Raw genomic sequence first — 103,502 nt, forward strand, 5'->3', positions numbered from 1 at the left:
GAATTATTGTCTAAAGGCGAAGAAAGATGCCCAACGGATCTACTTTACCAAATTGACCATCCCAGCCTTGCCGTAATGGTCTATTTGATTCACCTTTTATTGTTTATTTTATTTTTTATTTTCACTTGCTAGATACGGGACAGACTTGACTGGGGAAAAGAAAGGGGAGAAAGAAAGAGGGAAAGAAAAACAGGGGGAAGAGGGACGGGGATAAAGGGCAAAAAACAAAAACCAACAAAATAAGCAGACAAAAAATACATCTATCAATCACCTGGATCACCTGTTGAGAAAGAAAAAAGAAAACAAGCAGAAGAAAACGAGAGCAATAGAATAAACAACATCACGATGATCTATGGGAATATAACAGTAAATACTAAATATTAAACATTATTGTGCAGCACGTAATATCGACAGCGCACAGTGTGCTTTGAGGTAGGAGCCAAAAAGGGTGTAGTTTGTGTGTGTGAGCACCCGTGTGTACACCTGTGAGCATGAGCGCGCTTGTATTTAAAAGGTTCCTTCATGTAATGACCTGCTAGAGGGTGTGGGGAGCCACAGCCCCGTCCTCCAGGGCATGAAGCAGTTATGGAGGAGATCAAAACTCCAGACATCCAGAGGCCCCCAGAACACAAGAGACCAAGGAAGACCAACAGAGGGGCAGCCGTGCCACTATCCCAGAAAGAGCTGAGGAGAGTCCCAGATAGGGGTCACTCAGCAGCTGCGGACCATAAGCCAGGGGGGGTTGCAGTGACGTGCCCGTGAGCTCCGCCGGCAGCCAGCTGTGCCAGAGTGACCGAGCCCCAGGCCGAGAGGCCGAGGGCACCCCACCCCCGAAGTGGCCCGAGCAAGCCCCAGGCTCCAGGCCCCGATAAGCAGCCACCGAGGAGTGAGCTGGTGTGTACCTGGACGCCCATCCCCGGACACAAAGAACCACCAATGCACCGATGTCTGAGGGCGTCTGCCACTGGCAGGGGGAGTGGTGGGGGGAGATATGCCTCCATACCTTGGAGGACCTGAGATGTCCTCAGAGAGGTGGCGTCTTATACCCAGCCTGACATATAGACACAGACATACAGGCACACACAGATACAAACATCCATTCCCACCCTCATGCTCTCATATGCAATTACTCAACACTCACCCAACATGGAGACAGACATACAGGGACACTGTACTCACAATCACACTCCCCAAGCGTACTCTAAGCCCCGGGTCTAGGTACCCTTGCTCCTGGAGGGGGAAACTGCACCCAGACCCAGGTGGTGTTACCCTTTTCCCTGGGGTGGGGAGAAGCAAACTACCCCGACTCCGCAGCAGCAGGGAGGCCCCACATTCCAGACCCCAGTCGGACGGCCAACTTCTCCTCCTAGCCCCCCCGCTCCAGCAGGCCGCAGAGAACGGGGGTGTGAGAAGACTCCAAACCTCCCTCCGCCTGCTCATATGTAGTGTTGATGCATGTGTGTTCTAAGGTGCGTTTAAAACCCAGGAGGGCATGGAGCTACCTGCTTTGACTTTTGTTTCATCTGTCCTTAGAACTGTGTACCAGAAGTCTGTGGGCTTCTTTTTGGATGTTTTGGAGAAATGCTGAGAAAGCTTCCTTATAAAAAAATTAACAGCTGCCCAAAAACATACAGTAGCGTCAGACTCTTGATAACTTTGCGATCAGCACATTATGTGTTAAATGTGCAACACAGTTCTTTCAGTTATGATGCTAACTTATGAAATTAAAGCGAAAACCTTCCACTCTAAAACAGCCTAAAACTTAAACCTAAAGGTCAAAGTATAATAAAATCAACAGGCCATGTCTTTCATCAAAGGCAGAGATGCAATCCCAAGCTCACCAACTGGATACTCTTCATTCCTCATGCAAGTCAAAGACAGATTTGATTTAAATGAAAAGTCATTTGTGATAAGAGTCTGTAAAAGGAAACAACTTTGCTTCATTGCGCTGAAAATCAGCTGCTCTGCTTAAAATACGACGTGTATTCTTTAGCATATATGACAAGCTTATGAATGTAAATACAGCATTTCGAGGAGATTCTAGTTTCCTTATTAATGAGTTTATTAAGAAAACCAAATATTTTAGGGGAAAACCAAGAAGAATGTGTTTTTTACAATGATCGCTGTAACTCATAAACCAGGTATATGCTCATAAAACATACAGCCTGCACCCTGGATGATTAAACTTCCACGAGCGTCACTTTGCATGAGCTGAAGAACTGATTCACCTTTCCATGACTTGGAAAGAATTTGCATATAGTTGGCTATCGTCCAGCGCACTGTGCTATAACATGCCTTGAAATGCTTGAGCAATAAACCAAGCAGAACAAGCACCGCAGTTTGACTTTTCAGGAGGGCTGACGCTATGTTGGACCAATCAGAGGGAGAACTGACAGAGCTATGTCGTGATTGGTGTTTAGGGTAGTTTAGTTAATGCAGTAGCGTTGATCCAACGTAGCACCAGCGTTTTAAAAATAGGGCTAATCCTATCTGCCATAACGTGTAATGATCTTTGTGAGTTCTGGGTTAGAAATGGGAATGGGTTAATAAAAGTCTTTAAACTCCACAGAAGAGTTCTCGAAGCATATTTAAAGGTAGAATAGGAAAAACACACATATATAGGTACAAAATAAATAGACACATGCTAGTAGGTGCTAAACATATACAATCATCAAAAGGCACAGGAGACAAAGTGAGCAAACCAGACAGACTCAGGTGCCAATGTGTAAAAATAAGTTTTAGTTCTAGTTTTAAAAGACTCCGTGTGGATAGTATTCCATTATCATAACATACCTGGCTGAGACTATCAGTTCTCCTCTGAGCAAAGTCCTACTTCCCTCACCAGAGGGTTTGTCAGAACCTCTTTATAGCCAAATAGCAGGCCTCACTTATCACCACCTATCGCCTCTGTGTGGTGACTGAAAAGTGAAATTACAGGCACAAGGGGCTTTTGCTCAGCGCCTGTGCTCACAGACCAGATAGTCTACGAAGTCGATGAAGATCATCAAAATCTTGGAGAGGAAGATTTGTTCCTTTGCTTTGATCAAGAGAAGGTGCCTCTACCATCTGATCAGGTAACCTTTCTGTGGTGTTTTTTTTTTGTGGTAATATCCAAGACCATCTGAACTGATTTCCTTGGGATCTTTAAAATTTACTTAGTATTTACTTACCATGGTCTTTTACTAAGAAAAATGGATTTTAGTGTTCAGGAATGTGCTGCTTTATATTCATTGTCTGCATCTGTAAAACTAAGCAGACTGTGAATCACATTCCCCAGATTGTTTCTTTTTACCTCTGAGGCAATGAACCACAAGAAACCTTTTTTTTATATTAATCGTTAAAACATTAGCAAATGGTTGTGTTTATATTTCATCATACATAAAGCCCTTAAGAAAGATTCAATGTATCCTTTATGAACCTGTATGTGTTTGTGTGTGTGTGCAGGTGTTAATAAGAAAAACAAAAAATGGACTGACTTCTACAGCAGACCAGGGGTCATTTGTCACACATATGCCAGTCATGCCACCAGAGACAAACAGCTAACATAAGCCAGGCTGTAGTCATGTGTTTGGGGGTCTCATAAGGTCCACCAATCCCCACGTCATCTCGCTCCACTCAAACATGCTAATGTACCTGTGCTCTGCTCTAATTGGTCCCAGTGATGCTCGCCCTGCTCCACCTGTGTTCATGGGAAGCCTCCAGTCAGTCCTGCAGTCAGGCCCCCGCCACTGCATGCGAGTGCGCAGAGCTAATATTATGCAAACAAACACTTTGTTGTTTGGCACTTCGTGCACCGACCCGCCACTGTGGAAGAAAGGGAGAAAGTAAGTAAAGGGAAATAGAGAAAGGAACAAGGGGTGTATGAGTAGGGGTGGTGGTGGTGCTAGAATTCATTAGTGTGATTACCTGAGGTGTGCTACTTTACAGGGGGTAATCTGCCTGCCTGCTTCATACCCTCCAAACTTCAGCCAGTCCGCTAATGAGCGCTTGGAAAAGTTAGTCAAGGTGGAGAGGTGCTTTGAGGGGCTGTGCACCTTAGACTAAGGTGTTATTATATATGCCGGAGCAGAAAACAAAGGATGGATGCCTATTTTGTAACAGAGGATAAATGAAGACTGGTAATGTTTTGATACACGTGGAAAAAATGGCGTAACAAACAGTGGGCCGACTGATGAGGTTGAAACCTCAGGACAAAAAACTGGCACGTTTAAAGGTCGAAATGTCTGACAAATTAGACATACAGTACACTTTGATGTGAAATATCACGAATATTTTCAACGTCATTTGAGGCAACATCCCACACTAATCAAAAGGACACCAGAGGGTTCAGGGAATCTCACTGAAGAGCCACTTCTCTCTGAGGTATTGTCGAGGACAGCGGCTTCGGTCCTGTGCTGTAAGAGTAGGTGGATTAGAGATGGGATCAACCCCTGTCTCATTCCCCCCCTTTTTCCTCTCTTTTTTTTCACGGCAGAAGCTTTGGCCATGGCTTTAGAGAGACAGCTGCCGTGAACAAAGCTCAGGACAGTCCACTGGGGACAGAGAAAGTGTGAGTGTCAAAGAACAATAAAAGTGCTGGAAGAGCTCGGCTACGGTGGAGCAGCCAAACGACGGGGAGGGAGAAAAACCACAAAAAAATACAGGATATACAGTATAGACACTACATATTAGATAGATGGATTCTGTAACTTTCCCCTTCCTCTCACCCTGTGGCTCTGCTTCATCACACAGCATCAAAACATAGCTTTATTCCCAGGAGTGGCTTGCCTTTTTATCTGCTCCCTAGCTTCCCACGGCGGGCCGCATCCACCCATAATCTGCTGCTGTTTCATGTCTGGAGCACAGAAGAGAAGGATAAGGGACTTGTTCAAGTGAAGATCAATGAGGCTGTACACACAGCACACGTGCATCAGGACACACTGAGAATGTTTTCCTTTTTCTTCTTTGTAAAGTGCCATATGATGCAACATTAAAAGAACATTATATATGGATACACTGACAAGACGAGTTTTAACAGAAATTACTATTAGGCTGAGATGTGGCGCGATTTGTGTCATACGTCCTGTAAACCCCATCTACCTTATTACTGAACCATCTCTCTGTGGATCAAACACGGAGGACTAACACAATGAACAACTGTAAACATGCTGCATTATACATTTGCTGAAAACACATTTGGCTGTATGTCACAAGCACCTTGTTATTTTAGACTGTGCCAAGCGCCTGTGCCGGCAAAAATCAAAGCAGTCTGATGTATTGGCAGCAATAGCTGGGGTGTGAAACTGTGTCAGCGAAGTAAAGGAAATCACCAGAGGCTATTTTCTGTTCGCTCCACAGCTGGCTGACGAGATCGGCAAGGACTAATTGTGTATCAGATGGAGGCAGAAGAAATTCTCAGTTTGCGCGTTACTTTTCTTTGTACTTAGGTCTACCCGCCTTCCCACCCAAGTGGCACAGACTCACCAGACAAAGGGAACTTAAAAGTACCAGAAAGACAGCCCTGGGACAAACAACACACATGCACAGAAATCCTCGATGAACCCCAAAGCCAACCTGTAACCCTAACCCTCTTCTATCCCTCCAGGAACGATCTCCTGTAGGAAATCAGTGGAAAGAAAATATACATGAAAGTTGGATTTAAAAAGAGCAGGGAGGGAAAGAGATAAAGATAGAGTGAAAATGACACCGCGATTGTGTTGGAATGAATAAAAGGGGAAGGGAGAGAAACTTTGCATTTGGAACTACTGATCAAAGTAATTCCCACAGGAAACCTCTCTTAATGAGAGCTGTACAAGAAAAGAAGGGTGGAAGACAAGGAGAGAGTGAAAGAGAAGAAGAGTATGGCACGCCATTCCTACACAGAGGAGGGAGAAAGAAAAGGGGAGATGAATCATACACAGCGCCTAGTGGAAGAAATGAGCGTGTGTGTGCGCATTGGATGGGGGTGGTGGTTATTTGAAGGGTGTTTTCAAGATCATTTTAACATCTTCACTGAGGGAGCGTCAGAGGCAAGGCCAGGTTAATTAAACCCAAGGGAGTACCAGCTGAGGGGCCCCGCATTTGAATATGTCACAGAAATAGTGCGAGCGCGTCAGCCGAGGCCGGATGGCGGGTTTCGGTGAGCAAATATGTTGACTGTGCATTACACGCTACGAGGAAGAGGGAGAAATAGAGACAGACAGCGGAGGGGTAGGGCGGGGCCATGCAGGAGGGGGTCTCTGTGATGTTTTGCTTTTCTTTACCCACGGTGCCACCGGATTTCTCTGAGTTATTAATGTTTGTCATTAGCTCCATTACGCTGGAGGACAGTGACAGGAAAAGAGAGTGAAGAAATTTATATGGGACAAATATTGACAATAGCCTGCCCATGGGTATTGGAGAAGAAGAAAAGATGCAAACTATGTTAATGAATGGTAATTAACCACTAGGGTTCGTCTCTCCTGGATCCCAGCTAAATTGGTCCCCGAGTTGCAGCTAGAGACAGTCCTGGCCTAATCCTTTATTATAAAAAGATAAAGGAAAACGACATCATTAGCATATATTTGAGAAGGAGGTGGGGGGTTGGTGGGGGGGGGGGGGGGGGGGGGGGATTAAAAAGTGGAATTATTTCTTTTTAATTCTTGAACGGAGGATCCTTCGTGCCACTGTTTATTACACATAATAAAAAGAAAGGAGGAAAGTGGTTATTCAAAAAAAAGGGAAAAGAAGAAGCAATTTCAAAGGAGGCGTGTGGGTCTCCTGAGTGGGATGCAAACTCAAGGACAGAGACCTGGATCGTGGTTTAATATTCAAAATGAATAATAAGAGAGGGAGGACAAGGGAAACAGATAAAAGGAAGTGGAGGTAGCTGTGTCAAGGATGGAACCACTCCTCTTGTGCACCACGGCTCTGTGTGTGTGCGTGTGTGTGCTCATCCTGACCCTTACTAATGATGTCAGCAGCAGGGGCCACTTGTTACAGACAGGAACCATGCCAACAGGCAGCTGTCAATCATAAGAGAGGTGCGAGAACCCCGCAGTCCAGCAGAGCATCCTCAGTCACCATCACACTCTGACTGACACTCCTTTGAACTGCCAGAACAAGCAAAGTACGAGAGCACAGCAAAGCAAACGACAGCGACCATCACAAAAAGGCAGTCTTTAGAAGTTAAAAGGGCTTTTATTTCGGAAATTAAGTAAATGTTTATTAAACAAAATGGTAAAAAAATCAAGCAATACTTAATATAATTACATAACAAAATAAAAGATTAGAAGCTTTAACAATCTCCTTCAGAAATAAATACTTGCAGTGCATTTCATAAACAGATGAGGCTTCAATCACTGAACTGGATCTGAGGGTAATGCACTCTGGAGCTCCTTGCAGTGAATATTCTGCTCTCTCTTGCTTTGGACTTTCCTAAAGTGTCGACTAGGCATGCGTAGGTCAAGTCCCTGCAACCTAAAAGTTCTTGAGGTGCCAAATAAATTAGACGGAAAGGGGTAAAAGAAAGTTTCAAAAAGTGTAATTTAAACATTAGAGTAAGCATTTGCCTTATCACCCCAGGTCTGCGTTGAGAGCGGAGGAGAGTGGCTGCACTGTAAATTAGCTTGGCACTAAAGGGCCCTGTCTGATAGACATAGTGCAGTGAGTGCTAACACAGATGTCGAGGGCTCATTTACAAAAGCTGGGGTGCTGCGTTGAGCCAGTGGCCCAGAGTGAGTCGACAGCGCTTTTCTCACAAATATTGGTTCTGCTGCCCCGGCCCAGCTTGGCTCAGCCCGGCTCCCACCGAGTAGGAGCTGGGGAGGGAGAGAAGAAGGGAGGGAGGAAAAGAAGAGGATGACAGTTTTCCCAGCCTCAGCCCAGGGAGTCAGGCTTTTTCGCTGACTGGTGTTGTGAGCGTGGCCAGCTCTTCTGTCAGCACTTTCCTCTCCTTCATCTTCACGCGCACAGCCTCCATTAGCTGGCCGGCAGAGGGGATCTGCAGGGGAGGGGAAGCACAGAAAAAAGGGTGTGGGGGTGGCGGTAGAAGGGGAAGAGAAAATGAGGAAAACACGCACAAAAGCACAAGTATTAAAAAATAAAATCTGATTTTTTTATATATCTATCCAGCTATATATATATATATATATATATATTTTTTTTTTTTTTTTACACCTGGCAGCCTGTTTGCTGTTTTATGAAATAAGAGAAGCCAAAACGGGGCCTCAGGATTTGTGAAATTTCTCAGGGAACAGCCACTTTGAGATAAAGTAAATCACAAAGCAGCCTACACAGCAGTAGCCCAACCCCACAGCTCACTTTTATTAAACTTCAATTTTTGACCAGTGAGAATGCACGATACCGGAGTATTAGGCAAAAGTTCATGTTTTTTTTTCAAGCCAGCTGTAAAAAACATTCACATGTTAACTTAAACAGGTCTGCTGTTTTTTCCCGTCCACACCAGCAGAGGTATGGTATCCCAACATTGATCCTGAACATTTTCCCCAATACATGACTGTCCACTGTGGACAGGAAAAACTCTCTGGAAATATAATATATTTTTTAACATAATACTACAATAAACAATAAACAAACAATAAAACCACATGTTAAAAATCTGTATATCTACACGTATGAGTGACAGAAAGTGCCTAATTGTGAGACGAACCGGTATTGGTTTAATTTTTGGAATGTCATTTTTCCTTGAACAGTCAGGGCAGATGGCCGCCCCTCCCTGAGCCTGGTTCTGCCGGAGGTTTCTTTCTGTTAAAAGAGTTTTTCCAACCCACTGTTGCCAATCGCTTGCTCAAAGGGGGTCTGATTGTATGATTGTTGAGGTTCTCTCTGTATTACAGTAGGATTGTTACCTAACAATATAAAGCCCCTGGAGGTGACTGTTGTTGTGATTTGGTGCTACATAAAAAAATGAACTGAATTAATGTTTCTTGTGAGTAGTGCTCTAAAAGAGTAATTTTATCCTGTAACTGTAAAAAAAAAAAACACCACCCACAATCTTGTTTTCATGAGTCTAAAGAGACAATACATTTTCCCAGAAGCTTTATCCATTTTTTCCTTATTTTGCCTCTAGGCATAATTAGCACCAATGGTAAAAATTTAAAGTATTGCTTTTTGTGTGCGTCACTGGATTGAATCTATACCAGGAAGAGGAAAGGATGAGAGCTGATGCTGATTAATTCATATATGTGAAAACAAAGAATTGGCAGGTTCCTCCTCAGAGTACTGGGTAATTTTGTTTTTCTTCCTCATCGACAGGAGGATTTGATTTGAATGTGCACCGGCTCACCCATACATATTCCCCTTAAGTTATGCAATGCTTTTTATAGGCACATTTTGTAAGCAAGGGAAGCATGATATTTCCCTGACCAATTTACGAAGTCCCATAGCATGAAGTGAGAAGGGGACAGGACAGATGTGATTATTTCATAAAAGAGAATGTGAAAACAAGAGCCCTCGAACTACACACAGAAGCAGAAAGAAGAAAAAGAAAAAACTGTAAAATATGATCTTGATTAAGCAAACAGTAACAGAGAAACCTCCAGGTTTGAAAAATGAAGTTGAGGTTGTTCTGAGCACCACTTGAGGCTGGTGCCAAAGTGCAGCTCCATTGATTCCCATGTTAAACCCTTATTTGTTTACTTTTTTCTCTTGGTTACAACTCTATGGATGGTATGTCAGCACTCAGACTCCTTATAATGTGTGTGAGTGCTGACATAGGTAGTTGTAGTTGCTAGCTGTTTGACAGGTCACATCTACTAACTCATTCAAAAACTGGGCTTCTTTACTGTCTTAAGAGCTAAAAAGTAAAGTGACTGGACTTCTTGAAGTTTGCAGAAGACCTTTCACCTGTTATCCATGAAGCTTTTCCAGTTCTAAAACCTAAAGGTGGAGAGCATTTAACTATTTAATCCGTAGTGGGGGTTGTCCCTTAGGAGGTGGTTGTTGACCCACTATTAATCATGAGTGTGAAGAAAGACATGGGTCATTACCACCAGAGGTTTTGGGTGAAACAACTTTGACACCGTTTTTTTTTTTTTTTTTTTTAAATTGAGGTCACCTGACACAGGAGAGTGGGGGTTAAGATACTTGGTTAGGGATGTCAAGACTGCATTGTAGGTGGCTGACAGCTGGTGTCGTAAGTCACCACCTCTGTTGAATGATGTTCATTACATCGATTACATCATTACATCACCGACATCGATGGCCTCTTTTGCTTTCAAACTCTGTCTTCTCTGTCCAAAATGTGAATACAGGCATCCTAACAGTGACCTTTATCCATTATGTGCAGATGTACAGCTGAGTTGTCCTGTCAACGTGGCTCTATGTTGTGCCATGCCACTGTGCTTGCAGTGTTGTGCTTTTTGGAGCATTTTAAAGTAATTATACAACAAATTTAATAGCAATATCTGTGCTTCAGTTTTGAGTTAAAGTGTAGTACTTTATTTGTATGTTACTTTGGTCTAATGTTCAGGTGTCTGTGTTGCAAGTATACAGTATAAGGATAAAATTTGCTAGCCAAGCCTGTCAGTATTAGCTGATAGCTCCCACCCACTGATCCATATGTGGTCACCAAGATGGTGACAGTTTGCAGATGATGCTGGGATCCAAAATGGTACAAAAACCTAGTTTAAAACTTTTAGTACTCAGTTTCAAATACAGCTGGAGAGTGCGCATTAGAAACTCAAATATACACAGACACGCAGTTCTCCTGCCCCTTGACACCTTCTCTTCTTCATTAAAGGTAAAAGAATCAGGGAACACAAGGCCGTATGTGCCAGGAAGTATGTGAGAAAGTGTGTGTGAGTGTGCACTTGTGCACGTGTGCACTGGGGAGTCAGTTCCAGCAGCACTGGATGCTTCAAACACACAGCATAACTCCTCAGAGAACCACTACACTGAAGTAACTGCTGAGACATCTCCCTCTGCCTCTGTCCTCCAGAGAGAGCTCACTCTCTCTGTTTCACACACACACACTCACATTTCTTAATAAGCTAATTGCACTTAGCGCCACTAACTATGCAAACAAACGCACTAAAATAGAGACACAGCCACAACACGGGGCTCTGTGGGATAGCAAAGTGGGAGACTGGATCATTAAAAGTCCCGATGTGGGAATATGAGTAAACAACACTAACAGGTAAACATGATCTAGATAAACCTAACATTAAGTGAGATTTAGGCCTAAAAAAGATGCTGCATGTATGCAACAAACTCAATTCAATTCAATTCAATTCAATTTTATTTATATAGCGCCAAATCACAACAAAAGTCGCCTCAAGGCATTTTAAAAACTTATTTTTGGCAGTCCTTTTCTCAGACAGGAACAAAAAGAAAAAACAAAGGACACCGTGAACCTTTCTGCCACTCATCACAGGTATCATCCCTTAAAACAAGGCATTACCCATTTGAACTCATGAGAAATTCAAGGAACAGATTAAGCCCTTTGAGTGTTGATGTAATGAAGTGTGTGTGTGTATTGTGCAAATTTGTCTCTTGGCTGATATTCAATTTCAATGAAAATGCCTTAATTTTGATTGTTTCTTACACTAGCAGATTCTGACACAAGAAAACACAAGTGCTCACAAATGGGACAAGCAGCACTATCATTCTCTTTCATCTGACTGCCACATTAGCTCGGGACTGATACCCTGCAGGATGGTTGGAGGTAAGCTGTGATGCAGCTGCTCTGGCTGGATCCCCTGGGCTGCTTAAGGCGGTGTTAAGAACTGGCACTAATGTTATGCTACAGTTGATTTAGCTGGGCCCCTGTCCCCTTTGGCAGAGCTAGCAAGCACCAGCAACACAACGGCTGTTTTGCAAGAGGCCCTGTCCCCTTTGGCAACACTAAAATAGCTACTGTAGCATTAAGCCATGCTAACTCGCATCCATTACTATTCAACAGGCCCTGCAGAGCCGACCTTTTGTCTATGTATGATTTCATGAACATGTTTCAGGAGTGAACTGACGTGCAAAGCCACTGACACTGACAAGTTTGTGTGGGTATACGTGTGTGAGTGTGTGTGGACAAGGACAGGGGCTGCAAGCAAAAGGTGTTTTTATGAGCCAATTAAATGACACTGCTATGCTATAGCCTGGGGCACACCTCAAGGCAACAAGCAGCTCAAAGTTTCCGCACTCCAGCGACGCTGGTCTGGTAGTGGCATTACACAAAAACTTTTTTTTAAAAATAAAAGATCAATCATTCCACCTCTTTTGTCTTCTCCCTCGGAATGGGTTAACACAATTATTTCCAAGGGCCCAATTTGGTTTCAGAGATTGTGTCAGATGGCTGGATATCTGAATGAATAGAAATGTGGAGGGAGGAGAGGCTTGCAGAGCCTAAAAGGAAATACAAGAGGACCTTAGCAAGGAGGATTCTTAGTTATTCACGAGCTATTGTCAATGTAACTGCAATAGTCATGTATATTTAATAATGTAGATGTTGCCACTGAACTCCAGTACTCTGCTATACAAACAACATTTAGGTCCTTGAAAAATCTTCAAGGAGTGTGCATATCGGCAGCTGTAAAAACCAAAACTTTCATACAGTTTGTACGTTTATACATAATAAAGCCAGTGTACACTACTGATATGAGCCGACTGTTAAATAAATAAATAAATAAATGAAGAAGTGAGTGCTATGATAGGCTTTCTTGGGGTATGTAGGGAAACCTGCTGGACATCTTTGTCTCTGGCTAGTGAGTCATCTCCAATCTAGGCCACTAGTCAAGGTAAGGGAGAAGTAGTTACAGTAGTTTTATAACAGAGGAGGGGTGGAAACAGCTCTTTGATCTCTGATCTTCTCACTTTTGTTTGAAAATCAAATTTATCAAACGGGGGAATAACAACAACAACAACATGATAAATAGATTAAAAAAAGCACAAAGGCACCGTACTTGCATTTGATTATCTCCAATAATGAATATGTCACATTTGCAAAGAGGGGCTCAGGTAAGAAAATCACTAAAGCACCGACGAGCCTATTCTCTTGCTCTCCTTCGTAATTACCTACCCCAGCAGCATAGCAGATCCCTCGCTTTTCTCCCCTTTAGGCCACTGGAGACTGATATGAAAGGGAATTGGACACTTGGGGCCACAAATACTGTAATTAAAAATCTCTCCTTTTCTTGATACGTTGTTTGCAAACATCATTTCAGAGCGCAACATGCATTTGTTAGGAATCTGACCTAAATACACCCTAGATTAAACATAGGAAAGCACCCGGTCTTTGTTTCAGGTTCATACTCATTAGGTGTGAAAATGAGGTGATTCAGGCATGATTGGGGTATAAATATAGAAAGGTGATATCCATACAAAACAGATGCAACCTTTGGGTGGAATTCAGGAACCCAGAATATGGCTATGTAACAGTTATGGCTCATCGGTCAAGGTAATGCACTGGGAAGGAGTTGCAGTCAGGAAAAGTGGCTGTGCTGGCAGCAAGCTGTCACAAAATAAAAAGCTGCTAAGACTTACCAGCTTCTAGTGTGGGTTCAGAGGGAAGGCAACGCATCTAGCCATCAGTTCAGTGTAGATAATTTTTCTATATTAACTTAAAAGTTCCTGATTACGCTTTTACTTATTTTCTTTCATACATACACCATTACCGATTGTGGACTCATTATTATTCAATAATGAGAAAGAATAATCGCTGTGAATCCTTATCTAAAGAGATTATTTCTACTATTGGCTTTGTGTGATGTCATCTTTAATATGGTCATCTCATGTACACAGCTCTGGTGTGTACCTGAGATTACCAGCGGCAGTCAAACAGAGCCGGCTTAAAGGAGAATTGTCCTAATAGGAGAAGAACTAAAATACCTTCGTTCAGACAGAGGATAAACTGTAAATAATGCAAGCTACAGGGGTACAGTTAGAAATGAGCAGAACAACTGCCCCGTTAGTCTACTGTGCCCATCAGCAGACTAAATCGCCCTTGGATACAATCAGTAACATTTAAAGCACCAAAAGGCTTCAAGAAATCTTTTTTCACCTTGCCCCTCAACTTTAACTAAAATTGAGTACTTAAGTGGGCTGGACCAGTGAAACTACATGACAAACATGCAAACTTACAGAAAACGTTCTGGCATTTCATTGCCCAGACTGTCCCACAATTATAAAATATAACATTTTTATTAATTCAAAGAAAAGTTCATTTTTTCCACGAACCCACTGTAAAAGTTATGAAAATGCATTTAAAAGTTCTACATCGATGTACTCTTTGTTGAGTCATCATGGGGCAAGATGGGAGTCTTTAACCAGGCAGGTTCTGGCCTTCTGTTCAACACCCCTGCTCTGTTATCTGGACAAAAGCAGTAGCCATCTGCAAATTAGACCTAGAGGACGCCCTCTTTACACTGGCTTCCAATTAAATTCAGGATCCGTTTTAAAACCCTTTTATTGGTTTTTAAATCTCTAAATAGTCTGGCACCTCTTTATTTGTCTGACTTGTTGAAGCCCCACGTCCCCACTCGTTCCCTTCGGTCAGCAGAGCAGTTGCTGCTTTCGGTCCCAAAGTCACGGCTGAAACTTAGAGGAGACCGAGCGTTCTCTGTTGCTGCGCCGATGCTTTGGAATAACCTTCCTCTTCATATTAGACAGGCTACATCAGTGCCAGTTTTTAAGTCTTTATTAAAAACCTATTTTTATTCCCTGGCTTTTAACTCTGTGGGTAACTGATATTTTTTTATTTTTTTTATTTTATTGCTATGTCTGGTTTTATTACTATGTGCATATTAGTATTGTACAGCACTTTGGTCTACCAGGTGTGTTTTTAAAGTGCTATATAAATAAATAAATGATGATGATGATGGAATCCCATGCCACAAAATTCCCGGCACGCAGTTTTGTGCTGATGTTAATGCCGGAAGAATTGTGGAACTGTGCAGTTACAGAATGAGATTGAGATGTTATTGAAAATGACCCATTCTTTCACAAATGTTTCGTGACTGTATGGCTACTTGCTCGGTAACACGTGAACTCAAACATTAAGAGATGTGGCCCAATACTTGTTGTTCATGTAGTGCAAATTCAACAGCTTTAATCACCCAACCCATTAATGGCTAAGGAACATCAGCAAGAAGCTGCATCTGCAGTTTCTTTTTATCTGAAACGCAGGCTGAATAGGCCAGAAAACTCACAGAGCGCTCTGATACTAACAACAATAATATTAGTCTCCTCCTGGGAACCCCTTCACTGTTTCAGTGACACATTTACAGTACAAAGTCTCAACTCAAGTCCCCTCCACACACATACAAACATACTTACAGGGACCAAAAAGAGTGTCTGATTTAATTAGCTCAGTCATTAATTGGAGCTTAATTAGAGCCACTTTCCTTCAGAGAGAAGTGTGGGACTCAGGGCTGTTCCTTGTCATTACAGAGGCATAATGAGCCACACAACACAACACACTGCTCCTCACTCTCACAGCACCACCAACAACAGAAAAGTTTCAGAGTGCATGGAAACAGAGCCATAGATATTTTTAAAACCAAGGGTTAATGATGTAACACCTCATAGAAATACCAATATAGTGTGAAGCCTTTATAAGAAGTGACATGAAAAAAGTGCTATTTAATGCTATTTACCACTGTAGAAATAGGCTACAGGAAACCCTCCCGAAAGTTTGATACAGGTTTGAAATTACAGGAATTATTTCAGCCTTAGAGACCATCCATAAACGCCTTTGATGTTTTATAACAAGTCCAGTCCTGATTGGTCTGGCTTGTCTCTACCACTGTCTTAATGTAATGTTCACCTGCTTGTTATAGCTCGGAGGCTGATAAGAAGTGATGCTTGTACGTCTCCCTTGGGTGTGATTGTGAGGTAAATATTAGCAGGCCCTCAGCGCCACCCCATACCAGTAAACCAAACCACTGTCCTCTCATAAAGAAATCAACAGAGTCAATGACTTTTTAAATGTTATTATGCTGTCATGAGGCTTCAGATAGGTGTGTGTGTATACAAAATGAGTCTGAAAAATGATCTGGAGGGAACGTGTGTGCTTGCGTGCATGTGCACACGCTTGCATGCACATGCTGCTCCTGTTCATTATTGGCCAGCAGCAGAAGGCAGTCATTTCCCTGTCTTCATAAAGACTTGGTCCATTAAATTCTACCTCCAGTCAATAATTAGGACTCCACAAATAAACCAAAGGCAATTAAATCAATGCTTCCCCGGGCCGGTACCTGGACCCCATGGCCCACATGGACACTCCATCTTCACCGCTGGCCTTATTCATGGTAGGTTGAGGTGGAGCCATATAGCACACCCCCTGGCCTGCTCATGATTATTAGACAGCATCGTCCCTTGATTCTGGCTATGGAGCGCCGCTTACGGTGGCTCTCTACTGAGAGGCGCAGGGTTTGATTTCATTAACTCACCAGTGGAGGTGAGAGACGAGAAAATGAACGCAATGTTTCATTTTGTTTTGAGTGGACATGTGGGGCAGGGGTGAGGGGGCTCCGGAAATCTATGGCACTTCTATGGCATGAAGGGAGCAGTAACCTCAACACATACACCATCACATATCATCAGGTCTGCAACACAGAGTTTGTTAGCGTACTGCCAACGCCTCTCTTTCTTGTTACGTTGACATGTGGCAGTGCATGACAGTGATTGTAAACAATGGCCCACACACAGACAAAGACGCACACATAGATACCTATCTTCGTATCCACACACACACACACACACACACACATACAAACAGACACACACACACACACAGAATGAGTGATGGGTTTGCCATTGACAGGGCCACTGAGATAATAAAGTGCTGTCCCACTGGCAGCTCCATTAAGCACTGACAGTGACAAGATGAGGCTGTCGTGAGTGTGGTGCACACACGAATATACACACACACACACACACACACATACACACACAGATGGACATATCCTCATCCTCTTCTGGTGACAGCCAGCCAGTTAAGGACATGGATCTCTCTCATCTTTCCTTTCACTGGGTCTATTTCTGTCTCTGTGTCTTTTTATTCGAGGAAGTGTGTATGAGTACTGCTCCGGGTAAGATCATATCGCTATTAGGGGAGTGTGTTATTAGTGTCACAGACAGGGTGACAGCCCAGGCCATTCCACTTCACAGATGTTCTGCTTGGTGAGCCTTTCATAAGCTATGACAGAGAGTCGAAAAACCAAGTGGGTACTTTACTGGAGTTCTTGAAGTGTATGCACTCACTAGAAAATGTTGGCTTCTCTGCAGCAGCCTTCACTTAGTGTAGGCCCAATATCACAGCGGTCTAAACACATAAATTAAGAGATCTGCTTATGAAAAAACACTGATCTTTTGACATGCAAGCTGTCCCACCAGGCGGCCCCAAAAATATAGAAATATGAAAGAGAAAGGCAAAGACAGAGCCTGGTGTCCACTTAATATGACAATATGCTTTTAAAAACCAGACAGCGAGAAGAAACTGCATGATCGAGCCGAGAAGAAAAAAAATAAATAAACAAACAGCAAAAAAAACAAACAAAAAAAAAACAGAACAAGATGGACTTGAAAGGGGATAGAAAAAGTCTGTTTCAGTGAAGGGGGATGACTGCGGTGGTCCCAGTGGTCCCCACAGGGACCTGGGGGCGAGTCTCAGCCTTGTCATACTCCGCTTTTCTCCTCCTCCACTCTGCACACCAACTCCAGCCCCCCCCCACCATCCCTGTTCTGCCCACGGAAAACGTCGATAGCAGGCTGCCGGTGCCGAGGTCTCTGGTGGACACTAGCTCATTCTCCCGGCATCGACAGGCCCGCCAAATCAATATTTAGTTCCCCACTAACAAGCTGCCTCGGGGTCTGAGCCAGAGAGAGAGAGAGAGCGAGAGAGAGAGAGAGAGAGAGAGAGAGAGAGAGTGAGTGAAGAATGCGGGACAGTGGAGGATGGCAGAGAGAGAGAACAGGGACTGAGAGCTGTCCAGCTAGAAGGGAAAAACATGGATTCAGTAGAGTGTTGTGTGTGTGTTAGTGTGGGAGGGGGAGAGGAAGGTGGAAAGGTCAGAAGAAGATCTGGGGAACAAGAGAACAGTGTCTGGTGTGTGTCGTGGTGCGGAGGCGACGCATGAGTGCCTGCGGCAGCCGCTGACAAGAACACAGACAAGACACACACACATACTCGACACTCTCAATCATACACATATCACAGCGAGCAGACGTTGACAGCACTCGAGCAAAGCTCCAGCAGAGCACTCACAGATGAGTGGCTGTGTGCACACAAAGACTCCAACACAGCCACAATCTAGTTGCTTTTCTTTGTTTATCTTTTGCATTATTGTCTTTTTTTTTTCAGAGGCTGAGCAGGATCGTTGGGGTGGGAACAAAATCCTCCACTTACTGTATTTGGTGGCCAATTTTTGTTTTTCAAGCATTGAAGACTGACAAGTAACAACGCCACATTTGGCTAAACCAAACTGTAACGTAGACACCAAAACATCCACTTAATCATAGATAAATAAATAAAATGCCTTAGTCAATAAATAAATAAATAAATAGATTTCTTCATTGTTCAAAAACATATACAGTGCCAGCCAAAGGTTTGGACACACCTGAGGGCCTGGATATCTCTAATTATCTGACATAGCTTTTATTAAAAACAAACAAAAATGAAGCAAAAACTATGATGCATAAATGCACTGAAATGACACTCTGTGATGTTTGGAAGAGAGGAATTTTTACAGCGAAATCATCCTGCTCACTCTTTGGGTGTCTTTAAACGAGCATTTGTTGTTTCCTTTTCCTCTCACTGCTGCTGCTGCTGATTTATCCCAAACAACTATATAGTAACAAAGTAAGCTAGGACCAGATATTACATATATTTGATAGAATTTCCTGCTTCAGTATGGCATCTCATCCGATCCATCCATGAAACTCATGAACATGGAGACACAGTCCATCCATCCAGCCATCCTATTCAGGGTGGCGGGGGGCTGGAACCGCCATAGGACGAGGGGCAGGGTACATCTGGACAGGCCACCAATTTATCACACTGCCAACGCACACACACACCCATTCACTCACATTCACACCTATGCGCAATTTTGAATCACCAGTTAACCTAACCCCACTGACAAAACAAGCTCTTGCAAATAATAACTAAATAATTACTACTAGTACTACCCTACCTCTTGCCCAGTGTCAGCTGGGATACAGCCCCTTAGTGATCATGAATTAGATAAGGGGTTAAGGAAATGGATTGATAGCTGGCTGGAAAACAAACTTGCTTTGGTTGGGAAAATACATAATTGGCTTACTGTTGAAATAAATCATGCACTTGTTTGTTATGTTAGACCATATTAGCAAGTACATTTCTGCAATGTCTTTTTAATTCCCTGTGCAACCAATACTGAAAATAGGCCTGCCTGGACTGCAGGTAATGACTTATTCGAACACAGTAGTAACTGTGCAGTATCCACGAATTACTTATATAAAGTAAAGAGATTAAAGTGTGACTGGTAATTAAAATCTTAGTGGGACTAAAGCAAGCGTTTGCGTTTTTGCACATTAAAACAAAAATATATTATTTTGTGACTATTGCACTGCCTGTGCAGGAACAACAAGATATGTGATCATTACTGCAAGTAGGTGAGACTGACCTTCTGCTGGAGAATGTGGTTTACATGGGCCAGCCACTGCTGATCTCTGGGATACTCTGAGCAATCTGCCGTCCCCTATAAACACAAAAGGAGATTCTCAGCAATGTTTTCTTTTAGAGATCAAAGGACAAGGAATCAAAAGTGTTGAGCGACACCCTTCATTAAATTGTAGGAATATTTACATTTTGTATAAAATCTCACGTCAGACATTATTGAGGTATAATGTTTCTACAAAGAAACACGTTTGTTGCCAAAGGACAGAAATGTAGCACCAGTTGCACCAGTTAGGACCTTTAAGAAGCATTGTGGAGACTATTGCAAGGTATCCCAGCATGCCTCTGCATACTACTCATGTGTAAAGACCTAAGAGAGTGGCAGTGCTAATGAACATGGTGAAAAGGAACTACATGGCCATGAGCATGTACTCCTGAGCTTCCTATGCTTCCTCTTCACTTTAAATCCAAAGTGGCACTGGACAAGATGTGACGAGACTTGTGCTGGCTCGCAGGGATACAAGAGGAAGAGCAGGAGGAGAAAAGTCTGAGTACGTGTGTGTGTGGGTTTGAAAACCTGCAGTTACACAATGGCTCTTACAGGTACAAAACGGTTTCATGTGAGTTGGAGTTATCTTAATTCTATGTGTCCACTTTTTACTTCTTCTTTCAATGTAATTACAGTATTAATTAAATAAAGCTTTCATAAATTCAGCTTTATGTACAGTGTACTGATAAAGCACATTACATTATACAAAGACTAAAGGGAATCTATGCAATTTCAATCGTTTTTCAGTTTTTCTACTTGATAAATGTGTCAAATTACAGAAGTTCTGCTAGCTGACTGCCCAGGCTTTTCTGTATTTATACTTTTTTAATCATGTATTTTTTTATTTATTACTTAACTACTTTGGTGTAGTATGAAGGGCTATGGGAGAGGTCTTTATCAACAGGAAAATCTAAAAAACTTGTAAAAATACAGTTAAGTCCAAAAATGTATGTCCTCCTTTATATTTTCCAAAGCCATCAAGGAGGCTGGATTGAAGTCTTTGCTGGGCCAATCAAGGCCACTGGGTCTTACATTTGACATCATTGCTAGACAATTAAATTACAAATATCCTCTAAATTTAGACAAATAAATACAAAAATCCTGAACCATGGAAGATAACAGAAAATCTATCTGTATATTAAAGGATGTTTTCACCGTTGTATTTGCTCGCCCTTTGTTTAATTATGTATTCACGATAATCAAGGCTTTCCTTTAACAAAGCAGCTTGCCTTGATTTTTTCTTACTGGAAGCACTGGAAGGATATATTTTAGTACTGGACATGTTTCATTTCACTGCACACTTTATCCCACTAACCTTGACATGATGGCAGGGAGCATTGACGTACCACAGGATGTATGACAACAGTCTGTATCTCTTCCTGTTGATCCCCAGCTGTTTGGTACCCTATATAAGGTCTCTGGTGATAGTGCTTGTTTTGCCTAATTAGTGAATGATGCTTGGGAAACAGAGACCTACATCGAAAGCAAGGTCATAACAAGTGTGTGTGTTTGTGTGTTTATATTACTGAGAAAAAAAAAAGCCTTCTGTGAGTGCTGTCTTAAAACATCTCACAACATAAGTGAACATTGTGTGTAAAACGCATGTATGCACTGTGTGAAAGTGTTTGCGTGTAAATGTGTGGGCGCTTGCTGGCCCTTGATAAATACATAACAAAGCACTGACCCTCCATCCAATATCAGGTGCAAAACAAACTGGCCTGGCAATTATAGCTTTATTACATCTGGATCATTAACTCCACAACAAGTTGCCAAGGGAGCGTGGAGCTGCTCGGGCCTTTCTGAGGCTCTGTTGCACACAGCGAACTGGATAGTGGACAGTAAGAGTGTTGAGGATGACAGCAGTGTGTAAATATGCGTGGAATAAGTGTGTTTCATTTAATTATGTGTAGCGAAGAAGCAAAGAAGTGAATATTGATATTAATTAATAAATGAAAAACAACATTGCTAAAGATGGGATGCTGTATAAACTGTATGATTTACACGTTACTCAAGCCCTACATATTATATAACAGAATCAGTACAATAACACCTAGACATTTTGCTGATATGCTGATTTTAAAATTGATGTTTAAAGCTCAAGGAATTCCTTGATACATAATGAGCTAAATGCTTTGTATGGGTGACAGGTTTATCACTGACTAGATTGGCATTTTCTCATTGAAAACATGCAAAGTCTTTGTTCAAGAGCAGTTATATGCACTCCAAAACTTGTAGATAATGTTTAGTAATAATGGGTTCTTTGCAGATGTGCAAGTCCCCCCATTCCATTTGCACTAATGTGCTCCCATACAATCAAAGGTGCTGGCTTTTGAGTGATAACAAGCCAGACGGTTTTTAGCTCAGATTTTGATTTTGAGAGTTTTTTTCAGCTCACCTCAGTCCATCTGAACTGAGCATTTCTCCATCTTCGTTATTTATGTGTCTTCTTTGCACAGCCGAGTTAAAACTCGCATTTGTGTATACAGCGACGAATGTGGCAGAAACTAGTGAACAAAGATTATTTCTCTAGAGAACAGAAAATGCGTAAGAGCAGGAAAAGATGATGGTCATTACAAGAAGGCCATCTATTCCCCAAATCCCCTGAAATTGTAAATAGAACCAGGAATAATTCACTTAAACAATTTGAAACACTTGAAATTCAAAAATGTATCGATTTCAAAACCAAGTACTAGTGCCCTCCAAAGCTGAAAACTTCTGGAAATATTGTTGACAAGAGACATCAAACTAAAAGAAAGTAACTGTTGGCAATGCAGCGTTCTCATTTAAAAGTAAAAAAAGAGAAGTAAAAGCAATCCCACAGAGCCTGAATGCTCATTCAGCTCACTGGTATCGCAAAACTAAATGAATAAATGAATACACTTGCTATGTGTTGGACTTGTTGAACACTGTTGGGACATCCTGATACAGTAACATCGTGTCAGTCCTCAAGCTCAATGAGACGCTGCTCAGAGTTTACTGAGTGAGGAGCATATTTCAGAAACAAATAACATGAAACATTTGCTTGTACAAAATGCTAAAGAAATAAATCATGAGTCAGTACTTTGTCCAATTTTCCAAGGCGTGGAAAAACAGAACGCAATGAAAATAAAAAATCCTGATCATTCTTGAACAATAGCTTGGAGGAACTTTTGCTCATTGCCTCGCTCATGTTTGCCCAAATGAACTTTCTACATGAGGTTCTGTTCAATAAAAGACAGAACTTTGACATGTTCAATCCAAAAATCATATTTATTCTTTTTGGCTATTCTTTGCTGGGATGACTTGTGTGCTGAGCGGCTGCTGTCTTCCTGCATGACCCACTTTCTCTTGAGATTTAGATGTCCTGACATTTTCCTTTAAAATTTGTTGATTTATTTCAAAACTCATCGCTCCATCAATGATGTTCTGCCATCCTGGCCCAGATGCAGTGAAGCAGGTCCAAACCACAATCGCCACATTTCAGAGATTACACTGGAATTCTGCATTTTCTTCTCTCTGAACATCATTCGCATTTAAATAACTTCTATTTTGGCCTCATTTTCTAGAAAACATTGGGAAACCAGCTTTCTGGCAGGCGAACAAAATATTTAGACTGAGAGCAGTTACCTTTTCCTTGAAGCCTTGTCATGCACATCATTACTGTTTAGCGTTCTCTTGGCGGTACACTCATGAACTCTTTTATGAACCAATGTTGAACTAATGAGGCATTTAGTTGCTTAGAAGTTACCCTGGGATCCTTTGTGACCTCCTAGACTGTTACAAGACTTCCTCTTGGAATGATTTGTTGGTCAACCACTCCTGGTGGTGTTGAATTCATTTGCACAAAGGCAGCCCGGTTATGGATTGCTTATATCCCTATTTAAAGATCATTTTGTAGCACAATAAACATAAACAACGACTCCCTGTTCTTTAAATAGAAACACCTGATTATCATTACAGCCTACAAATTCCTGAGATCTGTGTAATTTTTCCCTTGTACAAATATAATATTGGTTAACTTTTTCCTGAGTCTAATAGTTTCTTTTCATCTCTTTAATGGGGCTGTCTTTGTCTACTTTTATGAGTTAAAAGGGAATGAGACTGGATGGTTATTTGGGCCATATTTTAACAGAAAGAGTTCACAAACTTTTTTCCAGCAACTGTACCTGTTATCCCAAGTGAACAACAGACTACATTATACTGTAGTCTTTCTTTTGAATTTTAACAGTAAAAAAGTTTTAACCTTTCACATCCTTTAATAAACACAGACACAAGGGGTAAACAAACCAGTGTTAAGGCACCAAGTAGATTCTAATAAACCATCACTAATAAAATGCAGTGGAAGAAAACAGGTGGTGAAGAGAAAAAGAGTGATTTTACCAACAGAGGTTAAAGCTTTGGTGAAAGGGACTGTTTGTCAAGTGAGAAACTGTTCCCTTTCATCTCTTGGGTGGAGCTGTGCAGCAAAGGGCTAAAATTGGTTTCAAGTGTGAGTAAGTGTCTGCTGCGCCCTCTCTCATCTTGTGATAGATGGGAGGAAGTCCCCAGGGATGTGAGGCTGATTGTAACATAGGGCTGCTAATTGATGACATGGCTGGGTGTGATCTATGGTGGAGCGATGGCCCACCAAGTTGTAAAAGAGTCTGGAAGACTTCTGAAAACCGACAACACTCAATAACAAGGAATTTTCTGTTCAATGACTGCCTTTACCTGAAAGGAGGGGTAAAAAGTTGTACGCACTCAGCTTGTGCCATTATTAAATCTTATATCAAGTTGATATGTGCTGCAGGAGTTGACAGGTTTTTGATCTTGCCTGGATTGAACACTCACTTTAAACATGGAGTCTTCGCTTTGGCACCGTTACTTCCCAACTTATTAGTGACATGCCTCTGCGCATTTTTTTTAAAAAGTTGTCCAGAATTGCTTACTTGCTCTATCTACGCATCAATGAGAGGAGGTCAGACACAAGCAGACATTTCCAGGAAGGTTAAACACTGTTGGACAATGAAATGAAACGAGATGGCACCTACTTCTCTCCTCTTTCCTTCTTTTCAGACTGATGCCAATCTATAGTTTCTGTTCCCAGCGGACAGAGCAAAGTAGCTCTTTGACACTAATTTTGCTTTACTTGACAAAGAAGATACCCAAAGCCAAAGTCAATATTAATGCCATACTGTCCTTGCCAATCCATGGTGCACATGCACAGAAACAAAAAAAACTTTGAGGATGTTTCAAAATTTTACAGCATTAAAAAAATCTATCACAGGTATGCTGAATGCCCTGGGCTTAATCAATCCTAAACTTGATATAATTCTTTAACTTAGAATTTGTATATAATCGTGAACACAGTCTCCTGGGCTTACCTGATCAGTTTCCATTATGTCTGCGAGATCATTCTCTGACATATTGAGGATGGAGGCAGCAATGGACTTGGCTTTGATCATAGACTTGGCTGAGAGGCCGCCCTTTGCTGCCACAGAGTTGGCCTGCCTCAACCTCCTCCTCTTCATCAACTGCTGCTTGACCTCTTGAACGTCTAAAAGTATTTCACTGGCCAGGGCCTGAAGGGGGAGGAGAAAAAGGAATAAAAAAAGAAGAGGATGATGAAATGGATGTAGAAAAACAAGAGGGATAGCTCTGCCTGGCAGATGAATAAATGAAATTGATCAAGCATGCGCCAGAGAGGCCTAGTACATTATGGAGGAATATTGAGTTTGACACACTCAGATTCTCTTCGGTTTCGCCTCACGCTCCCCTGTAGGAATGTGGACCTGAGGGTTTGTTGCCCTGTCGATTGAAAGCTGAGGGAACAGAGCTTTGATATCAAACGCACCCCAAGTTTTGCTAAATTCTCCACAGGCAGAGAATCATGCATCAGAGAGAGAAAGACAGGGAGCTACTGAAAATACAGCCATTCATTTATTTATTTGCTTTCTGAATGTCTCACAGTACAACAGGGCAGCATAACACTGTTAATAATTAAGCTATGAAGGGCTGTTTCAAATGGTGCCCAAGTGAAAGGCAAGCGAGACGAGGAAGGCCTGCGATGGCACAGTTGTCGGGCACTAAATGAGAGTTTGCTCTAAATACAGAGAGACAATTAAATGTTAAAACTGCCACTGTACACGAGAAAGTCAATAAAGTAAACTCCCCTTTGCTTCATTTTGAGCTTATTGATCGAGGCAATAATCTTCTGTATCATTCCCTTGTAAGCCCGCTGAAAAGCTGACCTTGGAATAGATGGTCAGATGAGGGAAAGCTAGAGACAGGAGAACTTGCAGTACACAAAACAAAATAAAAAAGAAACACAAAGTACAACTTCCTCTTGGACGGCAGAAAACACAAGCAGGCAAACAAGAAGCGCGGGGCACGTACACCGACACAAACCTAAGTACAAACACAGAAAGCACTCAAGGGCTTTAAAGTAACACTGGTAATCACACATGAGCAGCGCTGAATTGCGCAAAAAATCTCCACTTCTCCGTCTTAATTTTACACAGGTGCACCAGGTGCAGTTTACAAAACCAGAAGTGGTCCCTGCTGGAGACTGCTGAGAGAGTAGTTAAAGGCTTGCAGTTGACATAGTGCTTCTGGTCTATTAGCAAAACACTGAACATTCAGAAATATAAAGGGAATGTCTTTAAGGAAGATCATAATGTAGTAAATTAATTCAAGTGAAAAAAATTAAGTTTAAATGTTTCGGGGAAAAGTTAAAAAGTGAAAGTGTGAGGTGTCAGTACAGATTCACCAGTTGCACTTCTAGAAAACAGTGTGACAAAGTCTTGATTAAACTTCAACATGCAGCATTAGTGAATTATTTTCACAAGCATCCATCCATTCATCCATCCATCCTCTTAATTGCTTATCCAATTTAGGGTCGCTTGGAGGCTGGAGCCTATCCCAGCTGTCACACGGAGAGAGGCGGAGTAGCTCTGTGATATACTGGATAGGCTGCCAGTATATCGCAGGTCTCAACACCGTGTTAACCCCTGTACCTCTGTGCCGTCACAATTGCTTCTACTTTCATATGGATATAAATATTCAAGATGATGAACAGAAGACATAAACACTAGTTATTAAGGAAGCCAGCTTCAGTTCATTTAGGTCATCTTAGCTCTATTCAGCCTTAGGGAATATGCAGCTCATTAACTAACAGTTGGACATCCTATTCTTATATTTACAGCCCAACAGACATTCACTCATTAGTCAAGGGTTAAATTCAATTGCCATAAATATTGTGTGTGGAATCATCCAGAAGGAGATTAAGGGGTGACTTTATCACTCATTTTGACTCTGGGAGAGATGGCTGGGACTGGCGAATGCAAGCGTTCACACATACAAGCTTTTGAAATACACAGATGGAAAAATGTGTGTGTGTTTATTAAGAGGTCTTAGCCTGGCGAGTACCACAAACAGTATGGCCAGAGGGCCAATTTAGACAGGACGAGGATCAGGGCATGGAGATGTGGATCAAATGAGCAGCTAAAAGATATCCTCTTTGATAATAAACTACCACTGAATTAGCATTTACACACATGAGCACACAATGGGCCCTTTATAAATAAAAAGAACAGAGCAAGAGGAGAAATGCTCTAATTTTGTTGGATCATCTACCCACTGATAATAGCAATGGCTGTTTAGCAGTTTATTACATACCCTATGAGCCTGAATGAGGCTGCAGAAGTCTGTTTCATAGAATATGAAAGTCATATGTGGCTCTCACATCTCTTTTTATGAATTGTTTTGATTTCCTGCATATCTGAGCCTGACAGCATTTTAAAGTAATTTAAAAAAAAAAAACACATCTATATTAAAAAAATAGGGGATGTAGGGATGACTGGCCAAAAATTGTACTTTTTGTACTCTGCAAGAGAAAAAACTCCTCTGTGTTTGTGTATTGTGGAGCAGTCACTACATGCAGGGCCACTGTTTAGCAGTTCAAGAGCAGTGCTAACAGCCTAGGGCGTGCACAGGGGCCAAAAGGGTTTGCTGGCACACAATAAAGAAATATACACACACACACTCAGGCACACGCAGACACACACAAATTGCACAGGTACAAAGAACAAAAAAAAAAACAAGCTCATAAAGGCACAAACAGACACATCTATACACACACACACTCTCACACACATGTGCAGCCCTCCGGTCCTGATCAATACATGACAAGAGTAAATCTCCTCCGGACGTCAGGCAGTCCAATCAAAGGGCTTGGTGTTCTTATAGGGGATCACAAGAGCCAGGGGGAGACAAACAATGATGTGAATCCTCAACAACACCACAATGGCCCCAACAGCTCGGGGTTATGGGAATGGAGGAGACGAGTAACACAAGCATGAACTGTATTTTTATGCACATCTATATGTGCAAGCTTTTGCATGTGATGCAACTTCTCTTTGCATGCAGGCAGGTCTTCTGCACTACACGAATGTGTATGTGTGTGTAGGCAGTAAATTTACACAAGAGGAAAGGATGAAGGCTTAGCTGCGTAAAAGAAATCACAGTTTGCAAAAATGGGAAGAAAAAGTTAAAAACTCTGTTTTTCTTACTAGTAAGGACAAAAACGATACAAAATTGCAACTGAACTGTGGCAATAATCTTGCACGAGATTTATGTGTGTGCAAAAATACTGCACCGCTATCAATCTCTGGCAAGCCCTTTCTCCCTTTGACAGACAGGCGTCAGCTGAACAGAACTGATGGGTAGTCTTTATCAGTCTCTGGCAGACACACACATAGACTGACACAAACACTGAAACACACCTCAAGGTGATGGATTAGGTCTAGACAAAGACAATGGTGCCTGTTCCCAGTGGGCATGCAGTATTCTTAGAGTGGTGGCCTGCACTGACGCAATGTTCCAGTTTTATTCATCCATCTTCTGACACTTATGGGGAGCTGGGTGTGGTGATGTCAGGCCAAGTAAAGTAGTGTTAACGGTCTTTCTGGTCTTGGAACTTTCCGAGGCCTTTCTGGGCCAAGTGGGGTCTCCAATTCCAGCAGGGTATTGTGGGTATTCTTCCAGCTGAAAATGCCCAGAATAGCTGAACAGAGAGGAGTCCAGTAGAAACCTCAACTATCTCGAGTGGCTTGTTTTATTTTCAACAAGTATGAGTTTTTTACCACGATGCTCTGCTAATCAGCTCACCAGTTTTAGTTAGTTCTTGGGTTGAATCCTTGACAGGTGTTTTTCTGAATACAAACAATAAGCATCTTTCCCCACAAGCAAAGCATTACACCAGGGGTAGTCCATGAAGATCCCAGACTCTGCCCTGAAATCTTTGAATCTGGGATCAATAAATATTACTATATAAATAAGTGCCGAAGGATTTTCTTCCTACACCATTAATCTATTGTTAATGTTAACATGTCATCCTCTTATCTGAATTTAATTTTATTTAATTTAATAAGGGTACAGTACTCTGTTTTTGGTAACCATTGTCCTTGATGTAAATATGTAAAAATTCGTATGTATCTGTTCTGTGTCTTGTGTACTGTTTGTTTGTATATGTGTCTTTCTTGCTGCTGTTACACCCAAATTTCCCCTTGTGGGACAATTAAAGGATTATTCTATTCTATTCTATTAACAGCTCAGTTGGCGTGTTGAAGGTTTCAAAATCCAACTAAATACATAGATTGTCAACAATTTAGCATCTGACCAAGACTTGTGTACTGATGCGATCTCCTCCTCTGTTCCTGTGTTAATACTGAATTGAATAATGGCCAGAAAACTGTTTCTCCAGAAAGCAGGTGACCATTGACCTTTTGAATAATAAATGTCATCAAGTCATGTTTTCATCCTTTCAAACATCTGTGTGAAACTTCATCCCGTTTACTGTAATAATTGCAGACATTTTTCCAGCTGCATACACCTTGACCTTGGACGTCCAACATGTAATCGGTTCATCCTCGATTCCAAGTGAAAGTGAAGAGATATATCGAGCTCACGAGAACCGGCGGGATGGACAGACACTGAGAAAACACAATGCCCCCAGCTATGGCCGTTGCCAGTGCAGAAGAAATAAAAGTGTGACTCAATCCACTCGCATACAGTGTTATTCACTGTACGCATGTACAAGGGCAAAAAACTGGAAGGCTTCAGATTTATCTTCATTCTTTTCTTATAATCAAGAGATTTTAATAACCAAATCTTTTCTTGTAATTATGATGCATTTGCTAGTCATATTTAAGCAAAAGGTCTCTATCATATTTTCGTCCTTGTGTGCATCCAGCACACTCATTTGTACGTTATTAACAGTTTATGTTGATATATTGTTCTCTGTTGTTTCTCAGAAGTGCTAATGACTGGCCTAGCATAAAACATTTGTTAGTCTGCAGGTGCTAGAGACTAGAAAAGTGTGTTAAATATCAAATAGGATCCCAGGGTAGACATGCGAAATAGTTATCTTGTGACATGAATAGCCAAGCTCAGTAAGTGGATGACCTGTCCTGTATAGAGATTCTGCCTAACTAATGCAGGGAAATTGTTCAGTCAGTCGTTTTGACATAGACATCGCCCCCTTGGTTCATGTTGTTGTCTAAGTCCTTATTTTTGAGAAACTGTAAGTACTGCCACACAGTTGAGACCCCTTTGCAGGTGCTGTGCATACAGGTGATGATCCTTGAATTGGAATTTATGGCCCAGCAGTAGTGCAATCACTGTCAGCTGGCAGCCTGGGGAAGGCCTGTCTGCCTGCAGAAACCATCTGTTTCCAGATGGAAGCTGTGTACAAAACATGTGGTACAACGGGTCTGCGGGCCACTCTTGTTTGTGCTGTCGCTGGTCCGCCAGCCAGCCACAAAGATATCAAAATCATAACATAGAAGAGCTGAAGTGAAGTCAGGTGTTAAAAACAATGAAAAGTGTCCACTGGAGCCACGTTCTGTGCTTTTCATGCTGTGTTTTTTCATCTTTAAAGTTTTTAAAACAGTTATTCTGTTCCCGTTGATGTCCGCCACCGCTCCCTGCTCTACTGGCAACAATGGTCAACCAATCAACATTCGGAACACACTCATGTCATCTGCTTCCAGTTTCAACAAAGAGCCGACACTGATGCAGTTCTTTTTAAAATGTACATGGATCAGTGTACCATATCCTCAAAATTAAACTTTTGAAAAATAAAAATGCAACACTAGTTTTCCAATTCAAGTTATAGAAAGAGAACTTGCAAACACACCAAAGCATAGGCTACTGATTTAAGATGAGAAAGATGTTTTGAGTATACAAACTCTGGACTTTTGGGTTTTAATCCCTTATTCTTTTACACAGTACCTTGATAAAAGAATGTAGCTGCTCCAGTTGGGAGTAGGCCTGGCCTAGCTGCCTCTGAACCCTTTCCAAGGCATGGGAGCTCTGCTGGGTCAACCCCTCCATTTGCTCAGTGGCTGCCTGTTCCAGTGCAGCCAAAGCCTGTTCACCAGCTCCCACACGAGCCTGTAGGGCATGCATGCGCTGTTCCTGTGAAGGAAAAGAGCATGCAGAAGTGGTCAGCTGAAAGCAAACAATCTTTTTTTGTTTTAGGGGAAAAAAAGCAGAAAGTCCACATTGGTCTATGAGACATTTGTGGAAATTGCTTTCAAGCCCCTGTGTGTAGGATTTTGACATTTATGACTTTGGTGTCTCCTTGTGACTTACTGATTTTCAAGTTGGTATTACCACAAATAAATATATAATAAGACTATCTAATATTACCAGAACTATAAATGCCATCTAGACAATAAACTCCAACTCTGTTTTTTTTTCACTTTTGAATTTTAATGTTTAATGTGATGTCGTTCACTGTCAGAAATCCAGTGATAATAGGCTATTAAAGTAAAAACATAAAATATTAACATTTTTTGATGTTATGTAAGAAAAAGGCTTAAACTTTATAGCTGGATATGATGTACCTGGATAGAAGTGGCATTTTCACAAATTCTAAAACTTTTCTTTTGACTAACAATTGCATAACTTAAAAACATGATCCAATATCATATTCTATACCCTGCCTTTGAAGAGAATTCATCTGTGATTGTTTATAGGGCTGCTTAGAAAAAAAAAGATTATCCGAACTGTACTGTAGTCCAACTTTGCAAATGTTACATAAAACACAATTTTTGTGAAAACTGAGTGCGTGTCAGTTTCCAACCTTTTTTTCCAAGTCCTCTTTCAGTTTTGCACAGGAGGCCTCGTACTGGCTTTTCTCTGTTGTTGCCACATTCAGCCTTCTCTTCAGGGATTCGATTAGGGCCTTTCTGTTGCTGGCCTCCTCTGATAAAGTCTTCACCTGTTTAAAAAAAAAAGAAGCTGAACAAGGACGTAATGCAACTGCATTTCTCTTTTAAAGGAGATAATCACATTATATTCACCTAAAGTTCCGTTCAAATCACCTTAGCAACCATGTTTTCTGCAACTACACTTAACGGCACTGAAATATTTTCCTGTTAGTCTTCCAGGAGACAAATCTTTGGACTATGGGATATGCTGAGTATGACAATGCCCATTTTTCCCCTGTCACTCTGCTGAAGAACCTCAAAATAATTAGATGCAATGATGAGCCGCGATGAGCACCTTCTTTTCTAGCTCCTCCACCTGTCCCCGGTAACTTTTCTCCATTTCCTGCAGGAACTTGAGTCGTGTCTTCAGGTCCTCCACCAGCTGCCTTTTCATGTTCACATCTCGCTCTGTGTGGCTCAGCCTAAAAACATACACATATGAAGGCAAATACCAACATATGGCATAACGCCTAAATGACTCTTCACAGATAGCTACACAGGCACAGCCTCTGCATCGCAGACAAACACAGACACACATACGCACGGAGACAGATACAAAGAACACACACGCAAAGCTGGCAGGCACAGTGTCCCCGTGCAGTACATCAGGCATGACAGCTCATTATGACAACTAAATACACTGGCATGCTGCTTGGGTAAGTGGAGAGGGGGGTGAAATAGGGATGCATATATAATTCTAACTGGCATATATTAGAACAAGTGCTCTGGCAGGGAATGCCGCACTAAGCGTGACAGGGGAGTCCTCTTTGACAAACGGCATTTTGAATCAGCAGCGACACTACTTGAAAGCCTAATCAAGCACTTAAATGTTTATTATTTTCAGCTCAGCGTTGCACCAATCATATAAAAACACATTTGCCGGGGGGAACTTGGCTTGGGAAAGACGTATTATGAAGGGAATACGCTCTAAGAAATGTTGTTTGTTCGTGTGCTGTGCTGTGCCGGCGATACTTCCCTAAAGAGAAGCAGCGTGTATGTACTGTAAGCAGTTAGCGTCTTAACTGTAACAAAACACACGCGACTTGTCACTTCCTATTTCAATAACCTGCAATACTGACATGATTAATATTCCCACATTCTGCAGCGACACCCCGGTTTAAATGGTCTCAGTACGTTAGCATGTTTTATTCTGTTTTCATAAGAGGCAAATAAAAGCTATTTTCATGGTTGTCTGCACCTTGGGGAATTGGAACAAATAGAATAAAGATCATAAGGATGCAGTTAATTAAATGGTTTTTGCTGTATTTTTCTATATCAAAGATGTAGTAGATCTCTTAGCTCCCACATGCATCATGGCTTGTGTGTTTTAAATAAACAGATGACGCAATGCAAGAGCAAATGCTTTTGTGTAAGTAAATGTCCCTGCCTCCCTAGGTGGATGAGTGCCTGAGGGCAGACTGGTTAAATAAATGTGAGCTTGTCCTATTGGAGTGACATTAAATTAAATGAGAGAGGAGTCTAGCCTGGGGACTTTGTTGGGGGGGGGGGCGAGTAGCGCTAGCTGGTTACCCCATGGATTTGGCCATTAATGAGAAAACCCATATTGAACCTTTCAGATGACTGTCTGGTGTTGACTTAAAGAGTGAGAGCAGCAATAAGAGCCCCACCAGCTCCCTCTGCCCCAATGCTAATGGCAATTAGATCGACAACATTTATTTTAGATGTTCTTCTTCTACACCCCAAAAAGAATAGAGGATAAAAAAGAATGAAGGATATATAGAGCTTCTGCTAGAGCGTGTGATCTCTATTTATGAGTGTTAGTGGAAAGAGAGAAAGAGAGCCTCAAACTATATCCCGATCACTCACACGTTTGTTCCCTTTGTTCTGTGCTTGTTGGCAATATTGTTCATCAAACATGCGTGTATTGTAATGATAACAGTCAGTGGTCTGAAGTACGTGTTCGTAAGAGTGAGCGCGAGCGCACATTTCTGTGTATGTTGTTAAGAATGAAGTGCGGGTGGACGTTTCATGTGGCTGATAGACAACAGGGCTAAAGATGAAAGAAGCAGCTTCATAAATAAGGCAGGGCCATAGTGCCGGATATTGACTGAGGACATGCCGGTGTACTTTGAAATTCATTTCTTTTTTTCTTTTTTTTACCCCCCCCTTCTCTTCTTTTAGGCGAAGCAGCCTTGCTCCCTGTGTGTGTGCTGAAATGTATATTTCAGAGACGTCTAGACATGTCTTTCATTCTGAGAAGGAGTCCCTCCATGGAGGCAAATGGAGTGGTAGGCTAGAAGATACGGCAAGTTATGTGTGCGTATGCGTGAGTGAGTGTGTGACAAGAGCTGGAGGAGGCTGTCGCAGAAACGCAGCTGAGGGATGCTCGCTCTGCCTGGCTGTGATCCTCGCTGCTTTGGTCACACACACAAACACATATCCGCTGTGATTGTACACATGCCCTGGATGCATTATTGAGAATGGCAGGCAGAGGACACGGCATACCAGACAAAGAGAACAAGAGGGAGGAAAGCCAAGTTGTTCTTTGTACATTTTTCTCAGTTCAAATATGGGATCCGTAATGCAGAGTGATGATATGTGCCTTGTAAGTTCAAACCATGACTGTTTCCCTAAGTGAATTGTTTATAGCCATATGCATTATGACTATGTAATGCATGCGGGGCGCTACAGTAGGTGAACCATGCAACTCACTGGGGCTTGTGGCCCACAGGCCAGAGTGATGCTGTGTGGGTTTTAGTGTCATGGGCCAAAATGGTCCCTCCTGCGGCACGCAAACAATCAATACGCTGCTTTGATCAGCATTCCACATCGGCTACCCACGTAAGCAACACCACACCACATGACACAAAAAACACTCACATGCACACGCACAAACAACACACACACACACGCTCAATATAACATGCATAATTTCACAAATGATTCACAGACACAGGAGCATGTACAGTATAAGGGAAGCGAGGCAGACAACAGAGCTGCCACATGGTGGAATCAAACACTACAGATGAGAGCTGCAGAGGATGTGCAAACATGCAGACAACGAGAGATTGAGAGACAGACAGACAGAGAGGTCTGCAGGTATATAAAAAAAAGAAAAGTAGGAAAAATACGAGCTGGACTGCAGACAACAGTAAGAAACACAAAAAGGAGGAAGTAGCACTAATGAAGACAAAAGGTGGGAAACTAACTTATCCTGCAGCTGGCAGAGTTTGTCCTCCTTCTCCTGGAGCTGGCCTCGCAGGGCTTTGTTAGCCGCCACCTGCCTCGTGACCTCCGCACTTGCACTCTGGGGGAAGGGCACACAGTGTGTGTGTGTGTTTGTTAATGTGTCTGAATGTGCATGTGACTGGGGGGTAGGGAAGGTTTTCACGACACAGCTGATGACAGGTCAAACACAGCATGCCTCCTCATTATAGTTACAGTGGGAGGGTGGAAGGTGCTAAAAGAGGTTAAGAGGAAAACTGTGTTATTTAAAGTGGATAAGGGGAGTAATTAGTAAAAATAACAATTTATAGACCTGGAGGGGTGAATTTATTTTAGTCAGGAATGTGAATAAAGAAAAAGACCAACAGACAAGTACAACAAGGAAAAAAAACCTGAATACTAACAATAAAAATAAATAAATTGACCTGCTAATGATCAAACATCCTGTAACCTAGAATATTAAACTGTAAATAATAACCTTTTGTGTTTTACTCTTTTCTTTATGAGTAACAAAGATGTAAGGCTCACGGTGACAGGTCGGCTTCTGATTATAAGCATGATGGATATCTGAACCTGCAAGTTCACTTTGGTTTAAAGGGCCCTTGTCTCTTGTGGGAACTGCTCCCAGTAGAAGCACTTGACAACGTACTCGCTCAGCGCACGCACCCCCACGGAGCATCCCTTGCCTCTCCCTTTCGCTGTCACCTGACATGACTTTCTCAGGCGTGTGTAACGACAGCGGCAATCTGCGTGGTGACACTGACGAGCAGGCTGCTGAGAGGGTGATAATACTGTGGTACCACTCACACCTCATTCCCTCTGATGTAGGGCATGTCTCTGCTGTTATTCCCCATTTCTCATCTTCCTGACAGGCACTCCGAAATAAGATCAAATGACAGGAAATGCTAATTCATGCTGAAATCAAACGTAATATCAAGTGATGTTAAGTGTAAACTGAAAGGCACCAGAATTTGTTTTTTTTTTTTTTCAGAATCAAGCACAACTTGAAAGTAAAACCTTGACAGAGTTTCTGTTGAGAGTTTTTAAACTCCTCGAGGAGGGCAAGTGCTTCAAACCAGTGAAATGTTAAAGTGACTCAGAAATAGTGATGTAAATATATGTGAAATTCAGTACTGTTAACATGGTAAGTAACAGAATGAAAGACAGAATCCAACTAAAAAGTGCAAAAGAATTAAGAAATTTTCATATTGCCTGATTTACCACAGCACAGCAGAAAGTGGAAGTAGTCTTTCTCTAGATATATTTTTTCAGTCCTTTACCACTGATATTCCCAAAGTTTTCCTTGTTATTCATGGTATTCTCGAGCACTCAAGCTTCTTAGTGCACAAAATTGGAAGAGAACAACATCTTTAATACCATCATCCTATTAGCAGATTTACCTCATAAGGCATGCACAATGAAAAAACACAACCGTGAGGGCAATTCATTAACTCTAGAACTGCTAACCTTAAGTTTGGCTTGAAGTTGTCTGACCTCAGCCTCCAGGGCTTGGAGGGCAGGGTTAGCCGGGGCAGGTATGGTTCTGCACTGGCAGGAGCACTCTACGTTCGCTGGTGCTGTTGGTGGTATTGTAGTTTGCGGGGGGAATTTGATCTGCTTCCACTGCTTCAACTCCATCTCCAAAACCTTTTTCTGCTGCTGCACACCAGCCAGGTCAGAGGTCAGCTTCTGCGGGTTTGACCGACAGACAGAATTGGTTAGCTAGGCTGGTGATGATGCCGCAACTGGAAGCAAAAGTTTGGTGCACTGCTATTAAAAAAAACAAAGAAACACAGATTTGTGTTATTGGATGGTGAGGGCGAAAAAGTAACAGGCGACTGATATACTGCTGCATGAGCTGATAAGCTTTATATTAAACCAAAAGCCATTTTTTCTCCCTTATAATGCAAACCTAATTTACTGCTGTAAGAAGGCAAAGTTCCTCTGACTACCATAGATCTTTATATTAAATCCACTCCTCACAAATATAATAAATGCAAAGACAGAATAAACACAATTTGTTTAAAATACTGTATGTGTTATCCACGGGTGAGCTGCAAGCTCTCCTTTAATATCTTGTCTGCGATAAAATGTCTTTTTTATGCTAATTAGGAGACAAATGATGCTGTTGCCCGGTCAATAGAGCCTAATTCTCACTGTAATTGGCATGCATAATATAGCCATCATGCAGCACACTTTGGAAAAGAGGTAGATCAAGTATTTAGTCAGTAGTTGAGTCTGGATTGATGGAGGATAACGCAACTAACTGAATGCATACAATTTACAGTGACTCTGTGATTCAGACTGCTATGTGAGATTAAACACTTTAAACCACATGCATGTGCCGGAGAAAAGCAAAAATCAGGTTGTTTCTTATAAGAAAGTATGGACCACAAACCTATTGCTGTGAGTTTGAATCAGTGCTGCCACAATTAGCTGATTTGGTATCATATCAAACATGAATGGTTAATGGCACAAACAGGAGACGTGATACATGAAGATATGCGCTGCACACATAGGGTAAATGTTGGAGCACACACCGAGGCGTGCGCACACACCCAAGTGAAACCACAGAATCCCATGGGTTTGCTCTCTGCTCCGCATACACGGAGGTTATTGATATCTGGTTGCTGGCTGACACCTTTTAATAGAATCCCTCCTGTTTTAGGTTTCCTTCTCTCTGTTGAAGATGCACATGCCACATCCACAGGGAGGGTGGGAGGAGAGCAGGAGGAGCACAAAATAAAAGCGGGGCTGTGGCCCCAGTGGCAATAGTGCAGGAATTAAGAGAGGCATTGATGAGGCTTCCAGTAAGACAAGCTTTGATTTCACAGGCCATTTTCAGCCCTGGTGAGAGATGACACTGAGGCAGGCGTGATATACTGGTAGCTCCATTAGGCCAGGAGAGAGGACACCGGTCTCTCTTTCCTGTGAGCAGTGGTCTCACTGATGCTGTTCCTTTAGTAGCTAAAAGGAATTTTTAAACATGAATAAACCACTGAAACACTAAGATTGTCTTACTGCATCAATTTCTTAATTACACAATCATTCTTCTGGCCAGACTTCTTGTGCAATAGGTTTTATACTATTGTTAATTATTAATTTAAATAAAGTTTGGAGCTTTGCTTTCTTAGGCCATTAAATTTGTAGAGATAATCCTGTGATAATCCCTGCCCCAAAAACATTAAAGGAGGGAAGGCAACTCCACACTTTGAGTGGGGATGTCACAGTGTGCCACAAAGTAAAGCATCTGTGGAATTGATGACAGACCAAGGAAGGCTTATCCAAGCAACAAAATGATTCTGTAGTTGGATGCTATGCATTACTCAAGGATTTCAATAAAAGTTAGACTTGCCTGTAGTAGGATGCACTGTGAGTTTTTAAGTTACGTTATGCCACTTTGAAGGGCGACTTTAAGGTTTTTACACACTGCATCAAATTTTTCTTGTAATCTAGCTGACTGCCTGTTTCTCTGGGCACATTGTTGCATTATAGCCAGATGCATTATCAGCAATTGAATGTTATGTTATTTTCACAGCGGGAAATCATACTGAAAACCTAAAAAAGAAAAGTTTTAACCAAACCACGTGTTCCAGTTAGGCTGAAGTATTATATACATTGCATGAATCTGAATAGTTGTTGAAAGGAAATACAAATACAGTTAAGAATACATTTACATCCCAGAGTTCACGCGCAACCAAACACACAGAAGTGGAGAGGGGAAGCAAGGATGGGAAAAAAATGAGAAGATATGACTTAATAATGGAAGGAGGGAAGGAAAGGAGCAACGAGAGAAGGACAGAATGGCGAAGGATCAGGAGACAGAGCAACACAAACAAGTTTCTGTGAAACTGCCATGCTACTTCTCACATGATGGCCCCTGTGGAGGCTGTCCTAAGCCAATTACAAGCAGAGAGTTTTAGTTAGAGAGTTGGCCAGGACCGGTTGGAACAAGCCCAAAGTCCATCACCTCTTGGCCTTTGCAGAGAGGGCAACAAGACCTAGCTTTGGCCAGTCAGTCGGCTCCAACTTTCTCAGGTGGAGTGGCATTAATACTGCAGGAGGAAAGAGGAAACAAACAGGAAGACAACAATTCCCTCTCTGTCCACTCATTCACACAACAGTGTGTGTACATGTGTGCCTTTACTGCTGTGCCTGAGTCTAAGGTCTCGTTGGACTTCAGCAATCAGATGCCTCGGTGGGTGCAGAAGGGCCACTTCCCAGGTAGCAACACTATGAGGGCTGCACTCTGGCCCGTGTGTGCAAGTGCAATGTACTCCATCGGTACTATTCCACAGTAAGTGAAAAGTAAATATACGGACATACAGACAAGAACACATACACCTAATCAAGAGTCCAGTGGGCCTTTGCTGGCTGCTGCTGTGTCTGAATTCACCAAAAGAAGTTTCTGCCTGCCAGATTAACGACTCTGTCTGTCAAGGTGTTGCTGTGTGTGTGTGTGTCTGTGTATGTACATAAGTTGATGTGTACAAGGAGCACCTGGCAGGAAAGATACTGTTTAGGGGCCAAAGCTCTTGGTGTTTTATTTACACTCTTTACCAAGTCTAAGAGTTTTTTACCTGGAGGCACGTACTAAATAACTAAAAGGTGTGTGGCACTGGATGTAGTCACCTTGAGTGTATGTGTGTGTGCGTCTGCGAACACGACTGCTCATATTTGGAGAAAAGTAACTGCTGGTGACAAAGATTGTTGTGGAGAACTGGCTCGCTGAAACATTCAGCAGGAGGAGACAATGGCAGAGTCAGAGAGAGAAAGAGCGTGTGAGATTCTCCTCCTCTCTACTGCCCTGTGGTTCTGACCTCCACAGACAAGGATAGGCCTGTCAGCCACACTTATTAAGCATGATAAGGGCATGCTACTGCTTCACTCTCAGCCCCAAGAAAATACAAAAGAAAGACAAAGATGGGGGGAAAAAAAGAGAAACTTCCTAACACTTACAACCGGCTCGCCTCCCTTAACTCGTCTCCCAGTTTTTCCCAAGTTACCTGCGTGAGCTGCTTGCTGCTGCACAGCTTCTCAGTGAGGGAGTTGAGCTGTGCTGTGATCATCTCATTGGCCCTTTGTAGATCTCTGGCTGAAAGCATAGCATCTTTCCTGGCACTTCGCAGTATGTCAACGTGACGCTGTAGAGACTCGATGCGCTGCTGCAGAGAAGAGGAGGAGCAGCGCTGGGTCTTCACAAGCATCCTCTTCCTCCTCTGCCGACTTTTCTCTCCTCTTGTCCCGCGTTCCCACGGCTCACGCTGTTTATCGTCTAACAGGAGGAAGTACACGCAGCCGCCTCAGAGTTGACAAGTGCACAGAAAACCTCAAAATCCCAATTTAGAAGCTACTGCTGAGATTTAACAGGCGTGCATCTTTGTGTATGCAAAAGTGGAAGCTGTGATGGATTTAACAACCTGAATAATTAACATTTTCTATTTTTAACCAATTCAGATGTGCCGAGTTATTGGGGAAAAAAACGAAGCTTGTTAACTTCTCGGATACTTGTTTCTTATCGACAGCATGTAAATACACTGAGTGTTCTATCTGCTTCAATTAAAAGTTGATTAGATTTCTGTAATCCAGCATGGGTTCACAAAAGGAAAACTTGTGCTACCTCGGGCCAGAACGTCGGGTTGTTTTCTGTGAGATTCTGCCGCTGGTGCTTCTGTGTTTGAGATCGGCGACCACCTGTAGGACTGAAAGAACAGAAAACCCAGTGACAATGAAGAAAAGCAGCCGTTTAATGTAACACAACAGTTGACATGCTGCTCTTCCTAAGATGCAGCTCATAACGACACCATGATCACAGAGGGTGCGCAGCTTAACGCAACGAGACAAATCACCCAGTGCTTTAATAATTCACCTGAGCATGTTCAACCGACTCCAACTTGAACACCTCTCAGCACAGATATTACTTCTGACAGATGCTTGCAAATGCCGCCTTTGTTCAATCACCAACTGAAAGCCCTGATTCACTCCTACGGTGTGACGGGTGTGTGTGAGAGTGTAGTCGTTTGTACGCAAAAGTGTGTACGCATGTGTGTTTGTGACAACTCCCAACTGCACCATCATTTGTAGTGACATCAAAGAAAGGGCCCCCTGCCTCACTCCTTGCTCTCTGCCTACATTCTTTGTATGGGGGACAGGTAGGATTTGATCAGTGCCAGTTTTGATCATGCATGCAGAGAGGAAAGGGTAGATGAACCCTTTGGTTTGTGACATACTACGTTGCGAGGGGCTTGGGCTGTCAAAGCGATGAACCCAGAAGGAGCTGATGGGCACATTTAGAGGATCAGGACTGGGGAAACTAAAGGGGATCTGAGATAAGGGCCCTGACAGCTCCCAGGTTATATTCACAACAACCATCTCTTCTCTACTTTCCACTTTGCTTCGGTGCTGCTGAAACGAGAAAAAGAGGAGAAGAGAGGAGGCAGCACATCTTTAAGGCCCCTCTCTTTCTCTCTCCGTCTCTCCTCTTGACGGACTTTTCTCTCAAGGGTTTGGATCTGCCATGTACCACTGTGAAGAGGTTTGATGTGGACAAGTGCAAGGGTCCAGGCCTAATGATTTCGTGGTGTGCATTCACAAAGGCTTCCTCAGTCACAAGACTAGGAAAGTCTTTGTGAATGTAGACATAAAGCGATAGCCAGTTAAAAATGAATAGTACAGCACGGCTCAAACAACACAAAAAGTAGTTACAGAGGCCCTAAGAATTATATATGCAGACAATAAACTGTATATAAAAGATGGATGGATAGCCACTGAGGCGTCACTCCACTGCTTTGCAGGCTACTATTTCAGGATGGAGTTACAAAGTTATTACATAATGTTAGAACTGCAGGGCTAGTTTTGTAAGTAGGATGCAACAATAATTTAATAAAGAACGATGATAACTTTGGCTAGCAAAAACAAAACAAAAGAACAAAAAACAGCTAGCTGATACACAGTTGTTGGTTTTTTTTTTGTTGTTGTTGTTTTTTTAGTAAAACTAATGTTGGTGATACCTATCTTTGTTGTCACGGACAGAGGAAATAGACTAAAACTCTTTTTTTGTATCAGGCTATAAGACTTTTGCAAAACATCCCTTGAGTGGGCATTTGAAGAATTGCAGTTTTCGATCACTTCTGAATTACCTATAGTGTTACCTACACCTTCTAGATATTATTTGATAAGTATTACTTTTTTCCATCGAAAAACATACAAATTTGAAAATGTTGGTTCAAACGCTAATCAGTATTTACAGAGGAGCTCAGGAGAGAGGTACTACAGTAGGTGTCCACAGACATGTGCAAAACATGGTAGAGGCTCTTTCATGGTTTGTCGTCCTCAGAGCCAGGAAATGCACATTAAACAGCAAATGTCCAAAAAAAGAGCTTTGAATGTCCTTCAAGAGGCCTGGAGAACTATTCCTGAAGACTACTTAAAGAAATGACAAGCTTGTCTGAGAGAATTAAAAATTATGCTGAAATTTACACTCGTATTTAGGACCAAGGAGACATTGTATACTAAGGCCTTCATTAATTTTATTCACTTGTAGGCAGTTTCATTTAAAGGCTGAATATTCACACAAACCCAAGTAAAATGTTAATCTGTACAAAAAAGCAGTGAGCAGGAAACAGCTGACGCTTACTTCTGACTGCATCTTTATTCCTTTTTTAAGTCCAAAAACAATTAAAAGACAAGGGCAGACCAACCTGTCTATTAGTGTGCTGTCTGTGAGGCACCGTCCCCGAGGGCAGGCTGTTAAGACTGTCCGAGTATTCCTCTGCACTGTCACTGTAGAGAAAGGTGAAGTCTATTACGGACTAGAAGTTGAACCGACAACCCTGGTTCTGAAAGTACCACCCTTGGACAAAAATCCAATTTACCTTTTATGGTTGATTTAGTTGACATCAAGCAAAAATATGTGCATTTCGGCCCCCTCCTTCAAACAGAAAATCAATGTCCCGTCCAATTTCTGAGCTGGAAGTGTAAATGTGTGTGTAAATTAAGTGAAAAGCTGCAGTGTCTGGTGCTGTTTGTGAATGCATCAACATGTATGAGAGCGGCTGTGGCCTTCATTAGCCCTCTGTGTGTGACAGACATGTGTGAGAGGCACGGCTGAGCGGAGCCAAGCAAAGTTGCATCTGATGGACGCACGGTAAGGGCTTCCTGAGAGACACACACACACATGCACACAGGTTTATTGACAGTGACCTTTGACGTGAAGGTGGAAGCCAGTGACATTTACGCTGGCGGGTTTATTAAGGTGGGGTCTGGGAGAAGCAGCGGAGGTAAAGACCACAGAGAGAGGATCTAACTGGAACATGACAAGGCTGGGGGCTAGTTAGGGTTAAAACCAGCCTGGAAGGGGCACAGGGACTTTGCTAAGGATTACGAATCACCAACACTAACACCAGGCTTGCGTGCATCGACTTGGTGATGACAGCAAATAGATCCAACTTAAATTTAGTATTATTAATGGAGTTCTTAATTGTGTCTGCAGTCTAACTAGTTGTTCCCTAGTTCCTCTTTAACACACAACATATATATATTTACAGTACATGGTGCTTCCACTCTATATGTGAGGACATGTCTAAGCTTTTACATGCTGAGTCCAAACCTGTGTGGAGCAAATACAGATAACCTGTTATGTAGAAACATAATGACAGCAGATGCTTACACTGAGGAAATGAGAGCTTCCAAGGGGTGTAAGGGGTGGATCTCACCGAGAACTGGGCAGATACAGTATGCATGCCCCTACAGTAGTAACCTGTCAATCACAGACAGGTAGGCACAGCCTAAAGCATACTCTGCTGGTCTGTCTTACTCTACATGGGGCTGTATTTTACAAAATGACCATCATGTTAATTTTGGATGTGAACCATAAAAAATTTATTGTGCTCATGAATCCAGAGAGACAATTGGACTTCTTTTTGCAATCAGAGCAGTCGCCTCCTGCTGGCCTTTAGGAATAATGTATTTTCTAAGGCACTTGTACATTTTTAAGACCCAAGATTAGCTTTGTCTACTCCAAGGATGTCAAATTTTACATTGTGAGCCACATACAGGCTTTGATCTTAAGTAGGCCAAACTAGTGAAATTCCCCTTTCTGTCACAGTAAGCAAATTCAACTACACATTTAATCCAGGTAATATTTTAATATAAGAAAAAGAAGTGCAATCTCAACAGTATTAAAATAAATCTGTAAGCACTACTCTTTGGGCTTAAATAAATATGTAGCCCATGCCCAGAATATCCTGCTATTATAAAACAAAGTTTTTGTTAATTCACAGAAAATGCTCTTTAAATTATTTTTTAATTACTACTGTTCTTTAAAATTGTCTTTAAAATGATTATTTAGCAGGTAGTGAAAGAACAGGGACTATTAATTAATTATTTTTGGTGTTGTGTGAATGGCTATGGGTGATTTCTTTATCAGGATGAAAAGCTGTAGAACTTCTGAAAATACAGTAAAAAAAAAAGAAAGAAAAAAAAGGCAAAATTGATCCCCCTCTTCACATTCTTCAAAGCCGTCCAGTGGGCTACATTATATGCCGGACCAATTCTGGCCTCCGAGCCTTATGTTTGACATCCTTGATCTACTCTTATGCTACTGTTTTATTTAAAGGAATGTTCTCTTATGTTCTCAATCACAGCAAATCCCTCCAGTAGCTTTTTTAAACTCTGGTACCTTGAGAAAAAATTAATGTTTGCCATCTTTGATATTATCCTTATCCATAATTTGTGGCCCAATCATCCAAAATGTACTGTCCTGCAGCACTGATCAAGAGTTTATATAACACGAAAATACATATCCTTTATTCCTTCTGGCATAACTGAATGATGGAGTCTGATGATACCTGCTTGCTCTTTTTCTTTCCTGGTTAGCAGCAAAACTGCTGATCTGCTTAAATTGGTCAGCTGCCTCTAGCAGTTCAAAACTTGAGAGCCAGAGGCAGCGAGAAAAATAAGGTGGGGGAAAAAAAACAAAGACTTGTCAGTAGCCTTGATGAGTCTGACATCTTTATTTGGTGCTATTTAGGCCGAAGCTCCTTAGGCAGAAATACTGTACCTTCCAGGAATGTCAACCAGACAAAGACAGCATTTGTGAAGAGGACCCCTAGAAGATACGAGGCACAGAAGGCTTTACAGTAGCAAATCAGTTGACAGGTGCCTTAAATAAGACAACATCTCAGTTTAGGCCCCTTCTTCAAAAATCCACTTAGATCCTCCTCTCAGGTAAAGCGTTTATTAGACTGCTGCTTATTAGCCACATGGAGTGGTATTAGGAAAGCAGGGCATAGCTGCACCCAGTCCCCGTTAAACGGCCTCATGCGGATAGAGCTGGGGTGGATTAGAGTCTGATGAATTAGTCGGTGAAGAGGTAGTGAGTTAGGAGGGCTGAGCTAGAGAGCGTGTAGAGCAAGGCATACCGGGAGAGAAAGAGAAGGGAAATAAATATCAGCGAGTGTTTGAAATCAAATCATTTCAGCCATCACTCAATAGATGTTGGCTCAGTGGCTTTTTTGCATAAAACATACATGAAATAATTACTGTCGATGGTTCTTAATTTAGAGGGTGTTAAACAGCTTGTAGACATCTGGTACTGATCCGAGTAGGGTCATTCAAAATTCATCTAACCAAATTAAGGCGAGGAGCTAAGGAGAGGAGTGTGGGATGGAAAGGAAGTGTATGTGTGTATGTCTATGTGTGTGTGTTGGGAGGGGGCTATGGGGTGGCTGGAGGAAAAAAAGAGCAGCACACACACACACATACATTTGTGAACCGACATGCCACAAGATAACTAACATAACTAGACGCAAGGTGGGCTTCATATAGGAGTGTGTCTGTGTGTGTGTGTTTGGGAGGAGGGGGTGGACTGGGTCCTTGCAGGGGGATCCTTAGTGCTGTCGATGGGGGGTAGTAAATATGCAAAGAACGAGTAAATTAAATCAAACTGCCAAACTGTCAATTTCGGGGTAGCGTGACTAGTGCATGAAAATGGCATCACTGGAAGGTATCAAGGCTTTGGCGGCCCCTTATCCCTGGGCTTTTCTGGCATCGGTTCAACTTTGTGTAGAGAGGTGGCTAATTTTGCATGCAAATTTCAGTCAATAAGCTCCAAGCGAGGCGTCCCAGGATATTTCAAAGGATCTGACAGTAGTTTCCCCCCCCTCCGCTCTCCTTCTCTCTATCATTCTTGCTCACATTCTTCTTTTGGCTCCTGAATACCAACTAGACAGACAATGAAATTCAATCACCCATTTGCTTACGCTTTGCAAATGCATGTTGTCCCCTCGATGCTGCTGCTGCTGCTGGTACCCCCCCCCCAACTATTCAGCCAGCCCATCCTCTCTGCCCAAACACCTAAAAATAATGAGAGGGGGTGTGTGAGAATATGTGCGTCAGTGCGCGTGCATGTGTATCATTACCTTTCTACGCTCATGTCCTCCCACTCGTCTTTAGCGGCACTGGAGCTTGGGCCTTGCCAGCTGATGGCTTGATTGGCGCCGACTCTTTGGTGGCTGCGCTGCCGTAGCAGACCTCTGTGCCTGGTTGTTTTGAATTTGACCTTGCTGCTAATGCTGTTAGCGATCCCACCTGCCCGCATCGGTCCTGCAGCACGATTCCTATAGAAGTCCTTAGCTGCTCTGAGAATCCCCAGCTCCTGTCTCAGCTTCAGCAACTGCTGATGAAGCTTTGTAGCCTCTTTCTGAGACGAGGCCAGCTGTACTTCTAGAGCCTTGACCTCACTACAGTGCTGCTCCTCCTGAGCCACGGCCTGCGCATGGGCTGCCTTTTCACGAGCAGCTTCTTGAGTTCTTTGATGATCCAAAGAGGCTTGGAGTTTGCGGCAGTTGTGGGCCAAGTCTTCGTTGACTTCGAGTAGCTGCTCTTTTTCATCTTTCAACCTTTCTGTCTGCTCCTCCATGCTTATCATTCTTTGCTCCAGTTGATCAATCTGAAAACAAAATAAAAAATACATGGGGCTTCTGTGCTACAAAATAATCAATTTTGGCTTATATATCTGTAGTTTTTAGGGTTTTTTTTTCGTTTTTAAAAAAACCCAGAAATACTTATTCTTGGACTGCTAGCGACAAAATAACAACCTGCTCTATAGTATTAATATTAGTAAGATTCAATGAGAAAGACCATATCGTGATTTACTAGTTTTTCTCTCCACTGATATTTTCCCAAGTGCGTAATTACAGTTTGCTGTGTGGGTGGGGGGCGTAGAGGGGAGCAATACCGTGGTCCCCAGTCAAACACGGTTATGGACATCTGACTTGCACCCCGTTACCCTGATCACCTTTAACTACGCTGCAACCATGAGCACTTAGTCTATTTGTTAGATCTTTGGTGGAGACTGTTTAAGAGAACAGTGGATGCCTGCTGGGTTTGTGCCTCCAGGCAATTTTTCCCTTTTATTTGGTTCTCTCTCTGCCTGCTGGTGAAGCCTGGTACCCTTCAAACAAAATTAGACGGCTATCCCCACTCCTGATGATTTACTGCCATGAAGGCTGAAGGGGTGGGGGAACATATAAGCTCATGCAAGCAGGGTTTTAAATGTGTGTGTGAGTGTGAGCATAAAACATGCCTCCAAACCTATGAAATCTACGTTAAATCAACTAGTATTTTCTGGGATACACAAATTATATTTGGCAATTTACAGACTGTCTAGTTGATACTGTGCTTGGAAATTACTACATGACCCTTCTCCAACGCATACGAACACGTACGTTAAACTATTCTTGAAAGAGCAAAACCAAAAATTTCTGAGAGCTGCCATGCTGTACTTATGGCTGTGTTGGATTTCCTTTATAGGCAGTGACAAAGAACACCCCGTGACAGCATAGTGCTGTACCTTTTTCAATGACTGCTCCATTCGACCTGAAAGAAGAGAAGGCTTTTTCGGAGTGCTGCTTTTGACCTGGTGCTCCTCAACCATTTTGTGAAGTAATTCTGCAAAGAAGAACAAAGCTTGTTATTGTGACACTTTGTGTCAAATTCAAGCTGCTCAATCAATAGAATAATTATAAAAAGGGTACATTTAAATCAATTAGCATTAGTAAGGTCTAATTTCCTTCCTGAGGTTCAGTGTCTTTTTTCCTTTTTGTCAATCAAATCTGAAAAATCCCTAACGCTGTGGACTTGGAATTTTCTCTGCAAAAAGCACCTTTGGTTTCAAAAATCTTACACAGCCCTTTAACTTCAGATTAATAGAAAGGTGTTTTATTTAATAGTCCACCGGGAAATAGGAAAACAGGGCTCAGAAGTGCAGGCGGGTGTATACTATATGCAACCTCTCTCGGGGGACCTAAAACAAACGAAGAGAAGTGCTTGAATCCCTTGTGAATACACAGCCCCAGGCTGCACTGCTTTGTAGTCCACTATGTTTCCCCAAAGGACTTCTAATCTCCACAGACAAACATGCAGCTTTATTCTGGGAACTTCAATAGTGGCCCTGGCAAACATATGATTTAGACTTTATGATAACAGCAGAAAGCATGCAAGAGTGCAAGTGCTCAGGCATTTGATGCATGTGTATTCATGAACACATCTAACACAATCTAACAGACCTCTGTCACTGCTACCTACCCAGTATCTACCTCCTGAAGTACAAACAACTTCCCTGCCTACGTATATGCGAAGGGTAACACAAAACTTGAGGTTACTCTATTCCGTAACCCCCGTTCTCTGATAACATGAGTGAGGTGTCTCACTATGGGGAACGCTCTCTCAGCGTTGTCCTCAGAAGCCTCTATATCATTACTGGTGATCTGGTGAGACACCTCACTCATGTTATCAGAGAACAGGGGTTACGGAATAGAGTAACCTCAAGTTCTCTTTCAAACATACGTTTTGGTGTCTCACTATGGGGATATGCAGACTCCCGTATTGCCAGATAAGCCCATCTGAACGACTGACTGTCAACTTAGGAGGTCTCGTGGGGCCCCACACTTAACACAGTGTGGACTAGAGTTGGTGCAGTGACATCCAACCTGTAAAACCTTGCAAAGGTGGGGGGGCAGACCCGTGCTGGAATAAGCCACTTGGATCGCCTCAACAATCCAGTGTGAAATGCGTTGTTTGCTAACGGGCTTGCCAAGATGTGGTTTAGCCCAGGAAACAAACAGCTGATCCAACCTCCTGAAAGCCTTCGTTCTCTCTATATAGGTACATAAAGCCCTAACTGGACAGAGAGCATGTAGTTGCTCCTGTTCAGGGGAGGAGAAAGGAGGAGGGCAAAAAACTTCCAGCTCCAATGTGGTGCATTGGAGATAAGGATTTTTGGGCACAAAGGCCGGATTTGGCCTGAGTGTGACTCTAGAGTTATCCCGTGTGAATCGGGTGCACTCTTTGTGTACTGACAGGGCATGAATATCACTGACACGCTTCGCAGATGCGAGAGCCAGGAGCAATGCAGTCTTCAAAGACAGGATTTTTATTTCCACCTGGTTTAGTGGTTCAAATGGTGGCTGCGAAACTGCCCCCAGCACCAGGGATAAATCCCACGTGGGAACGAGAGGTTTAGACACTGGGTGGAGCCGTCGTGCCCCTTTCATGAAACGGCAGACTAGCGGGTGATGGCTCACTGGGCCATCCACGAAGCCCACATGGCAGGCTGAAATGGCTGCTAGATATACTTTAATTGTGGAAAAGGCCTTTCCTTTATCTAACAGTTCTTGGAGAAAGGAGAGACTTTCCACACCATTCCTCAAATACCCTCCACTTGTTCTCATACAATGATCTTGTGGAGGGGGCTCTAGCACTCTGTATAGTGGCTATAACACCCCTGGGGAGTCCTGCTGTACTCAGATTCAACCTCTCACGGGCCAAGCCCACAGGGCGAGGAGCTCGGGGTGAGGGTGAAAAATCTCCCCCCTGGCTTGGGAGACTAGGTCTCGTTGGAGAGGGAGAGGCCAAGGTTCGCTCCACAAGAGGGGCATAATCTCCGCTAACCAATGGGACCTCGTCCACCTTGGGGCGATCAATATCATTGTTAGCCCTCTCTCTCTCACTCTGGTTAGAGTGGGAGAAATTAAGGCCAGTGGAGGGAACGCATAAAGCAGAGCTTGTGGCCAGTTTTGAGCTAATGCGTCTACCCCTAGCGGAGCCTCCTGGTCCCTCAGGGAGAAATACAGTGGACACTGAGCGTTCTTCCTTGAGGCAAACAGATCGACCTGTGGGTGGCCAAAGCGGGTCCAGATTTGGGTCACCACATGTGGGTGCACGGTCGAGTCCCCGTACTGTGGGTTTCCCCTGGACATTAAGTCTGCTCCCAAGTTCAGAGCTCTTGGAATGTGAGTAGCTCTCAGTGACAACAGATTGATGCTGCTCCACATGATCAGTCTGCGAGCCAGCATGTGCAAAGGACGGGTCTGTAACCCGCCTGCAAAGCGCAGGAATTTTCTGTGAGGCGGATAAATAGGGATGTGAAAATATGCGTCCTTCAGGTCTATTGATGTAAACCAATCGCCTGGGCGCACTACATGCAGCAGAGTGGTGGTCGTCAACATCCTGAATTTGTATGACCTCAGATGCTGATTCAGAGCCCGTAGGTCCAGTATTGGACGCGGTCCCCCTCCCTTCTTGGGCACGAGAAAATACTTTGAGTAAAAGCCGCATTGGCTCTGCTCCTGGGGTATTTCTTGTACTGCTCCCTTTGATAGCAAGGTAGTTATTTCTTCTTGCAGGATCCTGGCTGATTCGCCTTTTGCAAGAGAGAAAATCACTCTGTGAAATCTGGGAGGGGTGGTTGCGAATTGCAAACGATAGCCTCGCTCTAATGTCCTCACAACCCATTCTGGCGCAGCGAGAGCTCGCCATCTCTCTATTCTTGCTGACAGCCGCCCCAAAGGCAGGCACTCCACAGTAGACGGAGCTTTGGCTCCCTGTTGTGGTGGAAACTGGTCCTGCGGGCCAGACCCGACTGCGCATGCGCGGGCAGCCCGCACTTGACCACCGCTCATGGGGCCGGACACCACTGAGGGAATCAACCCCGTTGGTGTCTGGGTGCGTGGGGGCATTATGTTTTTCAACATACTCTCTGTGTTTTTCACACATTTTTCCCGTGCCCTTGGCAACATGCCTGGATGCAATGGGTAAATTTTTAATAAACAGTGTGTTTTTGTGAGACTGTGACATGCTTGATTCAGCTGAACAGTGTCTCGTCCTCTCTTTGTTGAAATGCGCTCTGTGGGATCCAACTCGAGTCCCAGACGCTGAAAGGTGGAGGCAGAACACACTTCTCCGAATGGGCTTCGGAACTGAGCCCTGGAGTGAACTTGGAGCCCGGGCTGGTCTGGCTCCGATCTCCCTGTGGGGGATGTTAGGCAGTCCGCTTCTTCTTGCGGTCCGACTGCTTGGCTGGTGGTGGAGCACCCTGAGCGGCAGCAGGCGGGACATGTTTCCTGGGCCAGTGGGTCTTAGGGTTCTAAACGAGGGATTCTAAATGTCGGCTGGTGACCTGAGCGAACATGCGGCGACTGGGTGGAGGCGGGGGCGTAGCCTGGGTCTTCCGAGGGAGACACAGCTGCAGGGCCTCTCCCTCTTTCTTTTTCTCCTCGCACCGTCTTGGCGGGGTCGATGCTTTCATCCAGAACGTCACGTTTTTCTCCGTCTGAAAGCCCCGACAAGTTCAGCCATCTGGCCCTCTCCTGTAGGACGATGATGCTGAGAGCTCTGCCCGCCGCTTGTACTGCTGCTCTAGTGAGGTGGAGACATTGGTCCGTAACAACGCCCAGCTCTTCCCACAGCTCGCTAGCATCCAGGTTCGCAGCAGTCTGGTCCTGGAGCTCCGCCGAGTAGGCTAGCAGGAGCGATGAGGCGTTCAACACCCTCACGGTGGTGGCAACCGATTTATACGCCTTGTCAGCCAGGGAGGACTGAAGGCGTTTGGCCTTGGAGGGCAGGGACGGACCAGATGACATGGAACGTTTCTGGTTTGGGTGGAGATGAGAAGCCACTAGATTCTCCACTGTGGGAATTTGGTAGATGCCCTTTTCCTTCATTCCAGCACAGTCAAATGCCGCTGCTCCCTGCATGGGGTTGGGTGACGAGAATGCTTGCCCAGCAGCGTGTGACCTCGTCCATGCATTCAGGGAAAAGTGGCAGTACCTGCTTAGTAGTGCACTTCGCTTTGGGGAGCCTTTTACCCTCGTATCGTGAGGTGGAGGTCCCCGTTGTCACCGCGGGCCATGGGATCGCCAGCTTTTCAGCTGCCCGTTTTGCAACGTCAAATAGCTCCATGCCACGGGACTGTGTGCCGGGGTTATCACAATCTGCCCCTTGTGTCGCAGAATTCTGACCAGAGGGGACAAAGAAAACGTCGTCATCCTCGTCCGAGATGAGATGTTCCGACGCTCCCTCAGAGGATTCGCTGAGTAGCTCGTCATTAACCTCGAGGGAATCAGACAGCATAGCTTCGCAGCTGACCTCGGCATCATCCGCCAGCGGGAGGACGATATCCATCTCGTCGCCCCAGCTGATGCCTGGTGTGGCGGACTCAGTGTGCTCCATCGGTGGGCCGATTGGAGACAGCATTGGGTCCTTCTTTGACAGGCTAGCCTGGCGGGCTAGCCTTCGGCAAAGGCTTTTTAGGGTGAAGCGAGCGCAATGTTCGCATGAACCCGGTGTGGAAATAGCCGTTTGGGCGTGTTGCAGCCCGAGGCACATCACACACGCGTCATGTGTATCTGAACCTGAGATTTTGCAACCGCAGGGGCAAATTCTGGGAAGCGGTTTGCAGTCTGCCATATTAAGGAAACTTGGTGTAGCTAGCTTGGAATGGCTGGACGGCTAACGCTGATCTTTTTTTTCTCTCGGTCGGGTAGCTATGGTGAGGTAGTATGACCTAGCTAGTGTAGTGGCTAGCGCTTGTGCTACCTGGCTTGGTGACCGTGTGTAGCAAAAAACAGTTAGCTTGGTCAGCTAGCTGTTGTGCTAGGTGCATAGTGGCAGCTAACATACTCTCCAACCTGGCTCTGTGGTGAAGAGCAGGCGACTCGAAACGCGAACTATGCTAGCGCCCAGTGACCAAGTTGTTAGCTTGCTCGCGTGGACAGTTAAGCTAGCACTCACGTTCACAGTCAGGAGAGATGAGGTTTCTAAGAAGCGAGAAGAGGAAATTGAATGATGGGTGACGCTGCGTCATACCCTTTTATAGGGAGGAGGATGGCCCCTTCCTGAAGCAAGCCTCACGACTGCCAGCCAATGCTGGCTGGAGTAATGATATAGAGGCTTCTGAGGACAACGATGAGAGAGTGTTCCCCATAGTGAGACACCGAAACGAATGTTTGAAAGAGAACAATACAAAACATTCCGCTTTTCTTTCTCTCCTGTTTAAACATTCCTGACAGGATGACCAAAATAATTTGTACAATGAGGCTGGAAACATTAAATATTCAGGACCTTGACTTTTTAGGTCACTTGATCTTTTGGAGAACGAGTTGAGGGGAAAAAAGCGGCCACAGAAGCAGAGAGCAAAAAGAGAGAGGGTCATGTTGTAAAGAGCTGCTGCTCCCTTGCTTTGCATTGATGCTTTGCCCAGGGAAGTTTGTTACTTTGAATTAGCCTGCCCTTTTGTCTTCCCTACATGTCACATTCAATCAGACAGAGCACCAAATAGGACAGGAGGGCTGCTGTGTTCGCTGGGTACATAACCAGGTTGGGAGACAATTATCCAGCTCCAGCACTGGTGGCATGGGAGTTGGCACCTCAGCACTACCTTGATAAGAAGACGTGGTGGCTCCCTAGTCACCCACTGTTGAAGGAGGTTCTGGCACTGCAGCATACATTAACATCCCTCCCGTGTCTCCTCATAGGAAGCAGCACAAAGACTCCGTTCCTTTCATCTGCTGTCTTTCGTTAGTGTGATCCTGGTGTGAGCGACTGAACCTTGCATCTTTTTGATCGGGTCAAAGCGGTTCCTCAGGAGTAAATCTTATGGCCATCCATAATTTCCTCTTAAGAGTCTTGACTTTATGTCCAACTGACTCCAAATATACTCAGTTCAGTGTAGATTTAATATGAAATATTCTGAATATTGCCACAATGGTGTAACCTTATTTGGACTGCAAAACAGCAGACATGTTCATAATCTGTATTAAAACTATACCAAATCAGAAAACACAGATGCCTATCTATTGCTGAGACCACACTCCGTCAAAGTTAAGGGATTCTTCCCTGACAAAATGTAAAGCCAAGCATGTCCTTTCAACAGAGGCTGCTTTCTCATATTCCTAACTAGACTGCCAAAAGAAGTCGAGCCACTATTTTAATTAGTGCAATCCTTTAAATCACATGCTTGCATCTTCACCAGACACCATCATTGGCTGTGAAGAAAATTAAAGTGATATAGAACAGATCTGTTATTGAACTAGTTAATTAAGGTCACTGGTTGCAGTGGTCAGCATCTGACAAAGCTGCAGATTGGATTAAAAGGGATGTAATTTTTAACACCAGGAATAATACATGCAGACAAGATGGACACCACACTTGATGTCCTAATCAATTTACCAGGAGTTGATCAAGTCTTAATTGAGTTGTCCTATGAATTCTCCTGGGAGTAGTCTTATTAAATCCGCGCAGTAATGCACATGGCCCTGACCAGACCAGTGCTTAATTAAAAAAAAAAAAAAGAAGAAGAAGTAGCATTGCAAACAACACGAGCTTAAAATTAAAAACACAATAACTGCGTAGAATTCAGTTTAGTTTAATTATTTTCAGACAAATTGAAACATTCATTCAATTAATAAAGACCGAAGAGAAAAGCATTATTTTGGAATTTTTAAGGCACTCCCTGACAAAAAGAAGAACTAGTGTGAAGGAAAATGCTCACCTTGGTGTTTGTTTGCAAGACAGAGGTGGAGTTCCTTTACTGTGGCCCGGTCAATAGCAGCCTGGACTTGCAGCATGTCAAGTTCTTCTTCCAAGCCAGCTCTGCATTAAACACAACATCAAATTTCCTTCAAACAAAGTTTGCTAAGTCAAATCTATGTTTTTCGAAACACTGGTTAATCATTTTTCAGACGTGTGCTTCAGAGATAAAATGTTTTATTTCTTTTTGATAGATTTTGATGTACTGAGTCCAGATATGACGTATGAAATAGCTGATTGGCTACTGTTTGTGAGATATTTAATATTTTTTTTAAATAAAAAATATATATATATATGTATTACACCTATGTTTATTGTTTAGTTGAGTTTAAATTGTGTATAATGCTGTGTTTGCATTAATAAATTGCCAGCTGGAATCACCGATACGTTATTCAGAAGTTTTTTTTCTATATCGCCCACTCCTATTTTCAACAGCATATTGTGAAAGAAAATGAAAACTGCTGGGATATTTCAATTTGCTTTAAAAAATTCTAAGTTCACTTTGCAGTATTACAGATCTCCTGCTACTAGGAAGGTCAAATTCAAGGTCAGTGCACATGTCAAAAGGTCACACGGCGATAATATCATAGAATTTGAAATTTGACAATTGCATTTCTTCTTTACTTAGTAGTGCAATCATAAAAACTAGAGCCAACCAACAATTTTGAACATCATTTTCAGTTTCCCAAAATGAGTAAAGTTTCACTACATTCATTTCCAAAGGTTTGTGGCTATAGAACAGTAAAATATGAAAGGAGTAACAAAGAAACGCAAAAAAACAATCAACACAAGAACTGTGTGATGAGAATCTTTTACTCTCAATTCCACTGTGGAAACCATTAATGTAGAAACTTTTAATGGACTTTTTAACTCGAATCTTATGTGCTGGCTTCTGTTCCCAAGGAAAAAAAAAGATGACACGGCGAAGAAATCAACTAATTAAAATGCTTTTTAATTCATCTGGAAATCAAAGTGACAAGCAACATGAAACGCCAAGGTGGGAAAGTACAGTGTGTAACTGTGGGTGTTTGTGTGTATCACAGCAGACAAACAGACTGTAAAGTGTGCCCAATTACCTCTCAGCAATTAGCTTGATTCCTGCTAAAGGCTAATTATGTGGAGCCATGCTCTAGACTTTGCACTTTCAAGTTATTATTAGGACCCCAACTGAAGTCTACTGAGGATACACACAAACCCACTGAGACAACCACACCTGAAACACACACCTAATTTCCCTCCCTTTTGCTCCACGGAGTCAAAGAGAAACACTAGAAACAAGCTCCTACTATAGTGGCATTCTTCCCTCAGTTAACCTCATTACAAAGGCAGGTCTTCCTCCTGGCTGATTCTTAAGGCTTGTGGTAAGCTGAGCAAGCATGTTCCATTATGAAGCATTTGAGTAGTAAAAGGGCATTTGTGGTAAGGGTGAATTATGATGTGCATAATGCCAATTAACACAAACTCGGCACCTGTTTCAACCAATCTAATTTTGCTACACCAACCAAGAGATTCTTCCAGACATATGGCAAGAAAATTACATGGGAGAAGTTATCGGCATAGCAAAGGGATGGGAAGTAATTAGCATTTTAGTCCACACAGTCCAGCAGAGAGGCAGTCTAATGGCTGACCACAGCCTAAATAAGTACACAAATGACTCTCCCAAAGGGAGTGAGGAAGCAGATGGATATGTGTCGCTCTTCTATAGATTTTCCTCCATAAATGAACTCCAGTCGATGAAGCAGAGGCACTGCCTTATGTGTCCAGGCTGTTAATGGGACAAATGAGCTGAAATATGCAGTGTGTGAAAGGAGCCTGCTCCATCTCATGTTTCTTTTTTATGCCTGTTTGGATGCTGATGGTATTGATGCTCAACCAAAGCTCATATGTAAAACTTTCAGTTTTGCTGAAGGATAAGCATAGTTTCTTAGATGAAGAAGAGATTGGATTGCAAATGGAGTTCATTGGCCAGGGGACTGCAGTTTCACAGCATAACATCCTGTAGATGGAATACTACTGCAACTTGTACTCAGTAACAGTTGTGGCAGACTCTGCTCATATCTATAAGAGATAGGAAACTAACAGAGCTAGGGTTGGTACGACAGCAGTAATACAAATTTGGTAAGGTAATTTTCCAGAAGAAAATGTACGGCAACTGTGCAACCCACCCAAAACATTTAAACACCTTTGGTTCACTGGTGAATTTGCACTTTAGAATTGACTGCTATGCTATTTGTTCCATTTGTTTCAGTTTTAAAGTTAAATGTTAAATTATCTATAGTCCCACAAGTTTTCTGTTTTCTTACTTTGTGTGTAGAACTACATTTTTCCAATTTTTACAACCTCTCTCTTTTCTTAGTGAAATAAAAATGTCAAAAATGTGATTTCAAATTAGGATGAACTCCGACTCCTTGAGTGAGTAATCTGACAAATAGAGGCAAAGTATTTTCACTCTACTGAAGATATGGTAATAAAAAAAAAAAAGAGCAGCATCAAGAATTTAAATTAAATATTGAGGCAACATCATATAGTTGTGGCACAAGCTCAAACTCCAACCTCAAGGAGCTATGTTTTAGATGTGCATCAAACTACACCAACCTGCACCTGAAACAAAATACTTTCGCCATCTTTTCCCTATGTTGCACTACCTCCAGTAATGTGAAATTTATTTGAAATGAAGCCATGATTTCCTGTCATATGCTACATATTGCTAAGGAGAAAATGTTCTCTAAAGCTGCACCTCCTACAGAGTTCTTTGAGTCTTTTTTTCTTTTCTTTTCTTTTTTTTTTAATCAGGATGATAAATCAAATGAAGCTAGCCGGACAATTTTCAATTCCCTCTCAACTTGCCGCTTCACCTAAGGTAAAAGAGAAAAAAAAATCAGCAGGCATAAAAGCAAAAGAAGTTTCTTGGCAGAAACTAAACTAAAGGCAACAGACAGGTGTTATGTTTGCTAATGATGTGGTCTACAATGTAAGTCTATGTCTCACGCCGCTCTTTTGGCCCCGTTTTAAAAAACATTTTCGCGCTCACGCTGTGCTGGTACTTCAGCCACGAGCTATCCACTCCATGTCATTTGATCTCAGCTCTACATGTGCTGCACTGAAAACAGCTTAGAGCACAAACTGCCAGTGTTCCTCCACAATTATGTACAACGCAACGCATCATTCGCAGCCATTGTGATTTCACACACCAGCCTCCTCTTGGTTTCTCTCTCGGCACAGAGCGGGGAACAGGGTGAGAAAGTGAAAACACCACTGGCATTTTCATCACTGGGGAAAGATTCTTGTTTTTGGGGTGTGTGGGGAGATTTCCCCCATGGTTAAACTCGGACTAGGAGGCTGTTTGTTCATGGAGGGAGTTTCAGCGGATAAGCCACTGCTGTCAGCAGAAACGGTGACTGGTGGAGTTCACGTTCCTCTGTGATCTACTTTTAGCTATGGGCAATGCAGCGGCAGCAGCAGCAGTGAATCTCGAAGAGGTTGGTACTCCTGCCATAGGCCAATCATGTGAGAAGTAAATGGGGATTTGTGTTACAACCACAACCTAGGATGTCCGCTTTACTCATGGTTAAAGAGGCTTGTTGATGCCGTTAGGTATCCTAAAATGAAATCAAACAATATCATAATGGTGTATTTTTTTTTAACATGGGAATGAGAAGGCCTGTCCATTAAAATCTTTTTAAATTTGACAAAAAAAAAAAAAGACACATACTGTTTTCTACTGTAAGTATGAATAGTGTTTGTGAGAACATACTTTGTGTTGTAATGTTGTCTCGATAAGATCGGATAAGACAGCGGTCCCCAACCCCAGGGCCTCGGACTGGTACCGGTCCGTGAGTCGTTTGGTACCGGGCCGCGAGAGTTGAGGCACAGGTGTGAAATGTATGGTTTTCAGGGTTTTCATCGGTTTTCAGCGTTATTTTGTTATCGTTTTTAACGTTAACTTGGTTTTCCTGGGTCTTTTCATGTGTGTTATGAATAAATCTTCTTTTTCAGTACCGGTACTAGTTTTATTTAGTTGTATTTATCTGCGACACCTTAAAGGCGGGTCCGTGAAAATATTGTCGGGCATAAACCGGTCCGTGGCGCAAAAAAGGTTGGGGACCGCTGGGATAAGATGACCCACTAAAGCCTGCAACATAATTACCAGCTAAGTGTAAAGATGGCTTTTTTTTTAGCATAGTAACTGACTTGCCAAATAATTAATGAGGGAAAACCTTAGTTGTCTGATTTAGGAAAATGCATATAACATTCTGTTTGTGTGTCTGTTTGTGTGAACAAATGTGTCCCTCCTCCAACTAAGCCCTGGTCCGGGCGGCAAAAGACTCTCATTACTTCTAATACCTTTTAGCAAATCAAGATGAAACGAAAAGAAATAGAGGAATATGAGGGTAAACTTTATTAAACTTAATTAGAGTCAATGTCGCTTATTGGGGAGGTTCACGTCCATAATGGTCACTCTCTACAGAGGAGCACTGCAAATGATCTCAAAGGCTTTTTCCCCAGTAATCGCTAGCTAATTTATGCTTTGATGTCGTCTGAGTATAGCATCTTAAGTCTGAGGGTGCACTGCATGTGTTTATTCTGTTTATGGAGCCTAAATAATCCTGCCTCTTTTTACCAACAGACCTTTAACAACAATTAACAAGCACGGACATGGAGCGCCGCAGACAGATGCATAATGAGGCAGATAAAATGATCCCAATGCGAATTTTCTAGCATACCCTGCCCACAGTTGCTTTCCAGCTATGTACCAACACCAGTAGGAAATCGTCCTTGGTGTCAGTTAGTTTATTTGTCTTATTATTTTTTGTCTTATTATGTTATTTTTGTTTAAAAAACATAGAGAAAGCTAAGAGATACTCTAAACAGGTTTAAATGCTGAATGTTTACATTGCCCTTTATACTGATCTGGTCATGATGACATTATTACATAAAGGAGTTTGTATGAAACCTTGTATGGATGAACAGCAAAAACCATGTAAGTGGTCCCTAATGATGAACCGTTCAAAGCATGGGTTAACATAAACCTTATGGAAATATTTAAACTCGTTCTTTAACTTCCAGTACATAAACATTTTTTAGTTCAGTTTTATTTATATAGCAACAACTCACAACAACAGCTGCTTCAAAGTGCTTACATTAGTACAGAGAAAATAGTCATGACACCGTATCAGCAAGTGTTTTTGTGACAGTGGGAAGGAAAAATTCCCTTTTATCAGGAAGAAACCTTAAGAGCCCCAGACGGCCCTCTCTGAGCCCGGCCATCTGCCTGGACCAGTTTGGGGTGAGGGGAAGAGGACAACATTAGGTCAACTGTCTCCTCCAAAACTGCTATTTTTAACACACACTCAATGTTTCCCATAAAAAAAAAAAAAAATCAATTTATCCATCTCTTCATCCATTTATCATGATTGTGGGGAGCTAGAACCCAGGATTTTCTTGTTGTAATGTGACACTACACCACCACGCTGCCCAAACAACTGTTTCAGAAAAAAAAAACACAGCTGTGATCTAGCATCAATTCAGAAATGTTATTGAGATGCAAGAAGGGCTATGTCATATCATACGGACTGTGATAACACCAATATAAATGTTTTTATGTTATATAAAAATATCTTATCATGCTATTATTGCTCGCAACAGCGTGCCTTTATGTTCCCTAGTGTGTACAACAAGGACACAAGCCCAGGCATGTCTAAGAGCAAGAGTCAAGTGTCAGCCTCTGCTGACCATTTAGTGCCTAAGGCTATGTCCACACGTACCCGGGTATTTTTGAAAACGCAGATTTTTCTATGCGTTTGCACCTTTCGTCCACACGTAAACGGCGTTTTCGGTCACTGAAAACGGAGATTTCTAAAAACTCTGGCCAGGGTGGATATTTTCTAAAACTCAGTTTTTGCATTTACGTGTGGACGAGAAAAACGGAGAAAACGCAGCGTCAAAGGTGTGCGCCTTTTTTGACGTCACAGTGTGTGCCATGTTATTGTTTCGGTGAAATGAATTTCTACAATACTGTTACTGTTAATTGTACTCTCTGCAGTGTTTAAATGCTTACATATACACACACAGTTACTGTCCCTCCACACATACGACTCGGTTCTGCTTCTATGCCCCAACTTTGTTTACTATTTCCCACCGAGGCTTCTAGACTTCTGATTGGCCAACATTTCTACATGGTTAGGAATATAGCGCCACCTGCTGCTTTGGCATGTTCCTAGCAGCGTTTTCCTTCATTTCTGCCTTTACGTGTGGACGGGATTATTTTTTAAAACGAAAACGGAAAATCTCCGTTTTCAAAAATAGCCTAAAAAGGAAGCTAGTTTAGCAACCTCTGGCAAAGCACAGCACTCTGCAAAATATGCAAGTAAACTGTTCCCGCTAAAGGTGGAAACAACATGTGTTTCACAACTTAAGGCAAAAAAACAGACCATTGAGTAAAATCAGGTTATAACAACTAGCTGGTGATGTGTGACCCAAATGTAAACAAATGGCTCAAATGGGTGTTGCTGGAGCACTGGCTAGATGCACTCCATATGACAGGGAAAGCAAACAGTGGATGGAAAACCAAGGTTTAGACCAGTGGCTATACTATAATTTTACTTTAAATTTAAAGCTTTTATGTTGATATTTGACTTATGCTGTATGACTGGATATGATACTGTGCCACTACTAGAATGCTGCTGTTGGCATCTTGTTTCAATAGATTTAGAGTTCCAATTAGGAAGTGCATTATCGAAGACTGTGGTGCATTTGAAAAGAAGGATTTATAAATGCTGCTTTCAAGCATCAACAAAACACTCAGTTATTTTTCTTTTCTTTTTTTAAATTGTCAGTAAATTATCTTTAAATATTGTGACATAATTTTGAGCCCGCATCACCGATCACTACAGGAAAGTGGAAAACTAAAGAAATCACTGTGTGACTCTAGTGACTGTTAAAGCAGTATCTGTAAAAACTAGCAGCTAATATTGGAAGGCTAATGGTACAACTGGAGAGATGGGTTGTGATGAAATGCAAAATAACCATGATAGAGCAGAGCTCAGCAGGAATATAGCCTAATACTGAGAGGCATTAAACAGAAAGAGCAGCTAAAAAAATCTGTTCGTGTTTTGAGATAAGTGATTAGGGGAGATAAAATAAAGAGGAGATCAAGATGCTCTGCGTCCTCCCAGTGCTGGCAACACTGCCAGCTGTAAGGAACTGCACAAGCTGAGCTGTGCCAAATGCAACATGGCATATCAAATCACTAAAGAGGAAATGGCCTTTAGAAAATTACAATTAGAAAAATGGACCACCACATTTTAATTTCCCCCAGGGATATGCTTTCCATCCTTTTTTCCCCCACCATATGCCTATGATCTAAACTTAGTCCCACATAAAACAATTTGCACTTTAAACTTACATCTCAGGAAACAGGAAATACACAACTTTTGTTAGTCTTTTAATGCTACATCAAAAGTGGTGTCACCAAATCTGGCACGCCACCTTTGAGAAATTTAAGCGTGGAGACGTGCATTAAATACTGCAAGTCAGCATTTAATATGTTGACTTGGTGATACTTTCTAATATTTTGTAAATTATTGCATCCTGTTTATCCTGTTTTCTAGGCAACTGTTTTGGAAACAGACTTGAGTTGGAGGTAGGAATTGTAAAATTTTAAAGTTGCTTGGAATGCATCTTTATGACCTAACATCAGTGACCAACTTCACTAATGTTTTGTCTGTGCAGAAGCAAAGGTATTAGCAAGTGCTTCATTCATCATTTATATAGCATTACTTCTCCATAGTATGCCATTTATAAATACAGATATACTCTATTTCTATGTCTATGATTATGATTATTACTAGCATTAATATAGCAGCAATAATAGCGATACAGTAGTGATAGCCGTACATGGGATAACAGTAAATGATGGATAAATATATTTGAATTTATAAATGACATACTAAAGAGGAGCAATGCTATATAAATGATTAATTAATAAGGAACTAAGACCTTACTAATGCATAACAGTGTGACATTATTATAAAGTGCTGCCAGCTTACAGACCTGATTAATATTCATACAGACTTGAGCCTAAAATAATACTCATTCAAGAGCATTTCAAAACTCAACAAATTAGTATTAGCTGCGTGTGCTGCCCAAAGAGACCTTTATTAATGTTACATGAAAAGTCATGCTTCCTGCAAGTTCATGCAATAGGTGTTTGCTATGATTTTCAAGTAAAAAGTTGTCAAATAATAAGTAATTTGTTGCCTAATTCATCCTTAAATTAAACCGCAGGGAGCCGACAAATCAGCGAACAAAACAGAACAGACCTGTTTCACCTTCCTCCTCACCCTGCTATTCAAGTGCTTAGATTACAGGGGGCTGGTTTTGATAACCCTCTTTTAGTGCTTTAGGGACCCACTGTGCACAAGTTATCAGAGCAATATTCATTGTGGGAAATGGTCATTTGGGCCTCAAGACAGTGCTTTAAATGTGCTGTTTTTGGAGAAGGTGAAAGAAGGCATCTGTGAATGATATCATGACAATGAGGAAACCAAATGAAAGACAAATAGAGTTTATACAGAGACTCTCCTCTAAACCAACCACTAGCTATTTAAAGCTTAATAAGGGCCTTTATTTAGCCCCATGTTTTTAGCTGTTATGAGATAACAATTACACTTACCTGACAGAACTGTTATGAACACATTTATAATAATACTAGTCAGTGAAAAGCAATTTTTCCCTCCATGCCCCAAGTCTTTTCTGGCATTTGCTTTAGGTTAACAGGACCATCTTTGGTTAGTTTCACTAGGATGGACTCATTCAACTGAAATTTGCATTGTGAGTTGCGGGAAAGTAAAGCTTTTTGGTTAAGCTGGCTTTGTTCATAGTCCCAAACTATTTTCACTCCTGTTAATTCTCACAACAGGTATGAAAGGAGGAGCAGAATAAAGATGGGAAAAGTAACAGGGAAGCTGCTGAGCTGTACGTGTGTGAAGATGCTTGCCCTGGAATTGAGAGGTTTTGTTTCTAAAGTGCAAGTTAAAAACATCTCAGACAAGTTTACTTTCCACAAGCGACCGTCGTGAGGTCGCATGTGAGGGCCGGGAAAGGAGGAAATGAGGTGGAGTGCTGGTCAGGGGCACATGGGGGGGATCAACACCAACCCCTAAGGACGAGGCAGTTGCACAGCTAGGAAGGAGGCCAGCAGCTCTCCATCCCTTGTGGTTTTCCTTGCAGGTCAGTTCCAAGGAACCTGCATGTTCACTGCGGTCTGTTCACTCCCACACGCCCTGCCTCTATATCATATTGTGCTCGGGTCTGCTCAGTTCTAGTCGTGGCCAGGCAGGCAGGCAGGCGGACGGACATCCCTTAACAGGCAGCATCAGCGGCACTAGGGCTGGTAGCCTGTAATTAGCTCGGACAGCTCAGGCTTGGAGAGAGCCAGCCGGGCTATATCATAATGAGCTCAGCTGGGATTAGGAGGACAGGGCAGGGGGGTGAGCAGAGGGGAAAGCAATGAAGGGGGTGGTGGTGGTGGGGAAGTACTAGAATTCTGGCCTCAGCCTACTGCAGCATCACAGAAGGCCGGAGGGAGACAACTGGGAAGACAAGTAGGAAGAGGGTAAGGGGAGGTTACAGAGGCACGAGATAGAGAAGGGAAGAGGTGAGCAGAGGTGAAGGCTAGGGAAGACTGGAGAGAGGTAGACCATGGCTTTAGGCCAAGCTTTGTGTAGCACTGCAGAGGGTCAGTGTTAGTGGTACGGTTACAGGGGGCTTCTCTAGATCAAACAAGACAATGGCTACACTACATCCAGAGACAGACTAAAGACAAAAGAAGGAGCAAAGAGAAGAAGTAACAAAGAAGTAACATGAAATGAAAAGCATCTCTCAAGTAACTTCAAGCTGGGAGTGTCAGTACTGTTGCTAAACTCTAGGTGCACATGTGAGCTAACAAGTCTACTGCAACTTAAAGATTGGAAATTTTCTGGCAGGGATTTTTTTAATGCAGGCAACTTACTTTTCAATAGAGAGTTTTCTGGTGAGGTTTTTCAAGTAGGCCAGCTCATTCCATACAGCATCACTGTCCTCTTGCCGCAGCTGCCACGGCGCTGCACGCTGTATCCTTCCACCTGGCCTAGACACACAACAAAAGAAGACCAAAGTGCAGCTGTATAGACAAGCGGAACTGAAAAACACAGGCTTACTTGGCACACATACGGACATAAGGAAAGTAAACCTACTAACAAGGGAAAATTGTTGGTACTATACATCACCTTGCTGCCTCTGGCCAATTCACTCTGGGTAACAAGGCCCCTTAGTGTTGCTGTGTTTTTGTTATTCAGCCATCTTTAGCAGTATTCAAATGAGCAGCCTTGACTTTGACATTTCAGTGGCAAATCATGTACCGACGTATGCATGTTTGTTAAAGCCCAGGGCACTGCCCGTGTGGCAGGGCAGTGGAGCATTCCCTGTGTGCCATGCAAATGTAAATAATGGCAAAAACACACTCGCAAACGAGGTCATTCAAATGTCTACACCTCACTTATGAATACTTAATGACACTTTGTGCTCAGTAGCTGCCGCCTCCATTGAACTTCCCATTTCAAATCACACACACACACATACACACACACCATCGCCACTGCCCCCAAATGCATCCCTGCACACATCCAACTCATCAATCAGCCAGAGCCCAACACATTCAATTCCAATTAGCCTTTCATTTGCAAACTAAAACAGGTTTTAGTGAGAAATCCACAGATTGCAAAAGAAGCAGTTGAGAAGAGAATACCGTTTTTGTCACGCACACAGACACACCGACTTCTCATTTTCACTCGATCAATGTGGCAGGGGTGTGGAAATGGATTGTGAGGGTCACTGTTGCGGAGGGGTCCTTTTCCCATGGTCATTATTGGCTATCTAGATGCTGCCGTGCTATGCTAATACTAGTTAAACCCTGGTGACTGGGAGTTAGAAGCTACTGAGGAATGGCAAATGTTTTCATTTAATACTGCTAATGCCCCCGTGAGCAATTTGAAGCCCTTGAACTTCTTTAGAGTGTAGTTGTGTGGCCGTACATGCGTGCTATGGGAGTAATGTGTTAGTTTCCCAGAGTCTAAAGCTATTTAATACATAACCTTACTGTACTCTATAGGCACAGAGACTGACATTTCTCTGAAAGCACACAATGAATGAAGCCAAACCTACATTAAAAGTGCCTGGAGTAAGTACAAGATCTTTTACCCACAGCTGTTTCAATTCTCCCTGTGCAATTTCCGGTTTGCAGTGTATCATCTGCATTACTTAAGAAATGTGCAAGAAGCTTTATTAAGTCATGGTAAAGCTTTATACATTTTAATTTGTTTACAGTGGGCCTAAAAGCTGTTGAACATGGAGCCATGAGAGAGCCATCTTCTTCAGGCCTCAGTGCATCCTCCCTTATGGTATCCTTGTTTCCATTATTAAGCAGGAGGAAACAGAGAGAACTTTTCCACGCTGCTGCGGCTAATTGCTCTGAATCAGGGGGAATCTGTTTATGGGCGCAACTTTGATCAGAGTACGGATGCTTTAATAACCTTTAATTTTATTTGCTCACCCCCATCATCCCCAGTCTGATTAAAAAACGTTTTCCCTTCTCTAATATAAATAAGAAGTTGGGTTTTTTTCTCTCTCTTCTTCACACCATTTTGGGAAAATATGGTGGTGCAGTAATGGTGAATGGCAGGGAGATTTCACTGGGACTGGCCAACTGCACATTGCCTGCATACCGATCAGCCGAGTGGACTGTTCTTCTGATTTGCGATTGGTTGGCAGTTCTATTCTGGGCGGGACTGGCTAACAGACACATTGCTGACATCTTTTGGCAGCTGATCGCACACAAACCAATCATCTAATCAATAATTTGCTGGGCAATGCTGGAGACTGACATAAGAAAAACTTTTGAACATAACTGGAATTTTGATGAAGATCATACCACATTTTCAGGGAAAAATTGAAAAATTCTGGTAATTCCAGTGAGTTACAAATTTTTCTTGCCTATGTAGCTTTGTCATAGATAGCTATGGGACATTCCTTTATTCTTGCTTCATCAGTAAAGCAGCTAAATAGTCTAGAGCTGATTTCATGTGTGGCATTTGTATTAGGATGCTGTTTTTGGTGGACATAAAACATGTGGACTACGCCCTTGAAGTAAATGAAATATGCCATTAGGCTGGAAGTTTATTAGATATACATTGGAGAGATAGCAAAAACATTATTTGTTGCTACATTGACACTTTGGTATATCTTTAAAAAAAACTACGAGTACAGGATTCCTTTCTATACTAAAGAAAACCCTTCACAGCATTCAGCCACATGAGAAACACTCTAAAGCAGGTGAGCATATTCTTGAAAAATTTAACATTAAGAGAAAACTTCACAAGAGCAAATACAAAGGGTTCACCACAAGGTGCAAAACACTCATCAGCCCCAAGGATAAAATGCTAGAATAGGAATAGACTTTGCTAAAGAATATCTGAAACACGCCGGATCACTACTCAACACAGCACTTTTGAAACTACCTTTACCAGAGGGTCATTTTGAAAAACGAAATATAATTTAAAAAATTGTGACACTGTCTAAACATTTCTAAACCTAAATGCATTTGTACAGGCAGGTGAAGAGAGACGCACTTACCCATTTATCGTTTGGTCAGGAACACAAAGGGGATCAAACTGACCCCCCTGCATCTACAACAACGCAGCATGGAAGCTGTTGGGACATCCCTAACAAGCTCGAAATGCAATGAGAGTCAACGCCTATCCCCGCTGACTTGTTAGGCCCCTGATTTCCTAGCACTAATGGGAGTATTTAAGTCATTTTCTATTGTCTCTCATTCAGGCGGGCATTATACCCCAGTGGGCTTAACAGCTATTTAAGGATGTGGCCTAATGCCAAATGAATGCCAAGATCATAACATTGAGTGACTGGTTGGTGCCAAGGAAGACTGAAAAGGGCAAAGCTGCCTATTGCATCAATTTCATGTCAAATCACTCATAAAACACAGATACACTGACACTGATAGACTGAAATCTAACATTAGGCTTTCTATACTGAACTAAATCCCTGTTTGTATTATTAAAGGAACATGCATGCTTTCTTTTAACAAAAATCAATGTTACCATTCAGAGTGTTTCATTCATAACAGCGAACCGTTGCCGAGGCTCTCTCTACATGGCCGTCTTTGTTCCCACTGTCTCAGACACATGCTGCTGAACCGCGCTGAGCTAACATGAGCCGAGTCGAGCCTAGGGCTGAACACGCTCTCTCACTCACTCCACTTTCACACGGGCTCACATTGCACTGCTGTTTTCTTTAATTAACCCAGAGAGAAAACAGCTGACGGGGTCAACACCTCGCTCCCGCACGGCCACCACATATACGCACCTTTAGCTACTCTCTGAGTGGTCTCAATGACGCTGGTGGAAAAAAGAAATGGACAGCAAAGTGGGAAACGACTAGTGGAGACAACACAAAGAAAAGACCCGTATGTTAATGACATTTTCCAGCACATTTTCCACTTTGTGTAAAAAATCCTGGGGTTTTTGCTGAAGATAGCAGCTCGAAACAGGAAATGGCTCTCATCCCTCCTCCCTCTTGCAGCCTTCCTCCACAGGCCTTCTCAAACACCTTGCACCCCCAGGACCAGACACCTCCAGCCTCTGCCTCTCACATCTTAATGAACGCTGAGGGAGAAGAGACGAAGAGCACATACACTTGGCACAAAACGGGCCAATTTGACTGGGCTTAAAACCTCTTCAAAGATGAAAAAAGAGGAATTTCTCCCAAATCCAGAACTCAGGTCTTGTCAGACAACATGTGGAGTGCAATGGGGCCCTAAGACTATTTGTGAGTGGTTTCAAGGGGTTGTAGTGTTTCACAGGGCTTTTAACATAAGGCAAGGCAAGTTATATGCTTTGAAGTGTCTCTCACTCACTGCTGCGTAGTGAAACTGGAGGTTATCCCAGTTGCTTTGTGTATGCACAGGTTTTATTTTATGAAGATGTGGGTTCTGTATATTTTGATTTTTCACCATTCATTTGCAGTCATAATTTCCCGTGAGATAAGAGTTTATTATGAAATGTTAAACAGTAAAGTGTGTACTCACATGCCATTCGATTTCTCCATCTCTTTCAGCTGATCTCTGACTGCCTTGTAGTTGGTCTGAATCAAACGCAGGCGTTCACGACGTTTATCGTGAGCTCTCCTCAGCTCTTCATTTTCCTCCATCTGTAAAGCACAATGGCAACATTCCGTCGTGAGTTGGGTAACTCAAATCAAAGTTAACAGAAGAAGGGAATCTGCCGCAATTGCACTGATACAGCCCATACTGGGCATGAAATATAAGAAACCAACATATTTAAGCTGCTTTGCAGCTGAAACATCTCGGCCTAACAGAAAGCAGCCGGTCAAGACTCATTCCACTTTCCTTGTTTCTCCCAGACAAATGCTTCCACTCCTTCTGGTCAACTGAGGCATCATTAAAATGAGGCGTTTACATGAGTCGCTGGTGCCACTGTACACTAAACAGGCCTGCACACTCACACACGCTCACGTTAACCAGCAAAGAAACAAACTCACTGGAGTTACCAACTGATGACAACCGTGTGTTGTGATATGGGGTTGTAGTGGTGGGTTTGTTGCTGTTGACAGCTATTAAAACAGAGCGAGATTGGGCTCCTGCTTTAAAGAAGGAGTTAAGAGAAGACAACATATAGATTTTTCTTGTCAGGGGCATCCCTCCTCCCTCATCACATTGACCTTAACAGGGAGGGCGATGGAAAAAATTCTTTCAACAGGCAGGACAAACAGAGGTGGAAAGAGGGTAAGGAAAAAGAGACAGAGAGCTCATGGAAGTAGAGAAAAGAGAAAGAGAGCTGAGAAATTAGAACGAGAGGAAAAAGAGAGAGACAGAGAGAGAGAAAGAGAGAGGGGGAGGAAAAGGAAAAGTGAAAGGAAGGGTGCAGGACAGGTTTCTGCTTGAGTGGCCAAGGCTAGGGAGAGTTGTCGAGTGCTTTCTGAAGGGAAGGAGCTTGTTTACTGCTGATATGACACGGCTACCCTGCAGAGAGGGAAATGCGAGCCCTCGGCCCTGTTATTATTAACAAGGACAAAGAGAACAGAGAGAGCGCACACAAATATGCGCTGGACACACAATGTGTGTGCACACGCGCGCACTGCACATCCACACTGCCGATGTGACAAGTATGGATTTTCCCTAGTGCGGATTATTCACTGAGGACATCTGCAAGACATCGTCAGCCCTTTCGAGCAGCCCCCGACCTCTCAAAAACAGGGCTTTAATGAAAGGGGCCAGACCAGAGCAGTGTTAACTGGTGGAACTAGAGGCTGAGGGGGGACACAGAGGAGTTGTGGCTGACTGATGGAGGGGCGGCGGGGGGGTGGGATGGTGCAAGTGGCAGGGCATTAGCCACATCATGGCTTCCCAGGCTCCTTATAGAGCTTCCCCCTGGGCAGACCAGCTCTGGTCATCAGGCCACAGACCCTTGCCCACCGATCAATACGCCCCCACTCAGTCAGCGAACACATGTGTGGACGTTCTCAAGCTGAAAAATAATTACACAGCAACAGCTACTTTTTACTTCAAAGTGTGAAGTAGAAAAAAAGGAGGGCGTTATTAAGAGAATTGTTTGTTTGTTCGCAGCTAAGGTCAACATGTCAATGGTATGGCTGCCGTACCCAATTTGAAAAGCATTCTGTTGGAAAGGACTGGAAAACTGCACAGCAGCGAACTGAACCAAGCAAAGTACTGTACAGTAAGAGGCTGAAGGTAAGGTCTCAAGTGCAACTGATAGAGGGCATTTTGCTTATTTCCAGAAACAAGCAAAGGACAGAAACCACTAAATCACGCCTTGAACAAATGCCCTCATTAATGTAGTCACGTTTTTCTGTGCATACCTTTGCTAAATGCCCCTCAAACAGCAGACAAGTAAATGGCACCATTAACTAAGACAGTCATGCGTGTTGTCTGAATCTATGTTGAGCATTACTGTCGAGGTGTCTGCCAGTGATGTAATTCAGACACTTCAGATCTGACAAGGAAATGGTGCCTAATGTGTTCCTGGGATTGTGTTCAAAGGGAGATGACCTCTGAATAATCACTCACTCGTTGGTCAGCTGCGAAGATAGAGAGATTTGTTTTTTAAAGGCAGTGAGCTTTAGGGGAAAGTGCAACACGGGGGTGAAAATGAACTTTTTTTCTTTTGCTTGCAGCCAGTTGGAGACACTGAAAACAACACGAGGACGAAGAATAGTCTGAGAAGAACATAACAGAGCACGTGAAGGTTAAAAGACCAATAAAGCTGATTCGTTTAAGGATAAAAAAAAGAAAGAAAAATGGCTGCATCCGCTTTCACCGGAGCGGCTTCTCTCCTGCTGCTTCACTGCCTACGCACACTCTGCTTGTGTGTGCGCCCATGTACGTATGTATGTGTGAAAGACACCGTAAGAGAAGGTCACGGAGGAGGCAGTGGCAGCAGTACTGCAATTGAACCACTGTTACTTTCTTGCAGACCTCTATATAAACCAGTAGCTGATAGCAGCAATCATATCTAAGCTAGTGGCCACAGCAACAAGCAGCTCCTTCAAACTGATACTAACAGATGTCACCAAAATATAGCAACAACAAATGTGCTTTTTGAAGCAAACCACTCCTTCGGGTAGTTCAATGTCACTTTGAGAAACACTGTCATGCAGGGATACACAGACAAAAGATGCAAAAAAAGACGAATAAAAGTTCGACCATAAGGAATCAGAGTGAGAACTGTACTCTAAACTTGGGGATAAATAAACAGTTCTAAGAGGGGTGGAAAAGATTAAGACATTACATTTATTTGTATACATTGGCAAGTAATTACCTTCAATTGCAGCAGCTCCTCGAGGTCTCGAATCCTCTCTTCTGCCTCTTTTCTCCTCTCACTTCCGAACCCGACGCTGCCAGCTGGAGACAGGGACCTGGACCGCTGCACTGGTGCACCCTGGGAAGGGTAAGCAAAGAAGCACTGGGGTGGGAGCTTGAACACACTTCACTTACACAGACAGGCACAAACACATGCAGCAATTAACATCTGTAGAAACACTGAGTGAATGCCAATAATGGAATTATCTATGTTCACTCCACTCCCCTCTCACCTTGAGTAAAACATGAGCATTGTCTTCCTTGGTACACACATATGCAGACAAAAACAAACACGCTGCCAGAGGAATAAAGCAAGCTCGAGCAGCAGTCCACAGAAGCTGAAGGGAGGAGGTTCACTCTTGTGTGTGTGTGTGTGTGTGTTTGGAAGCAGGAGTTGCAAGCTGAGAGCAGCAAAGGTTTCTCCCTGCGACTGGCTAATGAGTATGTTCATTTCCATTTACATTGTTTCTTTGACAATAATGATGTCCCATTAGGGGAGACTAAAGGGGCTATAGATTCCAGAATGTGCTGGGCTTCATTACAAGAGGTGGTCAGGGAGGCCGCTCTAATTGCTCTGCTAGGGGCCTCCAGGTTACACTTGATAGGACAACTGGAAGAGCCGCCGATTAGGAGGGGGGTGCAGTTTGCTTGCCAGCCTCTTCTGTAGAAATAAATAAAGAAATGGAGAATTGCTGGGGCTGCGCTGTAGAAAAGCAGTGGGAACAATATGCTAGTGGAATATGAATATGAAAGGATAGGAGGCCCCCCTGTAGCGCCGGGCAGGGCTGACCAGATGGCAGGCTAAAATATGCAATGCGACTAAATGCACAACAGTCCTTGGGTAGAGAAAGATGAGCAGTACAGGAGGAGGAAGTGGTGCTAAAGTGGTGAGGTTAATGAGAGGATAGCAGATCAGTTAAGCCTAACCCCCCACCATCCAAAAAATATGTATTTTGATTGCTGTTGACAAGCTCTCTTGCCTATTAAAGTCATTAAGATTTCAGCCTTTTCTGATATTGCAACACCTGTTGTTACGGCTGAAACAAGAAAATATCTCATGCCCTAGTGTCCTACGCAAAATCATGCACTAATCAAGCACTGGGGGAACCAAACACATCTTGGTGCTTGACCGGTGGGGATTTATGCTTCAGTGGGAAACTGCAAACTCCCGCTGAAACCCACACCCTCCTGGTGTAACCTCCTTGGAATTGTAACTACAAGTCATCTTGACGCAGCGCGCAACTACTGGCCTGTTCCGTACCATTGATTCCTCCTGTGCATTCCTGACTACTTTATTGCAGCAGTTTTTGGATATATCAGCAAGAGATCAACAATCGTCTCAGTCTGAGGAATAATAAACATAGCATCAATATCAGGACTCAAAAATGTCAGCAAATTCCTGGAGGGACATGGTACATTCTGACGGCTGTTTTTAAAAAGTCCTGACATTTTATTTGTTTCAGACATAAATGCAGGCAACAACGTCAGCCATTTACGTAGGATATGTCAAAGATTCCCTGCAGAAGCCAAATCACACCTTACTCTGTCAGCACAACAAATAGCGCAACTTGTACATCTGCTCACAAAGCAGCTTGGCAAACTTTAAAATAACATTGCCTCAAAACTCTCCACTCTCAAAAGTGAGTGAAAAAAATTTTTTTGCATGATAATTCATAACACGTGATTGAATATTGTTACATGGCAACATGGAATACATGAAAACAATGGACTCTGCTTTCTTTGCATTGCTCCTCATGAATCCCTTGTGTATGGGTCTGCGACTCAAATCATTCACATGAGGGCGAACTTCACCGGTAAAAGAGAAAACTGCTATTTAGAAGGACACTAACAGACAGCAGATATTGTTCATTGAATAGCAACTGCTGCAAAATGCTAATTGACATGTTTAAAAGAATGGGATTAGACTTTAAGACATTTTTTTTATTGTAACTTAAAAAACGCATTTGTCACTTAATTAGTTATAACACATTTCCTTTAGTTTTAATATCACAGAATGTGTATTTAAAACAGAACATCTGCTTGTGACATTAATATATACACGATGTACGTGTGCTGGGAAATGTGCTCTGAGGCTACAGTTGACTCCAGTGACCTGGCGGCCAGGTTTTGCTAACATGCCTGCATGGGTGCCAACCATGTGTTCTAACTCAGCCTTAATGACTCTATGCAACTAATTAGCAGATTGATCTGCATATTCCTGATGAGTGGCAGGCCAACTGGCTTAGTCTGTCTGTACAAGGGGGAAACATAGATTCCAAAAGGGGAATCCAAACCAACTCGAAGTCCTAAACCTAAAAGTAAAGATGAGCAATTATAAAGTGCACGACATACTGCAGACAAACTCTAAACTGGGTTTCAGGTAGAAATATAAATTGTGAATGATATTTACTACTTAACCTGATCACAGTAATTATTAATGAAGGTGAGAACCACGTGAGACAAACTGCTGCGTGCTTGTCTAAAGTCCACGGTAAATGAATAAAATGGTGACACTGACTAATGACTGACATTTTGGTGCAGATGTTCTCTCTGGTCCAGTTGGACGCCTGACTGCTGCTGGACCCGAAGACGCATGAATGCCCTTTATTTGTGTGGGAGGCTCTGTGTTGCGGCATTGATGTTAATGTTCCACAAGACAGGCCTGAAGGATAAAAAGCAGAGAACACGAGACACAGAAGGCTGTCCTCGACATTTACCTCAGCTCGGCAGCTGTCTGGTGGTCATGGCCTGACCTGTGTATAACACCCTGTAATGGCTTTGTAAACATGAGAGCGCAACGCAGAAGGAGGGACAGAGGGCACATAGTAAGAAGGAAATGAGGGAAAAGGCCTGTAACTTAAAAATCGGATTTACTGAGGGATCAGCAGAGGAAAGAATCGTTTCACTGAGTGCCCGCCTCCCTTCACCTCTCCTCTACTTTCTATCTGACAGAGACACTGAGTCACTGTCATCAGTGGGTTTCTTTATGATTGCACTAGCCTGTTATGAGTGCATTTGGAGAGTAATTAAATGTGTTCACGTTCCCTGATGACTATACATTCAAATGAGCACTGTTACTAAGCAAACTTTAAAAAACAAATGCCCAAGTTGTAGCTCAAACTTGAAGTAAATCATGCTGAAAAATGGTCCACTCTGTATAATGTTAGAAATTCACAGTGTTGTTTCTAATAAAAACTCTAAGCAGTTTGGAACTTTAAAATACAATTTTTCATGAGGTCTTTCAAATCTAATTTTTCACATCAAAGTAAACTTTCCTCACTCAAATCATGTGACACACACACACACACACACACACACACACCAAGTCTCTCAAGTTCCTTGAGACATAGTTTTTTTGTTTGTTTTTTTTTAATGGCTAACATCATTATAGCACTTACTGCATGCACCCAACACAGTCGGACATGCACCACTCTGCACTGTTTATAGACGCAGCCAATAATCCACCTTCACTGTGGGCATTGAGTAAAATAGCAGAAATTTGATTCCAAGGGGGAAACAGTATGCTGAACAGAAGACTCGTCTCATCAGCTGCTGACCTTCAAGTTTGTTATTCCAGTTTAAATGGAGTGGTATGAATCGTAATGAGGCATAAAAAGTTTATAGTTTTTTTGGACCATCATCGTGCTTCTAGAAATTATTCAAGATTTACAGTAAGGCTGGACATGTTTTATGAAGTTTACATGTTTTAAAGTAATAACCTGAGTTTTTATAGCTACTGGCTGAGAGACGTGAACGTGCCACTGTGCTATGTGAAAGAATGCCACTTTAAAGATGCCACTTTGTAGTCGCCACTCAAATAAATAAAACGCATCAATCTTAAATTACATTCTGTTAAATAATAACTTTATTTCATTTAAAGGAGTTAGTTCAATTTAAAGCTCTCCGTCTTTCATCTGACATCTGTTTCTGTAAATGTTGGCGCGGCAGCTCTAATATGATCATGTGCCTGCATCAAAATCTCATTTGTAAACGTATGTATAACACACAGTAAATGTGTGGTCAGAGGCAGTGACAGGCAGGATTGCATTTATAATAAATGAAAAGCCAAGCTGACTTTTACTGAAACTGATGACAAATGCCCCGATTTCCATTCAGTAGATCTCATTATGATTCACGTTATTAGTCAGTATAATAGAATATCAAAAAAAGTATTTACACACTGATTTTGGATATCAGCAGCAGGATCAACATTGGCGCATGTTTTTGATAATAAATTATAGGTGGATAATAGAACAATTATGTGTTTGTGAGCTGTGTGTCCTAAGGCAAGCATAAAGGAAGCTCATCAAATGTCAATACTATTTATTTATTTTGCACGGTATAATTACATTACACATATAGACTGCCAGAACAGAAGCGCTTCGATTTAAGATACAATGAGGACAGCGGCTTAAATCAAACAACGTGTCTTCGGGCCAGCTTTAGAGTGAGTGAGGCCATCTAGAAACATGTCCTGCCAAACTTATGAGTTGAATACTGAGAAGATCAAAAGCTTCTTTCTTGTTCATAATGTACTGCTGAAGCGGTAAATTAGCCAGTGCCTGAGCCCAAGGCATGCGTGAAACCAGCAGCACACGCCGGCTTGGTCACAGTAGGAGGGGCATCTGTGTGTGTGTGTTGGGAAGTTCAGGACAAAGGTTGGCAGGGGCTGGGTCTGATAAATCATATGATTCTAGAAAGACAGTTTCCTTTATATCCCTTCTCTGTGGCTTTGATCTAATCTGAACAAAACAGTAATGGATAAGTGAGGGTATGTTAGCTGCTCATCCACGTGTTGGCTTTGACATAATTACCAGAAGCCCGTTCTGACCTACCTGTTGTCTTCTAATGGAACTGGCAGATCTCTGATGGAAAGTACTCCCCTCTGTCCTGGGACATGAACCTCGAGTAGAGGCCTGGTCAGGGCTAGACTTCTGGGCTACCGCATCAACCTGCTCTGACGCCAGCGCCTGTGAGAAAAGAGATGGCGCATATGTTGGTGCTTGAAAGGCTGAAAAGAGACGACTAAGATAGGCTGATAGAAAACAGAGCCTTGGTTTGGTGACAGCTGTTAATTTGTCATGCTTATGTCAGAAAATTAGGAATATTATCCATGTTATACCTCAAAGTTGAGTATTTCAGCTGTAACAAACACACCCACTTAACCATATTTGCTTGTCAATGCAAATATCTAATCAGCCCATTACATGGTAGCAGCTCAATTCAATCAGGCATGTAGACGTACTCAAGACAACATGCTAAAGTTATAACCGAACATCAGAATGAAGAAGAAAGGTGATATAAGTGACTTTGAATGTCACAAGGTGGCAGACATGCTAGTTTGAGTATTTCAGAATCTGATGATATGGGGATTTGGCTGCTCAACCATCTCTAGGGGTTAGAGAAAACAGTCCAAAAATGAGAACATATCCAATACACAGGAGTTATCTGGGCAAAAACACTAGAGAAGAACAGAAAGACCACTTCAAGTTTATAAGAAGGCAACTTAATTAACCACCTTATCGATTGGATTACAAACAAGGTATACAGAAGGGCACCTCTGAATGTACAACATGACAAACCTTGAAGGAGATGGGATACCAAACTGGGTCCAACTTGTGTCAGCTTAGAACAGAAAACTCAGATTACCACTCGCATGGGCTCCACAAAACTGTCAATAGAAGATTGGATAAACATTGCCTGGTCTGATGGGTCTTGATTTCTACTGTGACACTGAGATGGTAGGGCCAGACTTCCGCATAAGTAACATCAAAGCATCGATCCATCCTGCCTTGTATCAATGTTTCAGGCTAGTAGTGGGATGTAGTGGAACGGGAGATTCACATCAAAGATGTGCAGCAACTGTGTGATGCTCCCATGTCAATATGGACCAAAGTTTCAGACAAATATCAAAATATCAGCACCTTATACAATTAATGCCATAAAGAATTAAGGCAGTTCTGAAGGTTAATCTCTACGCTTTAGCTACTGTTGTGTTGTTATGCTGAGTGTGTGTTTTTGTGCAAAGATATTATAGCTTTAAGGACAGCATGACTTTAAATCCACTGCCAAAAGGCCACGTGCTGTATAGGCAGTTTTTATCAAGTCAGACAAGCCCTTTAATAGTTCAAAAACTCATCCACATACCTCTTGACTGTATCACCTGCACATATTCACGCCTTTTCTTAAATCGCTAATAAAAAAAGTGTGAAACTAAAGAGAAAAGAAAAGCTTCACCTGCTGCTATCAACAACACTTTGACTCAACACATCAAATTGAAGCTCTTTGACAAACAAAGGCCTTCACCACCGTGTTGTACTGGGAGGCCAAGTTGTGAAGAAAACCACACAGGATGTCATCACCTTTTTTCCAACAAGTCCTGATTGCATTATCAGAAACCTGGCATCTGGGCGTGACCTTGTTAACTGCCAGGGTAATCAACTTTAACCAAAGGGGAGGAGAGGGGATGATAAATTATTAGTGAGGAAGATTTTGTTCATGTTTTATTAAATTGGCCTGTCAAAGGGGGTTGGTCAAATTATCTGGGGCCTCGTTTATTGGAGGCCGGCCATATTGGCGCATCTGTTACAATTATTTATAATTTCCAGGCAGGCAGGAGGATGGAGTGCGTTTTTCGGCATCAGCCACATAAAGCAATTTAGAAATTAACTGATGCGGGAGCGTCTGACTTTTCTTCCTCGCGAATTCTCTCTCGTCGCCCTCCTGATTTTCATCCAGCGGAAAACAGGAAAGCCGGGAAGCCGTTAAAAGAGCAACAATATATATAAACGGGGAAAAAAAGACAAACAGATTACACATAGCTTAGAGTAAACCAAGAGACGGCGCGGGAGCATGAGATTGACAGAGGAGAAGAGAGCATGCAGGTGTGGTGAAAAAAATAAATAAAAAGAGCAAGAGATTGGGAGGAGGCTGAGGGAGGGAGGGGAGGAGGAAAAAAAGAGAGAGAAAAGCCGGTCTTGGTAATTACTGAACACGATTAGGTTCTTGGGGGAACTTGTCTGGCACTGGCGGCCCTCACATGTGAGGATGCGGCAGGCAGGACCATATGGAGCGAGGCTTGTGATTGTGCTCCCTGAAGCTCGTGACCCGTCTGCTGCCGAGCCCTTGAGCTGAATGTGAAATGAGACTTGCCAGGCCTAATGTTCTACACATGCACCATTTATGCCACAAAACAAATCTGATCACTGTTAATTATGGAGTAGCTATAATCAGGAGGGGCTCCCCACCCACACACACACACCCAAAGCCACTCACTGCATGGATACACAAACGCATGCTCACACAATCGCATTCGAATAGATCTGTGGAACGACAGCATATGTGAAAGTGATTGGATAGGCCTGAGAAGTGAGGACTTTAAGCAGTGCACTCTCAGGCCTGGTGCACTTTGTATTCAAGATGGTGAGTCTTCAAAGAGCATGTGTCTTTGTGTATAGATGGATGAGTGTGTGTTTTAACTGGCAGCGCAGTGGAGGGGGACTTAATAGAAGGACGGCACACAGTGAGTAGGAAGTAGGTGCGTGTATGTTTTCGGAGTGTGTACCCAGCCCTGAGTCCTCCCACACAGTCTGTTTGACCCGGGTGTATGTGCTAGAACGAGTGAGTGTATGTCTCTGCAGCGGCACATGGCTGTGCTTCATTAATGAGGCGAGCTGTGCTACACAGAGTTTCTCATCTAATGAGAGCAGTTGAGCTTGTAAAACACACCACTGGCATCTATGTCATTAGTATGTCTCTGGCCCTGGACGTGGGCCAGCTCCAAACACTCACCCACCCACTCACACGCACACACACACACACACACACACACATGTTGACAACAATATTTACTACTAATACACACCCAAAACTCAAACTCATGTAGGTAATACTATTTATTGCTAATACAATCAGCACACATAACATTAGTCACTGAGAAAAATGCATTTTAAGCATTAATGGAATTCAAATGAAAAAAGAAATGTGTGAATACAGCCACGTGTTTACGATAAAGATTAATATACTTTAAAGTAGGTCCTGCGAGTTTAATTAAAGGAAGGGCATTCGTCTTAATGGCTCAGTCACACTAGAGCAAAAATAGGACAGCAACTCCTTGCGCCTAGGAAAAATCAGTGGTTGCTCGGTGAAAGCAGTGAATTGTTTTTGCTGTCTTAGACTGATTGAAAGTTGTTGCGGTGACCAACTTGCCCATAAGCTGAGGCTGTTCTAAGTAGTTAAAGTAAAGTAATAAAGTAGACATATATTCACAGATTTAATCCCAATTAATCACTATTTTGTCACAGATTGCATATAATTGCCGACTTGACTCCATTTAGCAGGCTGATTCTGTCTCATTGTCTCTTGCACCAAAATCGCTTTGAAGACTCCAACTGACTGCAAGTGGTGATAGACCTAGTGTCTGCCTCGAAGCAACCATTTCGAAGGCAACAAGATTGCAAGTTCATTGCACATGGTTGCAATAACTTTGGTTGCAATATGGTCTCCAGTCACCGTTTTCCTCATTGTGACTGTAGCATGAATGAAAACAAGGCCTGTGCCTTCAATCACATTTTCACAAAGTACAATGATGAACATTCAAAGCTAAATTCATATATGAGCTTATTTCCTCTCTCCTTTTTTTAATTGAACTTAATTTCATGCTTATTAGGGTTAGCAATATCGTAGCAATTTGTTACTACCGTGATACCTTCCCCACAATAGCAATGCTATCATTATACAGTAGTTTTGATACTCACTTACACATTTCTTTATTGCATTCATGTTAAAATGCAATGTAAAGCTAGAAGATCAGGACGTCATGCCATCTACAGCCTGACATGGAGATGTTTGCACCACTTTATAAACCTTTGCTTTACCCTACTGTCAGCCATTTTTCACATCACCACAATTCAGTTACCTTTAGTTCAGTTTACCATCTTTCATTTGGGAAAGGCCACAATTGACTTTGCACTACAAAATCTAAGAAATTAAAAACCCAAGGTCTGCAAAGTGCTTAAAAACACAGAAATAAAAATTACAATACTGAGACAAGCTGGACAACATACTAAACTCATCCTCATGCCTTTTTGAGTGTCTATTCAACTTCTAGCTGAAAGCTGATTTCACATTTCTTCGTGGCATTATGTTTTCACCCTTTTCAGCCGATGACTGCCATTAATGATGATGATGATCAAAAGAAATGCCTCACCAAAGCCAAAGGTGACCTGACAAAAATGGTGGGTGTATAAATTTATGTACGTGTGAGCGTCTCACTAGCACTTTAATTACACATCTAAAAGCGTTTAAATTAGCCAACATTAATAAAAACCCAGGAGCAGATGTTAAAAAATGATCTCAGCAAGATAAGGGAGATGCAACGTGTGGGGTTCATTCAGTATATTAAAAAAAAACAGGAGGGAGAAGGCTCGGTCATGTCTCTAAATGTTATTTCTGTGCTTCAGGCTTAGTATGAGACCTTACTGCATTTCATGTATCATTATAATAAAGCGGCATTCAAATGTCTATAGACATAGTTTAAAGAAAAAACACAGGTGTTATGTTAACATTATTGCTGTCCTATTGAGATAATGAGACAAACCAAAGCAAACAAAAAGAAAAAAAAACACAAACCTTGTATAAATGTTTTTTTGTTTGTTTGTTTTTCTTTAAATAGGCCATTAAAAAAAGTTTCAGTAAACATTTCAAAAGACACAGGTGCTTCTTCCCATTATATTTAGGCCAAACTTTTCTGGATTGAATGTGAATGCCTAATTTTCTCTTTCCAATGTTGATGAGAGAGTAACCACTGCTTTGAATGACTGCCCACATAATTAACAACTTACCACTCATTTACTGCGGTGATGATTCCAGAAAGCCTGAGGTCTGCTGTGGATTCTAATGTTGGTCTTTAATCACAGCTCGGCTCTGATAGTAGCCAAACTCTAACTAAACTACAGTAAATACAAACGATGCAGTTAAACGCTTCTGAATAATGAAATGTTCAGACTAGCTAGTTTTCTGTCCGCTAATGAGGGAGCCTGCTTTGCATCTAGATTGCGATGGTGACCACCCAACCTGGCAACCCAAGCCTCCCTAACCTGGCAATTTCACAGCAGCTCGTTGTATATGGGGGTCATCCAGGTGCCTGATGATCAGCCAGGCCCTAAAGCTAGAAGATCAGGGCATCGGGCCATCTACAGCCTGACATGGAGATGTTTGCACCACTTTATAAACTCAAACACAGGCAAATACCCACACTCTGGACAACTACCTAAGCACAGGAGCAATTAGCTGACTTTTGATGTACTAAAAAATGGTGACAATCTATCAACATACAAACATAGATCTTAGAGAGACAGACTGATAGATGTAGTATTTATATTTTAATTTGTGAATAAATAACAAAAATAGATTTAACAGATAATGAATGAGGTCACATTATTCAAGTAGAAACCAGCCTGATTAAGATGAGTTGAGCTGTGTGGTCATGCCACACACTGCCCACATTTGAGCCTTTGTAAAGTCTTGTTCAGCTTCCTGTAAAGAGTTAACTTTGCATAAGACAAGCGAGAACGCACAATCTTGGTGCGCAGCATGGAAATGTAACACACAAAAGGTGTTATTCCTCTCACCCCAACCCCTCCTTTATCCCCGCCCCCACCAAAAACCACTGCGGGTGGGGTGTTCAAAGCCGTCGCTCCGGTCCATATTCAAATGAGCACTGTGTCTCCCCCCCTGTGCTCCTGTTGCGATCAGTACTTTGATCACCTCCAATAGTAACTTCCACCAAAACATTTAAAATTAAAATCAAATCTGCCTTAACAACCCGAGCATTTGAATTTAACAGGTGTTCGGGAGGAAGTTGTTACAGAATTCGCGATTATGTGCTCGGATACACACACACACACCTTCAGTCAAACACACAACTATGAAGACAGACGTACCCACATGTACGCACAACCTGTCAGTGAAATTAGAGAGTGGGAAATAGAAAACCCTCCTGACTGAGCGCTATACCTTGGGATACCTGATCTGTTCACTTTGATGTCAGCGGGTAAGAAAGTTAAAAAAAACAAATCAGCCAGACAGCAGCTACATGTGTTCGGTAAACAAAAGTTATCATTTATTCTTAGCTTTGGTTATATATATGATTTTTTTCTAATTATGTCCCAGCCCTGAGAATTGTGTGAGCTAACTTTTCACTCTGAGAGGCAAGAAAACACATGCACACATATATCAGTAAGTCACATTAAAACTACCTGCCTTAAAATGGTGCATGACACAAAAAAAATTAAAAGCCCCCCAAAAACATTTCCCAGCAGCACGCTGCATTGTAACGAGATGATCGATGTTATTCACTTCACCGGTCAGTGGTTTTAATGTTGTGGCCAGTCAGTGTATGTGCCCACACTACACACACAGAGCACTAACTGCATCTACTCTAAATGTAGTATTAATTACTGTGGGAACACTACAGTACTGTATTTAATTACTGACTAAATGATCCATTTATATTTTACCGCTGGTTAAATTAAGAGGGTTAAGTGAGACAGGTTCATTGTAACTCACTTAACATTTGAACTGATATCTTCTAACTTGCACAGTCTGGGAGCAGCACTTTCAGAAAATCAGCCAATCAAATTAACAAATTAAACGCTGCGGAGGCAGAAAAACATTTCTCCGCTGCTGCAAAAATATCGTCTTGTGCTGCATCAACTGGAGTTAGCTGAAGGAGGAAACTGGAATGGTAAGTCGTAGAGCAGAAGAGACCGAGAGGCTCCTTAAAATGTCAAGTGGTGTGCCAGAGAACTGCTGATGGAATAAAGTGTCTCAAGATTTTAATTTTTTCCCCAACCAAGTGTCTTATACTGTGTGGTCTACCACCTATCATCATATCGTTAGCAGTTACTAAAGGCCTCGCCTTGGGGGCGATTGGTTCAAAAGGCACAACGCTAAAGCCAAAGTCCCGCTGACTGACAGACGTAGAATTGTAACTCTAACATCATCTTCAAAAACATTATGGAGTTCCAATTAAATCACCTCTCTTCACCTCTTACCTGGCTTTGCTGTCTGACCCGCGTGTGTTAAAAGGACTTCCAGTTACTTGGGTGGGAGGGCAGAAAGGCGATATCTAAAGTATGTTATTCAGAGAGTGCGCGTATGCCTAGGACTGGCGGTGAGAGAAGATCAGATAGCGGACATAAAAGACACTGGTGCTCAGAGAGATGGATAGATCAAGGGTGAACTAGAGCAATATCAAACGAATGATTCTGAGTTAAAGACCACCACCATAGGCCATGCTGGGGCCAGTCAGTTATTACTGTGCCTGCAGGTCCACCTACACACCTACACATTGACATCTCTGTATCTTGGGACAATTAGATATTAAGTCCAGGCAAGCAATTGACAGAATTATACAACTATAATGTGTTTGTTGTGAAAGAAAGAAGACCGATGTAATGTCCAGGGAACTGTAAGCATGCACATTTTGTTGCTCTTACTCACACAAATGCATATCATAGATTGGCATACTTGCTATGCTAAGATGTTTTTATGCATTTGATCATTAAGGCCTTTTTGGAAGACATAGTGAAGAATGAGAATAGTGCTTACCTTAAAGTTGGTTTGTTTTTGTGGAGTTGGGTAAATGGCTGTTAGCTGAGGCTGTTGTTGCAGCTGCAGCTCCTGTTGAAGTTGTATTTGTTCCTGCTGCTGCTGTTGTAGGTCAGCTTGGAGTTCTAAGATCTGTTGGTCTTTCTGCGCCAGCTGGCTGCTCAGCTCCTGGTGACTCTGGCGGAGCTTGGCCTCACTAGACACGAGAGCCTGGTAGCACTGACTCAACTCTTTGTATAGCTGTCAACAAATATAAATAAGCCAGAGAGGTTTAAAATCCAAGCAAGAGGGAATGGAAGGGTCAGATCGATGAGAGAAAAATGACAAAAACCACTCATTAGGTGACATTAAGACTGTGTTATATTCAGTAATAGAAAAATTAGGATAAGCTAAATAATCTAAATAGGGAAAAGAAGTTGTTAACAACACGTGTCCCAAATGATTTATGTTTGCAAAATGTCTTTCTCTATGATTCCTCCACGTGCATGGCAAAGTAGTATGCTGCAAACCCAGTCACAGTAACAGGAGACTTCGAGAAAAAACGGTTTTCTGGCAGACACAAAAATAATTGTAGGTTACAGCTAGCTTGGAAATAAATCACCCCAGTTGGTGAGGCCTGAGTGAAGCGCGACGAAGAGGTTATAACACTGTTGAGTTTGAGGTTGGGTGTGTGTGTGTACTTGTGAGTACCTGCTGATAGGAGGTAGCGTCAGCAGAGTGAGCCTCTTCTTGGTTCCGCAGAACTCGCTGTGTGTCGAGGTTGAGTCCTTCCAGTTGCTTAATCAGGTGGCTCTGCTCCGCTGCATGCTCTGTGCTCCGTCTGTACAGCGTCTGCACTTCTGCAAAATCACGACTACACACAGGCACTCGCATTACACGTTATGCAAAGTCATACAGTACACAACAATAATGTGCTGCTTACATTAAATATTGTGGATTTAGTTATATTTTTTTGACGTATTCAAGGTGAGAAACATAAAGGTTGTGTACTGATATTAAAATAACTATTTAAAAAAGTATGCCAGAGAACCTGAATTAACTATTATTAAGATAACAGCACATGTGTTACAGCTGTAAAAGTCTAACTTTTGATAAATATGCAACTCAAATTCATAAGCCTTTAACATCATCAATGCCTAAATGCACAACAAAACTATAGAGCAATAACAATCATAAACTTGTATGCACATTACATTATTGCAATGTATTTATGACAACAGATTTCCTTCTTTCGTCAACAGCAGCTACATTTCTCAACATACCAAAATTCATCAGCACCAAAAGGTCATTTCCATCTTGTTTTGTATCCACCAATGGAATTACCACAAAGCGCTTCTCGAACTTGTAAGGAAATCTTTAATCACCCTGCTAAATCCACAAGAATAGTCTATAGCCCTGGTGTGACTGACATGTCAGACTGCCTCTGGCATTAAAACAGAAAAGTAGTTAAAAAAGGTTGAGATTACCACTAAGGCTCCTACAGTTCTCACAGTTTTTATCATATCGACTAAAGCTTAGCCAAAGCCTGCCCCGTTTCCCTCTTCTCTCTCTTTTAAAGCATATCCACTATGCAGGGCTTATCAAGTGGCTTTAGGTGGGCCAGAGTGGAAGAAATCTGTGTCACCCCCAAGCCTCACAGCGAAGGAAGCAATATACTCACTCCTCCATGCAGTAACCCATGTAAATCGAGGTATACACATATAGTACGTCTATAGCGGACAGATTTATACTTTAACTAATGAAATTAGCCATAAATATCACCTGTTAGGGTTTGGATGTTGCAAGAACAGAGACACTATCTCAGCTGGTACAACTTACCAAAGGCGATCAAGTTGTTCATGTTTAGTTGCCAACTCTGTGTCTTTGGAGGAAAGCAGAGCTTCTAGGCTGCTACTGTGGCTCTGCAAGGCAGTCAGCTCCTGACAGGTGTTGTGCAGTTTCTCCTCTAGATCCTGGTGTAGAAGAGTAATAACAATGATTTTGTCAAATTTAGAAGCATTCCTTAAATGAAATGCTTTAAGAAGTATTAGAATTATTATGTCAACTTTTTGATGTGTCAGTATTTTCTATGGCAAAATCCTCAAACCAACGCAGACCAGCATCGTTAAATTTACCGACTCTGCAATGAAATTTGAAATAATTCACTTGTCACATTACTTTTACTGTCTGTCTACAAATAAACAAATAAATGATTCTGAAATTAAAAAAGTGACAGAAAAGCAAGGAAACTAGGTCTCACTTCTTAGCCCTGAATGACGATGCCTTCTTTAACACTTGTAATAAGTCGGCCACAATTTGTTACTTCACAGCAACTAGCTGTACTAGTTGCTGTGAAGTAATCAAATAGCAAACTTTAGATTTAGTTCTAACATGACAGTCTATCTGAAAATGTTTTTGTGCTTTTGTGTTGTTTCTTTGTATATAGGAGGTGCAGACAAGGCGTTAGTTAGCTTTGCTTTAATTTAAAGAAACCATTTGAGTGCAGCAGATTAAACAACATCAAACATGTACAGGTCACCAAACCCTGAATTCACCCGACGCTAATTAATATCAAGCAAATTATTATAAGAAATTATTATATAATTATATCGGTCATATTTTTTCACGTATTACACATCTTTGCGGCTCTGTATTTGCAGAATATTCCTCCACCGCTGTTCGGGTTAAGGAAATACTAAAACTATGCAGGTGTATCATCAAATCAAATCAAATCACTTTTATTGTCACATCACATGTGCAGGTACACTGGTACAGTACATGTGAGTGAAATTCTTGTGTGCGAGCTTCACAAGCAACAGAGGTGTGCAAAGTACAATAACATAAGAACAAGCAAATATAAGAATGGCTAAATCTGAGAATTATATGAATAAATATATGTACAATATAAGAGTGTATGCATATTACTGAATGTGTATACTACATATGTATGTCTACGTGTGTGTATATGTGTGTGTGTGTGTGTGTGTATACATATTTTACAAATTAAATAGAGTAAAAATAAAATAAATATATAAAATATACAGAGGTTGGTAGTTGGATATTGTGCAAAACAAGTGGCATTTATATACAGTATGGAGTGCATAATGTTGAATCTGTAGTATCTTAACAGTACACACAGGTCTACATTAAATGATAAATTCCCGAATAAATCTTTGCCATGTCAAACAAATTGGCATGATGTATCCCCTGCGCATCTGATATTTTCCATCACCAAGTTTCAAATCAATGTATGATACAAAAAATAATAAAAAATCATAAAACAAGTGGAGTGTCTTAGGCTGTGATGGATGTGCATACACCAGTCACTGGGCTCATCCCATCCAAGAGTAATTACTCTGCAGCTCTAACTTATTCAAGACTCTCTGTCTGATTCCATTTGACTAGGGGAGCAATATGTTTCATAATGATTAGTCGATAAGGAAGGGGCGGAATGTGAGGTTCTTCTGTAGCTTTTATTTCCTGAGAATCTAGGAAATAAAATTTGAAATGTAAAAAAATAAATAAATACAATTTTCAAGAACTGCAATTTGATTGGTTGAATGTTTAAACAATAGCACAGTTGATGTCTTATCGTATTTCTCATGTTCACAGAGAGAAGAAGCACCGATCCATAATGATGATCAGAGCAACAGATTCTGAAAGTTACTTGCTTGCATTTGGATAATGAAACACACCTGACCACAAACTCTTGAACCAACAGGCCAATGACTTAATGGAAGCTACTTTCGGTTTGGTCTGCTCTTCTTTCTTTCTTTTTTTAAAACCACAACTCAGGAAGATCTGTCTGCCCTACGTTAAATCATAACTTTGTCCTTCCTTTGAGTGCAGTCCCTGTTTATTTAATTCTGTGCTTTGCTACAGAGATATTTTTATATTCACAGGCTGAAGAGGAAAGGGTGTGAGGGATCAGAAAGTTCAAGGTGTGTGTGAGTGCCTTTGTATTTGTGTGGACCTGTCCCCACATTCATACCTTTATTCTGGTCTGGGCAGCATCCCTCTGGTCTCGTTGGCTGTTGGCCTGCCTCTGATTCTCCTCCAGGTCAGCTTGCAGGGCGGCGCAGCGGGAAGCTAATCCCTCTTTCTCCTCCTCTAGAGCCTGCACCACCTGCCGCTCCTCCTCCTCTTTCCTCCTACATTTTGTCTTCATTTCCTGAATAAGGAAGGTGTGTGTGTGTGTGTGTGTGTGTGTGTGTGTGTGTGTGTGTGTGTGTGTGTGTGAGAGAGAGGAGTAGAATGGGGAGGGGGTCAATAGGGCCAAACAAACAATGGCGACGAAAGAAGAGAAAAAGAAAAAGTAGCATTTCAAACTGAGAAAATGAAAAAAGAAAATTGCAAAGATCCAAAAAGAGAAGCAGCCCATGGGGTTGAGGCTGAAATGAATATGTAAACAGTGGACCGCTTTTTCTGCGGGAGCCCACTGCATGGGTCGCTGATTGGCCAAGGTCACCTGTGCTGTATGACTGGACCCACGCGGCCAGTGTTTGGTTGGTGTGGGCCGAGCCGTGCTGCAAGAACTGGGCTCACGTAGGTACAGGGGCCAGTCTGCCAGCCTTAATGACAGGCTCCTAATGAGAATGGTGCTGGCTACAAAACCCATTAGACTCAACCTAGGTCTCCTTTGATGCTGTCCCCCACAATTTCTCACCACGAGACCCCACCAAGACTGTGTAAGGACCATCCCTTTATCAATTAATCATAGCCATGTCCCATCTAAGCATAATTAGGCAGAAGCCACACCATCGCATGCACATTATTCACTTTCCCCCCACTGAAGGAGGCATTAAGTATTTATCTGCAAGTTAACAACCTGCTTTTCTCTGGCTCGCGCTTTCTTTCTCACATGCAGACTTTCCAGCTGTTAAGTATTCTCTGTTGTCAGTAGCGGCAAAGTAAGCTGAAAGCAAGAAAGGGTGAGACAGAGCGAGGGTAAAGACAGGAGAAGAAGACACAAAGACACTGAGATTGCATTCAAGAGGGCTGAACAATCCTCTTTCTCTTCTAAATGATTCATACCCCCGAGGCTAAGGCCACGGGGGACTTGTCGTTTTCGGTGCCACGCAGAAAAGAGACTTTTGAAAGCAGAAGCCCCGACTGCCACAGAAAATTTGTTCCACCAACCTCAAGTTCCTGACTCTTATTGACCAGTTGTTCACGCAGAGCTGTCAGCTCCTTCTTCATTAAATCACTCTCCTCTTCCGCCGTCCTCCTTTGTAACAAGCCGTTAATCTCCTGCTGCTGCCCGGTTACTCTCTGTGGCAATCAGGGTGACACAGAAAGAACAAAAAAAACAAAAACAACAACTACAGGTTACATTAGGCATATCATTTTTTTTAACCTTCATTTTTTAAACATGTTGTAACAAAACAACAAGACTATCACTTTTATATTTGCTTTCATAATCAATTGGCCTTGATTAATGAGCTATTCATGAGATCTACAAAGCATGAGTGAATGCTTGTTGGAATTTCCTGGAGCTTAAGGTCATGCCATTCAGCGTCATATTTTTGCAGCAGTCCAAAACCCCAAAGTATTAAGTGTACAGACAAAAGAAAGGCTGGAAAACATTATCAGCATTAATTTTCTAACCTGACAATCAATGAATAGACTAAATGCTTCAGCTCTTAAAACAAGCGATAGTGTAAAGTAATGACCACCCACTTTTTATATGTTTACTTCATGTTTTTTGGCAGCTTTTATGGCCTTAGTGGGAGGAGGCTGGCTTCTTAACACTGTATCAGCTGGGGTTTGGCATTGGCTGGTAATCCACAGTCTTCTGTGGGTACACCCTCCTCTCTCAAATAACACCGTGCTCTGGGATGCAATTAATTGCCATGTTGAGGGAAATCGCTCAGATATATCCAGATAGTGGATTTAGCGTTCCTTGCTACTCCTAGCTTGCCGTGCTAAGAACAGTGGGGCTTTAATAGATTTATACTGGAGAGCGGAAAATAAATTCAAACGCTGATAATGAGATAGGGAAGAACAATTTGAACCCCAGTAGCATTCAAGTGATAGAATAGTAGGGTGGGGGGGAAAGCGGGTTGCGCCAAGTTAAGAGGTCTAGGACAGAAAGATTAGCGTCTGAAAATTCCCAGTACAGTTCAAAAATGAAAGCTAATTATGTTACAAAAGCAGAGAGAGAGAAAGAGGTGAAAGAAAAAAAAAGAAAACCAGCAAGAACAAAAAAAAACATAATCAAAGTGGGAGAACTGATACATTAAGAAAAAAATCTGAGATGCTATGTGGACTCAGCAGACCATCACATCCTTGAAAAAAGAAGGAAAACCTATTAATCACTCTGAGGGTATGGCTTAAGATTGCAGATGAGATGATGACTGTCAGAGGGCTGGATGACACAGCACAGAGTGCGGCGCTATCAAGGAACTTTTCAGAAGAAGTACAGCAAAACAGGCTTTGGAAACAAAGGGATTCCTCCTATAAAACTCCTATAAACTGAGACATGGGCATTACACTGAATGAGAGTAATAAATGAATGAGTTCATTTAAATAGCTCTTAAAAAGCTGTTGAAAGACACAGAGCACAGTTAAGTCCCACCCCCACAGGATGGATTTGCAGCTATCTACCACCTCATCAATTCAGTCTATTAAAAAATAACCGAAACGTATCCATCAGATTTGACAGATATCTAGATATCTATCAAACGTCTGTATATTAGGGTAAAGCATTTCAACAGTGTGAAACTTGTGTCACACTGTCATGTGGATAATTCAGAAGGCCATAAGTAGTATTTGCATTTGCTTGTAAGTGCCAAGCTTGCAAACACAGCAATGGAGTCGTCACCTATGATGACTTATACCTTAAAGGCACAAATGTTACACAAAAAAGTCCACCATAATCATATACCTTTTTGGTCCAGTGAGCAACTATTATGATTGCTGAGGAGGGTAATGTCAAAAAGCACTGGCAAGCTGATGACTCCATTACAGCCAGTCTCATTAAGAATGAGCACCATTCTGGGTGAGGGACACTAATGAATGAGACTGACAGATGCTTCGGTGAAGAGATGATGATTTGGAGTAAATTACATTAGTGATGTCATTATCATTAGCCATCATACCACCAAGAACTATAACTCAGGGGTTAGAGCAAAAAAAAGCAGGTATGAGAGAATGATAAAGATCTAATGTGAAATATTAAAGCAGCATAGTAATTTTGTATTCATTTGTATTTTTATGGCATTTATGAATTAAAGTTGCAGCAGACAGTTAAACAAGCAAGACAAAAATGCTTGTTTGTAATAAAATGACAGTGAAAATGAAATAAAAAGGCCAAGGATTGTTTTGTCTTTCTGTGAAAGACTCACTAAGAGCCACTAGAAACGGCTGCAACTTAAATGTCAACTATGAAGGCATATGACCACAAGCTCAGCCTGAAACTAAATGCTGCATTCCTTTTACAGCAGAAGTCGGATGTCAGAGCTGGGAGCAACGTCACTTCCAAGTTGAGCGCATTCCAGTAGCAGTTGGAAAAACAAGGGAAAACAAGCTTTATTTTGTTCCCTACCAAGGTAAAGCCATTCATCAATCGCTGGCAGTACAACAAAAATGCCAGAAGCATGCTCAAGGACAGAGCCTGGTCACTGTTTTGTGTATGGCTTATTTAGTCAGTCACAAATACACAACCGTGGTAGTACTACAGGTTTTAGTTTCATTGTTGTGAAGTCAGGGTTGGTGGTGCTTCTACATTCAAAAGGAAAATTGCTTTGCAACCACCGGGTAAGCTAACTTTTAGCTCAGTATATGATGCAGGAACTTGGGAGCAGCTTGTTAATCATGGAAACTGAAGCTGTACATGTACGTGTGTGTACAATATGTACACAGGGTATGGGCTTATTGCAATGCTTATTGGGGGAAAAAAAGTAGAAAAAACCCCAAACCTAAATTTTTAGGTTTATATGTACTGGATGTGTTCCTCAAGTCTTGTGCTAGGATAGAGGGGGCACTCACATTAACTGATCCTTTCTGTGGCCAAGCGAGTTTGACCCCCAAGGTAAAGTTTGCTTGACTAGTGTAAGTGGTGTGTAATGTGCCGGTGCCCTGGCCCACTTAAAGAGGAGAACCCAGGCATAGTTCATTTGGACTTGAGCACAGTATGCATGTAGCATGATTGCTATGTACGCACACTCCTGAGTAGCAGCTGTCTCCATTAAATCATTCTGCCAATTCATTAATAAACATGTGAGAGCATAGTGTGTCACCACAACCCCATTGTAGCCACAATATTCATAAAAAGCTCATTCCAAAGCACTCATGAGCCCATTGTGTACTACCAGAGCGCTTTTTCGAGAAAGAGAGAAGAGTTGACACTCCGAGACAAACTGATGTGAACTTGGGTCGGATCATTAAGGGCAGTGTCAGCACAGGCCAGTGGGAAGTGGGCAGGGAAGGTGATTGTGCTCAGGCAGGGTACAAAGTAACCGTGCTTAGTGTGAGGACATCCTTACTCATTAAAGTGGCGCCTTTTGAATTTTTTTTTCCTAATTATAATAATCATATGACGCAAGGAAACATAATGATGTGTGAGAAAAATGGCGAAAGAGACTACTTTGATATGTAAATCACAGCAGCCACACACTTCTGTGAGTGTGCAGAAGTGTGATGATTTTTTTTTTGCATAAAACTCTGTAAATTTGTTTTGTGCATCAGCACTTTTTGAACATTTTTAACATATTTAAACTGCGCCGTGACAATTTGAATTCCTGTAATCAGATCTGACAGCAGGCCAGCAGCGAAAAAATAAATTGACTTGCTGATGTTCACAAAGAAAAGTTGTTTGCATTAGAAAGTTAAAGCCGGTTAAGGCAAACATTATGATACCTGTTCCAACTCTTGAATCTTGTAGTCTTTCGACTGAAGGATCTCCAACACTTTCCTGTCCTTAATCTCAGCTTTGTGCTTCTCACTAGAAGGAAGAGTAAATACACAGAATATACATGTGTAAATAGTCGGCAACGATTAAGGACTTGAGAGCATACAGAAGAATAGCTTTAACTATTTAGCTTACACTCAAGATTTTGTCCAATCTTACTGGCTTGAAACACATTGATTTCTAACTGTTCTCTATAAACAGATGCTACATACAAAAATAAGCATGAAGAACTCATTGATTTCATTACAAATGAGATTTTCAGTATAGGAAGTTCTCTGGTTTATGGGTTTATGAGTGAGCATTAGCTGCATGCAGGTGAAAACCACGAGCTATCATCTGATAGTGATTTCACTTTTTTTTTTTTAAATTCATCTACATTCATAGTTCGACTGTGAACACATGGAAAAGAAAATTCTTGGCCCAGATATCAACAATCCCTTTTCCAAATATCTGCTGGCTACTCTGGAAAGGTCAAAACACTGACTTTTGCCCCAGAGGGCAAGTTCTTGGACAAAAGTTACCGGTTTCAACTACAAATGTTTAAATATTGATCACCTGCTGCACTCATCAAAAGAAGATTATTTTGCCTTAACATGTCGCCAGTGTTCTCATCATTATCTTAATATTTAATAATGCTAAACTGTAAGAAAATGAAAAGAAAAACTTAGTTTACTCGCTGGCTACTTAAGCAGAATTACAGAGCAACAATACAGCAAAGTTTAAACCTCTCAAGCCCACTACTACCTCTTTTATCATAATGAACTTTTGTGGAGACAAAAACAAGTCTGCAATTGGGGACCTGCTTGTTTCAACTACTCTGAACCACCGGGGACCATCCGTTCCCTCTGCTCATCAGCTGCTTCTTCTACACCTCGGGTCTTTGAGGCCTTCTCTATCGTCTCTTTGCCTCTTCTGATCAGCCCTCTCCCCTGGTACACACTGAAATAAGTATCTGGTGTCCCTGGAGGGGGCAGGAACGCAGGCAGGCCTAGCTGCATCTCCTCATATATTGGGCTATGTTCACCATGTCCTGAGCATCCAACCAATCACTCTACAAGATCCGCACAGGAAGGGGAGGGAGGGATGAATGGCGGCTCCCAGTGGACGACAGCGCTTGACTGGAGTCGACACAATTACCATGTCAATATCCTCCTGTGCATCAGGTGATACAATACACATACACTCTCTGGGTGCATGTTGCCCCACCTGTCTCAGCGGACTAACCCACTTTGATGGGTTTCCTAAGGGGCTATAAGGAACTCAAGTGGGTGTGGAGTAGAAATGAGAGGCACAGGTACTGAGGAGCACTCTGCTGCTGCACTGTGTTTTTACCTCTATTAAGGGTCTACTAACAACTGACAGACCTCAAAAAGTATGCAATGTGCACCAGCGAGGAAGAAAATATGATTTAATGTATCCCCTAAAGAAAAAAGTCAGTAAAACCTAAGTACTAAATAAAGCTTTACACAAAATTTAATGGCAGCTGGAACGCGTGAATAAACAGCTTTCAAACTTCAGCGATAAATCAGAGTCTCGTTATGTTTTTTGGGTGGTTTTTTTTTTTTAATCATAAGAGGAACGCAATTCATTTCTCCAGATGTGTCTTTTCCTACAAGTTCCCATGCCACTGTTCTCAATGGAGCTTAGCCATCCTGCAAAAGAGGTCATATTCAATCTCGCAATTTATCCAGTAAAGACAAGTATTTGGCAGGACTGTTTCAACTGTCCAGCATGTGAGCAGCAGTGGAAGAGTGTTTTCATTAAAAGGGTTTCCACTGTTTGAACTGCTAGACCAGGGATAAGAGGGCTTAAATCAGCATCTGCACCAGATTCCGTCATAACCCCAGTAGAACGGCCAAGGTGCTTTAAACACCCCTTGAACGACTTTCACACACACACACACACACACACACACACACACACACACACACACACACACACGCTTCTCTTCACTTGCGAGATAAGGGGAAGGTTCGTCTGCTGAGCCTCTCAGGTAGCAATGTGAAAGATGAATCCACTCACCGCTCAACCACCAAACTGACAGCCTGGGTCAAGTCTGGATTTGCCACTTGCAGCCTTTTCCACAGAGACCACACAAACTCCTTGTCTGCCTGTGAGAGTAAAGGATTCAGCAAGTGAAGAGAAATTATTTTTGAGAAATGCGATGATAAAATTTGCATTTGATAAGCCCCTAAAAGGAAAAGCAGCAACACATCACAGCCCTTTTTCAGTGAGAAACAAAAAATTTGGATGCTCAGTGACATTAGCATATGACAACTGGGGAAGTCAATCAATAATTTAAAGAACTTGTAAAAATATAAATATATAATATTTTTTTCATCTGTCCTGCCCTCTCTAATCATGAACCTCTCTCTAGCGGCAATCTCCATCGCTGAGATGTGACCTTCGACTCAAGGGGAGCGAGCATTGACACTTGTCATTATGCACTATTTATGACTGGGGAGAGCAGGGATCCAAATCAAAACACAGCAGTCGAGCTTGCATTTTTCTTTATTAATCAATTGCTCTCCGGATATGTTTTCCACTACAGCTCCAAAGTAACTAGCCCCGAAGAAACTCAAAACTGATGACAGAGAGAGTCATCTTCAAGCAGAAAAACCCAGCCAGCCCCTGACACATTTCCAATTCAAATTGTCTCGCTGGTTTTTCAAACATTTTTAAGCTACATTACATTTAATGAGGGACATCTAAAAACTACATTTTCTGACATTAAAAGACAGAATTATACCAAATCGACTTAATATAAAATTATCTGATAAATTATGTTCACATCATCATAAGATAAAAGTCATCCCTCCCACTGGAATCTACTGGTCTCCAATTAGCACATGAATTTTAACCCCCTTCTCAAAAGTGTCTAATCAATTATTTACTGAAGTGGCAGAAGCAGACCTTGATAAGACCATGAGCTGAACATATAAAGTGGAAGGACTGTAGATCTCTGTCTCGATGCGCATCTGTGTGTTTTGGTGTGTGGATACACAGATCGGGAGCGGGGTGAAGCGGGGATAGAGATCTCACCAAATCAACCCTGGAATGCAGCTAACGATTAAATTAGGCAGCATGGTTTACTTGAAATACATGGTCTCCCTCTGCCTGGCCTTTGGCTGCCATTAGCCCTTCCATGGACAAATGTTCAGTCAGGACCCTCATCAAGAGCTCTCCTCGGCCGTATGCGTACTTAAAGATGCACTGAATGTGTGTTTGATGATGGCTGAATTATTCATTTTGAATCTAGAAACTGAAACACCACGAGCTAAACATACCAGAGAGAGAGCGAGAGCCACTGGAATTCAGCACATATTAGTAAAATTAGCATGGTCTAGCAGGAACATTTGCTGGCTGACAGATGAGTGTCTTTGTAGTTAATGGCTGTCCTGAAGTAATCATGCAAGAGGCTTAAGACATCAGTAGTATTCAAATGCCACAATTTAAATTGTGCACGGTAGAACTTAACGTCCTCAGATATGCAGAATCAGTGATCTACTCCAGATAAGACCACCAAAGATGGCTTTCGTGTCAGCTCAATATAAGTGAGTCTGAAGTGAACAAAGTATACAGCGCGTAGTCCTAAATACAAGTGAGAATAACATTTTTTATAATGGTTTTTAAGTTTAAAGGTGCAATCAAATGTTAAGGTTTGCAGGCAAAAGGCCTACTCTTATCCATTTCAGGGTTGTTGGGTTGGAGGCTATTCCAGCTGGGCAGGTCGCCAGTCTATCTCAGGGATGACACAGAGACACACATCTACGGCCGATTTAGGATCACCAGTTAGCCTAACGCACACGTCTTTAAACCGTGCGATGAAGCCGGAATACCCTGAGAGAAACAATCTAATCACGGTATTACAAAAATTATATGTCAGAGAGGGTTTTGCTTGGCTAATATTTTCTTGGGGCAAAATTCATGGAGAAAATTTGAAAAACTAACATTATCAGATGACACTACTTTTGTCTTAAAAATAAATTTACTTGCCAAATAATTGTATCAGTTTTTATTCACTGACTTTCATACTGTTTCATCACTCATATGTAATTCTTTTTCTTTCTTTTTTTAAGGTGTGTCAAGGCAAAACTAAGAATGGGCCTCTGGAGAATGATTACCCACATAACCATAATCAGTCTGCATGCAGTGAACAAGAAAAGTTTGTTTCCTTTGACAGAAATCTCTCCACTTTCCTGTCATCTCTATCATTCGACAAACAGCTCTAGTAAATAAACCCCAGGTTAACAAAACCAGTTACATAAACATTTTTATTACATTCGTGGGGATTTTTTCCCCTCTTGTCTCCGGCAAAGTTATTTCAGCTGTCACTTACTCACACTGACTACCGGTGCATTTGCAGAAGACACAATATGTTGCTTTTGTTTATTTAATCACATACGTTAATACATGGATTCACTCCACTCTGATGCCTTTGTGTTCTCTCACTGAATAAACACTTGAAAATTGGCTCACGAAGTCAAACCAGAGTTTATGCAGAGGATAAATAAGATAACAGGCGCACATGTGGTTACACACAAACAGCAGCACAACAAATGTTTGTGCCCAACATGTCAGGCGGTTTATATTTCTACTTCTATTACAAAACTCAAATGTAACACCTCATCTGCTGAACCCCACAGCTGTCTGCCTACCTGTGTAGCAAGGTGGTGTGGATACACAAAGTGAGAAATGCTGGGATCAATTCACTCATGTTATTAGACACCACCTGGTGGTGAGTATGCAAGGACTCCCTCAATCACTGACTCACAAAATGAACATAAAAGCCTTTAAAAATCTGCTCATGAGCATGTCGTGCCTGTGTGTGTATTATCTGACAGGGGCCCTCCACACTTTTTCCTGTCTGTACTAGACATTCATTAAGGGTATAATCAGGACATTTACATATGTATCAGGGAGATAAATATGCTTTATCTAGTCAGTCAAATGTGCTTTATTTTAAAATCACAAGTAGCATCATGTAAAGGGGTGGTTTTCCTGCTAGTCATTCACAGACCTCGAAATTATATTCTCATGCTTATCTTTCCATCAATCCTCATTTTATATTAAATAAAGTCTGGTGACACGGCTGGTATGCATCACACGGAGATCAAATTAACAGTAATTACTTAATTTTGAAATTAATGAAGGTCCACAATTTATAGCAGAGAGTGAGAATTGAAAAAAAATGAATGCTCAGCCTGGAGAGTAAAAGGTGCTGACAACTGTGTGATACATATGTAGTCTGAAAAAAGTCATAGTCATAGTGATAAATAAAGTAAAGATTAATATAGTGAGTTACACTTTTTAACACTGACAAGAGTTATGTAGAAATCACAGCCAAATGAATGCTTTGTTTGTGATGTAATGATAAGGGTTGTAACGATGTTATACTCAAGTAATCTGGACAAATCACTATTTTAGGGAAATCAAATGGTTTTTTTTTCTCCCACTTTAAACTAAATCCAACATTGTACAATGAGCAGTGATAAAGTACAGAAGTGTGTACACATGGCTTTAAAACAAAAACCCAAAACAAAATGCATTCACACACCTGGCATTGCAAAAGCTCATCTGATAAAGTCTTCACCTGCTCCTCCAATACCAGGGTGCGAGCATCATCTTTTGAGCTCATTTTCAGACCTGCAAGAAGGCAAAAGAAAAAGGTTTGTAGTGATGAAATATTAAAAGAAAAAATCTCAGTAACTTGCAAACATGGCACAGCTCAGCTATTTAAACAACATGTGATTAGACTGCTTTGCATCGGATTGACAAAACTACTTGGAAAGGATTTTAGCTGACTGAAACCATATCGACAGGGACTTTGTATTTATTTATGTGATGTTAGCATATTGGGGTTCCAGGTTTCTACCGCGAGCTGAGGAAGAAATAAGCAAGCGTCCAGGACGATAAGTTCTTACCTATTTCGATCGCTTGCTAACCAGGCAGATATCAACCCTGCAGCAGCACCAGGAAGACCAACACTGAGATTACTTAGCTAGCGTTAGCCACGTAAAGCATAAAGAGTTACACTCTTTCTGGTGTTGACAGCTTTCTGAAATCAGAGCGCTAGAAAAAAACGTCACGACATACTTCGAACTGTGAGAAATTGAAGGGTTCACCCGTGTACATCCGTTACATTGTTTTGTACAACGCCAGATGAAACTTCTGTGTGGATAACACGGCTGTCAGTAACCAGGGAGACGGTTTCCTCTTTTCAAACAAGCCCGCTGTTTTCCGCTTCTGTCCCTTCGCGTCACAGCCGTCACGTCACTTCACGACAGTAGCAGTTCATAGATGGCAGTATGATCGGGATCGGCAAGGGTATTGCTAGATCGGATCAGCCAGGGGAACGCGCGGGTCAGTTTTGATTGGCTTTTTTGTGATTTGTTAAAACGCTAAGTTGTTTGTTGCTGTTTTTCTTTTGTTTTCCAAAATGAAGAGCTGCACACTGATAGCCTCCTGAACTGTGATTTTAAGAAGGTTTCCCCCTATTTGTGAAAAGGAATAGTTTCATAGTTTTGTATTTTCTGATATATATTTTTTCTTTTTCACTTTTAATTTTTGTTTTCAATTCAGGTCACTTTCATTGAGATTCAGGGGCGAATCTAGGTTCAGAGTTCTAGGGGGGCTCAACCCCCAGTCATCATGTTATGTGCACAGTGCCACATAATTAATATTAAAAGAATATGCTGCCTGCAAATGCACTCAATGCAATTTCAATTGGGTGCATGTTACAATCTTACCTTTAAAAGCAACTGAATTAGTTAAATGGGCTAGTGTTTAAGAGTAATTCAAAGTGAATAATCACACCTTTCAATATTATACACTTGTTTTAAGGTGGTCAATTTAGTTATCAAACTTTGGGCATAGGTTTAGACCAGAATTCTCCAAAGTAAGAAGTAACTATTTGCAAAGAGAAAGGATAAAGCCATGGATCACAAAGGGGATAGAAGATGCATGTAAAAAGAAAAATAATCTATATAAGAGATTCATAAAACAGAGGACAAAAGATGCTGAAATAAAGTACAAGTTATATAAAAATAGATTAGTAAATATTATAAGAACAAGTAAGAAAGAATATTACCACAAATTATTGGAGCAAAGTAGAAGTAACACACAAGAAACATGGAGGATATTAAATAGTATAATCAAAAAGGGCTCAAAAAATAAGAATTATCCAGATTATTTTAAAAAAGATAAAGATATTGTGCTTGATAAAACTAAAGACATTGCAAATGAATTTAATGATTTCTTTGTAAATGTTGGCTTTAATTTAGCAAAAGAAATTCCAGAGACAAGAAATAATAACGACCTAAATAAACATATTACTCAGAATGTGTCCTCCATGTTTATTGGTGCTGTAACTCATAGAGAAATAATTAACATTGTGAAGACATTTAAAAATAAAAAGTCCACTGACTGTTTTGGTATTGACATGATATTAGTTAAAAGTATTATAGAATATATAGTGCAACCTTTCGCATACATTTGTAATCTGTCCTTTCAAACTGGTGTATTTCCCTCACAAATGAAAATAGCAAAAGTTATTCCAATCCATAAAAACGGAGAGAGAAGTCAGTTTACCAATTATAGGCCAATATCACTGCTCCCACAGTTCTCAAAAATTTTAGAAAAGTTATTTGTTAATAGACTTGATAAATATATTGAGAAGCATAATCTCCTAAGTGATAACCAATATGGCTTTAGAGTGAAAAGGTCCACTTCGATGGCAGTGATGGAACTTGTAGAAGGGATATCTAATGCTATAGATAATAAGGAATATACTGTTGGTGTTTTTATAGACTTAAAAAAGGCGTTTGATACGATTGATCATTCTATATTAATGAATAAACTAGAGAGATATGGCATAAGAGGGTTAGCATACAAGTGGATGAAAAGTTACCTGGATGACAGATATCAATATGTCGAATTCAATAATGTAAAATCTAAGCAGTTGAAGGTAACTTGTGGTGTTCCTCAGGGCTCTGTGCTGGGCCCTAAATTATTTATATTATACATAAATGACATATGTAGCATTTCCAAACTGTTAAAATGTGTATTGTTTGCTGATGATACCACTCTGTATTGCTCAGGTAAAAACCTAGAACAGCTTCTGACTACAGCGGAAAAGGAGTTAAATATATTAAAAAACTGGTTTGATGTAAATAAGTTATCATTAAATATAAAGAAAACAAAATTGATTATTTTTGGCACTAGACAAATGAAAAATGTATCTAAAATCAGGGTTAATGGAATTGAAATTGAAAGAGTGTACGAAAATAAATTTCTTGGAGTGATAATTGATGATAAGCTGAGTTGGAAGTCTCATATAAACCATGTGAAAACAAAAATGTCAAAAACCATTGCTATTCTCTATAAAACAAAGCATGTCCTGAACAAAAAATCATTATACACACTCTATTGTACTCTGTTGCTTCCATATATGACTTACTGTCTGGAGATATGGGGTAATGCATATAAAACGAACACTCTTCCTATTTTCAAGTTGCAAAAAAGAGTTAAAAACCAATCAAACTATATAGAACCAACTAACATTTTGTTTATTAATCTGAATACCCTGAAATTTTATGATTTAGTTGAATATAAAATGGCACAGATAATGTATAAAGCACAAAATAACTTGCTTTGCCCCAGTACTCAGAAGCTGTTCAAAGTCAGAGAGAGTCAATATGACTTAAGGGGAACAGATTTCTTTAAAAAAAAACAAGATAAGGACAAATATAAAGCAGAGATGTGTTTCTGTTAGAGGAGTTAACCTGTGGAATAGTTATGACAGTGATTTAAAAAGGTGTAGTTCATTTTCCTTGTTTAAAAATATGTTTAAAAATAGAGTATTAGAAAAATATATATATCAAGAATGAAAAGAGCAAAAAAACAAAACAAAAACAAAAACAAAAACAAAAAACAGAAAACCTCTTGATTCTTTTGCTTTGATGTAGTTACTTACTAAGGTGGTGGTGTTTTTTCTTGTTTGTTTGTTTGTTTGTTTTGTTTTTGCTTTGTTTGCCTTCTCTCACCCCAACCGGTCGCAGCAGATGGCCGCCCCTCCCTGAGCCGGGTTCTGCCGGAGGTTTCTTCCTGTTAAAAGGGAGTTTTTCCTTCCCACTGTCGCCAAAGTGCTTGCTCATAGGGGGTCATATGATTGTTGGGCTTTTCTCTCTGTATCTATGAAGCGCCTTGAGGCGACATTTGTTGTGATTTGGCGCTATATAAATGAAATTGAATTGAATTGAATTTTATTATTTGCTTCGAGCCCTGTGTACAGGAGCTGCATGCTAAAAGATCTTTTGTTAAAAGGGTTGGCGTAATAAGCAAATGCTTCAGCCAATACCTTTTGATTAGCCTTAACTATAAAAATGCACAACTTTGTTTCAGCCTCTTAACCACGTGCAGTCATCTGAATCATAAACCGCTTTCAATAAAGACACTATTCAATAAAGATGGCAGAAAATCACTCTCCCTGTCCATACACATGGATATGAAGCAAACATGTAAGAGCTGCTTTTACAATATAGTTTTTTTTAATTCATACAAAACCCTCCTTTTATTGTGCAGACAAATAGATTTGTAGTCTGTCACATCAATTTGATTCTGTTGAGCCAAGTTTAGAGTAGAATGAATCCCTTAAAAAGCTATCATTCACATAAATAAGTTCTGTCTAGATTGTCCACGGGCATTTTTACGCGTGCTACTGAAAAAGCGTACAAAGCATCTATGAATTGCATGTAAAAATATTTTGTGAAACACAATTATTCTTTTTCCATCTTACTTCAATATCTGCCTATTTACTCACCTGGTTCTTCCTGCTCATGTACAGTCTTTCTGCTCTCTCTTTCCATCCTCTTCACTCCTTTGCACTGATAATAACATACAAATGCACTGTATTCAATAAAAAAAATATCTTATAATAATTATTATAAGAGTCATTATTGTAAGGATTTCCATTTGATATCAGTACAACACACTGCTTAGTTATGTGAAGTCATCATCAGTGAATGTGGTCAAAACAGGAGCTACACCAGTTGGCTTTACAATTTTGTGTTGACTTTGACTAAATGTCCACTCTTGTTTCTTTTTGTGGCTTTCATCCTGCTCTCTCCCTTTCTCTTCCTCTC

At 41.8% G+C, this 103,502-nt stretch overlaps 1 protein-coding gene across 1 annotated transcript; it reads right to left on the minus strand.

Annotated features, from left to right (window-relative positions):
- Positions 1–7,138: 7,138 nt before the first annotated feature.
- cntln (centlein, centrosomal protein) lies at positions 7,139–99,590 on the minus strand. Its single transcript, XM_006787076.3, has 27 exons — positions 99,285–99,590; positions 98,918–99,006; positions 95,383–95,471; positions 93,309–93,393; positions 89,589–89,720; positions 88,441–88,620; positions 86,289–86,422; positions 85,161–85,323; positions 84,471–84,710; positions 76,694–76,828; positions 71,818–71,937; positions 69,048–69,169; positions 64,920–65,036; positions 54,870–54,970; positions 47,892–47,989; positions 46,459–46,988; positions 42,739–42,820; positions 40,659–40,740; positions 40,045–40,313; positions 36,506–36,727; positions 35,023–35,120; positions 32,148–32,274; positions 31,726–31,863; positions 30,870–31,055; positions 24,962–25,159; positions 19,578–19,652; positions 7,139–7,960 (listed from the first exon to the last, which is right to left on the minus strand). Exons 2-27 carry the CDS (start codon positions 98,996–98,998, stop codon positions 7,850–7,852), a joined length of 3,915 nt encoding a protein of 1,304 aa, XP_006787139.2. The 5' UTR covers positions 98,999–99,006; positions 99,285–99,590; the 3' UTR covers positions 7,139–7,849.
- Between the last annotated feature and the right edge of the window lie 3,912 nt (positions 99,591–103,502).

Source organism: Neolamprologus brichardi, chromosome 6 (genome assembly GCF_056152115.1).
Source record: "Neolamprologus brichardi isolate AB-2024 chromosome 6, ASM5615211v1, whole genome shotgun sequence".
Taxonomy (NCBI): Eukaryota; Metazoa; Chordata; class Actinopteri; order Cichliformes; family Cichlidae; genus Neolamprologus; species Neolamprologus brichardi.

Bases quoted from the DNA above. Each gene is read 5' to 3' on its own strand.
- cntln (XM_006787076.3), bottom strand. From the start codon at position 98,998: ATGAGCTCAAAAGATGATGCTCGCACCCTGGTATTGGAGGAGCAGGTG. The intron at 40,741-42,738 runs GTTGGTCTGCCC...CTGTTCTTTCAG, and splicing joins GACAGCACACTAATAGACAG to TCCTACAGGTGGTCGCCGAT. The intron at 36,728-40,044 runs GTAACTTGGGAA...TCAAACCCGCAG, and splicing joins GCAGCAAGCAGCTCACGCAG to AAGCTGACCTCTGACCTGGC.